The 144,179-nt window shown below is 40.9% G+C and overlaps 1 protein-coding gene, 1 non-coding gene and 1 pseudogene across 2 annotated transcripts; 2 read left to right on the top strand and 1 right to left on the bottom strand.

Moving 5' to 3' along the window:
- Positions 1–25,626: 25,626 nt before the first annotated feature.
- Positions 25,627–74,879, top strand: LOC138986473 (adhesion G-protein coupled receptor G4-like; annotated as a pseudogene).
- Positions 74,880–75,747: 868 nt separating this feature from the next.
- Positions 75,748–141,963, top strand: LOC102268855 (adhesion G-protein coupled receptor G4). The gene is given in 21 exon segments (XM_070366554.1): positions 75,748–75,774; positions 77,159–77,240; positions 79,336–79,468; positions 81,228–81,346; positions 92,468–92,570; positions 92,572–92,682; positions 95,203–95,365; positions 107,073–107,177; positions 107,179–107,208; positions 112,906–113,025; positions 114,498–114,543; positions 117,057–117,160; positions 120,242–120,363; positions 121,292–121,440; positions 121,443–121,557; positions 129,873–129,953; positions 133,291–133,571; positions 138,336–138,434; positions 139,329–139,401; positions 139,403–139,463; positions 141,817–141,963. Coding segments are annotated over 21 exon segments (2,271 nt in total).
- Positions 137,636–137,708, bottom strand: TRNAG-UCC (transfer RNA glycine (anticodon UCC)). The gene has a single exon. It is a non-coding gene; the product is annotated as a tRNA-Gly (tRNA).
- Positions 141,964–144,179: the final 2,216 nt, after the last annotated feature.

Below are 144,179 nucleotides of genomic sequence, written 5' to 3'. Positions count from 1 at the left end.
TCATCAAAAAAGAAAAGGCTTTAAAAAAAGAGGCCACACCTCTTGCCTGGTCTCCACAAAGCAAGTCTAGACTACCAGCGGAATTTTCAGCTGTTTCCTGAAATAAGCCCAAGCTGCCAGTAGACTGACCACAAGTTGCCTCCAGGGCTAAAGATTGTGTCTTTTATAATCAGTAAATTCCCCCAAATTGCCTAGGCCAGTTTTGGTGTGTTTTAGATACTCAGTAAATACTTAATGAGTCAAAATGGACTTTGTAATCAGATTACAGGCTTCAAGAATCAGGGTGCTTTTACTGGTGAAACAGCAAAAGAAATAAGAAACTACAGACTTCCTTTCAGAGTATGAAGGGGAGATTGTATGGTAGTAAATGCACTCATCTCGTTGTATATGAATGATAATTGTAAAAATGCAGCCAGCAGGGCATATGGAAAGTTTTTCAGGACTTGTCACAGCTGCCTTCAAATTTAGCTGTCTACTTTCACTGTACAATTCACTGAAATAATTATTTGATTAAAAAAAAACCCCATGGTGTGTGTGTTGTTTAATCCAAAGAAGCTAGTATTGAAAATAATTTTTAGGATTTGGCCAATTCTTACCACCAGAAGTCTGAGGTCACTTATATGGTGTGATGTGTGAGAAATTCTCAAAGACATCCGTTTCTCTTCCTAGGTCTCCCAAGCTTTTCTCCTCAAGCTTGTGACTGCTACCTAAAATCCTGAGCGGGGGAGGTAAAGTCTTTTCTCTGGATGACATCTGTTAAAATCATGTATTTGGGAAAAAGGGAGGAGAAACCATCTTGGAAGGGAGCAATTATTATGTGCCAGGCATAATGCTGGCAAATATGCACATGAAAAGGTGCTCAAGCCTCATTAGTCATTAGGGACATTCAGATTAAAGCCATAGTGAGATACTACTATGTACGGATCAGGATGGCTAAAACAAAAAGCAAAACTAAAAACTGATACACTCAGGGAATTCACTGGCAGTCCAGTGGTTAAGATTCCACATGCCACGTGGCCAAAAAAAAAGTCAGGATCCCTTGCCTTCTGTAACTATCCAAAAAGAAATAAATATTTAAAACTAAGCAAAACTGATACTATCAAATGCTGAGAGGGATTCAGAGTATCTGTACTGCTTGTATATTGCTGATGAGATGAGATATCTTTGAGGAAGCAGGATGAAAATGTGGAATAATTTGGTCTCTTGTCTAGAATGGAGGTTTTTGTGTTGTTGTTGGGGGCTACCATGAAGTATTGTTATAAGCAGAGGCAGCAGCTCTGAACAGCAGTGACCAAGTGTTATGTGGTGACAAAAATCATTCTTAAGGAAAATGAAGAACGCTAGAGAAAGACTAAGCTCATGATCTTAGCCTGAAGCCTGGTCCAAAGAGGGGGCATTTATTTGACTTTTTTTTTTCTATTAAAATTACATGGTCTCCAGAGGTTAGCCTAATTCAGTGCTCCCTCTAAGGAATGCATCACACTGCCTTTTAATCCTCAGGTTTATGTATGGATTTGCTGTGTCCTGAATTAGTCCCAGCACCCTAACTTCCCAGGACTGGTGAAGGTTGGAGAACATCTCTTGACAAGGGGATGCATGTGATCACAGGATTTACAGTACCTTTCACTATCAGGACTAATTACTTCCCCTCATTGATGGCTTTGGCTTTCATTTGAGCAAGAGTAGGGTACTTCCACGTCCAAGGTAAAAGAAACTCAAGTAAGACGGTAGGTGTTGCAAGAGGGCATCAGAGGGCAGACACACTGAAACCATAATCACAGAAAACTAGCCAATCTAATCACATGGACCACAGCCTTGTCTAACTCAATGAAACTAAGCCATGCCGTGTGGGGCCACCCAAGATGGGCGGGTCGTGCTGGAGAGGTCTGACAGAATGTGGTCCACTGAAGAAGGGCATGGCAAACCACTTCAGTATTCTTGCCTTGAGAACCCCATGAACAGTATGAAAAGGCAAAATGATAGGATACTGAAAGAGAAACTCCCCAGGTCAGTGGTGCCCAATATGCTACTGGAGATCAGTGGAGAAATAACTCCAGAAAGAATGAAGGGATGGAGCCAAAGCAAAAACAATACCCAGCTGTGGATGTGACTGGTGATAGAAGCAAAGTCCGATGCTGTAAAGAGCAATAGTGCATAGGAACCTGGAATGTCAGGTCCATGAATCAAGGCAAATTGGAAGTGGTCAAACAGGAGATGGCAAGAGTGAATGTCGACATTCTAGGAATCAGCGAACTTAAATGGACTGGAATGGGTGAATTTAACTCAGATGACCATTATATCTGCTACTGCAGGCAGGAATCCCTCAGAAGAAATGGAGTGGCCATCATGGTCAACAAAAGAGTCGGAAATGCAGTATTTGGATGCAATCTCAAAAACGACAGAATGATCTCTGTTCGTTTCCAAGGCAAACCATTCAATATCACAGTAATCCAAGTCTATGCCCCAACCAGCAACGCTGAAGAAGCTGAAGTTGAAAGGTTCTATGAAGACCTACAAGACCTTTTAGAACTAACACCCAAAAAAGATGTCCTTTTCATTATAGGGGACTGGAATGCAAAGGTAGGAAGTCAAGAAACACCTGGGGTAACAGGCAAATTTGGCCTTAGAATACGGAATGAAGCAGGGCAAAGACTAATAGAGTTTTGTGAAGAGAACGCACTGGTCATAGCAAACACCCTCTTCCAACAACACAGGAGAAGACTCTACACATGGACATCACCAGATGGTCAACACTGAAATCAGATTGATTATATTCTTTGCAGCCAAAGATGGAGAAGCTCTATACAGTCAGCAAAAACAAGACTAGGAGCTGACTGTGGCTCAGACCATGAACTCCTTATTGCAAATTCAGACTTAAATTGAAGAAAGTAGGGAAAACCACTAGACCATTCAGGTATGACCTAAATCAAATCCTTTATGATTATACAGTGGAAGTGAGAAATAGATTTAAGGGCCTAGATCTGATAGAGTACTGGATGAACTATGGACAGAGGTTCGTGACATTGTACAGGAGACAGGGATCAAGACCATCCCCATGGAAAAGAAATGCAAAAAAGCAAAATGGCTGTCTGAGGAGGCCTTACAAATAGCTGTGAAAAGAAGAGAAGTGAAAAGCAAAGGAGAAAAGGAAAGATATAAGCATCTGAATGCAGAGTTCCAAAGAATAGCAAGGAGAGATAATACAGCTTTCCTCAGCAATCAATGCAAAGAAATAGAGGAAAACAACAGATTGGGAAAGATTAGAGATCTCTTCAAGAAAATTAGAGATACCAAGGGAACATTTCATGCAAAGATGGGCTCGATAAAGGACAGAACTAGTATGGACCTAACAGAAGCAGAAGATATTAAGAAGAGGCGTCAAGAATACAGAGGAGAACTGTACAAAAAAGAGCTTCACGACCCAGATAATCATGATGGTGTGATGACTCACCTAGAGCTAGACATCTTGGAATGTGAAGTCAAGTGGGCCTTAGAAAGCATCACTACGAACAAAGCTAGTGGACGTGATGGAATTCCAGTTGAACTCTTTCAAATCCTGAAAGAGATTGCTATGAAAGTGCTGCACTCAGTATGCCAGCAAATTTGGAAAACTCTGCAGTGGCCACAGGCCTGGAAAAGATCAGTTTTCATTCCAATCCCAAAGAAAGGCAATACCAAAGAATGCTCAAACTACCACACAATTGTACTCATCTCACATGATAGTAAAGTAATGCTCAAAATTCTCCAAGCCAGGCTTCGGCAATACAGGAACCGTGAACTTCTAGATGTTCAAGCTGGTTTTAGAAAAGGCAGAGGAACCAGAGATCAAATTGCCAACATCCACTGGATCATGGAAAAAGCAAGAGAGTTCCAGAAAAACATCTATTTCTGCTTTATTGGCTATGCCAAAGCCTTTGACTATGTGGATCACAATAAACTGTGGAAAATTCTGAAAGAGATGGGAATACCAGACCACCTGACCTGCCTCTTTAGAAACCTGTATGCAGATCAGGAAGCAACCGTTAGAACTGAATATGGAACAACAGACTGGTTCCAAATAGGAAAAGAGTACGTCAAGGCTGTATATTGTCACCCTGCTTATTTAACTTATATGCAGAGTACATCATGAGAAACCCTGGGCTAGAAGAAGCACAAGCTGGAATCAAGATTGCCGGGAGAAATATCAATAACCTCAGATATGCAGACGACACCACCCTTATGGCAGAATGTGAAGAGGAACTAAAAAGCCTCTTGATGAGAGTTAAAGAGGAGAGTCAAAAAGTTGGCTTAAAGCTCAACATTCAGAAAACGAAGATCATGGCATCTGGTCCCATCACTTCATGGGAAATAGATGGGGAAACAGTGTCAGACTTTATTTTTGGGGGCGCCAAAATCACTGTAGATGGTGACTGCAGCCATGAAATTAAAAGACGCTTACTCCTTGGAAGCAAAGTTATGACCAACTTAGATAGCATGTTGAAAAGCAGAGACATTACTTTGCCAACAAAGGTCCGTCTAGTCAAGGATATGGTTTTTCCAGTGGTCATGTATGGATGTGAGAGTTGGACTGTTAAGAAAGCTGAGTGCTGAAGAATTGATGCTTTTGAACTGTGGTGTTGGAGAAGACTCTTGAGAGTCCCTTGGACTGCAAGGAGATCCAACCAGTCCGTTCTAAAGGAGATCGGTCCTGGGTGTCCTGGAATGATGCTAAAGCTGAAACTCCAGTACTTTGGCCACCTCGTGCGAGGAGTTGACTCATTGGAAAAGACCCTGATGCTGGGAGGGATTCGGGGCAGGAGGAGAAGGTGGGGGCAGGAGGAGAAGGGGACGACAGAGGATGAGATGGCTGGATGGCATCACCGACTCGATGGACATGAGTTTGGTTGAACTCCAGGAGTTGGTGATGGACAGGGAGGCCTGGTGTGCTGCAATTCATGGGGTCGCAAAGAGTCGGACACGACTGAGGGACTGAACTGAACTGAGGGTACTTCCCTGGTTCTGTAATTTCCTGACAACTAAGAAGGTTGTCAAGGTTACCCACTTATCTCCACCTGATTCAAATCACCCTCCTGGCCTGGGAGCTCTGGGTAGTTTACTAGACAGATGTTGTCACGGTTGCCTGACTACCTGCCAATATGGTGAAAGCAAGCAAATAAATATGCTCTCTGCCTTTTACCTCTGGAAGGAACCTGTCCGGAGGTAATTGAAGTAGAGAGCATCAAATAATCTCAATAAATACACATTGTGTTATACAGAGCAACTAAATCAAGCTGAAGAGTACTCTGAAGTGGAGTCTGTGTTATGACATGCCTGGATTGTTCATGTGGAGATCATTTCCTTGGAATGGAAAATGGCAGATGATTGTACAATCAATGGGATTGCCATCTGGTTGATTTTATTCCAGGTACTTTGGCTGAATACCATTGATCAGAAAACAATTCATCTGACTGTGGTCATTTCTAATTGTTCTGACAGAACTGAGGACTTTTTCAGCCATGGAAACAGACTTGTTTTTGTATGGTTTTGATATTTAGGAATTTGGAACCCCTTCCCTTTATAAAGTATTCAAAAGTTCCATCCTTTTTCTAAAAATAAAACATATATCTGCATAAAGGCTGAAAGTTTACCTATTTATACAACGAAATCAGTAAACACTCTGAAAATGATCTTCCTTTTCACCTCAAATTTTGTATCATCTTGTGAAGTGAAGTGAAAGTCACTCAGTTGTGTCCAACTCTTTGTGACCCCATGGACTATACAGTCCATGGAATTCTCTAGGCCAGAATACTGGAGTGGGTAGCCGTTCCCTTCTCCAGTGTATCTTCCCAACCCAGGGATTGAACCCAGGTCTCCAGCATTGCAGGTGGATTCTTTACCAGCTGAGCCACAAGGGTAATATTTTGGGAGTGACTTTAATATCTATATCCTGTCTCCATCTAGAACATTCTATAACTCACAGTATCTTATAGGGGCTTGTTCAAATGAGGGGCCCTGACATTTACTGGAAGCTTTATTAGCTTCTTCTAGCTTTATGGTAAAAATCACTCTACAGAGCACCTATCTTAGCCTCGAGTTATTAAATCATTAAGGTGTGAATTAGTATCTCTCTCTCCTAGTAGACTGAGTTCTGAGAGAACAGAGACTATGTCTAATTTTGCTGACCATCAAATCTTTAGTATTTAGTGTGGTGTCTGGAGTAGGAACAGGTTCTCACTAAATATCTGTTTGTCCAGCACAGTGCCTCATGGGACCTGAGGCAGGGCTGAATGAAACAGCAGAAAGAAGCCCTAGCCTTCTCAAACTTGCTGTAGGCAGAACGCCAACCCCCAAATAGCTGAGGTAATCAATGGGATCTGGGCAGATTTCTGAGTGGGGGAATGAGGAAGGAAGCAAGTCACATGCTTAGGTTGGACTAGACTGGCCTAGACTAGGAAGCCAGGGGTATTATGTGAGTGGGGCGGTACCTGTCACACACTAGTGCCTCCCTCTAAGCCTCATCAGGGATGAGCAGGAGGCTGTTCCTCACAGCAAATAAAAGGGAAAAGGCACAAGGACTCGGAAAGCAGTCAGAGAGCATCACTACAATGGCCTAAGTAATAGTCATAAGAACTGCCATTTACCAAGCTTCAGGCAAATGCTCAATATTTTCCCAGATAGTATCTCATGTCTTCCTCTAAGAGGGATCTCATCTACGTTTCATGCTGTGGAAACTAAGGCTCAAGTTGGTCTGGAATGCAGCAGCATTCCCAAGCAAGTCCAAGTCCCTCTATGCCTGGTCTTTCTGAGTTCAGAGCCAGAACTCTGTTTGAACCACTATTCACTGGAAGAAGAACCTAGAAACACATAGAGCCTCCCGTGAGTGAGGGTGAAAGTAGCTGCCAGAGTACACTTGGGTCAGCTGCTGGAGAACCAGACAGACAGGTTTCTTGCCATGTGGGAGCAGGGTTTGGTTTGAGTCGTAACTAGGGCTGGAAGCAGGGTGTTACTGGGGAAGGACTGCTGTTGCTAAGTCGCTTCAGTCGTGTCCGACTCTGTGCGACCCCATAGACGGCAACCCACCAGGCTCCCCTTGTCCCTGGGATTCTCCAGGCAAGGACACTGGAGTGGGTTGCCATTTCCTTCTCCAATGCATGAAAGTGGAAAGTGAAAGTGAAGTTGCTCAGTCGTGTCAGACTTTTTGCGACCCCATGGACTGTAGCCTACCAGGCTCCTCCACCCATGGGATTTTCCAGGCAAGAGTACTGGAGTGGGGTGCCATTGCCTTCTCCCAGGGAAGGACTAGGCCAAGACAATTAAAGGAAAATATCCAGAACCTAGGAGAGCTCCCGGTTTGCTTCTCAGTGGGGTAAAGCTGGACATGGCAGTGCTACTGGCTCTCTCATTGGCTCAAAGAGTTTCCCTAGGTCAAGCAATCTATTCAGTGTGGGAACTGGGTGGCCTGAGCTGCCACTGTGCGCAGCTCATAAGTGGGAGCTCTGTGTTAAGATGGGACATGAGCCCAACTTCTAAGTTGTAGCCCTCTGAACCCGGTCCTTGCCCTGAATTCTTGAGCAATGGAAACAGCAGTGACAGCTGTGGAAACAAGCAACCTTGCTCATCTTGGCATTGAGTTATAGAGTACATCATCATTACAGAGGGAATCAGTAACATCTGTCTTTCCTGGCCCTTATTTAACTTACTCTAGTTGTGAAACCTCTCCATGTTCCCACTCTCTAACTACTGTAAATGATGCAAAAGGGGAGCAAGAGACTGTAAGAGGGAAGGAGAATTAATTTACCACTGGGTGAAATGAAAATGTACTGAAGTGTAATGGAATTTCATTAACTTTGGAAACTATGATGAATGCTGTCCAAATAATTCTTACTAATGCATAATTCACAGCTGAAAATAGAGCCAAACTCTCCTAAAAAGCACATCCACTTATGCCCCCAAATTAATTTGGTGTGTTATTCAGAATGGTTGACAGGATAAAAGATCTACTATGAAATGTAATCATCTATTAAGATTGGGAATCTATGAACCTTTCTAGTTTAGGAGAAGATGGTAGCTGATAACAAGTGGCATCTTGAGAGGCAGACACCCACAGTCCTCATTCTCATAATTTGACTCTCCCCAAAGACATCATTTTAGACATAACGAGAGAGAAGATAGGATGAGCTTTGAGATCTCCATAGCAACCATGGCCCAATTCATATATATCCCCAAAGCAAATTAAAATCAATTTCAAAAGATTCAAATGGGGTCAGGAAAAGGCCTATACCTTTTCTGACTGGAAATGCTTTTACATTATATGTTTATAGAGTATATAAATTATATAGACCATATAGTATATGCATTTACATATAACTACACAGAAAGATTTAAAAATTCCTTTCCCATTTTATGTAATAGTATCTATCCTGTTCCATAAACTCTCAACTGACATTTATCTCTTAACATCTTAAGACATAATAATCCCTTCATTAAAACTCGCTTATGCTTTTCGTATACTCAGGAGAGTGGTAATGGGAGAGAGACCTTTTCACCTTTAGATCTAACACAAACCCCCACGTGGTTGGCAAAGAGTAACTCTTATTAAGTAGGAGGGCAGCTATTGGTCCAGCTCCCACCAATGGGAATACGTAGATTCAAAGGCCAGTTGACATCTGACAATGGAGGCATCATAGCTTCCCCCCCTCCTCTATGGGTCCCTTCAGCCAATTAGAGAGAACCTTGGTCAGACACGTGCATAGTAATGTCAGCAATGGCTTCTGGAACCCTCTGAACTCCTTTCCCAAGGTAGACTGCACTAGAGGTGGAGGTATAATGAAGGAGCACTACTTCCAAGATCATCTCTATTTGTCTTAAAGGCCAGATCTTATGATTTGGGCTGCTGGAGTGGTAAATAAGCACAGGGACTGCTGATACAGAGTATGTGACTAAGTAGGAGGCAGCTTTTGGGCCAGCTTCCACCAATGGGAGATCTTAGTTTGAGAGGTCAACAACGCTTCACATTGGAGGCTACATGGCTCCTCCCCCTCCCATAACTCCCTTCGACCACTCAGAGAGTACCCTAGACTTGACGTTTGGGGATAATTTCTCCCACCTCTCAACTCCTTCCCATAGGGCAGGGTGCAGAGTATGGAAGTGGAGATGTCATGAAGGTAGCACTATCTTCTAAGGCCAACCCTAGTTCTTCTCAAAGATCAGAAACTATGATCTGAAATTCTAGTAAGATGCCAGCACATGGCTGCTGATAAAAAGACTGTGAAGACAAGGAGGGTAGCCATTGGGCAAGCTTCCACCAATAGGAGACCTTAGTTTGAGAGGTCTTGGAAGATTGGCCTTGGAAGATGGTTGTCCCCCAAGACACACCCACTTTCATTCTCCAGACCTAGTGCTAGGAAAAGAACGTGAAAGGGTAGCAGAAAATATTCCTGATATCACTATTCACATGTGAACACAAGGTGCTCTCTGATTGGCTGAGGGCCTCAAGGGGTGTGGGGAGGAGCCTTGACACCTCCATTGTGAGGCATTGATGGCCTCTCAAACTAAGGTCTGTCAATGGTGGAAGCTGACCAATGGATGACTCTTACTTAATAGCAAACTCTGTATCAACAGCCAAGCTGCTCGATTTGATGGCAGCACCCCATGTGACAGGCTATTAGTAGAAATAGAGTTGGCCTTGGAAAGTAGTAGTCCACCTGGACACCCACTTTCATTCTCCAGACCTAACCCTAGGAAAAGGACTTGACAGGGTAGCAGAAGCCATCCTTGACATCACTATTCATATGTCAGCACAAGGTGCCCTCTGATTGGCTAAGGAACCCACAGAGAGGGAGGGAGGAGGAGGACAGAGGAGCCATGATGCTCCCATTGTGAGGCTTTAATTGTCTCACAAACCAAAATCTCCCATTAGTGGAAGCTGGCCAATGCCTATCTCCTACTTAATCACGTGTTCATATTAGAAATCAGTGTTCTTGCTTCCCACCTCGGTGCCCATACCACAGAAACTAGCTGTACCTAGAAGTTAGTACTCCCCCATAACACTTCCATCTTCACACAGTGCTCCCTACCCCAGGGGAAGGGAGCATTGTGTGAAGATGGAGGGTTGTATTAGTCATCCCTGACATCACTGTTCACGTGTCAGCAGAAGGTGCTCCCTGATTGACTAAAAGGCCCCATGTGGGGAAGACAAATCATACCTCCATTGTGTGGCATCATGGCTCCTCCCCGCTCCCTCTCCACTCCACCTCATCATGGGCCCCTCAGCCACTCAGACACATGAATAGATATGTCAGGGAATGTATCTCTTTTCTGAACAACCTCCCTTGGGGCACAAGTGCAAAAAGAAATTATTTACTAGGGGGTCTCTGAAATCTCTCATGGCCCCATTTTCTCACCCTCCATCCTTTCACATCCCCACCCATCCTCCCCACTGCTATTTTGTGATGTCACAGTCTCCGTAAGTTACAGTAACCAGGCAACCCTTGGTAAAGACAACTCTGCCCATTCCCATACCTAGGTGCACTCACATTGAGACACTACATTTACCTCATTATCCAATGTATTTTCTAAGGCCCATCTAAGTTTCCCCTACTTCAGAACCTTGAAAACTTTTGAGTGATGGAAAAGCAGGCATTCATTAAACTCTCTGTGTGATTTGTCGCTTGTTCTCCCTCTAGCCTCATCCATCTCCCAAGGCTCCTCCCCATCATCTTTGCTCTAGGTGCTTTACCCAGACCTAGTGTAGGTGTTAGAGCTCAACCTCGGCCTGAAATGGCTGTTAACTTCATCTCCACCCACACAAAGGTCACTTATCTTTCAAAGTCCAAGTCCATTATTTCCTTTGAAGCCTACTGCTGCTGCTGCTGCTGCTAAGTTGCTTCAGTCGTGTCCAACTCTGTGCGACCCCAAAGACGGCAGCCCACCAGGCTCCCCCGTCCCTGGGATTCTCCAGGCAAGAACACTGGAGTGGGTTGCCATTCCCTTCTCCAACACGTGAAAGTGAAGTCACTCAGTCGTGCCCGACTCTTAGCGACCCCATGGACTGCAGCCCACCAGGCTCCTCCGTCCATGGGCTTTTCCAGGCAAGAGTACTGGAGTGGTTTGCCATTGCCTTCTACTCTAGTTCAAATTCTGTCTTTGCTGCTGGTTTGAATTGAGACCCAGCAGCATAATTGCATCTTTACCTTGCTCCTGGTCTAGATTACCTGCTTTGTCCCTTTAGTCTTTTGTGCTCTATCTTACTCGATTTAAAATTTGTTTGGATGACTCTATTGAATGAATCTTTATAAGCTGTCTCCAACTCTTTTTGCAGCAAACAGAATAAATTAATAGTAAATAGAGTCTTGGAGAGTTTCACCTCGAAACCTTAGCTCTGCTGCTTCTTCCATGTACCCCATTCACTTTCTCTCCTACCTTGTTCTTTTTCAGGCAAGTCTGCTTCTGATGGGACTTGATAGATGTCAACTGCAACCCCAGGTGAGTGGATAGATGTTAGTGATTCTCTGGATGTGAGCCTAGCCACGAAGGTGGGCTTCTGATGTCTTCATCTAGGCCCTTCTCCAGAGTCTGAGCTCTCACAAGGAGTGACCCTGTATTTATACCCTGACCCTGCCCAGATTGATTGTGTGCTAATCAACTATTATGACCCGGCCTTAACTGTGATGTACGCAGACCAGGACCAGGTTATATGTGAATGTGTTTTAATGACTGAGTACTTTTCAAGGTAGAAGAAACATATTATTAGATAAGCACAAAGACTGATACAATAACTGTTAACCACAAAATGTTTTCGAGAATTCTATAGCTTCACAAGCCTAGAAGTAGGCTTGTTCATAAAGAGTGTGAACAGGTACTAGGATACTGCCTTAGCTTCTAGGCACTAATCAGAGCCCTGGGGCTTATTTCAGCCTTTGATTAGACTCCGGAGCCAAGACATATCCCACTTCCTTAAGAACTGGAACAGCAGTAGCAAAACATGTGAAAACCTTACTGAGTTTAGTTCTAAGTAAACTTTATGGTTCTCCATGCTGTAAAACCTCTTGTATTAAAAAAAATAGTGCTCACCATTTTTTAGCTTGTTACCTACTTCCTGTAAAGTGCTGTTGCTTTCCTCTTCAAATATCACTGTCCATTGCTGCAATGCTATAAGCCCAGCCTCTTTGCTTTGCTTAAAAAAAGAAACCCCATACCCTCTGTTGAAACAAAAAATCCAACAGCAAAAAAGTATCCATTGGGGCCCAGAGCAGGCTACCTCAAAATATGCTTTAATGACATATTAAATATTTTTAATAAAAGTTACTTAGACATGGTCAGTATAAGAGGGACACCCTGATGTCCTTTCTGTCTCCCCGAAAGAAGGAAATAAATCTCCTGTGAAAGGTACACATCTGCATCTGGAGGTAGGATGCTCTTAACACCAGAGGTGGGGAATTTAGGCTATCTATGGTTTGTATAAACAAACTTTGTAGCTTCTTTCATTGATTACCCCAAGCTTATACTCTGTTTAGATAAAGAGGTTTAACTGAGCACCCAAAATCTGTATTTCTTTGTCCTGTCAATTCCTTACAAATGTATTTCTTCTTTGTCTAAAAAGTATAAAAGCTGCCTGCTTTGGCTACTTCTTAGATCCTATTTCTATGACACTTTTGTACACACAAATTAAAATTTATTTCTTTTCCTCCTTTTAATCTGTCTTGTATCAATTTTATTATTAGTCCAGCCACAAGAATGTAAGATGGAGAGAGGGAGAAATTTCCCCCTCCCCAACACCATATACTGTAGAGAACTTCTAGAACCCTCTTTGAGTAATGTTAATATAATTGTTAATTGTTCATATATAAAAAGTAAAACAAAAGTTGACATACAGAATATACAATCACAGACTTATATTTACTTTTAGAATATAAACCTCTCATATAAATTAAATCTATTCAGGTAGCTTAATTGGTTGCCCTCACTTAGACTTACCAATTGACAAAGGATAAAAGAAAATATTTATATTGGTTGTAAGTATATGGCTTTAGGTTAATCTGACTTCAAAATGCTTTGAAACACAGAGGTTTTCTGACCTCAACAGAAACACTTGTAAAAATGGACAAATTAAAGAACTTTTAGATGCTATTAACTTAAAGAAATAGTTACAATAAAAGTGGAGCATCATTCAAAGTGCAAGGACCCAGCATCTCATGATAAAACCTTAGCTGATCATTTTCGCCACTAAATAAGCAGCTTTTACTAAGATAATTGCTCCTGTAATGACTCCGAAAGGAGAGGCCTTAATATTAATAAACTCCTCTAAGTTTGTTGTTTGCTGTTGTTTATTGTCAGATAGAAGCTTCTAATTTGGAAAAAAAATATATCTGGAAAAGTTTGAAGGCTCATTTCATAAAGACAATATTTGGTACTCTTGGTATGGCTAACCGGTTATGTCAAATTCTTTAAAATGGGTGTTAGCCAGAATTCTTCATGATATTAACCATAATAGCAGAGATAAATTTGCCATGATGTTATACTTAATATTGTTGGGTTGGGGTAATTTTAGAGGCATGTTCCCAAAACATGCTCTACCTTCTAACAACATAAACCTGGTTAAACTGTAAAGTTGGGTTGTGGACAGGAATAGAAGCTTGAAGGGCCATTTGAATACCTCCAAGTTAATTTCTACAAATATCTCCTCACGAGGCTATAAGTAGGCTTCCCAGGTGGCTCATTGGTAAAGAATCTGCCTGCAATGCGGAAGACACGGGAGACACAGGTTCGATCCCTGGGTTGGGAAGATCCCTTGGAGGAGGAAATGGCAACCCATTCTAGTAGTCTTGCCTGGGAAATCACATGGACAGAGGAGCCCGGTGGGGCTATAGTCCATGGGGTCACAAAAGAGTTTGACACAACTGAGTGACTAAACAACAGTAACAAGGCTGTGAGTATCTGGTTGTTGTTTATTTGCAGGGTGGTTAAAACGTTTTCTGGCAGAGGGTTACAGCCCTGGATTAGTTTGCTTGGGCTGCCATAATAAAGCACCACAGACTAGGTGGCGCCAACAACAGGAATTGACGGTCTCACAGTTCTGGAGGCTAGAAGTCCAAGATCAAGGTGTGGGCAGGGTTGGCTTCTTCTGGGACTGTGAGGCCTTTCTCCTTGGCTCGTGGATGGCTATCAATTTCCCTGTTTATGTGCCTGTTTCTGTGTCCAAATTTCTCTTTTTATAAGAATGCTAGTCATACCGGACTAGGGCTAACACTGATGACCTTTCAACTTAACTAACTACATCTGCAAAGATTCTACTTCCAAAAAATCACTTTCTGAAGTTCTGAGGGTTAGGACTTCAACATATGAATTTGGGTGGCACACAATTAAACATGCAGTAGGTTCTAACTGGGAAAAATAAAATCTTAATCTCATTTTTTTCCATTGTGAGGCATTCTAACTTATGCCTGTAAGTCATAGTGAAACTCATTTTACCAACGCCATTATTAAGAAGCTCAGTAAACTTTTCCTCTTTTACCCAGAAACTTCCATTGTCCTTATCAACCAGCATCCTCATAAAAAATAGAGAGAACTAATTAGTATAAACTAGTAATGCTGTCAGAAACCCTAAATCTTGTATGACCTAAAGTAGTGCCATTAACTTTAATGTCTGTAAGGTCAATTGCCTCTGGGACCTACAAACTAGCTTATGAATTACTGAAGGTTAATGAAATAATAAGCTCTACGTGTTTGGGAATCTCACCCTCAGCCTTCAATTCTACTCTGTTAATGCAAGGGATTCAGACAATACCTCTGGCTTTATCACCTATGTGTACAGTCACATTGCCAAAATATCTAACCTGAACAGCCTTGACGTGCTCTGGCAACCAGGAGATTCATCTTCTGGAAAAGATAGTGGAGAAAAACTGCTCCTGAGCCTCAAAAGAGAAGACCTTATCAGGTACTGTTAACACATGTCACAGCTGTATGGCTCCAATATATTGATCCTTGGGTTCATGGTTCTCAACTCAAAAGATACATGTGAGTTCATCCTGATTACAAGACATCCACTCTACTTGGAGACCTGAAACTTTGGATTCTTAGGAATCCTCCAAAGTCTGTTGACTTCAGAGGTAGACAGCTTCTATCCAAGATGACAGGACAAGTTTCTGACCTCTAAGGTGAACAGCATTTGCCCCAGATGACAGAACAAGATGAATTTTCTGATTCTTCTACCTTCTTTTCTACTCCTTTCCTCTTTCACTAAACCTCCCTATTATTCTACTTGATGCCTTTTAGAACACTAATGGGACATCCCTTATCTCCATCCCATGATTTTTGTCACCCTATGTCTCCTTCTATCACTTAAGAAAAAGCAAGACTTTCTTATGTGTTTTCCCTGTAACCAGTGCTCTGAATTTAACTGACTGCGGACTCTGTTACCCCCTACCTAACTCTGCTGGCAACAATTTAATAGCTATTCCTTGAAACACTTCAGGAGGTAGATTCCCTTTTACAAGTCCCTTCTGGTACCTGTTTTCCTCACAGCATTAACCTCAACCTTTAGTCTTACGAAAATTGGACCTTGATCTCACATCAACAAAATGTTTCTGCTGAAGTTGTTATAATCCTATCAGCAAGGCCTGGTCAATCAGGAGTAGATGCTAATATTGAGCATATTTTGATTGCAGTGGCCTGTTTGTTCTCTTCAACCTGCTTTGTGGGAAATATTTAACTCCACTAAAGAGATATGTCCACCTTGAGAGACACAAATTGGCTCACTTCTATTGTAGTAAGTGATAGTTGCAGTCCTAACATTGCATAATATAATCTGTGCTCCACTAGGGTACCACTTCTTATGTGGACGTCAGCCTTCTACCTTGAGAAGGATGCCCAGAAGCCTCGAAAGTGAGGCAAACGCAAGTCATTCAGGAGCACTTCCAAGAAGGAGAATTGATTTCCTTTCTACATCTGCACTATGAGCTGAAATTCCCATAATGAGGATAATTCAACTAGAATAGGAGTCTGAAATTTGTCTCTGCCACTAATGGAAGTTGTAAAAGGTATGCTTCTGCCCTGGAGGCTCAACAAACTCATCTAAACTTATTAGCCAGAGTTGTCCTGGGCAATCACATTGCCCTTGATTTCCTCTTAGCCAGCCAAGGGGAAGTTTGTGCTAGAGCAATGTTACTTGTTATACTTACGTAAGCACTACAGGGCAAGCAGAAGAGTTTGTGACTAGGCTAAAAGAAAAAGCCACCTGCTTATCTAAAACAAACCTGACTGAATTCTGAAACATGTTTTCATTATCTGGGTTTTATATTCTAGACTTCTGACTTCAAGACCTATTACTGGTCATTGATTCTGATGATTGCTTGTGTTACAGTTGGCTGATGCAAAATACCCAAAGTCCTTTTATATTGACTTCTTATTGTGCAGTCATTTTCATATCAGAGCATGCAGCAACTCACTCTGCAGAAAGCAGGAGAAAAATCCCAGTCCCAGTACAGACTGTGATTTCAAAACAACTTCCCAATCTGTAGCGGGGAAATCTGGCTACCCAAGAGTAATGACCAGCAGCCTGACTTCACCTGCCTTGGGCCAAAGGAGAAAGAAAAGAAGCAGTCCCTGACAACCAGGAAATTGTCTGATGCTCACATCTGAGCCTCGGTGTTGGTATAGGTTGGACTGGTACTCACAGCTAGACCATGGTCTTCTCCTGTGAGACATAATTTTACAGAACACCAGTGTCAGATAGGGCTTTCCAGGTGGCACGAGTAGTAAAGAACCCACCTGCCAATGCAGGAGATGTAAGAGACAAGGGTTCGATCCCTGGGTTGGGAAGATCCCCTGGAGGAGGGCATGGCAACCCACTCCAGTATTCTTGCCTGGAGAATCCCGTGGACAGAGAAGCCTGGCTGGCTACAGTCCATAGGGTCGCAGAGTCGGACATGACTGAAGTGACTTGGCATGCAGTGTCAGATAAGATTACTCCAAGACTACAGTCAAGTCAGACAAAACAAGGTCACTTCATAATTTTGTCTAAGCACAAACAAAAACAAGGTCACGGTGCAACCAACACACTGCCAAACATCACCTTCTCCTCGCTAATCTCAGTGACTGCTGGTTACCTACCAGTGCTAGCTTCAGCCTTCCCCAATTCTAACTTTAGCCTCACTCTAGTCAGATTTACTGGGATACCCAACGATACACTGGTTCCCGCTTTCTGACAGCACCTTATCTACAGCAAACCCTTTCTTTCATGATTTTATTTATTTTTGGCTGTGCTGGGTCTTCCGTGCTGAGCGGACTACTTTCTAGTTGTGTGCGGGGACTTCTCATTGCGGTGACTTCTATTGCAGAGCGTGGGCTCTACGGCGTGGGCTCAGTAGCTGTGGCGCACAGGCTTAGTTGCTCCACTGCCTGTGGGATCTTCCCAGATTAGGGATGGAACCCATTTTTCCTGCAGGGACAAGTGCATTCTTTACCACTGAGCCACCAGGGAAGCCTTCCTTGCTTTCTTAAACTCTCTCCAAATTACCCAACCAAAACCCAAACCCTGTAATTAGTCCTTTCTAACTCCCTCTGACTGAGACACCTTATGGTTCCTCATGGTGTGTATTCTCCTTCGTGGCAACAAGTAATAAAAGCTCAACTGTGACTGTGATCCTGGTGGCCTGTGGCTGGAGGGCATTGACATTAGAGCACTTTGATAGGGACCCAAGACCTGCTCATGAGACTCATCTCTAAGACCCTGAAGAAAGTATTTCAGAAAGCTAGATCTTTGCAGGAGGACTAACTTGAAGCATTTTACAGTTTTCCAGCTGGTTTAAAGGCTGTGATCTGACCTACTTGGATGACCGTAACTCATTGTCAGATAACAAGAGGAATAACGTTATTGCTGGGCTTCAATAAGATTTGGAGGGCACTAAGAGAAGGGCTTCCATCTGAAGGGACTTCCCTGGTGGTCCAGTGGTTAAGAATCCACCTGCCAATGCAGGGGACATGGGTTCGATCCCTGGTCCAGGAGGATTCCACATGCCACGGAGCAACTAAACCCATACCACAACTACTGAGCCTGAGTTCTAGAGCCTGGGAGCCACAACCACTGAAGCCTGGGAGCCTAGAGCCCATGCTCTGCAACAAGAGAAGCCACTGCCAGGAGAAGCCCGTGCAGCACGGTCAGAGCAGCCCCTGCTCACTGCAACCAGAGAAAGGCCTGTGCAGCGACAAAGACCCAGTACAGCCAAAAATAAGTAAAACAATACATTAATTAAAGAAAATGAAAACAGATGTGAACAGAGGGAATAAACAGGGAAAAACTCAACTGAATTATTTCTCCTAATTAGTCAATTACTTCCCTCTTCCCTGTGCCCCAGGCTCCTTTGAATTTTGGCCTACCCATCTTCCTAGGGTTGTCTGTGCAGGCCTGTGCTCTCCTGAAAGTCCTATTACCTCTGTTTAATCTCAAGGATTCCAGCCTTGGGGCTTCACTTGTACTATGGGGCCAGGGTCTAGTGAATCTGAGCTTCTGAAGGCCTCACACCCGAGGGCCAATCATTATAGTTGATAAATTGGGACAAAAGGAACCTGAAAAGGTGACTTTTCTCCCTTCCAGAGTCTAGAAATTTGACTGAAGGAAAGGCACTATCTCATGATGGCCTGAATGATCATTTGTACCTAGGATGGGATGCAAGTAGAGGGAATTGCTCAGGGAAGGCTACACACAGCAAAAAGATAGCTGTACTGGGGCTTCCCTGGTGGTCCAGTGGTTAAGAATCTGCCTGCCAATGCAGGGAACTTGGGTTTGATTCCCTGTCTGGGAAGATCCCATGTGCGTTGGAGAAAATAAGCCCCACAACTAGAGAGTAGCCCCCCACTCTCAGCAACTAGAGAAAAGTCCTCAGCAATCAAGACCCAGCGCGGCCAAAAATAAATATATGTATTTTTTAATTGGTGTGTTGAGTCTTGAAGGATGAGTGGGAAAATCGTTAGATAATTAAATGATAATGATATTATTTGTTGAAAAATTTTGGCAGAAGAGTCACATACTCAGACTGGCACTGCAGAGAAAGAAGTCTACTCTGTCAGCACCAATGCGTCTTCCTGCTTTCTCCCTCATCCCCTTAGAGTCAATTGTTAGCACTGCATGCTGAGTGATCCTTTTAAAACATGTCAAATCATGTTATTCTTCAACTCAAAAGTCTGTCATGACCCAGATCTTGGCTTCTAGACATTATTATCCATTAAATGGAACCAGGGGTCCTAAAAGAATGGCAGACTGTAAGTCTGAGGCAGGGGAAATACAAGATAAACCTGGAGTACCTTGTACAAGAAGGTAAGAAGTTCTCAGAGAATCACAGGCATGTGTTGGAACTCCTCTGGTGGTTCAGTGGCTAAGACTCCATGCTTCCAATGCAGGGGGCCCAGGTTCCGTATCTGGTCAGGGAACTAGATCCCACATGCCACAACTAAGACCCAGAATAGCCAAATAAATAAATATCAAAAAAAAGAATCACAGGGATGTGTCAAAAGGACACAGAGCCCAGCTTGAAAGAGTTCCTACTGGCAATTTGTTCCATTTAGGACTATGTGAACATCAAAATAATAACAGATTGTAAACCACTCAATAAAGTAAGAATCCATGAGTTCATACTGATAAAAATGAATGAATGAATATGGGAGAAGGGAAAGCTCTTCCTTTCTGTAGAAAACTTACTAATAAGTGAAGGACAAATGATGGAAATAGAAAACTGGCATTTGGCAAACATTAGGCAAAAATTAGCAATGACTGCTAAAACTATTGATTGAAGGTTTAAGGAGTGCTATACACTGAATGTTTGTGTCTCTAATTCATATGTTGAAGCCTAGTCTACAGTGTGATAGTACTAGGAGGTGAGGCTTTGGGAGGTGATTGGGTCAGGAGGATGGATTCCTAATGAATTGGTTTAGTGCCCTTTTAAGAGGCCCCAGAGAGCTCCCTAATTCCTTCTGCCTTGTGAGGACACGGCAAGAATACAGCTGTCTATGAACCTGGAGGTGGGCCATCACCAGACACCAGATCTTCTGGTGCCTTGATCTTGGACTTCCCAGTCTCCAGAACTGTGAGAAATAAAGGTCTCTTGTCTATTAGTCACCCAGTCTCTGGTAATTTTTTATAGCATCTTGAGTGAACTAAGACAATGAGGAATAGGATATTTACACAGACTAAGTATAAGGAGAAGTTATGACCAACCTAGACAGCATATTCAAAAGGAGAGACATTACTTTGCCAACAAAGGTCCATCTAGTCAAGGCTATGGTTTTTCCAGTGGTCATGTATGGATGTGAGAGTTGGACTGTGAAGAAGGCTGAGCACCGAAGAATTGATGCTTTTGAACTGTGGTGTTGGAGAAGACTCTTGAGAGTCCCTTGACCTGCAAGGAGATCCAACCAGTCCATTCTGAAGGAGATCAGCCCTGGGATTTCTTTGGAAGGAATGATGCTAAGGCTGAAACTCCAGTACTTTGGCCACCTCATGCGAAGAGTTGACTCATTAGAAAAGACTCTGATGCTGGGAGGGATTGGGGGCAGGAGGAGAAGAGGACGACAGAGGATGAGATGGCTGGATGGCATCACTGACTTGATGGACGTGAGTCTGAGTGAACTCTGGAAGTTGGTGATGGACAGGGAGGCCTGGCGTGATGCAATTCATGGGGTCACAAGGAGTCAGACACAAGTGAGCGACTGAACTGAACTGAACTGAACTGAAGTATTTTCTTACAGATCACTTACAAATTACAAATGGAATAACTTTAACATGGAGAAATCTGTCAGACATCATCTTAACCAAGTGATCACAGTTAACATCCTCAATAATGGGACAAAATAACATCATGTGTGTCCTGTGTGGTGCACTGAGAAGGACACATCACTTTTGTGCTATTCCTGCCAAAAATATATAACCTGAACTATGAGCAAAGATTATGCAAAACCAAACTGAGGGACATTCTGCACAATAGCTGCCTGTACACTTCAAAAATGTCAATGTGATTAAAGTCCAGTACAGGTTGAGGGAATATTTCCAGATTAAAGGATACTGAAAACTAATAACAGCTAAAAGCAATGTGTCATCCTAGACTGGACCCTGGATCAGAGGGCAAAACTTCAATAAAGGACATTAGTGAAACAGTTGGTTAAATATGAATATGAACTGTATGGGAGATAATAGTACATCAAGGTAAGTCTCCTAATTTCAATAAGTGTACTGTGGTTATGTAAGAACACTTTACCGCAAATAGCTAAGCTGGCCTTTTGTTAGAAATAGTATTACATGTTGTCGAGGGATGCCTACATATAAAGCAAAAGTAAGAAGGTACGCACAGAAACCACTACCAGCAGGGAGTTGGTGGGATGGTAGGTAGCGTTTGAGGTGTGTCTGTGTTAATCACTCAGTCATGTCTGACTCTTTGTGACGCCATGGACTGCCAGACTCCTCTGTCCATGGAATTCTCCAGGCAAGAATACTGGAGTGGGCTGCCATGCCCTTCTCCAGGGGATCCTCCTGCCCAGAGATTGAACCTGGGTCTCCTGCATTGCAGGCAGATTCTTTACCATTTGAGGTACCCGGGAAGACCCCAGTGTTTTTGGTAGCAATCAAATATAATCAAGATTGTCCTTGGAAATCCCTTAGGAAGTCACCCATTCAGATGGTTTTTCCTCCAGCATTGGGCCCTTCCACTGTTTCTGTGGTTCAGCCCTGAATTCAGTAGTGTGCTTGTGTTTGGGGGGCCATGTTGTATGGAAACCATCAGACTCCTAACTGGCCTGGTGGGATGCTCATTGCAGGAAAGGGAAGAGGGAATGATGACAGCCTGGACCTTCACCAGATTAAGAGTCTATTGTATTGTCCAAAACAGGGACAAAGTGTCACCAAGCTCAGCACTTTGTGTGGGAGGACACTTCAATCAGCAGAGCCATATGGCTCTCTAGACCTTCGAGTTTCCAGGAATGGATGGCTCATAACATCCTGTGATAGCTTTTTCTGGTGTTTATCAACCCCTATTGTCAATAATAACTTATTTATATTTAACTCATATCTCCCACTGCAGTTTCAATCCGTTTCCTATTACTATATAGATATGGAGAACATTCTCCTAATAACCTTCCTGAGAATGGAAGGTAGCCATGAAAGCTCTTCCTCCTCAGGTGGCATTTTTTTTCCTTGACCAAAAGGTTCCAACTTCTTTATTTTTTTTCCACATTTCATTTTCTAGTCAATTATTTCATTTGCGCTACAACCAAATAAACTAAGCCTCAGTGTTTTTCTTTGAAAAAGCAATACATGCAGATGATTAAAATCCTACGAGTACAAAAGGGGTGATTCTATACACCCCTTCTTCCCCCTTCCCCCATGGAAAACCTACAGATGATAGGTTGACTCAGCCTCTTTTTAGATGGTCTTTTCCCATTTACGGAGTGAGGTGGAAAGGAAAATGCACTGGTCTGGGAGTCAGGAGCCTCAGTTTTCATTCCTGCTCTGCCTCTCCTAAGCTCCATGACCTTAAGCAATTCATTCTACCCTGTGGACCTCAGGGTTCCGATCTTGGAAATGCAGAGGGTGGCAGGAATCATCTCTGGATGGTTGATGGGATTTAGTATTTCCATCATCCACAAAGGTCTTTACTGACACCTCCTGGGGCAAAAGCTACCTCCTCCATCTTGAGAATGACACCAACAAACAAGTTCTGGAAGTTTACTTCTTTTCAAGGCAATTTGAAGGCTGGATCTGCAGCGAGAGTAAACAGCTGGCTTCCCTTTACTGACAGTGTGAGATGTGAACAAGTTAATACTTCCTTGGCCTCTGCTTTCTGCTTCTAGTTCTGAACATCACTGCCCCTTCCTCCCCATTGTCTTAATAAAATGAAACGAGCTTAAGTGAACAAGTGTCTATTTAATAGATCCAGTTTACCAAAGCCATAATCAACTGGCAACTGAAGATAATCGTTACTGAAAACTGGGAAAGAGCCCTCAAATTAATGGGTTATTGCAGGTGTGTGTGATACACCTGAGAACTTTACTCCTGCTGATTTCCTGCTTGGGAGAGCAGCCCCATGACGTGCTATGAGCCACAAAAAGGGGATGTGCCCAATCAACAAGCCCCATAAAGCTAAGAGCAGAGAGGCTGATCTGATCCACAGAAGAAGGTGACTGAGGCATGGCCAGCAGATAATGAACCTCCTGCTTTGTTATTTTTATTTTTTGCTTGTCTCATTTCACATCAAATGTAGGGATTCAGAAACCAGATCTAGTCATTGGAAAAGCAAACTCATCTTCTGGACTCCACAGTGACACAGGGGTGGGAGGCTAAGGGAGTCTAGTCCTCAGGTAAGTGTCTTCCTTCCTTCTTTCTCTTTCACCTTCCTTTAAATTTCTTTAAACTACAAAAGTAACAGATATTCATCATAAAAACCAAATTGCATGTAATTGTATGAGACATAAAAGTCTTTCATTTCTACCCTCTCTTCTCTCTTGCCTTTTTCTTCCTTTCCTTCATTTTTTTTTAAATTATGAAAGTAATGCAGGATCACTGTAAAGTAAACAGTACAAAATGGTATGAGGCATACAGGAAACCCCTTTCATTCCCATTCTTCCTTCCTATCTCTGTTGTCCCCTTCCTTCCTGTTTCCCCTCCCTCCCTCTCTCCCTCCCTCCTTTTCTTTCTCCTTTCCTTCATGTTTCAAAATTATGTAGGTAATGTATGCTAGTTATGAAAGAATTAAGCAGTACAGAATTGTATGGTATACAGAGGAAAAATCCTCAGTCATCAGCCCCCCTCCTCCAACCCACCTTTCATGCCTAATAAACATAGAGACTTACCTTATTCCTTTTAATGACTGCATAGTATTCTGTAGTATGAATGTTCCAGCGTTTATTTATGGGGTGCGAGGTAAGTTTCTGAAATATACCTTGAAATTGTTATAAAAGTTAAGAGGAAATGCAAGGAAGGTATAAATTGGATTGTTTGCTGCTGAAAATTCCATTTTATAGATAGCAATCATATCCATTTCTATAGCACTTTATACTTTGAAAATTGCCTTTGAAATATCACCTCATTTGATCCTCTTTTGTAGCAGCTCTGGGAAATAGGCAGATTATTATCTCCATTTTTACAGATAAGGAAACTGAGGCCCAGGAAAATGAAGGAACGGCAATAAGCAATACAGTCTCAAAGCTAGTTACGGATTCTCAGTCAGATCCTCTTCCAGCACTGGAAATTTAACCTGCATTTCATCTCGCAAGTCATAAAAGATTTAGACAGCCCCTTACTTCTAAGCTTGTAGTTTAGAAAATCCATCCAAGTCATACAAATTTCCTTATTATTCTAATGAGAATAGCAGTAGCACACTTGGTAAATATGAAGAGCTTTATTAATGGCTGGTGCTCATAGCACGCCCAAGACTCATTTGGTTTCCTAATTGGCTTCTGTTACTTTAAATATAAAGTGAGTCAATTCACTCCAAACCCTGCTTAGAAGTGGAAAGAAATACAATATGTTGCCTTATTCTATAGAAAAAAATGTGAAAATCAGTGGTAAATCATTCAGAAGTGTATTTTGTTTAAAATCAGAAAATACCCACCCGTGCCTTACTGCCAAGCTTCTGTAATAGTTTCCATAGGATTTGTAGTTTTAATACCGCTTTTGGTTGGAACAAGGGGGACTTCCAGTATGTTTCCCAAATAAGCAGCTTTAGTTATGATTATTTAAGGAGAGAAGGTGGGTCAACATAAGAAAATAGTCAGGTTTCTCTAAACAGATGTGCTTTTAGAAATAGCAATGATTTGATGAGTTACTTTTGTCTATCAGATCTTGCATAATGCTTCCTCCAAAAAGTTTAGCATCATTAAAATGGCAAGTTGGGTTGAAGTTATGCGCATTAAGGTTGAATGCGCAAATGGAGGGTGGGGGTGGCTCAAGAGGGAGGGGATATATGTATACATATAGTTGATTCACTTTGTTATACAGCAGAAAATAACATTGTACAGCAACTATACTCCAATTAAAAAAAAAAAAAACAACAGTTTCTGCCATTTAAAGGGAAAAGGCTGAATACATCACCTTTTGTAATTATACATTTAATGACTGAGTTGCCCTCTGGGCTAACTGCCCCATGAAAGCAGGTATCTCTGTCTTGTCTTTCCAGCACTGTATTCCCAGTGTGTAAAACAGTATTTGACACATAGTAGGCACTCAATAAAATGTGTTAGCTGGATATGCAAATAAATCTGTCGATGAGGTGGCAGCCAAGCTGCATAACTCACAAGCATCTATATTGTGGCTGACTATGTCAGCTTTGGGTCTTCTCTAGTGGCTCAGTGGTAAAGAACTCCCTTGCCAATGCAGGAGACACAGGTTTGATTCCTGGGGCAGGATCCTTGAGAAGGAAATGGCTACCTACTCCAGTATTCTTGCCTAGGAAATCCCATAGACAGAGGAGCTTGGAGGGCTACAGTCCATGGGGTCACAAGAGTTAGACACGATTGAGCACTAAACAGCAACAATAAATGTTGGCTTTGAGCAACAGGAAAAGTCTTGTGTGGGATCCGAAGGACAAGTATAGTCACATGCACTTGGAAATCGTTTGTTCTGACTGAGCTCAGCTTATTTCTGGTTTTTCATTGCAGGTTTAAACAATGAAAGAACACATTATATATCAGAAGCTTTATGGAACCATTCTCATGTCGAGTTTTATCTTTCTCTCAGGTAAGAAAATGTATTCTTATTAACCCTTTTAATATCTCATGGACAGTAGGTTATAGAAATAAAGTATTTGAAAAATTGTTGGGTTGCCTCTTAATGGCTTCCTGTTAGTTCATATGGCTAGAGGACAAGTTGGAGCTTCAGCAAGTGAATCCACTCACTCAGGATTACCTGTGATAGATGGAGAACTGGCCTCAAGTAGACAATAGCTTGGACTACTGCTGTCTTTGACATTTCTTAATGAAACTCTGAAATGCCATTTGGGGGCCAATCAGCACTTAACTGAAGCTTTGGTTTTACTTTTAGACTGTTTTCTTTTATGCATAATGCTTTATTTAAAGCTCCCTGGAGCATTATGATATCATCTTCCTATCGCTATTATATACATATATAGCAACAATCGTAGAAAACACATGGGAAAGCTGAGGTGTGATGAAAGCTGGTCACTGATTCATGGTGAGGAACATGTATCTGATCTGGGAGGCCCAACCCTTGACTGGACTGTGATCAAAACAAAGACAGATTCTGTCTTTGTTTCTATTCTGCAGCAAATAGATGATTGAGAAAGTTGAACTGCAGTAGCTGGTAATTTGGAAACTTGAGAATGAGATCGTTTTGGAAGACTGCAATGTCATCCATGTTAAGTGAATTCAGTAAGATAACATTGCTCATTTAGCACATCAGTCTTTAGCTAAAAGGCCATACATGCCAATGAGTGACAATTCCTTGATGAAATATACTTCGGGTTTAATTGGAATGGCCCTCAGATTTGAGAGCTGATCTTCTGGAAAAATACCAAATCATCATCACCATCAGCAACAAACACTGACTGTGTGCAGGGCCTGATGGGAAATTCTGTTTCTTATAATGAAGCTTGAAATTGGATCTAGGGGTCACAGTGGCAACTCTGTCGCCTGGCCTTGACTACTTGCTAAGATGTTGACTTATCTTTTCCCAGTTTCCTCAAAGGCAGGATGTTTGTCCTGTTTCTTTATCCAAAGCATCCAACATAGGTCTTGACACACAGCTGAGGCAGTCAGTACATATTTGTTGATTTAATAAATTAATGCAGTTTGAAATTATAAAACTTTGAACACCTGTACAGTGGTGGTGTGTGTGTGACACAAACTCTAAGTGGATTTTGTGTGTGTGGTGGGTAAAGAGGGATCTGGGAATAGAGGGACCTAGAAGTCTTTAGTGAAGTCATGGAAGAAAAAGTTGAAGATTAAAATGCGTTTTGTGAGGAATGTCATTGATCAATAAAAATTACAATAGATGAATTGATTTTAAGCCTTAAAATTAATGAATCAAGACAATGTTTCTTTTAGGTTCAGTTCAGTTGCTCAGTCGTGTCTGACCCTTTGCACCCCATGAACCACAGCACGCTAGGCCTCCCTGTCCATCACCAACTCCCGGAGTCCACCCAAATCCATGTCCGTTGTGTCGGTGATGCCATCGAACCATCTCATCCTCTGTCGTCCCCTTCTCCTCCTGCCCTCAATCTTTCCCAGCATCAGGGTCTTTTCAAATGACTTAGCTCTCCGCACCAGGTGGCCAAAATATTGGAGTTTCAGCTTCAACATCAGTCCCTCCAATGAACACCCAGGACTAATCTCCTTTAGGATGGACTGCTTGGATCTCCTTGCAGTCCAAGGGACTCTCAAGAGTCTTCTCCAACACCACAGTTCAAAGCATCAATTCTTCTGCACATAGCTTTCTTTATAGTTCAACTCTCACATCCATACATGACTACTGAAAAAACCATAGCCTTGACTAGATGGACCTTTGTTGGCAAAGTAATGTCTCTGCTTTTGAATATGCTGTCTAGGTTGGTCATAACTTTCCTTCCAAGGAGCAAGCGTCTTTTAATTTCATGGCTGCAATCACCATCTGCAGTGATTTTGGAGCCCAAGAAAATAAAGTCTGCCACTGTTTCCCCATCTATTTGCCATGAGGTGATGGGACCGGATGCCATGATCTTAGTTTTCTGAATGTTGAGCTTTAAGCCAACTTTTTCACTCTCCTCTTCCACTTTCATCAAGAGGCTCTTTAGTTCCTCTTCACTTTCTGCCATAAGGGTGGTGTCATCTGCATATCTGAGGTGATTGATATTTCTCCCGGCAATCTTGATTCCAGCTTGTGCTTCTTCCAGCCCAGCGTTTCTCATGATGTACTCTGCATAGAAGTTAAATAAGCAGGGTGACAATATACAGCCTTGATGTACTCCTTTTCCTATTTGGAACCAGTCTGTTGTTCCATGTCCTGTTCTAACTGTTGCTTCCTGACCTGTATACAGGTTTCTCAAGAAGTAGATCAGGTGGTCTGGTATTCCCATCCTTTTCAGAATTTTCCACAGTTTATTGTGACCCACACAGTCAAAGGCTTTGGCATAGTCAATAAAGCAGAAATAGATGTTTTTCTGGAACTCTCTTGCTTTTTCAGTGATCCAGCGGATGTTGGCAATTCAATGTCTGGTTCCTCTGCCTTTTCTAAAACCAGCTTGAACACCTGGAAGTTCACAGTTCACGTATTGCTGAAGCCTGGCTTGGAGAATTTTGAGCGTTACTTTACTAGCGTGTGAGATGAGTGCAATTGTGCAGTAGTTTGAGCATTCTTTGTCATTACCTTTCTTTGGGATTAGAATGAAAACTGATCTTTTCCAGTCCTGTGGCCACTGCTGAGTTTTCCAACTTTGCTGGCATATTGAGTGCAACACTTTCACAGCATCATCTTTCAGGATTTGAAATAGCTCAACTGGAATTCCATCACTTCCACTAGCTTTGTTCGTAGTGATGCTTTCTAAGGCCCACCTGACTTAACATTCCAGCATGTCTGACTCTACACCTTAGTGATTATGTGGGTTGTGAAGATCTTTTTTGTATAGTTCTTCTGTGTATTCTTGCCACATCTTCTTAATATCTTCTGCTTCTGTTAGGTCCATACCATTTCTGTCCTTTATCGAGCCCATCTTTGCATGAAATGTTCCCTTGGTATCTCTAATTTTCTTGAAGAGATCTCTAGTCTTTCCCATCCTATGTTTTCCTCTATTTCTTTGTATTGATCACTGAGGAAGGCTTTCTAATCTCTCCTTGCTATTCTTTGGAACTCTGCATTCAGATGCTTATATCTTTCCTTTTCTCCTTTGCTTTTTGCTTCTCTTCTATTTGCAGCTATTTGTAAGGCCTCCTCAGACAGCTATTTTGCTGTTTTGCATTTCTTTTTCTTGGGGATGGTCTTGCTCCCTGTCTCCTGTACAATGTCACAAATGTCTGTCCATAGTTCATCAGGCACTCTGTGTATCAGGTCTAGTCCCTTAAATCTATTTCTCAATTCCACTGTATAGTCATAAGGGATTTGATTTAGGTCATACCTGAATGGTCTAGTGGTTTTCCCCACTTTCTTCAATTTCAGTCTGAATTTGGCAATAAGGAGTTCACGATCTGAGCCACAGTCAGCTCCCGGTCTTGTTTTTGCTGACTGTATAGAGCTTCTCCATCTTTGGCTGCAATGGATATAATCAATCTGATTTCGGTATTGACCATCTGGTGATGTCCATGTGTAGAGTCTTCTCCTGTGTTGTTGGAAGAGGGTGTTTGCTATGACCAGTGCAGTCTCTTGGCAAAAGTCTATTAGCTTTTGCCCTGCTTCATTCTGTACTCCAAGGCCAAATTTGCCTGTTACTCCAGGTGTTTCTTTTAGGTTATCCAACAATTAGTTTTCATTGTCCTTCAATTGGTGAGAAATTCATCATTTTTCCTGGAAAAAAAAATTGGTTCTTGAAACAGTCCCCATTGGACTTCAGATGAGTCTCCAGCTTCCCAACTATAAGGGTCTGCGTGGGAGACAGAGTGAGGTCAAGCCTAGATCGGGCAGAAGGTGATTCAGATGCCATCGTTGGATGAGGCCAGAGTACAGAGGAAAACCATGTCCATGGAAAGAATATCAAGGGTCAAGAAGAAGAAACCAAATCTGTCATAAGGCCTAAACGGTGAGAGCAGCACCAGCAAGGAGCCGGTGAAGACTGAGGTCAGGAACTGAATAGCTGCAGGATGGAGGGGAAGGGGAAAGAGAAGGGAAAGAATAAAGCATAAATAGCTGCTGGGCTCCCTGCTTTTTAAAAACAATTTTTTATTTTTTTAAAATTGGAGTATAATTGCTTTACAATGTTGTATTAGTTTGTGCTGTACAATGAAGTGAATCAGCCATAAGTATACATCTATCCCCTCCCTCCTGAACCTCCCTCCCACCATCCCCTATCCCACCCTTCTAGGTCAACACAGCTGAGCTCCCTGTGCTGTCCAGCTGTTTCCCAGTGGCTATCTATTTGCAGGGCAGGAATAGAGACGCAGACACAGGGAACGGACTCGTGGATCCCAGCTTTTACTTTTGCTCTTTGATAGCCTATTCTCAACAGAGCAATCAGAGACCTCCTTTAAGGTACTAAGTCAGTCGCTCTTTTACTCAAAATTTGTCAGTACATCTCCATCACAATTAGGATACTCTGTAATTAGCCCTAAAAAGCACTGCATGGTCTGGTTTCCCAGTGCCTCTTGGGCCTCATTTCCTACCACACTTCCTCTCTCTCACTCCAGACACACCTTCCTAGTCCTCGAGTGTGGCAGGCACAGTCCCATCTCAAGACCTTTGCACATACTATTACCCATGTCTGGGTCGCTCTTATTTCACATCTTTGTGACCCTAGCTCTTTTTTATCCCCTAGGACTAAAGTGACTCTTCTTCACAGAGGTTGTCCTTAACTATCTGATTGAATGTAGACATTCCTGACCCCCCCCCCCCATTTTCTAGCTCATCAGCCTTTTAATTTCCTTCAGAGCACAGTTCAGAGTTCGTAATTCTTCTCTTGTTGAGTGACTGCCTCTCTCTCTCTGGAATGTTAAGGCCAGGGACCTGGTGTGGACATGTGTTCACTCTATCACTGTATTCCAATACTGCCACACGATCAGGGCTCAATGACCATCATTGTTCAGTAAATGATGTTCCAGGATGCTTTTGGCTTTATGAATAAGAACATCTATTTTGTTGAGTGAGACATGGCCTTGGATGCAAGATTTGAAGGGACAATCTCATTACCTTTGTGAAGGTGATTCCTCTGCCTCCTATTCCAAGAACTCTTGGCAAGCCACATACATGATCTGGAGGAGAGGCCATGTTGGATAACTCTGTGACTGGACTGGTGAGAGAAATGAGGCTCAAAGTTGGGTGCTTCTATATACAGAAGATCTGTTTTTTTCATTTTTGTTTTTACATTTGTAGGGGGCAAATTTATTCATTGATGGTAGGAATTTTTTTTTTTATATGTAAAGTTCCAGGTTAGTATACCATCTGTTTTAATTAGTTAAAATTTATTGAAGTATAATTGATTTACAATATTATACTAGTTTCAGCTGTACAGCATAGTGACAATATTTTTACAGATTATAATCCACTCAAAGTTATTACAAGATAATGACTAGAATTGCCTGTGCTGTATAATATAACCTTGTAGCTTATTTTGTACATAATAACATGTAATTCTTAATCCCCTACTCCTATATTATCCCTTCCTCCACTTCTTATTTATTTCCTATATCTGTGAGTCTGTTTTGCATATACATTCATTTGTGTTACTTTTTAGAGTCCATGTATAAATGATATCATACTGTATCTCTCTCTGTCTGACTTATTTCACTAAACATAATATTCTCTAGGTCCATCTGAGTTGCTGCAAGTGGCTGAATTGCATTCTTTTTATGGATGCATAATATTCCATTGTGTGTATATGTGTGTGTATATATAAATCTTTTAAAAATGTTAATACTTATATAAAATATTATTGTCAATAATATAAAAATATTAGTAATACCAACATTGTCAGGATACCTTTGCCTTATTAAGCTGTATCAGTATTAAGGTTCAGTTTGGAAATAGTACAATAAGTAGCACATCTTCTTTATCTGTTCATCTGTCAGCGGACACTTCGGTTCCTTCCATATTTTGGCTTTGTGAATAGTGCTACTTTGATCACTGGTGCATGTATCTTTTCTAATCAGTGTTTTCATTTTTTCCAAATATATACTAGATGGTGGAATTGCTGGGTCATATGGTAACTCTATTTTTAGTTTTTTGAGGAGCTCCACACTGTTTTCCATAGTGACTGCAGCAATTTGCAATCTCACAAACAGTGTACAAGGGTTTATCTAAAGAATAGTTGGTTACTCACAAGACCAGAGAGAAGTATAGGCAGTGGATGGCAGTAGCCATCATCATGTGGATGGTTATCTATATGATGGCCACAGTGATGTGGGTAATGGAGCTCCCCAGTATAAAGCGTGTATCTACTATATCTACTTAGACAGCCAAGGCTGGTCTACTAAATTTTTCAACGCTCTTGGATATTCTTTTGCAAAGATTTGTGTACTAAGAGCCAGAAGAGCCCTTTTATGAGTAATGACTTTTCCTTCATTGAGGCAGGCATGGTATACACTTGGCAGAATGTTCACCTTCAGAATTGGCAGATTCTTTACAGGATTGGTACAGCCAATGACTCTAGGGAGCCCCTTCCCTCAAATCAGCTCTGATTTCTCTCCTTCCTTGGACAGGAGGTATTGCCAGGTGGTTAGCTGGGCTTTGAGCCTTATGCAGTATTATGAGTTGAACTCTATCCCTCCCACAATTCATATGTTGAAGTCTTAACCCTCAGCACCTGAGAATGTGACCATGTTTGGAAATAGGGTCATTACAAACGTAATTAGTACATTATTAAAAAGATGAAGTTACACTGTAGTAGTATGGACCCCTAATCCAATATGACTGGTGGTCCTTATACAAAGGGGACATTTGGACACAGATAGGCACACAAGAAGAAGGCCATGTGAGGATAAAGGCAGAAATTAGGGTGATGTAGCAGAAGCCACAGAACACCCCATATTGTCCATAAACCACCAGAAACTAGGAGGCCAGAAACAGATTTTTCCCTCAGGGGCCCCATAAGGAAACGACCCTGCCTACACTTTGACCTCAGACTTCTAGCCTCCGGAACTGTGAGACAATACATTTCTGTTGTTTGTGGTTCTTTGCTTACAGCTCCCTGGCAACTTATTCCACTCAGACACTCGGTCAGGGTCTCTGGATCAGAACTCTTGCATAAAGTAGAGGAAAGCAGGTTACTTTATAGGGGAGAAACAGAGACCAGGTCATGCCCACAGTGCCTGGCCAGGAAGGAACCCCATTTGTTCACTCCTCCTAAGATGGTGCAGAGCAGCGCTCCTGAAATCTCAGTCCCCTAACCTTTGAAACACTTTAACATTTCAAGGAGAATCTTTACCAAGAGATGACAGAAAAGCTAGTATAGAATATATCTGATGATTACTAATCCTGTCTTCAGGAAACAAAGGGATTTTGTTGAAAAAAAAAAAATCATTCTGATTATCTACCTCTTAGGGTTCTAATTTTTTGTGTGTGTGGCCACATGGCATGTAGGATCTTGCTCCCCAACCCAGGATCTAACCCGTGCCCCCTGCAGTGGAAGTGTGGATTCTCAGCCACTGGGCCACCAGGAAAGTCCCTAGAATTCTAAACTTTTTATTTACTGACTTTTACTTATTTTATTTTTTAAAATTTGTCTATCTATCTATCATCTATTTATTTTTGGCTGTGCTACTTGCAAGATCTTAATTCCTCGACCAGGGATTAAACCTGGGTCACACACAGCAGTGACAGGGCCAAGTCCTAACCACTGGTATGCCAAGGAATCCCCTCACTGACTTTTACAATGAATGTATTTGTTACTTTTGGGGTCTGATAGGGAGAGTGAACTCTCTCCTGATATTTTGCCAAAGATTTTCTAAAACAGAGGGCAGGGCGCACAAGTTCAGTTTGTAGTTCAGAATTTGTCATCCTATGCCAGATGCTTCACCCACATCGCTGATAACTTTTGCACAATGGACAGCCCTCCATCAACCCACTTGTTAGTCTCCAACTCAGTGGCCTAATACAGTGCACAACCATTATATATTCAGCATGTAGCAATAAAGGACCTACTATGTGCCAGCTGTTATGCTGGGCACTGGAAACTGGCAGTAGGGGCCAAGGCTCCAGTTATACTCCTGCCCTGAAAATCAGATAATAAAAAGCAGGAGGCTTCTGGGGCAAAGTGGCATTGTTTAATACTCAGTGAATTCAATTCTGCTTAAAAATTGCTTAAACTTGGCATCATCAGGCAAACGGCTTTGGAATTTAGCAAAAAACAAAATTACATACTGAGTAACAGACCTGGGGCATGAACTTGCTGTATCAATCTGCTAGAGTTTAAAAATGGTAGCTGATAGATAAAGACATCCTGAGAAAAGAAAAATACAAATCAATATCCCATATGAATTTTAATGCAAAAATTCTTTCTTTTAATTAATTAATTTATTTTAATTGGAGGCTAATTACTTTACAATATTGTAGTGGTTTTTGCCATACATTGACTTGAATCCGCCATGGGTGTACATGTGTTCCGTATCCTGAACCCTGCACCCACCTCCCTCCCCATCTCATCCCTCAGGGTCATCCCAGTGCTCCGGCCCTGAGCACCCTGTCTCAGATGCAAAAATTCTTAACAAAATACTAACAGACAAAATCCAGTAGCATATTAAGAGGATTATCTACCCTGACCAAGTAGAATTTATGTCAGGAATGCAAAGGTGGTTCAACATATAAAAATTAATGTGTCAATACAATACACTGCATGAATAGATTGAAGGGGAAAGACACATGATCATATTAATTGATGTAGAAAAAGTATTTGACAAAATCCAACACCTTTTCATGATAAAAGGATTCAACACACTAGAAATAGGACATAACTTCCTCAACTTGTAAAGGGTATCTATGAAAACCCCATAGTGAACATCATATTTAATGGTGAAAAACTGAAAGCTTTTCCTCTAGATGAGGAACAAGACTAGAATATCCATTTTCACCACTTCTATTCAATATTATACTGGAAGTTCTAGTCAAAGTAATTGGGCAAGAAAAAGAAATAAGACATCCAAACTGGAAAGAAAAAGTAAAACTATATTCACAGATAATAAAATCTTACATAAAGAACATCCTCAGGAATAAAAAAAAAAAAGGATATTTAAGTTAGCAAACAAATTCAGCAAAGTTGCAGGATACAATATCAACATATACAAATTAGCGGTATTTCTATGCACCAGCAATGAGCATCTGAAATGAAATTAGGAAAACAATTTTGTTTACAATACTATCTAAAAGAATAAAATGCCTAGGAATAAATGTAACCAAGTAGGTGAAAGATTTCTATACTTAAACCACAAACATTGCTAAAATAAAGAAGACCTAAATAAATGGAAAAGCTCCCATGTTTATAGATTTAATATTAAGATAGCAATATACCGCAAAGAGATCTCTAGATTCAATGCAAACCCTATCAAAATTCCAATGCCCTTTTTTACAAATATGGAATAACTGATCCCACAATTCATATGGAATTGCAAGGAACACTGAATAGGCAACAAACCCTTGAAAAAGAACAAAATTAGAAGACTCATACCTCCTGATTTAAAAACTTACTACAAAGCTACAATGATCAAAACAATACATTATTGGCATAAGGATAGACATGGATTAATGGAACAGAATTAGAGTCCAGAAAGAAACCCATATACGTCTGGTCAATTAATTACTTTTTCCTCATTGAATGGTCTCAAGGGTACCAAGACCATTCAATGAGGAAAAGTAATCTTCAACAAAAAGTGATGGGAAAACTGGATATATAAACATATATCCATTGTATACATAAAAATACATGTAAACACAGGTAAAAGAATGAAGTTCACACCATATAAAAAATTAACACAGATGAAAGAGCTAAATATAAGAACTACAACTATAAAATTTTTATTAGAAAGCATAGAGGTAAATCATCATGACCCTGAAGTAGATTTGACAGTAGATTTTTAGAAATGACGCCAAAAGAACAAGAACAAAAGAAAAATAGGTAAATTATACCTCATCAAAATTAAAATCTTTAGTGCATCAAAAGACATTAGCAAGAAAGTTAAAAGACAGCCTACAGAGACTTCCCTGGCAGTTCAGTGGTTGCTGTACTGGTTCAGTTGCCCAGTTGTGTTTGACTCTTGGCAATCCCATGGACTGTAGCCCTTCAGGCTCCTCTATCCATGGAATTCTCCAGGCAAGAATACTGGAGTGGGTTGCCATGTCCTCCTCCAGGGGATCTTCCTAACCCAGGAATCAAACCTGCATCTCTTGCATCTCCTGCATTGGCAGGCAGATTCTTTACCTCTAGCACCATCTGGGAAGCCCCTGGTAGTTCTGTGGTTAGGACTCTGCAATTTTGTTGCTGGGGACATGAGTTCTATCCCTGGTTGGGGAACTAAGATCCTGCATGCCACATGGCATGGCCAAAAAAGAAAAGAAAAAGAAAAAAACAGTCTACAGAAGGGGAAATATATGCAGGTCATATATTTCAACATATTTCATAAGGTCCTAGTACACAGAATACATTAAGAGTGCTTATAACTCAACAACAAAAAGACAATCCAGTTTAAAAAATGGGCAAAGGACTTCAATAGACTTTTCACCAAAGAAGATATGTAAATAGCCAACAAACACATGAAAAGATGGTCAATATCATTAGTTGTTCAGTTCAGTTCAGTCGCTCAGTTGTGTCCGACTCTTTGCGACCCCATGAATCGCAGCACGCCAAGCCTCCCTGTCCATCACCAACTCCTGGAGTTCACTCAGACTCACGTCCATCGAGTCGGTAATGCCATCCAGCCAACTCATCCTCTGTTGTCCCCTTCTCCTGCCCCAATCCCTCCCAGCATCAGAGTCTTTTCCATTGAGTCAACTCTTCGCATGAGGTGGCCAAAGTACTGGAGTTTCAGCTTTAGCATCATTCCTTTGAAAGAAATCCCAGGACTGATCTCCTTCAGAATGGACTGGTTGGATCTCCTTGCAGTCCAAGGGACTCTCAAGAGTCTTCTCCAACACCACAGTTCCAAAGCATCAATTCTTCGGTGCTCAGCTTTCTTCACAGTCCAACTCTCACATCCATACATGACCACTGGAAAAACCATAGCCTTGACTAGCCGGACCTTTGTTGGCAAAGTAATGTCTCTGCTTTTGAATATGCTATCTAGGTTGGACATAACTTTCCTTCCAAGGAGTAAGCATCTTTTAATTTCATGGCTGCAGTCACCATCTGCAGTGATTTTGGAGCCCAAAAAGATAAAGTCTGACACTGTTTCCACTGTTTCCCCATCTATTTCCCATGAAGTGATGGGACCAGATGCCATGATCTTAGTTTTCTGAATGTTGAGCTTTAAGCCAACTTTTTCACTCTCCACTTTCACTTTCATCAAGAGGCTTTTTAGTTCCTCTTCACTTTCTGCCATAAGGGTGGTGTCATCTGCATATCTGAGGTGATTGATATTTCTCCTGGTAATCTTGATTCCAGCTTGTGCTTCTTCCAGCCCAGCGTATCTCATGATGTACTCTGCATAGAAGTTAAATAAGCAGGGTGACAATATACAGCCTTGACGTACTCCTTTTCCTATTTGGAACCAGTCTGTTGTTCCACGTCCAGTTCTAACTGTTGCTTCCTGACCTGCATACAGATTTCTCAAGAGGCAGGTCAGGTGGTCTGGTATTCCCAATTCTTTAGGGAAATGCAAATCAAACTCACAATGAGATGCCACGGACACCCTGTAGGATGGCTATAATATTTCTTAAACCCCAGAAAACAATGGTCGGCAAGGAGGTAAAGAAGTTGGAACCCTCATAGATTGCTGCTGGAAAACAGTTTGGCTGTTACTCAGTAAGTTAAACATAAAATTACTCTATGACCCACTCCTAGGTATACCACAAAAGCAATGAAAACATGTTCAAGCACAACAAATAGCATGAATGTTCATAGCAGCACTATTCATAATAGCCAAAAGGTAGAAACAACCCAAATATCCATTAATGGATGAATGAATTTTTGAAATGTGGTATACCCATGCAATGGAATATTATTCAGCCATATAAAAGAATGAAGTACTGACACATGCTGTGACATGGATGAACCTTTAAGACGTTATGCTAAGTGAAATAAGCCAGACACAAAAAGGCACATTGTATGATTTCATTTGTATGAAATGTCGAGAATAAGCAAATCCACAGAGACAAAAGGCAGATTAGTGGTTGCCAGGGGCCAGGCTGAGGAGAGCGACTGCTTAATTGGTACAGGGTTTCCTTTGGGAGTGATGAAAATGTTCTGGAAATAGATAATGGAGATGTTTGTACACCATTGTGAATGTATTAAATGTCACTGAATTGTATACTTTGAGTAAAATGGTGAATTTTATGTTATATATGTTTTATCAATACAGATACAGTTACTCCTGGTGGCTGTAACTTTGTCATTGAAATAAGGTTTACGATAGGGTTTTCCTAACATGGAGAACACATATGTCATAATGTTAAGTGAGGAAAGCAGGGCACCACATTTTTCACACAATATGTTCTCAGTAACATAGACCATGTATGGAACAAAGCAAATATTGTAAAATGTTTACAATGGTTGTTTCTGGTGGTGGGACTCTGGCTGACTTTGTTATCTTTTTACTTTCTAATACTTTCCATTTTTTTCTTTTAAAAAACATGTACAGTATTACTTTTATAATGGGAAAAAAAAACACTTCTTTTTCTAAAATTGGAGAAACAATAAATGTAATTTAAAATAAAAGGAAACAGAGGGTAGAGGCAAAGAGACACAGAGGAGCCAAATCAAGAGAGAACACACTTCAGGGGAGCAATCATGCAATTTGAACTTGAAAATTGCCAGGGAACAGATGGCAGCATCCAAGCAGACATCTGCAGTGCATAGTTTAATCATATGCAAAAACACAAGTGGCTGTGAAGCAGGCCCTGGAGAGGCCCGGCAGAGAACGCTGGTTGGCTGGCCAAACAGAAGGACAAAGCCCCTGTCCCGCCTCATCACAGCCTGGCCTCCTTGGAGCCCTGCTTGGGGCCTGGAGGCTACAGAAAGGGCTCAGCGTGGATGCGCTTGCATGTGTGAGGGCGCGAAAGAGCTGGTGGGAGAAGAGACCTCTGATAATGATGATGGCAAACAGGGCAAACAGGGCTGACATTTATATGGGGCTTTACAGTTTACCAACTTTCTCACATATGTGACCGAAGCGTTAGTTATTGCCTAATTTGTTACTTATTGCATCTACTTTCATGACATCCCTGCAAGGTAGGTCAATATTCCTCCTGTTTTACCATGGAGGAACGAGGCATAGAGAAGTGATGTTAGTTTATTTAACATTCATATAGTGCTCACTATGTGCCAGATACTGTCTTAAAAGCTTTCACGTGGGAGAGGGATAAATTAGGAATTTAGGATTAACATGTACACACTACTATATACACACTATTATATACAGCATGCTGCTGCTGCTGCTAAGTCACTTCAGTCGTGTCCGACTCTGTGCGACCCCATAGACAGCAGCCCACCAGGCTCCCCCGTCCCTGGGATTCTCCAGGCAAGAACACTGGAGTGGGTTATATACAGCATAGATAACCATGTATCATAGGAAATTATATTTAATATCTTATAATAACCTATAATGGAAAAAAAATCTGGAAAAGAATGTGTGTGTGTATATATGGGCTTCCCTGGTAGCTCAGACAGTAAAGCATCTGCCTGCAATGTGGGAGACCTGGGTTTGATCCCTGGGTCGGGAAGACCCCCTGGAGAAAGACATGGCAACCCACTCCAGTATTCTTGCCTGGAAAATTCCATGGATGGAGGAGCCTGGTAGGCCACAGTCCATGGGATCACAAAGAGTTGGATACGACTGATCAACTTCACTGGTTCACTGGTATATATATATATATCTGAATCCCTTTGCTGAGCACCTGAGACTAAACAACCTTGTAAATCAACTATACTTTAATAGAAAATTTTAAAATATTTAAATGCTTTTACCTGCATTCATTTCCCATGTTCATGCAGCTAGGGAAGGGTTAAAACTGGGGCCTGAATCTGGCCTTTATGGATTTCACTACACCACACTTCTGCTCAAAGTAGCTCAGATGGTAAAGATTCTGCCTGCAATGCAGGAGACCCGGCTTCGATCCCTGGGTTGGCAAGATTCCCTAGAGAAGGGAATGGCAACCCACTCCAGTATTGTTGACGGGAGAATTCCATGGACAGAGGAGCCTGGCGGGCTACAGTCCATGGGGATGCAAACAGTTGGACATGACTGAGGGACTAACACACACACAAGCAGAAGTTACCGCTATCTGCAGGACCCCAAGTATGGCCACAAGTGGTTTCTATCTATCTATCATTTATCCATACATCCACCTTTTTTCTGATTAGAAATATAATGCCTTATTTATAAAGATTGTAAACATTACTGAAATAAATAACATAGAAAGTAAAAATCCCCCTAAACCCTCAAACCTAAAGATACTCAATTCTTACCTGTTTGGTATATATTCTTTCAGATTTTTTTCTAGTGTTTGCCAGCACACACATTTTTATCTTATTTTTGAAATAGGATCTGGCACATAGATAATACTTTCTGCCATTTATGTAACTCCTATTTCACATAATAGTAAACTTTGGAAATCTCTCCACGACTCTATACATCTACTTTGTTTTATGACTCCATTGTATACAGATAACAATTAACTAGTCACTTCTTGGAGAAGGCAATGGCACCCCACTCCAGTACTCTTGCCTGGAAAATCCCATGGATGGAGGAGCCTGGTAGGCTGCAGTCCATAGGGTCACGAAGAGTCGGACACGACTGAGCAACTTCACTTTCACTTTCATGCATTGGAGAAGGAAATGGCAACCCACTCCAGTGTTCTCGCCTGGAGAATCCCAGGGACGGGGGAGCCTGCTGGGCTGCCGTCTATGGGGTCGCACAAAGTTGAACACAACTGAAGCGACTTAGCAGCAGCAGTAGTTACTTCTTGATAGACATAGAGATTTTCCTATTTTTTTCTCAGTTACAAACAATGCTGCCATAAATATCCTTGTTCAGTTCAGTTCAGTCTCTCAGTCGTGTCCGACTCTTTGCGACCCCATGGACTTCAGCATGCCAGGTCTCCCTGTCCATCAACAACTCCCGGAGCTTACTCAAATTCATGTCCATTGACTCGGTGATCCATCCAACCATCTCATCCTCTGTCGTCCCCTTCTCCTCCTGCCTTCAATCTTTCCCAGCATCAGGGTCTTTTCAAATGAGTCAATTCTTCACATTAGGTGGCCAAAGCATTGGAGTTTCAGCTTTAGCATCAGTCTTTCCAATGAATATTCAGGACTGATTTCCTTTAGGATGGACTGGTTGGATCTCCTTACAGTCCAAGGGACTCTTAAGAGTCTTCTCCAACACCACAGTTCAAAAGCATCAATTCTTTGGCATTCAGCTTTCTTTATGGTCCAACTCTCACATCCATACATGACCACTGGAAAAACCATAGCTCTGACTAGACAGACCTTTGTTGGCAAAGTAATGTTTCTGCTTTTTAATATGCTGTCTAGACTGGTCATAGCTTTTCTTCCAAGGAGCAAGTGTCTTTTAATTTAATGGCTGCAGTAACCATGTGCAATGATTTTGGAGCCACCCAAAATAAAATCTGTCACTGTTTCCATTGTTTCCCCATCTCTTTGCCATGAAGTGATGGGACTGGATGCCATGATCTTAGTTTTCTCAGATCATGTTGAGTTTTAAACCAACTCTTTCACTCTCCTCTTTCACTTTCATCAAGAGGCTCTTTAGTTCTTCTTCACTTTCTGCCATAAGGGTGGTGTCATCTGCATATCTGAGGTTATTGATATTTCTCCCGGCAATCTTGATTCCAGCTTGTGCTTCATCTAGCCCAGCATTTCTCATGATGTACTCTGTATATAAGTTAAATAAGCAGGGTGACAATATACAGCCTTGACGTACTCCTTTTCCTATTTGGAACCAGTCTGTTGTTCCATGTCCAGTTCTAACGTTCCTTCTTGACCTGTATACAGATTTCTCAAGAGGCAGGTCAGGTGGTCTGATATTCCCATCTCTTGAAGAACTTTTCACAGTTTGTTGTGATCCACACAGTCAAAGGCTTTGGCATAGTCAATAAAGCAGAAGTTTTTCTGGAACTCTCTTGCTTTTTTGATGATCCAGAGGATGTTGGCAAGTTGATCTCTGGTTCCTGTGCGTTTTCTAAGTCCAGCTTGAACATCTGGAAGTTTACAGTTTATGTACTGTTGAAGCCTGGCTTCGAGTATTTTGAGCATTATTTTGCTAGCATGTGAGGTGAGTGCAATCAAGCGGTAGTTTGAGCATTCTTTGGCATTGCTTCTCTTTGGGATTGGAATGAAAACTGACCTTTTTCAGCCTTGTGGCCATTGCTGAGTTTTCCAGATTTGCTAGCATATTGAGTGCAGCACTTTCACAGCATCATCTTTTAGGATTTGAAATAGCTCAACTGGAATTCCATCACTTCCACTAGCTTTGTTCATAGTGATGCTTCTTAAGGCCCACTTGACTTCGCATTCCAGGATGTCTGGCTCTAGGTGAGTGATCACAACATCGTGATTATCTGGGTCATGAAGACCTTTTTTGTATAGTTCTGGATATTCTTGCCACTTTTTCTTAATAGCTTCTGCTTCTGTTAGGTCCATACCATTTCTGTCCTTTATTCTGTCCTTCATAGATTCTGCCAAATTGCCTGCCAAAAGACTGGACCAATGCACATGTCCTTCAGTAATGTTTGAGAACACACATCATCTCACTTAATCCTCAATCAATCTTGTAAGGCTGATAGGTAGGAGACTCATTTGGTGGTGACCTTGGGTTATGCATTCATGCAACTTTGTGCTCCTAAATTCTCATTTTACTGAAGCAAACATTGATGCATTGGGAGGTTAGGTTACTTGCTCAAAGTGACCTACCTTAAGAATGTCAGAGCTGGGATTCCAACCCAGGTCGTCTGATTCCAGAGTCAGTGGTAACCAGGTCCATGGCCATCTTGAGCCTCTTAAAGCTGCTGCAGCCCTCTTAGTGAGGAAATGGTAGGAGGGAATCAGGTTGCACTCCGGGCAGTGCCACTGCACCCCTCCTGAATGCAAACAGAAGCCTTGCAGCTCCAGTGTTGTCCATACTTCAGGCCCCTGTCAGTGCCTCAGTGAGAAGACATCTCCAGAGGCAGAATAAATCAGGTAATTTGGATCAGCAAAAGGCATTGGAGAAATAAATTGCTGTTGCAATGTGAATATAATAAGGCAGTTAGGTAGATGGAAATGGTTATCTTTTGATTGTATGAGTGAGTATTACGTGCAGCAAATTTTAAGTCCAAGCTGCCTTTTCTTGGCCTCTTCCCGCCACTAGCCACACACTTCTAACTGCCCCCTCCCCCAAATTGTTCAGTTGGTGTGTGCTGTGGCCTCTGGGAACACTAATCTAACTTTTCATACTATCCCAGGCTAAATATAATTAGGAAGAAGCTCTTCTGCCAAAATAAAGTCAATGTCAAATAGAGGTGATTTTTTTTTAATATCTACTCTTTTGGCTTATGCACACCAATATTGACTCATAATAGTCTTGTACAATCTGGATTTGACTCTATGGCTGCTGCTGCTGCTGCTAAGTCACTTCAGTCGTGTCCGACTCTGTGCAACCCCATAGACGGCAGCCCAGCAGGCTCCCCTGTCCCTGGGATTCTCCAGGCAAGAACACTGGAGTGGGTTGCCATTTCCTTCTCCAATGCATGAAAGTGAAAAGTGAAAGGGAAGTCGCTCAGTCGTGTCTGACTCTTCGCGACCCCATGGACTGCAGCCTACCAGGCTCCAACATCCATGGGATTTTCCAGGCAACAGTACTGGAGTGGGGTGCCATTGCCTTCTCTGGACTCTATGGCTAAGGAAGATGTTAAAATTGATTTTTTTTGTTACTGAAATTTCATTTGTTTTCTCTTTTCCCTTCCCCCAAATGTGGACAGATTCACTCTCACTGAAAGGAAAAAGGCTGGATTTTTATGGCAAAGCTGATACATATGGCAAAGCCTGACCAACAATATTCCTGGACTAAGTCAATTCACAGTAGGCCTTGACCTGCGATTTGTGAGTGTCAAATCAAGTGATTGGATGGCTTTCTCCTACATTACTAATAATACTTTCCTGGGCAGAGAAGACATAGAACTTGAACTCTCAGGAGATCATCAGCAGGTAATTGTGTACAACTTTGGCAAGACCTTTCACATTCGTTACCACCTGATTCCATTTCAGTGGCACACAGTATGGTTGGTATGGAATGGTGTAAAAGGCAGATTAGAGCTATTCCTGAATAAGAAAAGGATACTGGTAATTATGGATCAACCACAAAACTTAGCGCCTAATGGGACTCTGGTTCTAGGACATTTTCTCAAGAAAGGCAATGACCAGGTTCAAGGCCTGGTTCTTAGGTTCACCAGCAGCTTGTACTACTTTCAACTCTGGGACCACATCCTGGGAAATGAAGAGTTTATGAAGTGTCTGAGAAGAAATGTGTTTAATTGGGAAAAAGATGTTTGGCTCGTCAACAAGATCATTCCAACTGTTGATGTGAAACTGCGCTGCTGTGAGTAACTGATGAATGGTCTTTCTTAGCAAGGATACTGACGGTACAGAACTCTTCTGTTCGCTACTCTAAGCAACCCACTCCTCGGCTCAGGTTCTGTCTTCCTCAGAGGGGCCTAAGGTTGCCACGATTTTGTCATTTTTCTTTTAACTTAGAGCAAATATTATTTTCTGTCTTGTATTTTGATATGATTTCAAACTTACAGAAAAATCTCAAGAATAGGACAAAAAATTTCTATATATTCTCTACCCAGGTTCACTGACTGTTCCAATTTCCTCATATGTTTTATCTTTCTCCCTCTCACTCTCCTTATTTTCCCCCACTCCATACACACATTCTCTCTCACACCCACAACCACACCCACACCCACACACACACACACATACACACAAATTATTTCTTAATAATTTGAGATTAAGTTGCAGATATAAGACTTCATTTCAATCCCTTAATATCTCAGTGTGTAATTCCCTGAAAATAAGGAAATTCTCTTACAGAACCACAGTACAGTGGTCAAAATCAGGAAGTTTTACATTGATAAAATACTAATATCTAATTCATAGTTCATATTCAAATTTATCCAATTGTCCTAATAATTTCTTGTGTTTTACTTGGTCCAGGATCCAATTCAGATCATGCATTTGATTTAGTTATGAGTCTTTATAGATTCTATCTGAAACAGATCCTTTGTCTTTCCCTGCCTTTCATGATGCCAGTTGGTCTCATTACTGCTGATGGTAACTTTAATCAATTATTCTGATAATGACTGTTAGATTTCTCCACTGCAAAGTTACTATTTTTTTCCTTTGTAATTAAGTAATTTCCTGGGAGATATTTGGAAACTATGTCAATATCCTGTTCTTATTAAACTTTCACCCAGTAGTTTTATATCTATTGATGATTCATGCCTCAATCACTTATTATTATAATGACTACAAAATGATGATTTTTAGAACTCCATCATTTTCCCATATTTATTAGTTAATATTCTATTGTGAGGAAGAGTGTCTTCTTCTTCCACATTTACTTGTTTATTCTTCTGATTGTTTGTATGTTTATATCAGCATGAACTCATGGACTCTTAGTTTATTCAATGGGTTACAATCTGTTGCTATCATTTATTTTCATGCTCAGATTGGCCCAGATTTGGCCAGTGGGAGTCCTTCAGTCTGGCTCTTGTGTCCTTTTGACATATTCCCATTATTTTTTGAGTACTTCCTTAGCTTCTAGCACAATACTAGTGTTACAGGCTCATCTTGTACTTTTCCACTCAGCCCAAGACTCAGCCATTTTACCAAAGAATCCCAGTCCCTTTTAGTGGGAAACAGTATTGGTATACCAATTAATTTTTCTTTTGAAAGCAGTAATGATGTGGGAGAACCATCTAAAAGTAAACTCTTGTAAGAAAATTGGGTTTTTTGAATTACACATGTATTTCTTTCCATTTTTAAGGAGGAAATTTAAGATCGTTTTTCTCTGAATGTCCCCACTTCTCAAATCCAATCTTCTCCATCATTGTCAGCAGCAGCCAAAGCGTGGGTGAAGTCATTGATAACAGCATCCAGGTAGAATTTTTTCTCATTTCCTGAAATGTTTATTTGTTCTTAGAGGAATATTATTTATTGTTCTTATGGATTTGGGAGGGAGTAGAGAGGGATTCGGAGAAGGCGATGGCACCCCACTCCAGTACTCTTGCCTGGAAAACCCCATGGACGGAGGAGCCTGGTAGGCTGCAGTCCATGGGGTCGTGAAGAGTTGGACACGACTGAGCGACTTCCCTTTCGCTTTTCACTTTCATGCATTGGAGAAGGAAATGGCAACCCACTCCAGTGTTCTTGCCTGGAGAATCCCAGGGACGGGGGAGCCTGGTGGGCTGCCGTCTCTGGGGTCGCACAGAGTCGGACATGACTGAAGCGACTTAGCAGCAGCAGAGAGGGATTAGGGGCTATATCCATGCCTTATAGGGCTCTTACTGACTCTGGAGATAGATTCTCACCAGTGGTCTGAATGCTGTTTGAGATAATGGCAGCGGCACATTTCGGAAGCTTTCTGTATTTCTTTGAGCTCAGACTAATGCAAAGGAACAGGAGAGCTATTCCTTTGAGCTACTACCTGAAGGCATTTGGTTTTTCTCTGTTGTGAAGGCTAGAAAATGAAAGCGAAAAGTCCAGGCTGGCTCTGCTTACAAAAACTGAGCTAGGAACTAGTAGGTTAAGCCTGAACAGCTCACTCAAAGCAGTTTCAAGTAACTTTATCTTTGATGGAAGGAACCAGAAGTATGGCTCTATTAAATCCATATACTTCGTGGTGGTCTTTGAAAGCCTAATCTGGCCAGTGAATGGCAATGGTCTTTCCTACACTTTGCTGGTAAATGACTAAATCTAACTGAAGTGTTAAAGTGTTAGATGGCCCTTATTCATTTTGCTCTTTTGTACACTTTTTAATGTACAATCTATCCTCTTGTTCTCATTAAGTCCTGGTGGACATAATATACAAATAATCCAATACAATGAACAAGCAAAAGAAAACACAACCGAAAATAACAGTAAAAGGAGTAGGAAAAAAAAAGAAAATGTTATTTTTATTATTCTGGTGTCTTCAAATGTTCTTTTCAAACCTTAGACCAGGGGTTTCTAACCTGAGGTTCAGAACAGCTTTGACGGGTGAGCAAAACCCTTGAGATGGTATGCACCATGCTAAAAACGTAAGGTGAATTTTTTTCCCCCGAGGACAGTCTGTAGTTTTCATCATATTCTAAAATAGCATAATTGCTGCCTTTTACTGAGTCCTTGCTGTGTGCCAGGCACTTTATGTTTGAGGAAAGAGAGGCTCTGAGAGTTTAAATAAATTGCTGAAGGTCACCCATCAAATAAGTAGTGGAGCAGGGATTTGAACAAAGATCTGTACTGTTGCAAAGCCATTCTTTTCACCCTCCATGGCTTGCAGGACTACCTCAAAGGAGTCTGTGGCCCCCCAAAATGTTATGAGACACTGTCTTAGAAGCTTCCTTTGAAGTGAATTGCTGCTGCTGCTGCTAACCCACCTGGTTATCAGCTACGATCACTGCCTGCTCCCCACCGAAGGAACTATAACACCACAGAATTTCTTCTACCTCCATGCTGCCGTCTGACATCTGGGAAAAAGAGGGCAATTATCTGAATAAATAGGAGTGGTTACTACATGTCTAGCTTCAGCTTTTGCCTAATAAATTGTTATTTATGTTCCATAGAAATATTATGACCTTTCAAAAATAAATTATAATGAGCACATTACTAGGTTATAATTCTCAATAAATCTATTTACTCATAAATTATATATGTATATATTTATATATTCATGAGAACAAGGCTTTGGGGGAACGTTTGCTGAAAACCATGAACACTACCTGAGTTTAATAAACAAGTATTCATTGTAGTTGTGGATATCTCAGAAATAAACAAGGGGTTTATTTTAATAAAGGTGTTTATTATTTAATAAGAATCAAGGCAAAGGTGCTAATCATTAGTAATTCCATTTTAGAGTAGTTTTAAAGCATCTCTTTATTTAAAAATGTTATAAATGCAATCCATATTGTTGTGAATAAAATAAACTCAAATAATACAGAAGTACATAAAGTATATAGTAAAACCTACCCTGCATCCTCTCCACAGAGGTGTCATTTTTCTTTTAGAATTTTTTTCCTGTGGATTTATAATGTGTGTATGTTTGCACGGGTGTAATGTGTGTGTATAGTTTAAAAAACAAAAATAATATTCGCATATGTACACATAGTTTTACAATTAGATTTGTTTTAGCTTAATATGATGGACACATGTTTAGTAATATACCCACCTCATTCGTTTTGGGGTTTCATATTAATATATCCATTGTACTACAATTTATTTGACTAACTCACCATCAGTGGGAATTTAAATTGCTTCTAACTCTGCAGTTACAAATAACGCTACAATGAATTTTCTTGTACACACATCTTGGTATACATGGGCTTGTAATTTCATAGGACACATGATTAAAAGTACAATTTCAAGACAAAAGGATATAAGCTTTTATAGTTTAAATTGATTTACCATTTTTGCTAGTTATTTTATTAATTTAACTATTCATTAAAATTTATTCAGTTTTTAAATTAAAAGTAATGACATGCATGGCTAAAATTCAAACAATGCAGAAAGATATAAAGTGAAAGTCTCCTTCCACTTCAATCCCTTAGCCCAAGTGCTTCTCCCTAAAAGTAATGATTAATTTTTTTAAATATCCTTGCAGAAACAGTTTAAAACTGTGTTTCAGTGTAAATATTCTTCATTTTTCTCTTTCACATTTGAGATCATGACCATAAGCATAGTCCTCTGTATTTTTTTTTTTTTACATTTTATAGTATATTTTGGAGATATTTCAATATCAGAAAATATAGGGCTTTCTGATTATATAGAATAGAGCTATGGTATAATTTATTCAATGAGTTCCCTTTGAAGGACTTTTAAGTTGTTTCCAGGCTTTAGATATGACAAAAGTCTAATGTATTTTTAAAAGGAATGGATGGTGACCAAAATTTCTTGAAGTGACAATTAGGGACTGATCACAAACTAAAATTCTTCTCTAGGTATGTTGAGCATAATTGCCTAATCTCAGCTCAGACACGTGATCCAACAAAGATTTGTTGTGACTTGGGAATGTATGAAGGTGAGGAGTCTTCCTAAAGGTATGTAGATTAAATCACTCACTTAATGCATTTGAAAAATCCCTTCTTGGAAAAGAATAAAGTGACATGAACTGAGTCAGTTCTGCAAAATCTACCCTGTATCAAAGCATAAGGTCGTTGTGTGCATGAAGCTGTTGATTTGCTGAGATTTATGAAATTAATCCATGGAATTCTCCAGCAAGAATACTGGAGTGTGTAGCCATTTCCTTCTCCAGAGGATCTTCCCGACCTGGGGATCGAACCCAAATCTCCTGCATTGCAGGGAGATTCTTTACTGTTTGGGCCACCAGGGAAGCCCATTAATTAATCTAATGCTCCAGCTGTTTTGAATTACTTTATGAACTAACCATTCTTAAAATATGCACTGATTGATTTTATAGTTTACATACTATCTAAGACATTTGTCTGGCCCACTATTAAGCCTTCTGTCCAATTATCAGTTCTGATAGGATGCTCTGATGGGCTCTTCTAGCTAAAATGAGATTTGGTTTTGCCCCTGTACATCAATTCTCTGTGTGATACTCATTTTTCATCATGAATGATAAGCAAGGGCTGTTTGAAGTTCGTTCAAACCTCCTTATTTGTATTCTCCTGTACAGGGTGACATTCGTCTATGGATTCAGAGATGGAAACTTCTAGCCTCTCTCTCTCTCTATTGCAGGATTCATTTTTTGTGTCCTTGCCTGGAAACTGAATACAGACACCATTTTGAAAACAATTTTTTTCCCCTCATCATCTTAAAGATGCTCATTTTGTATTTTTTCTACCCCATAGGCAGATGTGTCTGTGACAGTTTCTGGTCACCATTATCTCTCACAAATCTAATAAACACACTCTGAATTATATTTCCAGAGGTCGTGATTGAAAGAAAAATCAGATGTGAAATGTGGTCTAGAAAAATGCAAAGATTTAATATGAGGTGATATACCCAAATCACAAGCAGATTTTGGTACCTTATCAAATGTTCTACTTAATATTCTGTTGGCAGGTACATCCGCAACAAAATGCCTCATGAATATTCAGCTACTCCATACCTCTGTCCTCTAGCTCCCAATGGTTACAATAATACAATTTGGTCCAAAGTGAAGGAGCAAATGGCAATTAAGTCCACAGGCCCCTATGAATTAGTATGGATTATCACCACTTTAAAATACACAGACAGCAAAACTCATGCAGGTCATTTGCACAAGTGATCTCTTGTTCACAAAAGGTGAATGAGATGAAACACGTTCGTAAGCCCTTCAAAGATGGAGGCCACTCTCCATGGCTTCTGTGGTCTCTCCAGTACAAACGGACATTCATTTACTGTTCAACTGCCTGCAGGGTGTGGACTTTTGGATTTGCTCCTTTTAATGACTTTTCACTGAGATAACTGTAGGTTCACGTGCAGCTGGAGATCCCTTGTACACTTTGCCCAGTTTCCCCCAATTGTAACGTTTTTGCAAAGCTATGACGTAACAACCGGAATATTGACCTAGACACAATCCACTGATGTTATTCAGATTTCTCTAGTTTTACCTGTACTCATTCGTGTGTGTGTGTGTGTGTGTGTGTGTGTGTGTATTAAGTTCTATACAGTTCTATCACCTGTGTTGGCTTGTGTGTCCATCAACAGTCAAGATACAGAATGGCTAATGGTTTCAACCTGCAATGATCCATCATGTTGCCCTTTTATAAACATGCCCACCTTCCTCCCTTTCCCCACATCTCTGCTTCTCGCATCCCTAACCTTTGACAACTACAAATAATCTGTCCTCTGTTTCTAAAATTTTGTCATTTCAAAAACATTAACAAATCGAATCATACAATATGTAACCTTTAAGGATTTGCTTTTTAAAAGTTTATCTATTTATTTATTTGTATTGTTGGCTGTACTGGGTCTTCATCGCTGTGCAGATTTTTCTTAGTTGTGGCAAGTGGGGGCTACTCTCTAGCCGCAGTGCCTGGGCTGCTCGTTGTGGTGGCTTCTCTTGTTGCAGAGCACGGGCTCTAGAGTGCGTGGGCTTCAGTAGTTGCAGTACACAGGCTCAGGAGTTGTGGTTTGTGGGCTTTAAAGAATAGGCTCAATAGTTGTGGGACATGGGCTTAATTGCTCCACGGCATGTTGGATCTTCCCGGATCAGGGATTGAACCTGCGTCTCCTGCACTGACAGGCAGATTCTTTGCCACTGAACCACCTGGGAAGCCCAGGATTGGCTTTTATTGACTTCGCATCATTCCCTGGAGAGTCATCCAGGTTGTTGTGTTTACCCATAGTTCATTTCTTTCCACTGCAAAGTGAGATTCCATGGTGTGGATATAGCACTGTTTAGCCATTCACCTGTTAAAAGGCATCTGGGATGATTCTAATTTTTTGCTATTACCAAAAAAAACCTCTGCTATGAGTATTTGTGTGCAGGTTTCTGCGTGAGAATAGGTTTTTGTTTCTCTGGGATGAATGCCCCAAAGTGTAATAGTTGAACATTTCATTTTATATAAAACTGTCAGATTGTTTGCCAAAGTGGTTGTACCATGTTCTATTCTGCCAGCAGTGTATGAGTGGTCCAGTTTCTCTGCATTCTTGTTAGCATCGAGTATTGTCACTGTTTTTCAATTTTAGCCATTCCGGTAATTGTGTAGTGATGTCATATTGTGGTTTTAATTTGCATTTCCCTGATGCCTAAGAATGTTGAACCTCTTTTACTGTGATTATTTGCTATCTATATAACCTCTTCAATGAACTATTCATGTCTTTTGCCTAATTTCTCTTTTTTTAAAAATTGAAGTATAGTTAATTTACAATGTTGTGTTACTTCTAAGTGTACAGCAAAATGATTCAGTTATACACATATATATTTTTCTACAGATTCTTTTCCATATAGGTTACTACAAGATATTGAGTATAGTTTCCTGTGCTATACAAGTCCTTATTGTTTAGCTATTTTATATGTAGTAAACCCCATGGATGGAGGAGCCTGGTGGGCTGCAGTCCATGGGGTCGCTAAGAGTCGGACATGACTGAGCGACTTCACTTTCACTTTTCACTTTCATACATTGGAGAAGGAAGTGGCAACCCACTCCAGTGTTCTTGCCTGGAGAATCCCAGGGATGGCGGGGCCTGGTGGGCTGCCGTCTATGGGGTCGCACAGAGTCGGACACGACTGAAGTGACTTAGCAGCAGCAGCAGCAGTGTATATATGTTAATCCCGGAGTACTAATTTATTTGCTGTTTTTAAATTGGATGTATTTACTGTTGAGTTTTGAGAATTCTTTATATATTTTAGTCCTTTGTTGGACATATGTTTGGCAAATCTTTTCTACTAATCTGTAGATTATTCTTTTATCCTTTTCACATGGGCTTCCACAGAGCAAAAGCTTTTAGTTTTGATGAGGTATAATTTATTATTATTCTTTTTGTGGATCATGCTTTTGGTGTCAAGTCTAAGAACGCTTTACTTTGTGTTAATTTTGTGTCCTCCAACCTTACTGAACTCACTTTTAAGTTTTAGGAGGGTTTTTTTTTTTTTTTTTTTTTTTTTAGCTTCCTTGTGATTTTCTGCATGGACAAGACAATCACTTAATCTGCAATGCCTACTATTTCTTTTCCTTTTTTACTGGAGTGCCTCTAACTTTCCATACTATTTATGTTGAATAAGAGTGGTGAGAGTTGACATCCTTGCCTATTTCGCAGTGTTAGTGGGAAGACATTCAGCCTTTCACCATTATGGTTGATGTTAGCTGTAGGTTTCTTGGTGATCTTTATCAAGTTAATAGAAACACCCTCCATTCCGAACTTGCCAAGATATTTTTTTTCATGAATGGATGTGGGATTTTGTCAAAAGATTTTTCTGCATCAATTGAACAGGTTTGCTAGCCCATTCTAATTAGTTGCTAGACTTAGGGTTTGAAAAGATCTTTAATTCCCATGAATCTTGGTTAAAAAGCTTCTGATGGGATTAGATCGACTCTGTTTGGGATATGAGTGATTATTCAAGAAATATTGTTTCAGTTCAGTTCCGTCACTCAGTTCTGTTTGACTCTTTGCGACCCCATGGACTGCAGCATGCCAGACTTCCTGTCCATCACCAACTCCCAGAGCCTACTCAGGTCCATCAAGTCGGTGATGCCATTCAACCATCTCATCCTCTGTTGTCCCCTTCTCCTCCTGCCTTCAGTCTTTTCCAGCATCAGGGTCTTTTCAGATAAGTCAGTTCTTCTCATCAGGTGGCCAAAGTATTGGAGTTTCAGGTTCAGCATCAGTCCTTCCAATGAACATTCAGGACTGATTTCCTTTAGGACAGATTGGTTGGATCTCTTTGCAGTAGGACTCTCAAGACTCTTCTCAAACACCACAATTTAAAAGCATCAATTCTTCAGCACTCAGCTTTCTTCATGGTCCAACTCTCACATCCATACATGACTACTGGAAAAACCATAGCTTTGACTACACGGACCTTTGTTGGCCAAGTAATGTCTCTGCTTTTTAATATGCTGTCTAGGTTGGTCATAGCTTTTCTTCCAAGGGGCAAGAGTCTTTTAATTTCATGGCTGAGGTCACCATCTGCAGTGATTTTGGAGCCCAAGAAAAGAAAGTCTGTCACTCCTTCCATTGTTTTCTCATCTATTTGCTATGAAGTGATAGGGCAAGAGGGCATTATCTTCATTTTCTGAACGTTAAGTTTTAAGCCAGCTTTTTCACTCTCTCTTTCACCTTCATCAAGAGGCTCTTTAGTTCCTCTTTGCTTTCTGCCATAAGGGTGGTGTCATCTGCATATCTGAGGTTATTGGTATTTCTCCCAGCAATCTTGATTCCAGCTTGTGTTTCATTCAGCCTGGCATTTCGCATGATGTACTCTGCATATAAGTTAAGCAAACAGGGTGACAGCACACAGCCTTGATGTACTCCTCTCCTAATTTGAAACCAGTCTGTTGTTCCATGTCCAGTTCTAACTGTTGCTTCTTGATCTGCATGCAGATTTCTCAGGAGACAGGTAAGATGGTCTGGTATTTCCACCTCTTTAAGAATGTTCCACACTTTGTTGTGATCCACACAGTCAGAGGCTTTGGCATAGTCAATAAAGCAGAAGTAGATGTTTTTCAAGATGTTTGTTTAAACTTAAACAACATTGTTTCAGAGCATGGCTATAATTTGGGATTCCCAATGGGTTTCAATGCCAAGGCTTGGAAGGTGTCTCCATGTTTTGGTTTAATACTGTGATGATCTCTTCTAAAGTTTGTATCTGACTGTTGTGGGTGATTGCTTTCTGTTGAGCAGTTCAGCATCTGCACAACCTGGCTTTTATTATTTAAGTTTTCCAATCCTTGATTCTTCTAGATAGAGTCCCTTCTTTCTCCAGGGTTTGTGGTTTTCTGTGTAAATTGAGGGCATGCACTTATGGGTACCAGATAACTGAAGCACCAGCGCACACAGTCTTATTTCTTCTCTACATATTTCACCTGTGAAAATCTCATCTTTTCAACACTGCACCTCTTTGGGCCTAATCTCTAAGTGAGGGGATTGAATACAATCTCCAAGGCAGTTCTAAAATTCTGTGCTTTAATTACAGAAGACTTGAGTCTTTATTAAAAACATTTCATCTGAAAGATTCAATGGGATTTGTTTGCTTAAATATACAAATCCAGGTTTTAAGTTAAAATGTGTGCATGTGTGTGTGCTCAGTTGCTCAGACTCTTTGCTAACCCACGGACTGCAGCCCACCAGGCTCCTCTGTCCATGGGATTTCCCAGGCAAGAATACTGGAGTGAATTGTCATTCCCTTCTCCAGAGGATCTTCCTGACCAAGGGACTGAACCCCTATCTCCTATGTCTCCGGCATTGGCAAGTGGATTCTTTACCACCGAGCCACCTGGGAAGCCCCTAAGTTAAAATGAAAGTTGCATTATTTCCTAAGCAGTATCTGGTACTTAAAATGCCACCTGCTTGGCAATTTTGTTCAGCTCATTTGTCTTTCTTTTTCTCAATCTTTTGCTTCTTTTTGAGATGCTTACAAGAAGTGTTAATAACAATTAACATCTATAGCTCAGCCCTCTCTAGATAAAATACCATGCCTAATTCCCGTCCTCTATGTTCTAAAAGAGTTTCCTGTTACTTGTTAAGGGTTTCTGTAACAGTGCTGTTTGAATGCTGCATCAAAGAACATAACTTAGGCTTTTGTGGTATTTAGTGTATTATTGTTTTCCTAAAAGTGAATGCAGCTCAATCATAAATCATTTGTTAAGGAATGGGAATTGTGAACCCTTCTCTCAATAATTAGTGCATTCATGGGGAGTGATTAAGGCCCTGGGATGCCACACTCCTCCAGTGTGATATAAGTGACATTTTAACAGGTTTGCTAAGCCAATTGGCTGTGATAAAGCCATCTGTAAAAATGGGAGCCAAGATCCTGACAATTCTTTTACTTGCAGTTATGGTCAAATCTGAAGGCAGAAAGCTTGAAATAAATATTGTGCTGTTATAGCTTGATAGGATGTGAATCTCTGATAATTGAAATAATGTTGTAAAATTAAGTTAAAAAGCACTTCTTATACCATTTTGTTTTCTTTTTATAAATGTGTTAACTTTTCAACTGATCTATACAGTTAGTTGCAGGTTTCTGATTGTCACTCATTCTATTTGCTGATGACCACAGAATCTCAAAGAACATCCCACACACATCTCAGAATTTCTGTACATGCAAATTAAAAGCAATTTTAATGCCTGAGACAGTGAAATAAGTTAGTAGATTGTCTACCACCATAGTTATTCCTATATCATAGATGTTGTGCTTCCCAGGTAGATTCAAAATAATAATTTCCCAATGGTAAATATGCATGATTTCATTTTGGGTGATTTGAACTGCAGAAAAATTATGACTCAGTCTTGAATTTTACTATGTACCGTTTTCACTTAGATTTTCCGCCATCGTTCCAAATTCCCCTTATCCAAGCCTGAAGTGGGTGTTTTCCTTCTGAATGAGGCTGCTCTCCCAATTTTCCTAGTTCTATGAATATCACCACTGTTCTCCAATTAGTTCAAAAGCAGAAGTCAAGTTCCCTGAGACTTCTCTATCTTCATTTCTTAAACCTCTTTGCTAACATATCCTGTCAATTCTTCCTTTCCAATAGCTGTAGGATTGGGATTTCCCACACTACTCTCATCTTATTCCAAACCTTCATCATTTCCACTTGTCCAGTTAGTTAGCAAATATATATTGGACATCTACCATGTGCTGGGCACTGTATTAGGCACTGAGGATGCAATGGTGAGTGAGCAAAGAAAGACGAGGTCCCTACCCATACAGTGTAGTGAGAAAGACATATATTAATAAGCACCCATGCGCACATGTAAAATTGCATCTGTGACAAGCACTATGAAGAAGAGGTATGAGGGATGTCATAAGAAGGTTGTCATAAGAGCCTAGAATAGATTGGTTTGACCCAGTCATGGAGGCAAAAGAAGGTAGGCTTCCTTGAAGAAGTGATGCATGAGCGAGATCTGGAGGATGAATAGATGTTAATCAGATGAAGAAGGGTGGGAAGATCATTCGAAGTAGAAGAAGCAGCATATGCAATGCTTTTGTGGTGGGAGAATAATGCCAAGTATTAGAGAATTAAAATGAGGCTGATGGGTTGAAGCCCAGAAAACAAGGGAGAAATTTAGTACAAACTGAGAATGAAGAGGTAGGTAGGTAGGGACCAAACCATGCATAGTTTATTTAAGCTCTGTTAAAATTAAAAAAAAATACTTTATTTATGTATTTATTCGGCTGCCTCAGGTTTTAGTTGCGGCACGTGGGATCTTCACTGCAGCGTCTGGGATCTTTCATTGTGGTGTGTGGACTCAGTTATTGCAGTTCACGGGCTTAGCTGCTTTGCCGCATGTGGGATTTTACTTCCCCGACCAGGGATCAAACCCCCATCCCCTGCATTGCAAGGCAGATTCTTAACCACTGGACCACCAGGGAAGTCCTGACAATTTTTCTCTTTTAATCCTATAAGTAACACAAGGCCACTAAAGGGAGCTAAGTATGTGAAGGTGTGTGTGTGTGTGTGATACATGATCAAATTGCATGTCAAAAAGATCATTCTGATCGTATTATGCAACAGATTGGAGGAGCACCAAGAATGAAGGCAGAATCTAGTTGGGAAGCTACTGTCATAGTCTAGGTGAGAGATTGATGGTGGCTTTGGCACAGTTGTAAGTGATAATGATGGAGAAAAAGATGGAATCTAGAGATGTTTAGCAGGTAAGATCCATAGGACAAGATTATGAATTGGCTATAGCAGATGAAAGAAAGCAAAGGAGACAGAGGGACAGAGTTTTGACTTGCACAGTGTAATGTATGATGATGTCATTCACTGAGGGAATACTAAAAGAGGACCCAGTTTGGAGAGACTTCAGATTGGGGCATATTGAGTTGAGGTGTTAATGAGATATATATGCAAGAGATGATGTCAAGTGAGCAATTGGTTATATAAGTGTGGAGTTTGGAATAGAGATCTAGTCTAGAAATATAACTTCAAGATTTATCTGTGTATTGGTGTAACTTCGAATCCAAGGGGTGAAGAAACCATAGAGTGAGAAGAAAAGAGGTGCTGGGACCGATCCTTGGGGAACCCTGATATTTAATGGCCAGGTAAAATAAAGTATGTCTGCAAAGGTGATAGCCAGAAGCAGTGGCCAGAGAAGTAGGAGAAAAACCAAGAGTGCATTATGTCTTGGAAGTCAATTAAAAGAGTATTTTAAGAGGGAGGGAGTGGTCAACATTATCAAAAGCTGTTGAAAGGTCAAGTAAGATGAGGACTGACAAAGTATTCATAGTATTTGTATTGTATTTGGATTCATAGTATTTGTCTACATGGAGGCCACTGGTGGCCTTAGTGAGGGCTGTTCAGTTGAATGATGATGGCAGAAGCCAGCTTACTGTGGGTGAAAGAATGGGTCAGGGGAACATGGATATAGCCAGTATCGATAAACTTTTTAAAGATTATTAGTTTTATTTTATTGGCTTATTATTAGTTTTATTTTATTTTATGGTTGCACTGCATGGATGCAGGATCTTAGTTCCTCAGTGCCAGTGAAATTGCTTAGTCATGTCCGACTCTTTGCGATCCCATGGACTGTAGCCTACCAGGCTCCTCCATCCATGGAATTTTCCAGGCAAGACTACTGGAGTGGGTTGCCATTTCTTTCTCCAGGGGATCTTCCCAACCTGGGGATCGAACCCAGGTCTCCCACATTGCAGGCAGATGCTTTACCATCTGAACTCAACCAAGGATCAAACTTGAGCCCTCTACAGTGAAAGCATAGAGTCTTTACCGTTGGACCGCCAGGGATGTCTGATAAACTTTTTAAAAAAAGTTTGGGTGTGACGGGGAGAAGAGTGAGAGGACAGTACCTGTAGAAGGATATAGGGGTTTTGTTTTCTTTGCAAGAGAGTGGAACGTGTTTAAAATCAGGAGGGGAAGTCAGCACAGCTAAGTTTCTGTCCGATGACTTCTATTGTTTTTTTTTATGAAGTAAGAGGCAAGGTTACTTGATAAACATGTGAGGGTAAAGTCTGAGAATGGGGAAGACTATCAATAGTTATTGCAGAGTAGGAGCATAAATTGACCAGAGAAATGTACTAGGCTGGATGCACGCGTGAAAGGCTTATTTGAGGTTGGTGATCATGAATTTATAGAAATATTAATTCACCCTCCTATATGGCTATGTCCAGCAGTGCTTGTCTGCTCAAGTGCATGTGGAGTGGATGGCTGGGTTGGTGGGAGTGAGGTGGAGAGGACGACTCTATCAGTGTTCTTAAAAGTCTCCTTGCCCTCAGTTTCTTCCCATTCCTATCCATCTTGTACACTGCCATCGAATCCATTTTCCTTAAAGACTAAGTCTAAGTGTTAGTCACTCAGGCGTGTCCAGCTCTTTGCGACCCCATGGACTGTAGCCCACCAGGATCCTCTGTCCATGGAATTCTCCAGGCAAGAATACTGGAGTGAGTTGCCATTCCCTTCTCCAGGGGATCTTCCCGACCCAGGGATTGAATCCAGGTCTCTTGCATTTCAGGCAGTTTCTTTACCATCTGAGTCACCTTTTAAAATTTACTTTTTATCAACTCAATCTCCTTGTTCAAGAATTTACATCTTTGCAAATGGTATAGTGATTAAGACTATGGATGATAAACCTCCAAGTGTGAATTTGAGCAAGTAATTCATGTGAAGATTCTGACACTCAGTTTCTTCAACTCTAAAATGTGGTTAATTGTGATATCTACCTTATAAGGTTGTTAGGTGCATTAAATGTGAGAGCAAGTAGCACAGTGCTTGGCTTGTAGTAAGTAAAGCCACTATCTTCTCTTCTCTTCTCTGTCTGCCCACCCATCCTAGTCTGACATTCTTCTGTACCCCTATCCAACATAACTCCCTTCCAGTTAGACTGGTCCTTTCAATGCCTCTGTATTCATTGCTGTGTGAGTTTGCTTTCACTATCCAAACCCTATCATTTCTCAAAAGGCCCACATGTTCTAAAAAAAAGCTTCCTCATTAGCTTGGAGCTAGTGCACTGATTGCCCCTTGTATTGGGTTGGCCAAAAAGTTCACCTAGGTTTTCCTGTAACATCTTATGGAAAAATCCAAACGAACTTTTTGGCCAACTCATTACTTTAGAGACGTGAAACCTGAGTATATTCCATTGCTCACTTTATCATCAACTGTATTATTTCATTGTGTTTTTACTGTTTTGTTTTTAAATTATTATGTTACATTTTGTCTAAAAATTTTTCAGTAATATAAGATTTTCCAATAAAAGTGTGAGCTCTCTGAGGGAAAAAAATCATGCCATAAACTCTATACATTTCTCACAGAATCTACAATAGTATTTACAATACTTGTTCAATTTAATTGACTTGAATTGAGACATAAGATAGGCTCCAGTGGTGTTCAAAGTGAGGTGCACAATTCTAGGGAGCATACAGATAATACATTAGAGTGCAGGAAGAAAATATTGGAAAGTTTCTATTTATTTTTATCATTCTTTTTGACATATTTTGACTATGTTTATAATATACATAGTATAAATTTATTATATATATACACACATTATTTGTAAATATATATACATAAATGGCATATGTTCAAGAAAATTTAAATCTTGGTGTCCCAGATCAAAACATTTTCAATCTACAGTTTTGAGACGAATATAAGCAGTTGACAAGTTAATCATTTTTGAGCACTTACTGTGCCCCAGGGGCTATGCTAAGAGTTTTTACATGCATTAACTCAATTCTCAAAACAATTAAAAAAAAATCTTTATTTATTTGGCTGTGTCGGGTCTTAGTTGTAGCATGCTCAGTCTTCGTTGCAGCATGTGGGATCTTGTTCCCTGACCAGGGATTGAACCCAGGCCCCCTGCATTGGGAGCTCTGAGTCTTATCCACTGGATCACCAGGAAAATCCCCTCAAAACAATTTTTTAAGGTCAGTGTTATTATCTCTTATTAGAAAGGAGGAAAGTGAAGCACAGAAAGGTAAACTAACTAGTCCAAGATTACATAATGAATAAATGAGGAAACCATGATTTAAAAATACATCTGTTTGAATCCAAAGCCAATCTTCTTTTTTGGAAGACTTAAAGACATAATCCAACTTCTGTAATAGATACAGGACTATTCAAAGTTATCTATTTCTTCTTAAGTGAGTTTTTATAACTTGTGTCTTTCAAGAGATTGATTCATTTCCAAAGGTAATCCTCTTAATCAGTGTGCTACCATGCATCCCTCTGTTAGGAATGCCTGTTTGTTTTTTTTTTTTTTTAATGAAGATATAATGGAATTGATGTCCTTTGACTTGTTACTTAACCAGGGCATTATGAGAACCATATATAGATTTTTGGAAAGTAGAAAATCATCTTAAGAAAAACCAGGTACATTTGACCCTTGAACAAGGGAAAGTGAGGAATGTCAACCCTCCAGAGCAGTGAAAATTCCATTACAACTTACAACTGGCCTTCTGTATCTGTTGTTTCTCTGTATCTGCTGTTCCACACCTGAGGATTCAACCAACCGTGGATTGTGAATTACTGTAGTTTATACCATTGGAAAAAAAATCCATGTGTAAGTGGACCCACACAGCTCAACCCCTGTTATTCAATGGTCAATTGTAACCACATGATTTGATTTATATCTGATACTTATTTCCTCTTAAGAATATGAAAAGCCATTATAGAGCTCTTCCTTAAAGAATCTTTTCTGACTTCTAAAGTTGAATCCAAACTAACATATGCTTTGTAACTTTTCAGTTCTTTCTGAAAATATAATAATTCAAGAAACAAGTTCCACTCTTTCACAACAAATAGACTTGACAATTCCATCCCAAGTTACTGGACTAAAACCACAAAAGACTGCATATTCTTCTACTGCTGCTGCTGCTGCTAAGTCGCTTCAGTTGTGTCCGACTCTGTGCGACCCCATAGACGGCAGTCCACCAGGCTCTCCCGTCCCTGGGATTCTCCAGGCAAGAACACTGGAGTGGGTTGCCATTTCCTTCTCCAATGCAGTGAAAAGTGAAAGTGAAGTCGCTCAGTCATGTCCGACTCTTGCGACCCAATGGACTGCAGCCTACCAGGCTCCTTCATCCATGGGATTTTCCAGGCAAGAGTACTGGAGTGGGGTGCCATTGCCTTCTCCGATATTCTTCTACAGTGGTGTCTAAAAGCATGCCTGTATTTGCAACTGATTATACAACTCGACCGTATTCCAATACAACATCTCCACCACTGAAAACAATGACTGCACCGATTTTTTTAAATAAAATTTAGCCATATATCAACATGAGTCCTACGCCAATTTTTTTAAAGACTTCCATAGCTGAAACAGCTACATTTGCAGCAGACCTTTTGTCTACGTCAGCAGCCATTGCTCTGTCTACCAAGAGTACCTTCGTAGGCCCTACTACCAATTCCATGAAAATAACTAAATCCCCGTCTTCAGAGAGCACAAGGACAACCAAAATGGCTGAATCCATTGCTACTGAGACTTCTCATTCAGCGGTAGCTACTAATTTCCTGTACACATCTAGATTTACCAACAATTCAATTGTATCCAAACCTTCAGTAACTGGATCTCAGTCGGCTGTTATGAGGACAGCATCTTTATTCTCACCGATTGAGTCAAAATTCATGTCTACAACATCTTGGCCCAAACACAAATCCCCAGGTATTGGGGCACTCCCTATTGCCACAGCTAGCCAGGAGTTTCCTGCATCTACAGCTGCTAGAAGTGTACGTCAGTCCACAGTGGATCCGACTTCAACTACAGCTACTCCCGTTGGGACTGCATCAACACTGCCACCTGAGTCTGTGCTTATCTCCACAGCTGTTTCAATGGATTCTGTATTTCCTAGAAATCAGACAGCCCAGGGACGGGGGAGCCTGGTGGGCTGCCGTATATGGGGTCACACAGAGGTGGACATGACTGAAGCGACTTAGCAGCAGCAGCAGATAGCATCCATATTGGCCACAACTGATATGGAAATACCATTTTCAGTTTATTCAACTAGGTCTATTGAGATGCTGCTGCTGCTGCTGCTAAGTCACGTCAGTCGTGTCCGACTCTGTGCGACTCCATAGACAGCAGCCCACCAGGTTCCCCCGTCCCTGGGATTCTCCAGGCAAGAACACTGGAGTGGGTTGCCATTTCCTTCTCCAATGCATGAAAGTAAAAAGTGAAAGCGAAGTCGCTCAGTCGTGTCCGACTCTTAGCAGCCCCATGGACTGCAGCCCACCAGGCTCCTCCATCCATGGGATTTCCCAGGCAAGAGTACTGGAGTGGGGTGCCATTGCCTTCTCCCTATTGAGATGACACCTGTGCTAAGAACAGCTGAAATAGAATCACCATCTACAAATTTCCAGGCTGACTCTTCACCCACAGTGGAAGACGCAATATCTACCTTCATACCAAAAGAGGCCTCTTCTATGGCACTTTCTTTCAGAACATCCTCTCCATTCACCAGAGCTCAGGGTGTACAGATCGTTAGTGATGTTGAGACAACACATACAGCCTTGACTCCTGGGAAAACACTTGCACCTACAGTGGCTGAAACTATATTTTCCTCCACAATCACTGGGCCAGTATATGCATAGAATATACCCACAGGTGGTGGAAACATGCTTCCTCTGATTTCCACTAGATCAGCTTCCACATCCAAGGAATCTGAGTCTGGTCCCACATCAACAAGTGATGAAGGTGTCCATCTATTCTTCACAAATGAGATCACTTGGACTTCCAGGCCAGATCAGACCTTGTTGACATCAGTGTTCCATGGGAGTACTTCTAATACAGAGCATTAATCCACAACTACTAATATTATCATCCAACCAGAAGCATCCAGAGTGCAAGGCCACCACTATCGCTAATACTACTACAGACAGATATATAACAGTTCTATCCAAATTGACATCTCCATGGCTCACTAACTTCTCCATGGTTTCTGGAGTCACATCTGTAACCAAACTGCCTGAGTCTAAATTTAGCACCTTACTACTAAAAACCACCCCTGCATTCACAGTACTTGGAAATGAACTTCTTTCAACACCAAGGGAGACAGTTGTTCTACTTGTAGATAGAATATCTACCCTCGCTGATGTGGAACCAATTTTTTCTACTGAGGAGAGTGCTTCTGAGAACACACAGAGACAAATGGTACAATTGCATTTGGAGAGACAACAGCCCCCCCCCCCTCCAGACTCTGCAATGATACAAAGATTCATTGCTACTGTGACAAGGAAAGAAACAACTTCCCATTATCTTGAGGGAAAATCGCCTCTAGCAGTGATGATCAAGGTTTCTCCATTTGCAACAATGCTGGAAGCAACAGATGAGTCTATTTCCCCCTTTCCTGATGCAGAGAAGCTGACTACCTGATTGGAAAATACAACAACTGCTGAGGTGAGAAAAAGTTGGTTTTCTACAAAATCAATGAAAACGACCCCTAAGAGTTCATACAACGAAACTACAGATATCTTTAATTCCACCCACATCTACATAGCACCTTGGACTTCAGAAACTCCACCTGAGGGGAATCCAGCTCCATCTCCCACTTCTGGGAGCACAAAGACTCCATCTACCTCAACCACAAGTAACACAGAGGAGGTCCATGTTTCAGAAATGTCTACTGGTCTTGGGAAAACAGCTCTCCCTTCACGGGCTCTGACAATTACCACACTTATATCTCCTGAAAAAGGGAGCATGAGTGCCCTCTCAGTATATACTCCCAGGACTGAGAAAAAGATAGTAAGCACCACCTCCGTGACTCACCCTTTCTCACACCGCCAGGACAGTTCCTTTGTAGATACCATAACTTCCGGGACAACCAGCATATCAAATCCTATAAACAATAAAACAACTTTTTTACACTTGCTTTCACCTAGGACTCAGCCTGAGGTGTCTTCAGTTGCCTCTCTCATTTCTGAAAGCACACAGACTTCCCCTGAGTCCCCATCTCCTTCCACAGCTCGACTATCTAGGGCCAATTTTATAGCTGTGTCTACTGACAGGATCACTACAGCCCTTTCTGCTTCAAATGTATCTATAGCACTTCTTGGGAAAACTTCTATGATAACGTCCATTCATATCCACTAGATGTCCTCACGGCCAGTTAGTGTCACTCCCTTCACCTCTAAAAGTGTTTTGGGCACTCCTACTATACTAATGACTGGATTTTCTAAAACAGACATTCAGATTGTTTGAAAAGTACCTCTGTAGCCACTTCTGGGCCGGGTCTGAGATGTCCTCAGTGTCAGTTAATGTCTGCTTTTCCACCTCCTACTGTTTCTTCTGATGCTTCCACAACAGGTGGATCATTCCATACTTCATTGTCTTCAGTTACCCCCAGGCCTTCTATGACCATGCAAACATTGTCATTAGATGTCACACCTTTGACATATGCTGGGTCTGCTTCAAAAAATGCAGTGGCTTCCATTGCTTTCACTACTTCAGAAATAACTAAAGTATCATCCAGCATCACACCTACATCCTTTTCCTCCCCAGCAGAGCCAACTTTTCCCTCTGGGAAAACCATTCCAACCACTATCATGGCTGGGACAGTGACTCCATTCATAGGCATCCCTGTCTCTCCTCTACTCAGTTCTAAGAACACAGAAGCTATTTCTTCCATTCCAAAGACCACATTTTCATCATTTCTATCAACAACCCAACAATCATCACAAGGATATCAGAGCACCACTCTGAGCATATTCCCTGGGATTACTAACAGCTCTCTTTCAACTGTAAGCAGTGGTAAAGCAACAGCTCTCATAAGTACTCATTCCAGAACTGGTGCCCCTGAAAGTGTGCTTTCATCTACTCTGGAAAATCTCCACACTTCCTTGAATATTCAAATTTCCCCATCTTTGACTGGCTTTAAGAGCACTCCTGGATCCACAAAAAGTGTAAAAATTACCATTTATCATTCTTCAAATACAGAAAAGAAGACTTCCTCATCAGAAAATACTTCAACAGCTGAACTGACAAAAGGTGCCATGTCTGTGAATACACCTGTTTCATACCCTCCCTGGATTCCATCCGGTACAACTTCACCCTCTTCGACATCAATTCTTTTTTCACCTCAAAGTACTGAAGCCAAGTTCTCTACTCCAAAGACTTCTCTTCCTCCTATGTCCCAAAGAGTTGAATTTCCAGTTCTACAAACAAAAACCACGTCTAGTAATGCCCAGTCTCTGCTTTTGACTTCCTGAAACACACCCACAGCTGAAGATTCTCAATTTTCAGCTTCTACCACTACTCATGTACCTACATCCCACAAGAAGCAAACAGAGAGTCCTTACGTTAGTCTAGAGTCTTTGTCAACATTCCCAGTCTTTCAGACTGGTCTTGTACCTGGAGATGTAATGGCAATGTCATCAATTTCCGCAACAGGAACTCTTCCTACCTTGAGGATGTCTGAGAGCCCCTTCATTATCAATATCTTCAAAATCTATACCTGTTACTTTGGCTGACATTAAGCACACATTTGAGAAGACAACTACATCTGTAACTCCTGGGACCACACTCCCATCAAATATTTCAGATGCCACTTCATAATCTATCATTTCAAAGGCTGCTGCTTCACCCATGTTGACTTGGATCTTAACTAGTCTTCCTTGAGGTTCAGCCCTGGCAACTAGATCCAATACTCTTCACATTATATCTTCCTCTCCAGAAGAGATATTCAGTTCACTTCAGTTCAGTTGCTCAGTCATGTCCGACTCTCTGCGACCCCATGAATAGCAGCACGCCAGGCCTCCCTGTCCATCACCAACTCCCAGAGATCACTCAAACTCACATCCATTGAGTTGGTGATGCCATCCAGCCATCTCATCCTCTGTCGTCCCCTTCTCCTCCTGCCCCCAATCCCTCCCAGCATCAGAGTCTTTTACACTGAATCAGCTCTTCGCATGAGGTGCCAAAGTACTGGAGTTTCAGCTTTAGCATCATTCCTTCCAAAGAACACCCAGGACTGATCTCCTTTAGAATGGACTGGTTGGATCTCCTTGCACTCCAAGGGACTCTCAAGAGTCTTCTCCAACACCACAGTTCAAAAGAATCAATTCTTCGGCGCTCAGCTTTCTTCACAGTCCAACTCTCACATCCATACATGACCACTGGAAAAACCATAGCCTTGACTAGACGGACCTTTGTTGGCAAAATAATGTCTCTGCTTTTCAATATGCTGTCTAGGTTGGTCATAATTTTTCTTCCAAGGAGTAAGCATCTTTTAATTTCATGGCTGCAGTCACCATCTGCAGTGATATTGGAGCCCCAAAAAATAAAGTCTGCCACTGTTTCCACTGTTTCCCCATCTATTCCCCATAAAGTGATGGGACCAGATGCCATGATCTTCCTTTTCTGAATGTTGAGCTTTAAGCCAGCTTTTTCACTCTCCTCTTTTAATTTCATCAAGAGGCTATTATTTCCTTTTCACTTTCTGCCATAAGGGTGGTATCATCTGCATATCTGAGTTTATTGATATTTCTCCTGGCAATCTTGATTCCAGCTTGTGCTTCTTCCAGCCCAGCATTTCTCAAGATGTACTCTGCATATAAGTTAAATAAGCAGGGTGACAATATACAGCCTTGATGTACTCTTTTTCCTATTTGGAACCAGTCTGTTGTTCCATGTCCAGTTCTAACTGTTGCTTCCTGACCTGCATATAGGTTTCTCAAGAGGTGGTCTGGTATTCCCATCTCTTGAAGAATTTTCCGCAGTTTGTTGTGATTCACACAGTCAAAGGCTTTGGCATAGTCAATAAAGCAGAAATAGATGTTTTGCTGGAACTCTCTTGCTTTTTCCATGATCCAGCAGATGTTGGCAATTTGATCGCTGGTTCCTCTGCCTTTTCTAAAACCAGCTTGAACATCAGGAAGTTCACGGTTCACGTATTGCTGAAGCCTGGCTTGGAGAATTTTGAGCATTACTTTACTAGCGTGTGAGATGAGTGCAATTGTGCAGTACTTTGAGCATTCTTTGGCATTATCTTTCTTTGGGATTGGAAAGAAAACTGACCTTTTCCAGTCCTGTGGCCACTGCTGAGTTCTCCAAAGTTGCTGGCATATTGAGTGCAGCACTTCCACAGCTTCATCTTTCAGGATTTGAAATAGTTCAACTGGAATTCCATCACCTCCACTAGCTTTGTTCGTAGTGATGCTTTCTACGGCCCACTTGACTTCACATTCCAGGCTGTCTGGCTCTAGGTGAGTGATCATACCATCGTGATTATCTTGGTCATGAAGATCTTTTTTGTACAGTTCTTCTGTGTATTCTCGCCACCTCTTCTTAATATCTTCTGCTTCTGTTAGGTCCATACCATTTCTATCCTTTATCGAGCCCATCTTTGCATGAAATGTTCCCTTGGTATCTCTACTTTTCTTGAAGAGATCTCTAATCTCTCCCATTCTGTTCTTTTCTTTGCCCTGATCACTGAGGAAGGCTTTCTTATCTCTCTTTGCTATTCTTTGGAACTCTGCATTCAGATGCTTATATTTTTCCTTTTCTGCTGTGCTTTTCGCTTCTCTTCTTTTCACAGCTATTTTGTAAGGCCTCCTCAGACAGCCATTTTGCTTTTTTGCATTTCTTTTCCATGGGGGTGGTCTTGATCCCTGTCTCCTGTACAATGTCACAAACCTCTGTCCATAGTTCATCAGGTACTCTATCAGATCTAGTCCCTTAAATCTATTTCTCACTTCCACTGTATAATCATAAGGGATTTGATTTAGGTCATACCTGAATGGTCTAGTGGTTTTCCCTACTTTCTTCAGTTTAAGTCTGAATTTGGCAATAAGGAGTTTATGATCTGAGCCACAGTCAGCTCCCAGTCTTGTTTTTTCTGACTGTATAGAGCTTCTCCATCTTTGGCTGCAAAGAATATAATCAATCTGATTTCGGTGTTGACCATCTGTTGATGTCCATGTGTAGAGTCTTCTCTTGTGTTGTTGGAAGAGGGTGTTTGCTATGACCAGTGTGTTCTCTTGGCAAAACTCTGTTAGCCTTTGCCCTGCTTCATTCCATATTCCAAGGCCAAATTAGCCTGTTACTCCAGGTGTTCCTTGACTTCCTACTTTTGCATTCCAGTCCCCTATAATGAAAAGGACATCTTTTTTGGGTGTTAGTTCTAAAAGGTCTTGTAGGTCTTCATAGAACCGTTCAACTTCAGCTTCTTCAGCATTGCTGGTTGGGACATAGACTTGGATTACTGTGATATTGAATGTTTGCCTTGGAAACGAACAGAGATCATTCTGTCATTTTTGAGATTGCATCCAAGTACTGCATTTCGGACTCTTTTGTTGACCATGATGGCTACTCCATGTCTTCTAAGGGATTCCTGCCTGCAGTAGTAGATATAATGGTCATCTGAGTTAAATTCACCCATTCCAGTCCATTTTAGTTCGCTGATTCCTAGAAGGTCGACGTTCACTCTTGCCATCTCCTGTTTGCCCACTTCCAATTTTCCTTGATTCATGGACCTAACATTCCAGGTTCCTATGCAATATTGCTCTTCATAGCATCGGACCTTGCTTCTATCACCAGTCACATCCACAGCTGGGTATTGTTTTTGCTTTGGCTCCATCCCTTCATTCTTTCTGGAGTTATTTCTCCACTGATCTCCAGTAGCATGTTGGGCACCTACTGACCTGGGGAGTTCCCCTTTCAGTATCCTATCATTTTGCCTTTTCATACTGTTCATGGGGTTCTCAAGGCAAGAATACTGAAGTGGTTTGCCGTGCCCTTCTCCAGTGGACCACATCTGTCAGGCCTCTCCACCATGACCTGCCCATCTTGGGTGGCCTCACAGTGCATGGCTTAGAAGAGATTTTAAAATCCTGACATTTCTGACTTCTGACATAACACCAACACACCCACACACTCACTTTACAATAGGATCTTTTGCTGGTGTAAGTGCTGTACTCGCTGAAACCACCACTACACCTACCATGGGCGGTATCACTACGGGCTTCCCAAGTCTTTTCCCTGTGTCTATAAAAATCACAGATGACAGTCCCTACATTTCCAAATCTTCTGAAGCATTTTCCAGAATCACTGTGACTGCCAACTCCAGGACTGTGCCTCAAGCTCCATCCTTTAGCAGAATGAGTAAATCACCTCCAGTTGACCATACCCCATCTGTTGGTGCCATGTTTCTACCTAGCCCTACAACAACATCTGCATGGAGCAGAATCCCAGCTGCATCAGCACCCGCTATGTTAGTTCTTCCTAAGCCCACACAGGATTCCCCTCTAAATATAGCTGCCACTACATCCGCTGCTACTGGAGCCCTATTTCCGCTCATCTCCACTGGAGTAACACATCCTTTTACAGCAAATGTGTCCTCATCACCTTCTTCCTATTTTGAGATAACCTGGCTGGACTCCACACTTTCCTTTTTATCTACCAAAACTTTGACTTCACCTATTGCCGTTAAGTCCATAGATACGTTCTGCAATGTATGTCGCATAATAGAATGTATGCACAATGGGATATGTGTTCTCAAAGAGAGCCAATTCTCTGAAGGCAGAAAGGGCAAAAGAAGGGTACAGGTGTTTCTTATCTCCTTCAGACAGTATCTACAGTGGGTACCTTATTCCAAACACAATTCTCTAGCCATCTTTCTTACCTTTCCTTTATTGACATATAATGCAAATGTATGACATTTTTAAGCCTCCTTTCCATCCATTTTGTTCCTAATGCTCTGACTCTGCCAGTGTGGACATGGGTCAGGAACCTTACCCCCTTCCCTATAAGAGGATTATATGGCCTTAGGTCCAACATGTTGACCACATACCAGAAAACACCAGAAGATACTCTAGCTTGCTCTTTTTGAATTCCGTTAATGCAGGTTTTAGTCTTCTCCAGTTCCCACCTCCAGCTGGCTTCTAATGCTTATCTGTGACCAGGGAGTATTTGGCTTCCAAATAATTCAAATATTGGATGTTCCTTCAATTTTTATATATAGATATAGACATATACATAGATATTTTTTTGGCCACACCAACGGCATACAGAATTTCCCCAACCAGGAATCAAACTCATGCCCCCTGTAATGGAAACGTGGAGCTTTAACCACTGGACCACCAGGGAAATCCATTTTCTCAACTTTAATATTCTAAAATAGAAAATTTTTTAAATTGAAATTTGATAGTACAGACAAGAGAAACAAGGGAATAAAGAGAAAAGCCTGAAGCATAAAGAAGGGCATAGGAAGAAATAAACATTTGCTCAGTACAAATGAACCTGTGAGATAATGTTCAGCTTGGCCACTAAAAGGACTAGAAATCTGTTGGCCAATGAAAACTAGGATTTGGGAGGAGTTGTAGAATATCTGTCAGTTGTGCAGAAATCAAGGAACAGCCCAAAAAATTAAAGCAAAATTGCCAGGGTACATCCTGGTTTGCTTTGGTTTATGGATCCAAAAGTACTGGTTCTTGACCTTGGAGTTAAATTAAGCAGAGTTTAAGAATGAGGTTTCATTGTTTGGTTTCTTTAAAGTGAAGAGCAGTTTTGACCAGACTTGCAGAAGTTAAATTTCTTGAACTAAAGGAATGAAATTGATCTCCTTATTTTTACAGTTTCCTTCTATAATATTGAAATGAGCCTCTCTGTCTTTGATGAAGAGCCAAGGATCCCTATTACCAGTGTTGGAAAAGAATTTGCAAAAAAATGGGTAAATAATCTATTGACTATTTATGCTACATCTAAAAAAAGTGAATAAATATATGTATATAAATATGTAACATCTTACAGAAAAACTTGAACTTTTTAGCCAACCCGATATATATAAAACTAGGCTTCACTTTTTTCTATGCATAATACGTTACAGCACATTGGTTTTGATTTTTCTTTTTGCTGCAAATTTATCCACTCTCTAAGCAACACCATGAAGATGTATGTGGTTTGTCTTTTATAGTGTCAATGCTGGAAAGCTTTTTATGAGGTGTTATTAATTGGTTTAGAACTGTCCATGTCTCTCCACTGATATGAATTCTGCACCTTTGCCATGTTTCCCTACTTGGGGAACCTAGGAGAGCTGTGATAACAGTGTATGCCATTGTACTTAAATATTTTTGTTTTCTGTACTTTCATTTCTTCTCTCTTTTACACAAGAAATGTTTTATTTATCCTTACATTTTTCTGATAATAAGCAGTAATACCTACTCTCTGTAAAAAATTCAGACATTAAAATCTGAAATCCAGAAAATAAATGTCCTCCCTAATATCACTTACTGTATTAACACCTCTTAACAGTTTGAAGCATTTTCTTTCAGATTTTTTCTATATATACTAACAGTGATTCATACATGTTCTTTTGCAAAAGTAGCTGGAATCATGCTAATTATGCTATTCTGCAACTTGCTTTCTTTTCACTTAACCATGTGTCTTTAGGCTCATTCATGCTAGTAAACATAGACCTACCGAAATGGCACCCCACTCCAGTACGCTTGCCTGGAACATCCCATGGACGGAGAAGCCTGATGGGCTGCAGTCCATGGGGTCGCTAAGAGTCGGACACGACTGAGTGACTTCACTTTCACTTTTCACTTTCATGCATTGGAGAAGGAAATGGCAACCCACTCCAGTGTTCTTGCCTGGAGAATCCCAGGGATGGCTGAGCCTGGCAGGCTGCCGTCTATGGGGTTGCACAGAGTTGGACACGACTGAAGCGACTTAGCAGCAGCAGCAGCAGCATACACTTTAAAACAATTTCCTTAGGAGGTTGCAATGTGGTAGCTTTAATCCAGGCATCCTTTGGAGGACATTTAGTTTGTTTCTATTTTTTTTCTCTATTTGGAAACAATGCTGACAGTAATGCTCTTGCAATAAATTTGAAGGGGGTGTACTTGAATATTTCTGTAGGATAAATTCCTAGAACTGGAATTGCTAGGTCAAAGGACATGAATATTTTACATTTTGATCACTATCATTAAGTGGCCTCCCAGATAAGTGGTACCAACTTGCACCCTCACCAACAGTAACTGATGATGTCTGTTTCCCCTCTCTCCCCATCAGCATTTATTTTCAAGTATATACAACATGATTATAAGTGCTTGAAAATGGGTTGGTGTATTCATCCACCAGGCCTGCTATAACAAAACATGATGTACTAGGTGGTTTAAATGACAGACTTTTTTTCTTTTTCTTTTTAATTGAGGTATAGTTGATTTATGATACTGTGCCAATTTCACACACACAGCAACATGATTAAATTATGTATATATTATTTTACAGATATTTATTTTCTTGCAGTTCTGGAGGTTGGAAGTCTAAGATCAAGGTGCTGGCAAGGTCGGTTTCTGGTGAGGCCTCTGTCCTTGGCTTCTCACTGTGTCCTCACACATGGCCTTTTGTGTGTGTGTACACAGAGAGATCTCTAGTGTTTCTTCCTCTTCTCAATAAGGACACTAGTCCTGTCAGATCAGGGCTCCACCCTATGACCTCATTTAGCCTTAAGTACCTTCTTAAAGGCTTCCCTGGTGGCTCAGATGGTAAAGAATCCACCTGCAATGTAGGAGACCCAGGTTCAATCCTTGGGTCCGGAAGATCCCCTGGAGAAGGGAATGGCAACCCACTCCAGTGTTGTTGCCTGGAGAATTCTATGGACAGAGGAACCTGGTGGGCTACAGTCCATGGGGTCACAAAGAGTCAGACATGACTGAACAACTAACACTCTGCACTTTCTCTACCTTCTCAAAGTTCTTATCTCCAAATACAGTTACATTTGTGGGTTAGAGCTTCAACACGAATCTTGCAGGGATGCAGTTCATCCCATACCAATAGGTAAAATGTAAATCAAAAAGCTGAGTGGAGCAGATGGAAATGTTAAACCAACTGAAATAATAAATGCAGCTTAACGATCACATCATCTCAGGTAACTTGGCTGGGTTAAGAAAGAGGAGCAGGAGTACTAAAACAAATGTTTTATCTTTTACAGTTGAATTCTATATTTCAAGACAGTGCATTTGTTCTTGCTAATCTGGCTGTTCAAATTAAAAGCAGGTATGTGAATGTCATCTGCTGTGGGTCTGTTCCTATCTGGAAGGTATATCCTTGGTTTTTGTTTGAGACTGCTGCATTTTGAGTTGCATCTTCCCTTCTGACTATAGATTCTCTTCAGATTGATAAAGAGGTTTGTATTGTTACTGTAAGGTATAAAGTCAATGAGAGAACAAAACAGAAAAAAGTAAATAGGGGAAGTAGTGGAATTGGACTCAGTTACCCCTAAAACCCCTCTTAGCTTTAAAATGCTATGCTTCTGTGACTTAGGGAAAAAAATCATGTCTTAAAGGGATGAAAGGTTAAGGATGGCCATTGTATGAGGATTGATAAGGCCTTTTATTTTTGGATAATGCACTTTCAAGAATTAGAAATTCTAAGGGCACTTGCAATGTTTCAAGTGAGGAATGCTAGCTAGTTCCAGAATTGCCTGGGGATTTGGAGAGGTGATTGCAGTGAAATTGGCAGGTGCTGAGTACTACCCGGAAGGCCGTAACAAAGTTAACTGGTCATCTGAGGAGGATTTTCTTTGCTCTTGTCCTGCACATATACTAGTCCTCTGTTAAAGGAAAATCCCAAAGAATCCCTTTGAAAACTAAGCATGGTTCTGGTACACCATGGTTAGCTGATTTTTTAAAAAACACTGAGTGTGACTGCCTGTCTTCCATACACTGGGATTTTTGTTTCTTTTGCGTGTTCAAACATAAATGGGTTCAAGAAAGCTCACAGAAAGTAATGGAAGTAAATCCATGATAGGTTATTAAAAGAAAATTGGAAATGTCTAAAGTATACACCATTCTTTCAAAGAACTATGTCTATGATTTTTCTTTATTACAGAGGTAATATGTGGTCAATGTAAAAACTTAGAGCTTTACAGAAATATATGACATGGACAGCAAAAATCTCCAGAAAGCTGCCTTTCCCCACCTACTTTAAGAACTCTGGTTAATGGCTTATTTTATATATTTACATATTTCTCTAGATTTGTTGTCATGAGTTTACTAAGAGAATGGGACCACATTCTGTTTTACAACTTTCTTTTCTTGCCTTAGAATATATCATGTATATCCTTTCCAGCTAATACTTACAGACGTAGCTCATTTGTTTTAATGACTGCATAGAATTCTTTTGTATGGATGTGCTGTGGTGTATTTATCCAATTGGACATTTGATTTTCTTCACCTTTGTATATATATTTTTTATACACCCCTGCTGATACTATTATGGAATAGATTCCTAGAAGTGGGATCGCTGAGTCAAAGGCTTACCACCATTTTGGTATGCAAATAATGACCCAGCTCTTTTTTTTTTTTTTTCAGGAGGGTTGAACAGGCATTTTAGACCCAGCTCTAATTTTAAAGTGTCTCCTTAAAGCCCTAGTATTATCTGAATTTCAAGCAGGGGGATTCTACCATTCTACCCACAGTTGTCTTTCTCCTGAACTTGTTCTCTCATGTATTTGGTACTGTGGTTTATTTTCCTATAATTTTCTGGCGATTTTGGTACAGAGACATTCCTGGGGAAGAACTAACCATGGACCAATTTGTAAGTATTTTTTCAAAACAAATCCACTTGTAACCCACCCTATACCTGATTATATATAGGTAAATAGCTCTTCCATTCAAGTGCATATTATCAGGCAAGGTTCAGCTGTAATAATTGAAGGGCAAATTACATTACTTTCTTTGGGATCTGCACAAGAATCCACTAAGAAAACCAATCTCTGCATTTCTGAACTGTCTATGTGGTAAGTTTTTGAGGCACATTTTGGGGTCTATGAGAGTATGGAATGATTTGAGGATTGCAAATGATAAATGAAAGTTCTTGGTTGTAGGCATCTGGCAAAGAAACCTGTTTTTTCCAAGAGTGACACAATTATTTGCAAAATGGGCGTTCACGTAATAAATCCACTCTTGTGTGGAATTCAAGTCAATGTGACAAAACTATCTCCCATTATTTGTTCCAGTGCCTTAAAGGTTTACAATGTTAGATTCTGAAAGAATTAGTATGCACCAAGGTTTTAAGTTATTTAAATCTGAGATAAATATTTTGACTACACAAAATATAGTCAAGCCTACAGTGCATTCCAAATTATCTGCCATCACTTAAAATGATGTAAATACCTGAGTCAGAATGTAAAAATCGAAAACAGTATACATAATGTGACATAACTAAAATTCCGGAGTGGGTGGGCGCGCCGGGACGAAGCATGGCGCCCCCGGGCAGCGCGGTCCCGGCGAGGCGGAAGCCTAGGCTGGAGGCGGGCCAAAATAAAATAAAATAAAATAAAATTCCTCTCAAATAATAGGTGTAAAAGCCTTTGGGTGGTAATGTGGCCCCCAGAGTCAGGCTGCCTGAGTTAGACTCCCTGCTTTTCCACTTCCTGATTATGAGAACTTGGGCAACTTAATTAAACTCCCTGTGCCTCAGTTTCCTCATCTGTAAAATGGAGATAATAATATGACCATTCCTCACCAGGATGTTGGAAAGAAGGAATGGAATAACCCACATAGAGTGCTTAGTACAGGACGTAGAGCATGAAATCCTGGTAGTGTTTTATTTGTCATCACCATGTTTCGATCCAGAGTCTGAAGGCTTTGATTCTGCTGCCAGTTCTGTGACCCGTCAGCTGTGGGATACTGGGCACATCATTTAATGTCTCTGAGACTAGAAAATGGGGTACACATCTGTGCATTATCCACCCTACAGTGTTGGTGTCAGGAATAATGCATTGATGTTTGGCAGGTGCTTTGTAGATGGCAATGGGTTACATAGATATAAAGTATAATTATGATTGTAGTTGTTAACAATAGGCCTGTAGTCGATTGTGACATTTGTTTAAAGTTTTCAGTGACTATGTACTTTTTTTTTTTTTTTTTTTTGCGTTATTTGAAACAGAGAAGGGCAAGGACTGGCTACAATTTCCCACGTACCATACAGGTAGGAGCTGAGTTTATTCAGAGCTGGTACATTTACTTTTAATTTTCTTTCCATTTAATTCTGTATGTGTAGCCTGTTGGTCAGAGCTGTCAGAGGGAGATCAAAGTACCTGCTGGTTATTTTGCAGATGCTGTAATTGGGCTCTTGCCTTCAAGAAATAAGTTGCTTTAGTTGGTCATGGCACAGCCTAGCAGCCTGCCTGCTGCCTCTTTGTAGTGAAGAGAAAATGGGGTCCAAAGTGGTCATAATTTGGGGATAGGGCAATATAGTGTTGTCATCAAAAAACTTCACGAAATACTGAGCAGGGAAATTGCAAAACAACCTGGAAAGCAGCCTCGGTCCTGTTCAGGCTCGTGGTCCAGGTCCTCCTGGAACGCTGGCTATTATTGTTGTTCTGCTTGATGCAATCCAAGAAGGACATATAGACCCAGAGGGGTGGGATGGGGGTGGGTGGGATGGGGGTGGGTGGGAGGGAGATTCAAGAGGGAAGGAGTGTATGTATACATAGAGCTGATTCACCTTGTTGTACAGCAGAAACTAACACAACATTATAAAGCAATTATACTCCAATAAAAAAAAGAAAGAAAGAAAAAAAAGGACATATAACTACAGAAGTTTCATGGGAAGGTCATTAAAATATTCAGGGTGTGAACGGTAGAGGGTCTGCTCTACTCTTGCAGAAAGAGGAGAGGTTTAAAAAGAAAAGTCCTCTTCAAACTGAGAAGATGAAAGCCGAGAAGAGACTGGCTACCAGTGGAACGGGTAGTATGAACAAGGACTTCCCTAAATACGGATCAGCGGTGGGGATGGGGCAGGCGTGGCTTCGATTGGACATAGAGAGAAATTCTGAGTAAACACAGGCACATCTGACTTTTAAGAGCTGATAGGAAATATAAGAGAGTATTCCTCCAAAAGATGGATCTGGAAATGGAGAAAAAGCAGAGGTAAACTTGTGAGTCTGAAATGTGCTTTGTAATGGAAGATAGAGTACTGAGAATGTCTGAGGACCTCGCTATAGAGCTTGAAGTTAAGAACAGCCCTGTTCTTTCACATCATATCTTTAATGTACAGAACATTCCAAAATAAGATATTAGGTCTTTGTGACCTTGGTTAAGGCTCAGTTTCTTCATCTGCAGAATGGGGGTAATAATAGCACTACCTCATAAGGTTCTTGTGATAACATGAATTAAAACATGCAGACAAGAGCTCTACAAATGTTGGCTACTATTATTATCATCATTATTATTTTATTATAGAAACAGGCCTTCTGCAGAGCACAGTTTTCTAGACTAATTGAGCATGTGCCTATTTGCCTTATTATTGAGGTAATGATGGATAAATTAGAGACCAGAAGAGTAAAAGGTTTTCTCTGAATGCTCCATCTTCTCTATTAATTATCACAAACCCCTAGAAATTGCATAGCTAGTCAATTTCAACATAATGCAAATGTTGCTGACTGTTCTTTTAAAAATGGGTTTTGAGTTGTTTGTTTTGGATATGAGAAAATTTATCAGATGACTTCAATGTGCTATACTCCATCATTTCTGAAGATTTCCACTTAATAGCTGTAAAATGCTTGATATTTATGGAGTACTAATTAAGTCATCTGCACAGAGTTTCAGCACCGCAGGCCAAGTTGCACTCTGTGGCCGTAACTGCAACATCTTTCTCTTTTGCTCTGCTTTTTAGCTGTCTTTGTCAGGGCATCATAAGGGCCACCTCTTTTTTAGCACCCACCAAATTGATTAGCAGGATCAAAAGTAAAATACATGGCAACTTCATGCATGGAAACTTCACACAAGATCAATTGATATTATCAGTAAAGTCTGGACATGCTCAGTGAGAAAACTAGGTAATTTGGGTGAGTGTTTTCATATGAATTAATTCCCTTTTTTAATAAAGTTCCAAATGCATGCATAGCAAGAAACCCTGCCTTCAGAGGGGGAGAGAAACTGTCTTTAAGTTCCTTTCCACATCCTTGGTATTCATTGTGCCCTGACAGCCTTTTTACCTGGAAGAGCTTGTAAAAAAAATCCAGAGTACCAGAGGATTTACCAGAGACCATCGACCTGCTCTGGATATTAGCAGCAGCCAGTTCATCAGTGGAGTGGGAGCACTTTTTCTCTTGCTTAAATACTTAGAGAAGGAGAGGAAGGTGTTTTATGTCCTTAGAGAGGAGACTGGGATGGCTGGGCAAGGCTTGCTGACCTGCTTCTCTGGCCACCCTGATTTCTGAAATCAAACAAACCAAGTGGGTGGTCAGTAAAAACTGGGACTTTCTAACAAAAACAGCTCAGGACACATCTCCCTTTATGTGACAACACTTGGCAGCAAAACTTTGCTTTTAACATCAATATCAGAACAGAGCATCCTGATCTATACTACTTATGATGAATACATTGAATTTATTAAAACCAAGTCCAGCCCAAAGTCCATTAAGAAAGAGAAGTCAGCCTTTAGTGTCTGGTCACTGCACCCCAAACTATTAACAACTGCACTCAAGAGGAAGGCAGTCGGCAGGTGGGGACTTTCGATTTTTACTCTACATCTCTTTGTGTGGCTTGACGTTTTTCATTGCGTATGTACCGTTTTAATGAAACCAAAGCAGAAAAACTGTCCTGTCAAGTGGTAGTTTTAAAGCAAAGGACCAAATGTGAGATCTGACTGGGAGCCTTATTTTTAAAAAAAGATTCAATTTAGTGTTATTTTCAACCTGCTTTAAATCGCCTGGTAGAAAAGTTTCCCCTTTTATTTGCTGATGTTTATGTGCAGGGTAATAATGATGGGTGGTAATGGATGTTCATGAAACTTTTAAGTGCCTTTTGCCCTTTCAAATGCGCATTCATTTTCTCTGTAGAGCCTAGAAAGTGCAAAGCCGAAGAAACAGCCTCTAAATACAAAGGGACATATAAGTGGCTCTTAACCAACCCTACTGAGACAGCCCAAACTAGATGCATAAAAAATGAAGGTGGAAGTGCTACTAGACTCTGGTATGCACCGGCTAAGTTCTAATTGCTAGTTGGGTACACAAAGATCTGCTTAATTGGGAGCGTGTTTCCAAGTCCTTTGAGCACACCTCCTCCTTCCCTCACTAGTGCCCATCTTCCTTTCTTTCACTTTTTTGGGTCTGCTTAAGCATACACATGCCACATAATAACAACTCAGAAAAAAATTTCAAGAAGACAGAAGAGAAAAAAAAAAAAAACCACCACCCATGATCCTACCACCTGAACACAGCTGCTTTTAGGTGGTCGTATTTTTTTTCCCACATAGCCTTTAATGCATTTTAAATTTTATGTATTGGTATTCACCCTTCTTATAGCAGTAATGTTATTTAACCTTTCACTCAGTGGTTTATCAAACATTTTCCATGCTTTACATTTATTGTCTTAATGACCTTTTCAAAAACCTGCCTCAAAAGCTACCTCATTGATGGCCCATAATAATTTACTAAATCACTCTACTATTCTTTACTTTAACATTTTCCTTTTTTCATCAGCCCCTCTTTTCTTGCTCTTTGCTACCGGTTTATGCCATTAACTTAAGTGTGCAGACGGGAGAGACAGCAGGTTTTGACAAAAATGTAAAACCTGTCTTTTGGAAGGTGACTGAGTCCTACCTCTTCTTCCCTATGCCTAGTCACTTAGTGAGTCATGCAGCTTTTATGGTCACAAACAGAGCTCACATCTGCCCTTTCCTTTCTGACCCCACTGCCACTCCCTGGGTGCCTACAATTAGAGCATTCTCCTGGCCTTCTAACTGCCCACTACCTCCCCACCCCCAGCTCTACTTCACACTGCTACCAGCATAATTTTCCTGAAGTATGGCTGCCAACATGCCGATTTCCCACTCCAGTTCTATATTGCTTTAAGGATTAAATGCAAAACCCTAAATAAAGCACTTAACACCCTCAGGCCCCTTCCTTCCCCCGCAGATGGACCGTTGCCCTTCTGGACTTGCATCTCTTTCTCTGCTTGTGCTATTTGCTCTCTTTGGTTGTGGGGAAGGGGCACTTTCTCCATCTCTGTTCTTTTAGTGCCCAGCTCAGCTCAAAAGTTACAAATAAGTTCTCCTTGCTTGGTGTTTCAATAGATTCAGTTTCATTTCTACAGTTTTTCCATTTCATATTTTGCCTAATAAATGTAGTTACATTTACAATCTCAAAGCACCAAGTTGCAAGCTCCTCAAGGAGCTGTCTTGTTTGTCTGTAGTACCTACTACCAGTCCTAGAACACAGAAGACTCCTGATAAATGGGTTAGCTGATTTGCAATGAACTGGCTTGAACTGGATCGGGCATAGTGGAGGGTGGATGATGCGGGCCAATGATCCACAGTGGGGGCTATACTGTCTTGAGTGATTGAATATGCTGAAATAAAGACCACAATTGTAACAGGAATTTTCTCTTAAAATGAGGGTAAGAGGCAAAAGTGAGGGTAGGAGTCACGTCCAGAGCGGCAAAAATCTCTGCCTTGACTCTTGGTCTAGTGGACGTTGCCCTGCCCCATTTGGGGCTCTCTTGCCTATGCTTCCTTTATGGGAACCCTAGATTCACTTGCTCCCCAAGAGCAAAGTTTTCTTCACTGTACAAACACTGGGTTCCTACCTTTGCCATCTCAGCTAGGAATCTGGCAGTAGGCTTAGGGGAGGCATGCCAAAGACGTACCAGTTCCTTCACCATTCGCTTTCAAACTATTTTGACCTCATCCTCCAACGATGAAGATTCTGTTCGTCTCTCCTCTCTTTTTCAGCTCAATCAGTATCGACACTGGCAAATCTCACTGGGAAAAACCAAAGTTTAAACAATGCAAATTGCTTCAAGCGCTTCCTAATAAGATTGTGGATCTTGCTAATATTACAATAAGTGATGGTAAGACTATTCTGCACACATTAGAGAAATAATGGATCCTCAGTTAGTTTGTCTACTTGACCTGAGGTCAGAGAGAATACAGGCAAACCTCCCATAGGAAAATCTACCTGACAACAATCCAATTTCAGAAATGAGGTAGTTATTGGTGGTGAAAGTGGGAGTGGAGCGTGAGAAGTCAGAACTGTCAGTGGTTTTTGTTTCATAATATTTTCTATTTTATGACGTTTGGTTAGTTATTATTTTTGTTTTATTTTAATTTTTAAGAGTTTTAGTAGATAATAGTTCATATAGTTCAATATTGAAAAAATTAAAAAGGATATGCTGTAAAACCTCTCCCTCCCACAGCTGACCCCAGCCACTTAGTTAGTATCCATGGAGATACCTATGCATCTATAAGGAAGTGTGCACGTGTCTGTATATTCTTCTTCCCTTTTTGAACACATAGTGGAAAGTGATATACATGCTGTTCTGTACCCTGCTTCTTTCTCTTAATATTATATTGCAGAAATTATCATATTAATGTATGAAGAGCTTCCTTATTTTTTTTCACTGCATTGTATTAACACAGATATGCCCCAATTGATTTCTTTAAACTGTTACCTATGGATGTCCATATGGATGGACATTTAACTTGATAATTACACCTTGTTTTCTAAAAAACTGCTGTAATGGATATTGTGCGCGTGTCATTTTGTGTAAGTATGGTATGCTCAAAGCATAAATTCCCAAAAGTAGAATTGCTGGGTCAATCATACCTTTTTTAAGATAAATTATTTTTATTTGCTATGCCAAAATTGTTTGAATTGATAACACTGTACTTTACATTAGCATTTCTTTTTTCTTGCTTGCTTTATTTCTTCTGGCATTTTTGAATACTGGAGTGGGTAGCCTGTCCCTTCTTCAGTGGATCTTCCTGACCCAGGGACTGAACTGGGGTCTCTTGCATTACAGGCGGATTCTTTACCAACTGAGCTATCAGGGAAGCTTTAAAATTGAAGTATAGTTAATTTGGGCTTACCTGGTGGCTCAGTGGTTAAGAAGCTGCCTGCTATGCAGGAGCTGTTGGAGACATGGCTTCAATCCCTGGGTTGGGAAGATCCCCTGTAGGAGGGCATGGCATTCCACTCCAGTATTCTTGCCTGGAGAATCCCATGGACAGAGGAGCCTGGCAGGCTGCAGTCCATGGGGTCACAGAGTCGGACATGTCTGAAGCAACTTCGCATCCATGCATGTACAGTTAATTTACAATGTGTTAGTTTCAAATGTACAGGAAAGTGATTCAGTTATATGTGTGCGTATATATAAATTTTCAGATTCTTTTCCATTGTATGTTATTACAAAATATTGAGTATAGTTCCTTGTGCTATACGGTGGGAACTTGTTGTTTATCTATTTTGTATATAGTAGTGTGTTAATCCCAAACTCCTAACTTATCCCTCCCTGCTTCCCCTTTGGTAACCATAAATTTGTTTTGTCTCTGAGTCTATTTCTGCTTTGTAAATAAGTTCATTTCTCTCGTATTTTAGATTCCACATATGAGTGATATCATATGATATTTGTCTGTGTCTGAACTGCTTAGCTTAGTATGATAACTTGTAGATCCACCCATGCTGCTGCTGATGGCATTATTTCGTTCTGTTTTATGGCTGAGTAATATCCCACATATATACACCACATCTTCTTTATCCATTCGTCTGTCAATGGATATTTACATTGCTTCCATGTATGGGTTATTGTAAATACTGCTATGAACATTGGGGTGCATGTATCTTTTCAAATCAATCGTACTTTTCATGATATCAAAATGCTCTCTGTAATAGTTGCACCAACTTATACTCCCACTTACAAGGTGTGAAAGTGCCTGTTTCTGAACATCTTCAAATCAACACAGCATGTTATCAGATTTTTGGATATTTGTGATTTGATAAGTTAATCTCAATGTAATTAAAATTTTATGGAGATATTGACATAAAATTCAGCCATGGAATGTGTACAGTTCAGTGCTTTTTAGTGTATTCACTAGATTGTGCAACCATCACCACTAATTCTAGAACATTCTAATCACTCCTAAATGAAACACCATACATGTTAGCAATCACTCTCCATTCCCTCTTTCCCCTAGCCCAATCTACTTTCTTTCTTCTTTTAATTTAATTTTATTGTTGTAAGAACACTTTACGTGAGACCTACTTTCCTGACAATTTTAAAATGTACAATGCATTACTATTGACGGCTGACACAATGTTTTATAGTATATATCTAGAACTTAGTCATCTTGCTTAACTGAATGTTCATGCCTGTTGATTAGTAACTACTCACTTCCCTCTTCTCTAAACCCTGGTAATCACCATTTTATTCTGTGCTTCTGTGAGTTTGACTATTTTAGATTCCACATATAAGTGAGATCATGCATACTGATCTTTTTGAGTCTTGCTTATTTCACTTAGCATTATACTCTTCTGTTTCATCCATGTTGCTGCAGATGACAGGATTTCCTTCAGCAATATGTGAACCGTGAACTTCCAGATGTTCAAGCTGGTTTTAGAAAAGGCAGAGGAACCAGAGATCAAATTGCCAACATCCGCTGAATCATGGAAAAAGCAAGAGAGTTCCAGAAAAACATTTATTTCTGCTTTACTGACTATGCCAAAGCCTTTGACTGTGTGGATCACGATAAACTGTGGAAAATTCTGAAAGAGATGGGAATACCAGACCACCTGATCTGCCTCTTGAGAAATCTGTATGCAGGTCAGGAAGCAACAGTTAGAACTGGACATGGTACAACAGACTGGTTCCAAATAGGAAAAGGAGTACGTCAAGGCTGTATATTGTCACCCTGCTTATTTAACTTATATGCAGAGTACATCCTGAGAAACACTGGGCTGGAGAAGCACAAGCTGGAATCAAGATTGCCGGGAGAAATATCAGTATCCTCAGATATGCAGATGACACCACCCTTATGGCAGAAAGTGAAGAGGAACTAAAAAGCCTCTTGATGAAAGTGAAAGAGGAGAGTGAAAAAGTTGGCTTAAAGCTCAACATTCAGAAAACTAAGATCATGGCATCTTCCCATCACTTCATGGGAAATAGATGGGGAAACAGTGGAAACAGTGTCAGACTTTATTTTTTTGGGCTCCAAAATCACTGCAGATGGTGATTGCAGCCATGAAATTAAAAGACACTTACTCCTTGGAAGGAAAGTTATGACCAACCTAGAAAGCATATTGGAAAGCAGAGACAGTACTTTGCCAACAAAGGTCCGTCTAGTCAAGGCTATGGTTTTTCCAGTGGTCATGTATGGATGTGAGAGTTGGACTGTGAAGAAAGCTGAGCGCCGAAGAATTGATGCTTTTGAACTATGGTGTTGGAGAAGACTCTTGAGAGTCCCTTGGACTGCAAGGAGATCCAACCAGTCCATTCTGAAGGAGATCAGCCCTGGGATTTCTTTGGAAGGAATGATGCTAAAGCTGAAACTCCAGTACTTTGGCCACCTCATGCGAAGAGTTGACTCATTGGAAAAGACTCTGATGCTGGGAGGGATTGGAGGCAAGAGGAGAAGGGGACGACAGAGGATGAGATGGCTGGATGGCATCACCGACTCGATGGACGTGAGTCTGAGTGAACTCCGGGAGTTGGTGATGGACAGGGAGGCCTGGCGTGCTGCGATTCATGGAGTTGCAAAGAGTAGGACAGAACTGAGTGACTGAACTGAGCTGGACTGAAGGCCGCATAACATTCCATTTAATATGTATGTATACATATATACATATAATAAAATTTTATTTATTCAGTTACCTCTCTACAGACTCCTAGGTTATTCTCATATATTTGTTATTATGAATAGTGCTGCACTGAACAAGGAAGTTCAGATATCTCTTTGAGATAATAATTTTATATCCTTTGGATATATACTCACAAGTGGTATTGCTGGATCATATTGTAGTTCTATGTCTAACTTTTTATTATTTTCCACAGTGGTGCAGCAGTTTGCATTTACCTAAACAGTGTATCAGTCAGTCAGTCAGTTCAGTCGCTCCATTGTGTCTGACTCTCTGCGACCCCATGAATTGCAGCACGCCAGGCTTCCCTGTCCATCACCATCTCCCGGAGTTCACTCAGACTCACGTCCATCGAGTCAGTGATGCCATCCAGCCATCTCATCCTCTGTTGTCCCCTTCTCCTCTTGCCTCCAATCCCTCCCAGCATCAGAGTCTTTTCCAATGAGTCAACTCTTCACATGAGGTGGCCAAAGTACTGGAGTTTCAGCTTTAGCATCATTCCTTCCAAAGAAATCCCAGGGCTGATCTCCTTCAGAATGGACTGGTTGGATCTCCTTGCAGTCCAAGGGACTCTCAAGAGTCTTCTCCAACACCATAGTTCAAAAGCATCAATTCTTCGGCGCTCAGCTTTCTTCACAGTCCAACTCTCACATCCATACATGACCACTGGAAAAACCATAGCCTTGACTAGACGGACCTTTGTTGGCAAAGTAATGTCTCTGCTTTTGAATATGCTATCTAGGTTGGTCATAACTTTTCTTCCCAGGAGTAAGCATCTTTTAATTTCATGGCTGCAGTCACCATCTGCAGTGATTTTGGAGCCCAAAAAAATAAAGTCTGACACTGTTTCCACTGTTTCCCCATCTATTTCCCATGAAGTGATGGGACCAGATGCCATGATCTTAGTTTTCTGAATGTTGAGCTTTAAGCCAACTTTGTAACACTCCTCTTTCACTTTCATCAAGAGGCTTTTTAGTTTCAAGAGGCTTTTTATAAGGGTGGTGTCATCTGCATATCTGAGGTTATTGGTATTTCTCCTGGCAATCTTGATTCCAGCTTGTCATTCCAGCCCAGCATTACAGTGTATAAGGGTCTGAGGTTATTGTTATCTATTTATTTCTAATAATTACCATCTCATTGTGGTTTTGATCTGCATTTCCAGTGATTGTGGGAAGGAGGCTTGCTTCCAGGTCATGAGGAAAACCAGGTCTGCCTACTTACCTCTGACTTTAGTGTGAAAAAGAGTTAGCTTCTCCAGTTAATCTACCCCTGGGATGGACACCAGAGTCTCCACACCCTGACCAACCACCTTTAGAGAAAATAAGTTTTCTGAAGAAAAGGTCTTAAATGTTAACAGGCTCTCCGGGCCAGAAGATGATGCAAATCACCAGAAGATGATGCAAATTTTTGCATATGATAAGTTTGCAGGAAGAAAGCCTGGTTTGCTGCAAGACTCTACCCTTCCCCATTATCCTCTATGCATAACTTAAGGTATAAAAACTACTTTGAAAAATAGTGAATTCCCTGGGGCCTTGTTCACCAAAATTGGCTTGGTCTCACCATGTCGTTTTTCTTGAGTGGGTGGAGTTACCTTCTGGCTGAATTTCTTTCTGTAGCCTTCTTTTCTCCACTGAATTTCACTGAGCTCATACTGTTTTGATTACCATTGTTTAGTCTTTTTTAATATTTTGTCATTTTTAATATAAATTTGCCAAGATATCAAGAAGTTTTAATGCCTTTGATCTACTTTCTCAAGGTCAGTTTGGCTGTTCAGATCTTTTTTGTGGTTCCATATTTGAATTTTGTATAATTGTTTAACATCACTGTATATTCTCTGTAAAAATATGCCATTGGTTATTCTATTCCATTGATTTATATGCCTGTCTTCATATGAACTTCATACTGTTTTGATTACTGTAGCTTTTTAATATATTTTTACATCAAGGAGTGCCTTTGATCTATCCTTTGATGCTTGCTGTTCAGATGAAGCCATGGAGATTGTTTACATTTTCCATTGAGACACTTTGGTGAAGTGACTGTGGCATCCTAGCTGAAGATGAATCTCTGTTTTTCTCACTAGAATTCTGTGGCCTACTAAGTTATCTCTGTTTCTCTGATTTCCCCACTAAGCTTCTGGCTGGCCTGCCTCTGTTGGTATCACAGCCAGTTGTTAACATCCTAGTTGATAGTTGATTGCTCTGTCATTTTTTACAAAACCCTAGGGTATAAATGGAGAAGGCAATGGCACCCCACTCCAGTACTCTTGCCTGGAAAATCCAATGGGTGGAGGAGCCTGGTAGGCTGCAGTCCACGGGGTCGACTTCACTTTCCCTTCTCACTTTCACGCATTGGAGAAGGAAATGGCAACCCACTCCAGTGTTCTTGCCTGGAGAATCCCAGGTAAGGGGGAGCCTGGTGGGCTGCCGACTATGGGATCGCACAGAGTCGGACACGACTGAAGCGACTTAGCAGGGTATAAATTGCTCCACAGTTTGATCCACTTAAAGTCTGTGCCCTTGTTAGGAGAAGAGTATTACCAATCTTTGAGGCTTTCTTCTATCCTCCTCTGGGCAAAATATCTGTCCTATGGGGCAAGAGCTTGGGGGTGGTGATGGTGGTGAATATGCCCTTCACCAGGTACTTCACTAGGGTCTTCCCTATGCAACAGGAGCTGTGTGTGCGAGCTTGGGCACAAGAGGGACTTATTGCTGACACTCAGCTGCTGCCACTGCCTAGTATGGATCTTCAACAGCTCAGAGTTGGAAAGGTGGGAACTGCACATGTTCACTTGCCATCAAATCCACTCAGAATAGTTCTTCCATCTCAGGGACCTGGGGGAGATGCTAAGTGCCACTCAGCTGCCTAGCCCAGTGGAACAATTCGTTCGCAAGGCAGATCTGTGGAGGATGGGTGCAGTTCCTAGCTCAGATGCCATGGCCTGCCACTGCACTTGACAAATTTCTGTAGATTTTCTTCAATAAATGCTTGTCAGTCTGCTGTAAGCTCTCCCATCAGTCTCCGGAGACTTTGAATGATTATCTTAGCTAACTTTGACCAGCATTAGAGATCTCTCTTGTTGAACGTTTCCCTAAGCCTCTCCTTACTACACTATCCTGAAAGTCCTGCCTCTGCTTTTCAGTGTTTTTTAAATTATGCATAAAGTTTTCCACACAGAGTTTTGGTTTATGCACATCCTGTCGAGCATTGCTCTACTGCATACAGTGGTTTCCTCCCATCATGAAGAGTTAGAAATTGAGATGTAGGCATTCCAGTACCCTGCAAAAGGGCCAGGGAAGAGCCCCGAGGCAGTGAACTTCTGAGTCTTTGTCTTTTTGCAGAAGATTTAAGTTTGAGATCCTTGCCAAGGAATACCTAGAGGAATTAGAAAAGCAAGCACATCTCTGATGGTTTCTGGATCTGAAATCATGAGTCCGGGCAAGAGAGAGTGTTGCAGCTTGAAGTGAGTGGGTGACAAGATAGAAAGTTCTGTGTTTCCTGCTGGCCTCTCTCCTTTTGAGTGACACATTTTTCTTAGACATGCTAATAGAATTTTCTCTGTGGAAGAAAAAGTTAACAAACAACCATAACAACAACAAAAGCATGGCGTTGGATTGAGATTTTTAGAAAATTAACTGTCAGAAGTCACTTTATTTAAAAAAATCTGCAGAGAAACAGAAGAGTGAGAGGGTGACTCTAATGTATATAACTGAAAAATAAACTATCAAATGTATTAGCTTTGGAGGAATCCTTCACCTTGTAAGGTAGAAGCTTAATGACAAATGAGTACACTTAAGGAAAGAAAAATGCATTCACGTTGAAACAATTTTTCTTTAGCTTTCAATCTTGCTGACAAGTGTGAGATATCTTGATTGGAGAAAACTCATAAGTTCCCCACTTAAATTCTCAATTCACAAAACTCCTTAATATCACAGGTAGAAAAGCCACCCTTATTTCAAAGTTCTGTAGGTTCGTCGTTGTGCTGAATTTTTGTTACCTCTAGGATGTTGAGGCTGCATCACTCTCTGAAGTTGGCTAGAACTTTTCACAAAACTGTCTCCTGTCTGTGTTCATTCCACCATCAGGGTAGAAGAGTATGTGATTGATAGAGAATTATTTAATTCTCAGAATGTCAGGGAGAAGGCCTGCAAAATACAGCTGCTCCAACCCCCAACACCATGGAGAAAAGGGACAAAGGCACAAATGCTGTAGTAGGAAATGATATTGAAGAACACTAGCTTTGGAATCAAACAGGCCTGGATTAAAATTTGGGTTAGGATCTCTGTGTCTTAATTTCTTAATCTATATAAAAGACATAATATTAGTACCCACCACATAGGTTTAAGGTGATGATAAGATGAAAAGAAATGAATGTATACGGCCCTGCTATGGTATCTTGTCTCCAAAGTAGCCACCATCGATTCATTCCCTCCTTGTCAACTGAGAGTAGAATCAGAGCTAGCTTGTGACTGCTTAATCCAATAGAATTGGGCAGTAGTGACTATTGCACCATTTATGGAACTAACTTTTAAGAAGACTGGAATTTTCTCCTTCCTTTCTATTGGTACGTTCTCATCCTCTTAGAACCCAGACTCCAAAGCCCAAACAGCAGTGTGCTGGAAAATGTTTAATGGCAAGCTCTATGGGGAAAAAGTAATAAATTTGTAGCATTTGCTGATTTCTTTGCTGTAATACTCCTCCCAAGGCTGAACACAAACTACAACATATAGCACTGAACATAAAGTTGGTAAGAGATGCATGAACACAGTAGATGTGAACAATCACAAGAGCATAGATTATTAAAATGCAGTAAAATAATTAGGAAGTAATGAGTTCTGATTATCACTATTATTTGTAATATGCTTTATTTAATTGGAAGTTTATGTAATTTAACTTTTAATAATGGCTCACAAAATTCCTGAAAATGTAACAGTTGGTTCTCAATAGTTGACACAAGCTGGCTCCAGTACACCATAAACCAGATCAGCGTACCACTGAGCCTAAGCCAGCGGGAGAGGTCATGTGTAGGGAAGAGCCTCAACTGACTCAAGAGGCAACAACCTCAACTGACCAGTCCATGGTAGCCTCAACTGCCAGGCATGTGAGGGAGCCATCTTAGACTTCCAGTCCAGTCTAACCTTCAGATGACTCCAGTCCCACCTGTCATCTGACTGCACCTACATGAGAGACTCCAAATGAGAAGTGCTCACCTGAGGTTTATCAACACAGAGAACAATGAGAGAGAACAATAAACTGTTGTCTTAAGTCATTAAGTTTTGGGGTTGTTTGTTCTGCAGCAGTAGATAACTAGAACACTGGCTTATAGAAGTTGCTCAATGAATAACCGATGTTACTGTTTTCATTATTGTAATTACTGGCAGATTAATTTTAACTACTTCAAGCAATGGAGGTTATTCTACAGCTAATAAAGGAGGATTCCTTTTATTGCTTTTGCTTGGGAACTTAGAATTTTTACACAATGCATGTAATTAGTTTTGAATTTTGCTTAAAAACCATACAACCCCCAGTGAAAAGTCTGTAGTTACTTTCTACAATATATAATAGTCTCCCATTGGCCTATTGTTTACTTTCATTTGGCCACAGCAGGGAGTGCATGAAGTGAAGTCCCATCACTGAAACGCAAAGAATAATGACCCAGGGAGGCAGCTCCCATTTACAGCAAAGCCTGGACAATTTAATAAGAGCAGTAGAAACATCTGTGACTGAGAATGCTCTATTTTTCTGCCATTGCTGGACGGATTGGGGTAATGGTTAAAGAGAGACAATTGAGAGGATCTCAGTTAAGATTATTTAATTTATGTTGATAAGAATAGACTAAAGAGAGAGACAGACAGACAGAGATTAAAGCAAGAAATGAGGAAAATGGGAGAAAGAAAAAAATGGCCTTTGTAAGCTATGTTGGGGATAAAGTTGTGGGGCACTTGGGGTAGGAGAGAGAGGTTTGGAGAGATGCTGCCAACTGTGGAGGATGCAAAGAGAGAGAGAAACAGTGAGAGAAAGAGTTGGTCATTTGAAATGTAACTTGGGTTAAGTGTGTTATGAATGTAATCTCTCTCTGGAATTTTTCCCAACAGACTGTATTTTTCTTTTTAAAAGAAATTTCTCAAAAATCATTTATTGTTGGCTTTCACATCATTTTTCAATTATTTTCCATTATATTTTGGTTACTGGATTTGAACGTGAGTGTTCTAAGCTGGGAGGGCACCACAAGGGAGCCCAGCTTCATCTCTCTCTCTCTCTCTTTAGTTGCTAAGTCGTGTCCGATTCTTGTGAGCCCATGGACTATAGCCTGTCAGGTTCCTCTGCCCATGGGATTCTCCAGACAAGAATACTGCTTCATATAGGTTATATCAAACTTAAGCCTAGTTTTGTATTTGTCTAATAAAGCTGTTTAACAGTGGGTGATGATCCCAACAAAAAACTACTTTTAAAAAGCACTTACGAGACATGAGGACTTTTGAACACTGACTGGATATTTGATAATATTGAGTATTATTATAAACTTTTAAAAGATATGATACTGGTATTGTGGTTCTGACAAAGTTTTTTATTTTATTATTTTTTATTTTTAATTGGAGGATAATTATAGTCCTTTGTTTTAGAGATGCATTCTGAAGTGTTCATGGATGAAATGATATGATGTCTGGGGGTTGCTTTAAAATAATCTGGGGTTGGGAGAAGGTAGGCGGAATTGTAGATAAAATAAGATTAGCTTTTCATTGACACTTGTTGAAGCTAGGTGATTCATGAGGTACACTGAGATTCATTATACTATTCTTTCTACTTTTGTGCATATTTTAAAATTTCCATAATAAAAAGTGAAGAAAAAAGTGGGTGAATTAATATCTATTGTGCTTACTCTCTAGAAAAACCTGAAGCGCTCTTTATTGTTATGTGGTCCATATTTGCTTTTGTTCTGCACGTTGCTGGTTCTTGACAGAACAACATAATCACCATCCTTGATTATGAAAGCATAGAGTGAGTATGATATTTGAGTACAGATGGGATCTACTTAACTCAATCCAATACTCAAAAGTCTTAACTTAATTAGAATCTAATTGCAAGATAATCTTTAGTGACAAGAAAGGTTTCCCTAGGGAAGTATTTAAAAAAGGATTTAGTGAATAAAAATTTGACTTATGTGCTACTTTCTGGGACTCCATCAATTGTAGAAATTGAAGTCCAGTGTTTCCTTCACAAATTTTGCTAACTTGGTATATGTTTCCATTTTACTGCCTTTACTTTTTAAATGGAAAGACACAGACCAGCATGGCCCAAAACTAGGTAATGCAGCAGCTTTTATATTTCACTTTTCTTTCCCCAGAAAATGTGAATGATGTTGCAGAACACATTTTAAATTTAATCAATGAATCCCCTCTTCTGGATGAAGAAGAAACAAAGATTATTGTTTCGAAAGTATCTGATATTTCAGTGTGATGAGATAAGTATGAACCTAACCCAGACTATATTACAAATAATCAGTGCTGCTTTGGGAAAGCAAAACCATTCAGCATCTGATCTGCATGGAGTAAGCAATGAGTAAATACTAGTACTTTGGTAAAATAAGTTATTTCAAAATATTTACAATATATACTGTTAATTCCTTTGCATACAGGCATTGCCAGTTCTAAAGGTCAGGTAGTTATGCGTTGACTGCTTTGTGAGCACAACATGCTGGGGGTCATCCTCTTGGAATCCCAATTGCGAAAGAATGCATTCAAATTCTAACTGAACCTTAATGACAGCAACTTTCCAAATAAATAGTTACCCCAAGTCAAACGTTCAATCTGCTTCCTGGTGTTCCCCCAATGTTCCCCATTTCTACATAATGCATCCACCCAAGGCTCAAGCAAAAAACTTGAGGACACTAATTACTTCCCTCTGTTGTGTCCCACTCTTTGTGACCCCATGGGCTACAGCACACCAGGCTTCCCTGTCCTGCACTATCTCCCAGAGTTTGCTCAAACTCACGTCCATTGAGTCAGTGACGCCATCCAACTATCTCATTCTCTGTCACCCCCTTCTCCTCCTGCCCTCAATCTTTCCCAGCATCAGGGTCTTTTCCAGTGAGTTGGCTGTTCATATCAGGTAGCCAAAGTATTGGAGCTTCAGCTTCAGCATCAGTCCTTCCAATGAATATTCAGGGTTGATTTCCTTTAGGATTGAATGGTTGGATCTCCTTGCTGAGGAAGGGACTCTAAAGAGAGTTCTCCAGCACCACAGATTGAAAGCATCAATTCTTCGGTGCTCAGCCTTCTTTATGGTTCAGCTCTCACATCCCAGGCTTCCCAGGTGCCACTAGTGGTAAAGAACCCACCTGCCAATGCAGGAGACATCAGAGACACGGGTTTGATCCCTAGGTTGGGAAGATCCCCTGGAGGAGCGCATGTCAACCCACCCCAGTATTCTTGCCTGGAGAATCCCCATGGACAGAGGAGCCTGGTGGGCTACAGTCCATAGGGTCACAAAGAGTGAGATATGACTGAAGCGACATAGCACCATCTCACATCCGTTCACAGTTACTGGAAAAACCATAGCTTTGACTATATGGACTTTTGTTGGCAAACTGATGTGTCTGCTTTTAATATGCTGTCAAGGTTTGTCATAGCTTTCCTTCCAAGGAGCAAGCATCTTTTAATTTCATGACTACAGTCACCATCTGCAGTGATTTTGGAGCCCAAAAAAATAAAGTCTGACACTGTTTCCCCATCTATTTCCCATAAAGTGATGGAACCAGATGCCATGATCTTCGTTTTCTGAATGTTGAGTTTTAAGCCAACTTTTTCACTCTCCTCTTTCACCTTCATCAAGAGGCTTTTTAGTTCTTCTTCACTTTCTGCCATAAGGGTGGTGTCATCTGTATATTTGAGGTTATTGATATTTCTCCCGGCAATCTTGATTCCAGCTTGCGTTTCATCCAGCCCGGCATTTCCAATGATGTATTCTGCATATAGGTAGATAAGCAGGCTAACAAAATACAGCCTTGACGTACTCCTTTCCCAATTTGAAACCAGTCCCTTGTTCCATGTCTGGTTCTAACTGTTGCTTCTTGACCCACATACAGGTTTTTCAGGAGGCAGGTAAGGTGGTCTGGTATTCCCATCTCTTTCAGAATTTTCCACAGTTTATTGTGATCCACACAGTCAAAGGCTTTAGCCTAGTCAATGAAGCAGAAGTAGATGTTTTTCTGGAATTCCCTTGCTTTTTCTAAGATCCAATGGATGTTGGCAATTTGATCTCTGGTTCCTCTGCCTTTACTAAATCCAGCTCGTAAATCTAAAAGTTCTTGGATTCTTGTACTGTTGAAGCCTAACCTGAAGGATTCTGAGCATTACCTTGCTAGCATGTGAAATGAGCACAATTGTGTGGTAGTTTGAATGTTCTTTGGCATTGCCCTTCTTTGAGATTGGAATGAAAGCTGAACTTATCCAGTCTTGTGGCCATTTCTGAGGTTTCCAAATTTGCTGGCATATTTTTCCTAGAAACCATCTACTTCTCTCCATTGCTACCAGTACTACTCTAGGCCTAGCTCCGTTTCTCTCAACTGATCTTCTACAATAACCTCTTAACTGATCTCCCAACCTTTGCTCTTGCCTCTCTGTGGTCTCTCTTCTACAGAATAATCTTTTATGCATATATCAGATCATGTTATTGTCTTGCTTTTAAAACCACTCAGTAGATTTCTGTTACATATAGACTAAAATCCAAATTTCTTGGCCTATGAGACCCTGCAGGATCTGGCTTTACATATATCAATTTCATCTAATCTTTAATACATTCTTTTGAGATGAGTGCTCATATTATTAACTTTGCAAGTGAGGAGACTGAAGGTTGATGAGGTCATTTGATTTTCCCACACAGTTAGAAATTAGAGCAACTAAGCTTTAAATTTCAGCTGCTCTGACTTCAAAGCCTATACTCTTATCTACTAATTTCTAAGCAATATAAAGATAGTGATTAAAACTCAAAGAAAATTTTATGTAGAGGAAATTTTGTAAGGAGGATGGGTTTTACATTCAAAAACTAGGAATACTCTTCTCTACCTGTCATTCCTTGCAGAATTCTGAGGATAATTGAACATGCTGGTCACAAGATGGAGTTTCCTGGGAGCGCAGCAAATCTGACGGTGGCCAGGCTGACTTTGGCTGTCCTATGGGTGGACCACACATTTGAAGGCATGGCCCTCAGCATTCGCTCCTATGAAGAAGGCATAGAGCCTGAGGTGAGTGGAGCTCAGGGTACTGAGAGCAAATCAGCCAAACACTGCTCCAAATCTTCATTCATCTACTCCTTGGAAGGAGATGGGGTACTTTTTTAACCTTCATGGAGCCTTATGAAAATACAAATATCCCAGGGAAGATTCACGTATAACCTTTAGTAGGCCAATAGCTTGGCTGGAACAGCGTTCATGAGGTATGCAATAATACCTCTTTCGGCCCTGTGATCCCAAATCATCTCAGATGTCAGTTTATCAATAAGTACCACTTATGGTGGCTCAGTGGATACAGAATCCGCCCTGCAATGGAGGAGACCTGGGATCAATCCCTGGATCCAGAAGATCCCCTGAAGAAGGAAATGGCAACCCACTCCAGTATTCTTGCCTGAGAAAGCCAGTAGACAGAGAAGCCTGGCAGATGTAGTCCATGGGGTCACAAAGAGTCGGACATGACTGAGCAACTAACACAAACCATTTATGGAGCACATACTATATGTTGGGCATTGTGCTACTATTTCATCTGCACACATAAGGAAACAGAGAAATTAAGTAATTTGCCCAAAGACACACAGCCTAATGGCTGAGCTAGAAGTCAAATTTATGTCTGGCTGGCTTTAAAGTCTGAACCCTTTTCTCTACTCCACACAACCTCATTTGTCCACCAACCCTGGCTCAGAAAAGTTCGGGAGAGCAGTCTTTTTAAATTTATAGTTTAAAAAATTATGAAGTTTGCATATGGGGAAAGCATAAATTTGAAGTATACTTTCTCTGATTTTCGACAAATGTGTGTATCTGTGTAACTCAAACCCCTGTCAAGATATAAAACACTGCTATCACTCCTGAAAGTCCTCCTGTGGCCATTCCCGTCAATCCCTGTGACTGCTACCTCTGTTGCCTATCACTGTTCTGATTTTTTTTTTTAACCATAGTTTTGCCTATTCTAGAACTTTCTATAAATGAATTATATGATATGTACTGTCTTGTATAAGTCTTCTTCTATGTACTACAGTAGGATTTTTTTGAGATTCATTCTTCTGTTTTTGTAGTTTATTCATTTTATTGCTGAGTAATATTCCATTGTATGGATATATCACAGATTGTTTGTATTGTTTCTAGTTTGGGGCTATTATGTTTAGTGCTGCATTGAAGATTTAGGTAAAAGTCCTTGTGTGGATATATATTTTCATTTATCTTGAGTAAGGAGATCGGTCCTGGGTGTTCATTGGAAGGACTGATGTTGAAGCTGAAACTCCAATACTTTGGCCACCTGATGCGAAGAGCTGACTCATTTGAAAAGACCCTGATGCTGGGAAAGATTGAAGGCGGGAGGAGAAGGGGACAACAGAGGATGAGATGGTTGGATGGCATCACCGACTCAATGGGCATGAGTTTGAGTAAACTCCGGAGTTGGTGATGGACAGGGAAGCCTCGCGTGCTGCAGTCCGGGGAGACACAAAGAGTCGGACACGACTGAGCGACTGAACTGAACTGAACTGAGTAAATACCTATGAATGGAATTGCTGGTTCATAAGTTATATGTTTAAATTTGTAAAAACCAACCATACTCCTTTTTAAAGTGGTTAAGGATATGGAGCAATTTTTCATTTTTGTATTGGCCTTTTCTATATCTTTGGTAAAATATCTATTAAAATTTTTGCCCATTTTTCAGTTGGATTGTTTGTCTTCTTCTTATTGAGTTGAAAGTTTTTTTTTTTTACAACTTCTGGATATGAGTCAGATACATGTTTTGAAAATATTTTCTCTGTGGTTTATCTATTAGATAAGTGGTGTCTTTTGATGAGCTTAAGTTGTAATTTTGGTGAGGTATAATTCATCAGTTTTTATTTTCTTTCATGAATAACAATATATAACTTGTTTAAGAAATCTTTGCCTATCAACAGATCATGACGATTCTCTTTCCTTTAAAAGATCTATGGTTTCAGTTTTTACATTTAGGATGATAGTCCTAATTAATTGAACTTAATTTTTGCATGGTATGAGGTGTGGTATGGTGTGTGGTTTGGAATTAATTTTGTTCCATTTAGAAATCTAGTTATTCCAGCATTATTTACTGAAGATTTTCCTTTCTCCATAGATTACTTTGGCACCTTTGACAAAATATCAAATACTCATGTACGTGTAGGTCTGTTTTTTTTAAAAAAATTCTTTTTTGACCCCACTGCGTGGCTTGTGGGATCTTAGTTCCCCAACATGGGTTCCTGGTAGTGAGAGCACAGAGTCCTAACCACTGGACTTCCATGGAATTCCTTGTGTAGGTCTATTTTTGAGCTTTCTGTTCAATTCTATTGATTTTTTGTAAAAGAAAAAAAAATATATATATATATATATGTATCACACTATCTTTATTTCTGTAGTCTTGAATCAGGTAGTGGAGTCCTTCAACTTTTTTTTTTTTTTTTTTTTTTTTCAAGATTGCTGTGGTTATTCCAGGCCTTTTGTATGCCCATGTGAATTTTCAAATGTGCTTGTCAATTTGTAGAAAAAAACCTTGCCAAGGTTATAATTGGGATTGCACAATTTTGGGAGAATTGATTTCTTAGTAATATTGGATTTTGTAATATTTATCCAGGAACATTTATTCAGGTCTATTTTAATTTCTCTCAGCAATGTTTTTTTTTTTCTTTTTTTAACTTAATTTTTTATTTTAATTGGAGGCTAACCACTTTACAATATTGTGGTGGTTTTGGCCATACATTGACATGAATCAGCCATGAGTGCTAAATGGAGAGGTATTGCCTGTCTTTTGTTAAATTCATCCTAAGTATTTTTTCTGGTACTGTTGCAAATGGAATTAAAAAATTTTTTATTGAAGTATAGTTGAATTCAGCTCATTTCATTCACTCAGTCGTGTCCAACTCTTTGTGACCCTATGAACCGCAGCACACCAGGCCTCCCTGTCCATCACCAACTCCTGGAGTTTACCCAAACTCATGTCCATTGAGTTGGTGATGCCATCCAACCATCTCATCCTTTGTCGTCCCCTTCTCCTCCTGCCTTCAATCTTTCCCAGCATTAGAGTCTTTTCAAATGAGTCAGCTCCTTGCATCAGGTGGCCAAAGTATTGGAGTTTCAGCTTCAACATCAGTCTTTGCAATGAACACTCAGGATTGATCCCTTTAGGATGGACTGGTTGGATCTCCTTGCAGTCCAAGTGACTCTCAAGAATCTTCTCCAACACCACAGTTCAAAAGCATCAATTCTTCGGCATTCAGCTTTCTTTATAGTCCAACTCTCACATCCAATTACAATGTGTTAATTACTACTATACAGCAAAACAATTCAGTTATATCTCTTTATATATATGTACATTATTTTTCATTTCTTTTCCATTATGGTTATCACAAGATTTTTAATGCAATTATCTGTGCTACACAGTAGGACCTTGTTGTTTATCCATTCTGTATATACCAATTTACATCAAATCAAACCCTCACCCAACCCCATCCCCCTTGACAACAACCAGTCTACTTTCTATGTCCATGATTCTTTGTTTGATAGATGGGTTCGTTTGTGTCATATTTTAGATTCCACATATAAGTGATATCATATGGTATTTGTCTTTCTTTTTCTGACTTAGTACAAGTGAAATTCAGAAAACGAAGTTCATGGCATCTGGTCCCATCACTTCATGGGAAATAGATGGGGAAACAGTGTCAGACTTTATTTTGGGGGGCTCCAAAATCACTGCAGATGGTGACTGCAGCCATGATATTAAAAGACGCTTACTCCTTGGAAGAAAAGTTATGACCAACCTAGATAGCATATTCAAAAGCAGAGACATTACTTTGCCAACAAAGGTCCGTCTAGTCAAGGATATGGTTTTTCCAGTGGTCATATATGGATGTGAGAGTTGGACTGTGAGGAAAGCTGAGCACCGAAGAATTGATGCTTTTGAACTGTGGTGTTGGAGAAGACTCTTGAGAGTCCCTTGGACTTCAAGGAGATCCAACCAGTCCATTCTGAAGGAGATCAGCCCTGGGATTTCTTTGAAAGGAATGATACTGAAGCTCAAACTCCAGTACTTTGGCTACCTCATGCGAAGAGTTGACTCATTGGAAAAAACTCTGACGCTGGGAGGGATTGGAGGCAAGAGGAGAAGGGGACGACAGAGGATGAGATGGCTGGATGGCATCACTGACTCAATGGATGTGAGTCTGAGTGAACTCCGGGATTGGTGATGGACAGGGAGGCCTGGCGTGCTGCGATTCATGGGGTCACAAAGAGTCAGACACAACTAAGTGACTGGACTGAACTGAACAAGTGAAATTATTTTTAAATTTCATTTAAAATTAAAATTTACAATTATCTGCTGCAAGTATTTAAAAATAAAATTGAAAAAAAAATAAAATTGATAAGCTATATCTATCACCAATCTCTCACTATCTATCCATCCATCTATCATATATATAAATTTTGTATCCTATAAACTTGCTAAACCCACTTATTAGCTGTAGTAGTTGTTTTAGAGATTATTTGAACCTTTCTATGTAATGCCATCTGAAAATAGTGACATTAGCCATGTTTCTCATTAATCTTTATTCCTTTTTTTCCTTCTTTTGGACTTATTTTGATATTAGTACTTGCAATAAAATGTTGACTAAGTGGTGAAAGTGAATGTCTTGTCTTGATATCAGGAGAAAAGTATTCACTATTTTACTATTGCTATGATATTAGCCATGTTTTTGTTTTGTTTTTTAGATACCCTTTATTTGATTAAGGAAGTTTTCTTCTGTTCCTAGTTTGCTGAAAATTTTTACTGTGAGTGGTTGTTGAATTTTGTTAAATGCTTTTTCTGTGTCTCTTGAAATCATCATTTGGCTTTTGTCCATTATCTAATATGGTAAATTACATTGATTTTAAGATGTTAAACCAATCTTTGCATTTTTGGAAGAAACCCTAGTGGTTATGATGTATTATCATTTTTATACAGTGGTATTTTCGACTTGATAATATTTTGTTAAGTATTTTAGCACTTATGTTCATGAAGGATGTAGGTTTGAAATTATTTATTTGTTTATGGCTGGACTGGGTCTTAGGGTCTACACCGACTTTTCTCCAGTTGCGGGCGCAGGCTTCTCATTGTGGTGGCTTCTCATTGCAGAGCACGGGCTCCGCAGCACAGGCTCAGTGTTGTGGCGCACAGGTTTAGTTGCTCCAAGGCATGTGCAATCTTCCCAGATCAGGGATCAAACCCACATCTTTTGCATTGGTAGGCAGATTCTTTATCACTGAGCCACTGGGGAAACTCCTGAAAGTTTTTTTCCCCCTAGTTTCTTTATTAGACTTTGGGTTGGTGTGTTGCCAACTTTATAAAACTCTTTCAGAAAGAGTTTGGATGACACTGGTGTTATTTCTTCATTAAATGCTTGATAGGGCTCACTAGGAAACTCTCTGGGTCTGAAATTTCTTTATGGGAAGTATTGTGATACCAAATCCAATTTGTTGAATGGATGTAGAGCCATTCTAATGTTCTGATTCATCTCATGTCTATTTTGGTTAGTTATATTTTTCTAAGAATTTATTTCAGTTAGTTTTTCAAGTTTATTGGCAGAAGTTGTGCATAACATTCCTATTATTTCTTAACATCTTTAACATTTATGAGTGGTCAACAAAACTTTTCTGTAGAAGGAAGATAGTAAATACTTTAGGATTTGTAAGCCATAAATGGTCTCCCTCTGCTGCACATTTTTTCTTTCCTTTGCTTGGTTCCTTTCTTCCCTTCTTCCTTCCTTCTTTCTTTTTCACACCGTTTAAAATATGAACTATAAAAGCCATATTTAGACCAAATAGGCCCTTGGTGCGATTGGCCCTGCTGACCAGTTTGTCAGTCTCTGATCTATAGTGATAATCTCTTTCATTTTTGATATTGATAATTTTCTTTTCTAGTTCTTTTTTTCTTGATCAGTATAACTAGGGATATTTTCAAGTTTGTTGATCCTTTCCAAGAACCAATTTTTGGCTTTGTTAATTTCTTGTGGTAAAGAATCTGCCTGCAATGCAGGAGCCACAGGAGATGCAAGTTTCATCCCTAGGTCGGGAAGATCCCCTGGAGGAGGGCAAGGCAACCCACTCCAGTATTCTCGCTTGGAAAATCCCATGGACAGAGGAGCCTGGTGGGTTGTAGTCCATGTGGTTGCAAAGAGTCAAACATAACCGAAGTGACTTCACTCGCTCTCGCTATCTTTATTAGTAATATTTCCTTCCTTGTATTTATTGTGGGTTTACCTTGTTCTTCCTTATTTAGCTTCTTAAGGTAGATCCATAGACCACTGACTTCAGACCTTTCTTCTTTTCTATTAATAATGTAGTCATAAAAAGCTATAAATATCTTTCTGTGTACTGCTTTTAAGTTGTAGTCTGCAATTTTTGATACATTGTATTTTCGTCATCAGCAGTTCAAAATATTTCCTACTTTCTTTTTTGATCCATGAATTATTCAGGAGTGTATTCTTTTGTTTATTTTTTAAAGATTTTTTGGATGTGGACCATTTTTTAAAAGCCTTCATTGAATTTGTTACAATATTGCTTCCGCTTTATGTTTTGGTTTTTTGGCCATGAGGTATGTGGGATCTTAGCTCCTCCACCAAGGATCAAACCTACACCCCCTGCATTGGAAGGCAAAGTCTTAACCACTAGACCACCAGGGAAGTCCCACGAGTGTATTCCTTAAGTCCCAAATATTTGGGATATATCTAAGATATATTACTGCTGTTGATTTCATGTTTATTTCATTTTGGTTACAGAATATATTCAGTATAACTTCAATCCATTTAAATTTATGGACATTTGATTTATATCCCAGTGTATGATCTATTTTGGTGTTTCATACACTTGAAAACCTTGGTACTTCGTGTGCACTTGAAAAAATGTGCATTCTACAGTTGTTGGATATGCTGTACTGTAAATATCAATTAGATCTCAAGGTGGTTGATAGTGTTCAGATCATTTACATCTTTACTGATTTTTTCTTAGTTGTTCGCTAGTTTAAAGGGGTGCTAAGATCTCTAACTTGGATTGTGAAATTGTGTATTTATCCCTTTAGTTGCATCAAATTTTACTTTGTTTATGAAGTGAATATACATTTATGTTGTCATGTCTTCCTGATTATACCTCTAATCCTAACCTGTTTATCATTATGAAATAGCTTTTCTTATTTCAAATAATACTTTGTCTTGTAATCTATTTAAGTGGTTTTAATATAGTCATTCTAGCTTTCTTATACTTACTGTATGTGTACATATATAATATATATTTTCAACCACTTACTTTGTATTTGTGCACTTATAGATAGCACACAGTTTGTGTTTCATTTTTTATCCATCTGAAAGTATCTGCCTTTTAATAGAGTGTGTACTTCTTTAACATTTAACATAATTTTTGATATGGTTGTATTTAGGACTACCATTTGATTTTATTTTCTATCTGTCCTTCTGGTTTTTGTTCCTTTTGATTTAATATTTTTTATAATTGAATTTTAATTTTTTCTGCCTCTTTAGTTATGTCTGTTTGCATTATTTTCTTAACGGTTGCTCTAGAGATTACAGTATACATCCTTATATTTTTTGCAGTCTACTTAGAGGTACTATTGTACCATTTCATGGAAAATGTAGAAACTTTAACCATACATGTCTATATATACCTTCTGTCTTTTTAAAAATGCTTTTAGGTTCATATGTTGTATTTTCATTTTTATTCAGTTCAAGAAATTTTCTCTCTCACTCTCTCTTTTTGTTTTTGTTTTTTTTCTTTTTGGCTGCATGGCATGCAGGCTCTTAGTTCCCTGACCAGGGATCAAACCTGCACCCTCTGCAGCAGACACACAGAGTTTTAACCACTGGACTGCCAAGGAAGTCCCTATACCCTCTGTCTTTTATGTTACAGTTGTCATATGTGTTACTAGTAACAAGATCAGAAACACCACTAGACAGTGTTATAATCATTGCTTTAAAGGGTCTTATGAAGTTGAGAGTAAATGTAGCCTTTTATGTTTGCAAGCTCAGTCACTTCAGTTGTGTCCGACTCTTTGTGACCCTATGGACTATAGCCCACCAGGCTCCTCTGTCCATGGGATTCTCCAGGCAAGAATACTGGAGTGGGTAGCCATTCCCTTCTCCTAGAGATCTTCCTGACTCAAGGATTGAACCTGCATTGCAGGCAGATTCTTTACTGTCTGAGTCACCAGGGAAAGTGTGAAAGTTTTAGTTGCTCAGTTGTGTCTGACTCTGTGACCCCACGGAACCACCAGTCTCCTCTGTTCACGGGATTCTGCAGGCAAGAATATTGGAGTGGGTTGCCATTCCCTTCTCCAGCAGATCTTCCTGACTCAGTGCTCGAACTCGGGTCTCCTGCACTGCAGGCAAACTCTTTATCATCTGAGTCACCAGGGAAGCCCTATGCTTATCGAGATGTTTATCATTTTCAATATTCTTCATTTCTTCCTGAAGGTCTGGTGACATTTCCCTTCAATCTGAAGAAATTCACTTAGCACTTCCTGTAGTACATGGTCTAATGATAATGAATTTTCCTGGCTCTCATTTATCTGAAAATGTTTTGGGTTTTTTGGCCTTTATTCTTGAAGGGTATTTTTGCTTACTATGGAATTCTGAATTGACAGCATTTTAGATGTTGTTCCATTCTATTCTGGCCTCTATGTTCTCTGATCAGAAATCAGTAATCATTTGAATTTTGTTTCTCTATTTGTGATGTGTAATATGTCATTTTTCTCTCTTTGCTTTCAATATTTTCTCTCTCTCTTTTTTTTTTTTTGCAGTTTGACTATTATGTGCCTAGGCATGTTTTTCTTTATATTTTTCCCATTTGAAGTTTGCTGAGTTTCTTGAATCTGTAAATTTATGTCTTTCACCAAATTTGGGGAGATTTCCTCCATTATTTTTCTAAATATTGGTTTTTCACCATTCTCTCTCTCCTCCCCTTTAGGGATTCTGATTTCATGGATGTAAGATTTTTTGATGCTGCCCCACAGGTCCCTGAGACTGTATTCATGTTTGTAATCATTTTACTATTTAGTCTTCTGATAGTATGAAGGCAATGGCATCCCACTCTAGTACTCTTGCCTGGAAAACCCCATGGACAGAGGAGCCTGGTGGGCTGCAGTCCATGGGGTCGCGAAGAGTCGGATGCGACTGAGCGACTTCACTTTCACTTTTCACTTTCATGCATTGGAGAAGGAAATGGCAACCCACTCCAGTGTTCTTGCCTGGAGAATCCCAGGGACGGGGGAGCCTGGTGGGCTGCCGTCTATGGGGTCGCACAGAGTCGGACACGACTGAAGCGACTTAGCAGCAGCAGCAGCAGTATAATTTCTATTTATTTCTCTTCAAGTTCACTGACTTCTGTCATCTTCATGTTACTACTGAGTCCACTGAGTGCAATTTTTAAAAATTTCAATATTGTATTTTTAGTTCTAAAATATCCATTTTGTTCTTTTTTGCTTCTGTTTCTCTGTTATTTACTCTTTTAGCATAATTGCAAAAATTATGTTTAAACACTTGAGCATAATTATACTAACTACTTTAAAATCTTTGTCTGCTAATTCTAACATCTGAGTAATTTCAAGATTGATTTCCATTGATTGTCTTTACTTGAAAATGGGTCATTTTCATTTTCTCTTAACATATAGGGTAACTTTGAATTATGTCCTGGCTTTTGTGAATGGTATATTTTGGAAACTCTGGATTTTTCTGTATTTCTCTGAAAAGTATTTGTTTTTGTTATACCAGACAATTAACATGGTTGGAGTCAAACTAGATTCCATCTCTTGGATGGCAGCTCAAATGTCGGTTAAACTCCTTTATCCTTAGTTGAAGTCTGTCCTATATGTATGTGGTTCCGAGGTCAGGCTCAGTTTACACTCAGAATTTTGGCTCCCCATCACTAGCTCTCTCCTTTCCAAGATCTCTTCTTGACCTCCCAAGGGGAGATGGCTGTAGTTACTTTGACCTTTGTTTTCTGGTTCTTCATGCCACAAAGACTGAAGGTTTTCTATCAGAATTTTGAGTGTCCTTCACAGTGTTTGTTTTAGGCTGCCATCTGGCTAACAGCTGTAAAAACAGCTAATTCATCTTGTGATGCCACTTTTTCCCAAGTGTCTACTCTTCTCCAGAACCTGCCTGGTTTTGTTCATTTTCCAGTGTCTTCAAGTCATTGTATTCTGTATAGTTGTTATATGTAGGAAGGCTGAGTCCATCTGGAGCTACTCAACCATACTGGAAGTAAATGTCTTCCCACTGCATTTTGTTTACATATAGGGTTTTCTATTAAAGACCCTGGTCAAGAAAAAAGCCAAGCAACCCCAATGAACTTCTTGGTACCAAAATCGCTCGCATGTTGAAGCTAAATCATCACCTCTTCATAGTACTTGATTGCTGTAGCAAAATTCATTTGTGCCAGGAGAAGAGCCATATGGCTTTTGGGCTCACAATTCATTTTCAGAAATATTACAAACTTTCATCTCCCCATGATATACCCAGCAAGATAATAGTTCCTTGAAAAGCAAAATGGATAATGGGGAAAATGTGGGTGCAGATTACATTTATGTTTGTTCAGCTACATCCCAGCTGTGTGACCCTAGACAAGTCACTTAACCTTTCTGAGCCTTCATTTCCTGATATAATACTACATATCTTTCAGAGTCAATAGAGGGGGTTCAATGACAGGATGCATGTAAGTGTCTCATATACCCTTGTTTTTCCTGGGAGAGCCCAGGTTTGCAACTGTGGTTCCAGTGTAATTATTGATAAAGCCCTCTTTCACTCTCAAAAATATACCTGTACTTAGCAAATACTATTACCAGGGGGCGCTAGTAATAAGGAACCTATCTGCCTATGCAGGAGACATAAGAGACCTGGGTTCAATCCCTGGGTTGGGAAGATCCCCTGGAGAAGGGAATGGCAACCCACTCCAGTCTTCTTGCCTGGAGAATCCCATGGAAAGAGGAGCCTAGCGGGCTATAGTCCTTGGGGTTGCAAAGAGTCAGACGATATGCTCGGACAAGTGACTTAATATACTCACACGCACCAATCAAATCAGCAAACTCTTCTAATAGTGAGCCTCTAATTCCTAAGGCCTAATGCCTCACTTCCCTGCCCCACTTTTTAAGAAAAGTGTTGCTCAATAAACTGTAAGACAATGCCTAATGTCACTGTGTTGGGGTTTTTTTTTTCTGTTTTTTTTTTTTCTTCCTCTCTCAGAACTGTATGGGAGAAGGTAGCCTGCTTTTGAAGACGGGCCTTTATTCCTGAGAATTATGGCAAATCACCTTATTTATCATCCCTCTTCCACCTCTACGAATACCCAGGTGGAAGCAGATCGAAGGGATAGAAATAAGGATAGGTCAAGAAAGGAAAAGTGGTGTGTATGCATGTGCGTGTTTGTGGGTCTGTGTTTCCCCCGGGTCACATCTTGGCCTGTAATCTGAGTGTGTGCATGTATTGAGTTGGCCAAAATGTTCATTCAGCCACAACAAAAGTTTTTCAATAACATTGTTCAAAAACCTTAAGGAGCTTTTTGGTCCACTCAATAAAAGATTTGCAGAGCTGGTGGAGCTAGTTCTTACCCTTCAGCCCTCTGTGTGATCCTCCAGGGCTAAGGCTGGGGTTGGGGCAGAAAGTGGGGAGGACTTCAAGCTGATGGATGATGACTCTGTTTTTTATTTCCTGTTTTTTCTTGACAGATTTCCCTAGACAAGGTCCCTCTGGGGAGAGTTTTGGCCTCCATATATTTACCTAAGTCACTGAGGGAGAGAATTCCTCTTAGCAGCTTACACACCATCTTGTTTAAATTTTTTTGGCCGAACTTCACTCTTTAAGGTAAGTTCTTGCCTCTGGTAACTGTCATGAACTGACATATGGTGACTCACTGTAATTATGAACTCTTGTTATTTTCATGATGTGCTGTTTATTCTCAAATATGCTCTCTGATTTATTCTGCAAATCTTCCAGCACAACCCCTGGCTCTCAGCATGAATCAACGTCTACTTTAATGATGTTCCTCAGTTTTTCATTTTCACAGCTTCTCAGCTTGGGAAGGGACCTTAAGGATTATCTGGTGACCAAACGGAGGCCTCAAGATGTTTCAAAACCAGAAAAGAACAGCGAGTTCTCCTGATGAAATGCCATTTCGGCTTATCTGTGCTCCCCTCCCATATCTCCCCTGTATCTTCAAAGCCAACATGCACATTTCTCAGGCCAATTTATTTGAAGCTGAGTGGTGTCCAGTAGGACACTTGCGTGCAGACATCATTGCTCTTCCCCACCGCCTCCACAGAACTTTCTCTAAGGGCTTCTGTCCTCACCTGTTATTAAACAGAGAGGAAGTAGGATGTGGTTAACAGCAGGGACCCTGGGGCCGGATGCAGAATTTAAAGCTGGCTGTGCCACTGTCCACCCACGTGAACTCGTGGGCAAATTCTTCAACGCCCAGTGCCTTTGTTTCTTCCTATGTAAACAGGAGGATAGTAGTACCTCACTGGGCTGTTGAAGGATTAAAGGACTTAATACATATAAAATGCTTAGAATAGTGCCTTGTACACATTAACACCATGTAAGTGTTTGCATTGATTTTACTATTTGATTATCTTGGGGCTCTGCCTAATGAAAAGCCCATTTCTTCAGCCTGCTCTGTCCCATCTAGCCGCTGGAAAGAGAGCAATCAGAGATGGCATGATGTTGCTGATGATCACTCTTAATTGTTAGTATTTATACTCCAAGACTCAAAGAGTGCTCTGATATGAACATTTGTATCCTCTCAAAATTCTTGTGTTGAAATCTTAACCCCCAAGGTGATGTATCACCCGGTGAGTCCTTTGGGTGGTGATTATGTCATGAGGATGGGGCCCTCATGAATGGGATTGGTGCTCTTATGGAAGAAGCCTCAGAGAGTTCTCTCACCCATTCCACCATGTGAGAATACAGCAAGAAGGTGTCAACCAGAAAGCAAGCCTTCACTAGAATCCAATCATGTAGGCACCTTGGTCTTGGACTTGCAGCCTCTAGAACTGTGAAAAATAAATTTCTGTTGTTTATAAGCCATGTAATCTGGACTTTGTTATAGGAGCCCTAATAGACTAAGACACAGAGGTTAAGTAATTTTGCCCAAAGTCACACAGCTAGGAAGTGGCATAGCTAGGAATCAAATCCAGGATATCTGACTCCAAAGTTCAAGTATTTATGAGGTTCATGCATTAGTGCCTGGGTGTGCATATTTTTAAAAAAGACTATCCAAACAAATGAATTTCTAATGGTTAAATTTCCACAGTTATTTGGAGGCGGTTGTATTGAGCCAGCTTAAACATACTGCATATCAGTTCATTATAACATTATCTCCAGCTATATCTCCAGGATGCTGTTCTCCTGGAATTCTGTAATTGCTCACCTCTATGTATAAATTCTATTTGTTCCTATGGGCTTAGCTCAAATTCTACCCAGGAAGTTTGCCTAAAGTTCATGAACCTCTGTTCTCTTCCTTACCCTGTGCTTGTATTCTTGTGTTACACTTCGGCCTAGTTTCTAGATTGGTATTCCCAAGGAGGTTGTGGCATGTGTCATGGCTCAGACGTGTTTTATTTTCATAGCACCTATCATAGGGCTAGGTACTCAACATGCTTTCACCAGCTATATATTTATTAGGCATTTTTAATGGAGAAAAATAGCTGGACCCAGGACAAGCCAGTTAATGAACAAATAATTATAATAAAAATTAAGAATGTGATTCATAGCACTCAGACCCTTTTGGCAAGCTTGTAATTTCTGTCACCTTAGATGCCATTATTTTGGTCTTAGCTTCTCTCTTTTCTTCAGAGAGGTGTGCTTGTTTTGTAAAATAAAAGATAAACCTGTTTAGCATAAATTTCACACCTAATAAGTCATTTTTATTCACTAACACCTTCTACTGAAAAAGATTAAAGATCTTTGCCAATATTAGCCTTCAGACGTCACAGTGGCAGATGAAGAAGGATTAGAAGTAACCTACCATCAATTTCAGAACCGGAAGGGTCCTTATAATTCATTGTGTCCCATCTCCTCATTTTACCAATGAGGATATTGAGACTCAGAGAGGAGAAGGGACCTGCTGGAGGTGACACAATGTATTCATTTATTCACCCAGTTATTTATTCAACTAGCAAATATTTATTAAATTCCTACTATGTGTATTGTGTGGTGCTGTATGGGGGAGGGTTCTCACATGCAAAGGGGTGACCTGAGGCTGGGACCTGAGCCACTCATTTTGGGGGAGTAAGCACATACAAGAAATGCCACAGTTTAACTACAAACCCTCCCCCGTCCAAGTTCCAAGTCTCACAGCTCTGCTTTCACACTATTTCTTCTAACATCTTTTGGTCAAAACCTTAACTGTCATTGCAACATATTACCTTAAGTAAAAGTGTTAGTCATTCAGTTGTGTCCAACTTTTTGAGACCCCATGGATTGTAGCCCACCAGTCTCCTCTGTCCATGGAATCCTCCAGGCAAGAATACTGGAGTGGGTTGCCATTTCCTTCTCCAGGGGATCTTCCCAGCCCAGGGATCACACCTGGGTCTCCCGCACTGCAGGCAGAATGTTTACTGTCTGAGCCACCAGGGAAGCCCCATATTGTTAATAAAACGCCACTCTTGGAAACATGTGTCTCCTCTTCCACCCTTCCACTAGCGGTGGCTCTTGTGGAGAGGGCCAGAGCCCAAGGCAAGTTCAATATGGCCTAGGGACTGCGGAAGCACAGAGCCCCAGCACCCCAGCTGCCTGGGAGCTCAGGAAAGGCCTCTGTAGGAGAGGTGTCAGCTGAGATGGAGGTCGAGTACCAGCTAGAAGATTTAAAAGGGTGAGGAGAAGGAGGAGGGCTGTTTCAGGCAGAGGAAACCGCTTCTGTAAAGCTTCAGAAGTGGAAATCGGTCCAACCAGAGCCTAGAACTAGAGGGCAGAAGAGTCAGCAAGGGTTTAGTTCCTTTCCCTGAATGGCTGCCACTTTGTAGGTCAAGGAAAGAAAGCCAGAAAGTAGGTTAATTCAGTCCCAAGTCACTATGCGTTTCCCCCTTTGGCCTTCTCACTACAGAAAACCACATCTCTTAGACTAAGTTGGGAGGGATGTTAGGTGTTTGGTCCACCTTCCTTCATGTTGCCAGTGTCCCAGAAAGGGGAAGGGACTTTCAAGAAACAAGAGGGCCTGGGCTAGGACTTTTTTTTTTTTTTTTTTGACCATCGGCCAGGACCCTTTCCTCTGGATCTTGCTGCAAACCCTCCTCTACATAAGAATTGCCCAGGGGGATTCCTCTGGGAGGGGAAGCACTGACCCACCAGGCTGGCTTTGGTTGAACAGAGCTGGTCACGAACAGAAAGTGAGTAGCTTCCTTAGGGAGCCCCAGGCTGTGTTCATAATTCCTCGTTTTTCAGTGGCTTAAGGGCTCAGAAATGATTTGTTGTTCAGTTTCTCAGTCGTGTCTGACTCTGCAATCCCATGGATTGCAGCACACCAAGCTTCCCTGTCCTTCACCATCCCCCGAAGCTTGCTCAAACTCATGTCCATTAAGTCAGTGATGCCATCCAACTATCTCATCCTCTGTCATCCCCTTCTCCTCCTGCCCTCAATCTTTCCTACGATCAGGGTCTTTTCTAATGAATCAGGTCTTCACATCAGGTGGCCAAAGTATTGGAGCTTCAGTTTCAGCATCAGTCCTTCAATGAATATTCAAGGTTGATTTCCTTTAGGATGGACTGGTTGGATCTCCTTGCAGTCCAAGGGACTCTTAAGAGTCTTCTCCAACACCACAGTTCAAAAGCATCAGTTCTTCAGTGTTCAGCCTTCTTTATGGTCCAACTCTCACATCCATACATGACTACAGGAAAAACCATAGCTTTGACTACATGGACCTTTATACACTGTTGAGGTTTGTCATGGCTTTTTCTTCCAAGGAGCAAGCGTCTTTCATTTCATGGCTGCAGTCACCATCTGCAGTGATTTTGGAAAATTTGAAGAAATTTGAGGGCTTGGCATCTTCTAAAAGTGGCCCAGCAGGTTCTTCATGAGACATCATCAGGGCACCCCACTTCTAGGTTTTCTTGATGAGTCCTCAGAGGCTCTGCTTCCTCTCTATCCTGTCCTGTACCCGCCTCACCTCTCATCTCTTCAGGTGAGCCCCAGAAGCAGCTCCTTCCCAGCTGCCTGGCCGCCTAGAACCTTGGCCTGTGGCACACGGGCCAAGGCCCATCTCAATGGCTCTGCATTAGCAAGCTCTGCATCTCACTGGCTGCATTTCCTTTAGACCAATGTTTATGACGCATCCCTGCTCTATCATTCACCAACTGTGTGACTTTGTCCAAGCTTTTGAGCCTTCCCAATCCCCAGTATACCTGAAAAATGCCTACATTGTTCCAGTGAGAACTGAAGACAATGCATGTGAAACACCCTTAACAAAGTAACTGGCTCACTGTAGGTACAAGATAAAACCCCTGTTGTGTGCTAGGCCATGCAGGGGACACCAGGACACACAGTGCCTATGTTTAAGAGGTCACGGTGTCCTGGGAGGACACTGTTCCAAGCTGGATGATAATCAACCAGCTTCCATTGCCAATGAGGATGCAACAGGAAGAGGTTGTAACTAACCCATGATGAGTTGATTTTCCTTATAAGGAGTTCAGTTCAGTTCAGTCGCTCAGTCATGTTCGACTCTTTGCGACCCCATGAATTGCAGCATGCCAGGCCTCCCTGTCCATCACCAATTCCCGGAGTTCATTCAAACTCATGTCCATCGAGTCGGTGATGCCATCCAGCCATCTTATCCTCTGTCGTCCCCTTCTCCTCCTGCCCTCAATCCCTCCCAGCATCAGAGTCTTTTCCGATGAGTCAACTCTTCACATGAGGTGGCCAAAGTATTGGAGTTTCAGCTTTAGCATCAGTCCTTCCAAAGAACACCCAGGACTGATCTCCTTTAGAATGCACTGGTTGGATCTCCTTGCAGTCCAAGGGACTCTCAAGAGTCTTCTCCAACACCACAGTTCAAAAGCACCAATGAGAGGCTCTCTCAAAGAAAGTAAGGATGGGTGAGGGTTAGAGTTGGGATAAACTGCGTCAGGTCAACCCACTCCAGTGTTCTTGCCTGGAGAATCCCAGGGACGGGGGAGCCTGGTGGGCTGCCATCTATGGGGTCACACAGAGTCAGACATGACTGAAGCGACTTAGCAGCAGCAGCAGCAGCAGCAGCAGCAGCGTCATGTCAGAGTCTGGAAGGCACTAGCAGGCAATAGCTGAACTTCGTTCCAGGTGCAAAACCAGTGCTTATAGGATAGATATTTGGGTATATGGCTGGAAATTGGTCCAGCTGTGTATAATTTAGACCTGATGTGAAGACAGGAGATGAACTAAATTATCTCTGAAATTCCCTCTTAGCTTGTGATTTTATTTTCCACATGTCTGTACCTAATGCATGCAGTACTTCAGAATTCTAGACTGATGATTAACATGCCAGAAATTAGAAAGGCAGGACCTGAACTCTTCCTTGTATGTTTCATCTGCAGACCAAAAACATCACAAAAGCATTAACCACATATGTCGTGAGTGCCAGCATTTCTGATATATCCATTCAAAACTTGGCAGACCCAGTGGTTATTACTCTGCAGCATGTTCAAAGAAACCGGGTAACATATCCATTTTCATCTCAAAATATAAGGCCTCAGAACCCCTCCCTGATTCTACTGTTAAAAATAATTGGCTACTTAACAGATGTGATTCCAAGATATAATGAAGATTGTTCCCTTCCAGGTAGCAGAGGTGTATTGTAATTGGGGACTTTAGAAATAACGCCTTAGTCCAAAGGGATAAGTAGCAGCAGGTTTCCAGTGCTGTGGCAGATTGGCAGGGGAGTGACTGGGGGCAAGTGGATCTTTTGGTTTTCCCATCACTCTAAATGATATTTAATTCCATTTATTTTTGAGAAAGTCAAACAAGTTAATTCAACATAGTGAAACATTTTTATCCTTTGAATTTCCATGAAGAGCATTAAAATATGTATTAATTATCACCAAAGAATTAAAACCATAGTCATATGGCATAACATAAGGTATATATTACTAAATGCTCAAATTTAGCCATGATATAAGAATGAACTACTACTCCGTTCTTTGATGTTAATCTATGTCCAGTGTGGAGTCTTAATAGCTTCCTTCATTGCCAATCTAAAAGACCATATGGTACAGCATATTTTTCACAGGTCTTAACTCTAGAAGGAAAAAAGGAAGAGTGGGAGAAGGAGTTCTTTTTAAAAGATACCAAATGAAATATATCTAACGGTTAAGATCTCTTAATTCTGGCTGGCGCCACAGCTCTCCAGGCATCCCCAGTAACCAATTTCTAATTGCCATCCAGCTCCTTGGAGATTGCAGGAGCTGGTGAGGCTTCAGGAATGCTCACTAGACCTGATGAGGAGGTGGATTAATCTTTTTTTTTATTTTTAAATTTATTTATTTTATTTTTGGCTCTGCTGGGTCTTTGTTGTGGTGTGGGCTTTTCTTTAGCTGTGGTGAGTGGGGGCCACTGTCTAGTCGGTGCTTGGGCTTCTCATTGCAGTGGCTTGGTTTTGGCTCTTGGACTCTAGAGCGTAGGCTCAGTAGTTGTGGCTCATTGGCTTAGTTGCTCCACTGCATGTGGAATCTTTCTGGATCAGGGATCAAACCCGTGTCACACTGGCAGGCATATTCTTTACCCCTGAGTCACCAAGGAAGCCTGAGGCATCTGAATATTGTATCCATAAGGCTTGATCTCAGCTATGAGCCCCAAATTCCAGAATTTCACAAGTAGCACCTACTGCACATCAGAGCCACTCCAATCCTTCTCCTGGGCCTTGTACCAGGAAGACTTGGCAAATTCTCCATTTACCGAAGATATTAAAGGATATATACCAGATCACTATGAAGCAGTAACATATTGTTTTGTTACTCACTTGTAAACCCCAAGATACTTGGAGTTTATTTTAAAACCAGCTTACAAATGGTGTGTGTGTGTGTGTCTACTCTTTAAGAAAACATCAAGAAGAAAAGACTTGTGTGTAGTTGTCATTATTTGGTGACAGTCGCAAGGAAAGCTATTTGCCTCTGATTTTTCTTTTTTCTAGAATTATGATCAAGTTCGCTGTGCCTTTTGGGACTTTGGGAATAACAGTAATTTTCATAGCAAGCTTTGGCTTTCACTCTCAATGAGACTTTGTCCCTGACCCTGTTGCTATTTGGGCGTTACGTGGGAGCAAGCTGTACTGAAGCCACTGTCTTAACAGACCCTACAGGGAACTCCAAATGACCAAGATATGAATATGCTTCATATCTAATTAGGGCATGGGGGTTTCATTTTTAAAACTTTCTTTTTGAAAAAAGACTTATTTGGGAGATTAGAAAGAAAGCACATAACTCAGCAAACTGGAAGAAAGAAAGTTAGAAGACAGCAGTACAGAGCAGCCTTGAGCTGTTTGAAGAAAGCTGAGGAGTGAAGATCTGGCTCTTTATCTGAGCTTTCCCATGAGATCTGCCAGGCCTACTGTCTCCTTTGTTTTCCCTCTTCTCTTCTATATTGACTGTGTGACCTTGAGTGGTCCGTTTACTCTCTAGGTGCTTCAGTCTTTTTATCTTTTCATGGAGGGGATAAGACATTCTGGTTGGTCTCTAAGGACCCTCCCTACTTGATTGAGTATGACTCTTTGGAGACCGTAAGAGAAGGAGTCATGGAAATAATGCCATTTGCAGGGACATAGATGGACTTAGAGAAGCTCTAAATGTGTGAAGTCAGACAGAGAAAGAAATATCACATGGTATCACTCATATGTGAAATCTAAAAAAAAAAGGCTATAAATGAACTTACCTACAAAACAGAAATAGAGTCCCAGATGTAGAAAACAAACTTATGGTTACCAGGGGGTAAGCTGGATACATTGGGAGTTTGGGATTGGCATATACACACTGCTGCTGCTGCTAAGTCGCTTCAGTCGTGTCCGACTCTGTGCGGCCCCATAGACGGCAGCCCACCAGGCTCCCCCGTCCCTGGGATTCTCCAGGCAAGAACACTGGAGTGGGTTGCCATTTCCTTCTCCAATGCAGGAAAGTGAAAAGTGAAAGTGAAGTCGCCCAGTCGTGTCTGACTCTTCGCGACCCCATGGACTGCAGCCCATCAGGCTCCTCCGTCCATGGGATTTTCCAGACAAGAGTACTGGAGTGGGGTGCCATCGCCTTCTCTGATATACACAGTACTATATATAAAATAGTTAACTAATAAGGACCTACTGTATAGCGCAGGGAATTCTACTCAATACTCTGTAATGGCCTATATGGGGAAAGAATCTAAAAAAGAGTGGATATGTGTATATGTATGTCTGATTCACTTTGCTGCACATCTGAAACTAACGGATTGTGAATCAACTATACTCTGATAAAAATTTTAAAAAAGAGAGAGAAGGGGTGATGGAAAGGGATTGCTGAATGGGTTCCTCTTAAGCTTGCCATTGCCATTGGAATCTGTAAGGATGTAGCCCAATCTCAGAAAATTCCTGCACAGAAGCAATTGCTCCTGGAATGCCAGGAGTGTCTCTGGGAGCAGTCCTTCCACCTGTAGAAACTCTGTCTGGGATGTTTCCTTTTTTAGTATCCTTGAAATTCTGGGGTGGGGGAAGATAATACTACTTTCTTACAACAGAGATATCACTGTCCTTTCCTGGTCCCCTTCAAGTCGTTCACGGTAAGATTTCTGTAAAATGATAAGCTTTGTCCCCCACAGCCTCAATAAGCTGATCTGTGTGTTCATTAATATCCATTAATGGGCTTGTTCCAGGTCATATTTTGCCCCCACCCCCTGTCCATGTATCTAGAACTTCTGGAATCTCTTAGTGTTATCCTGGATGGACAAATTTTAACCACACTTAGGAGAACCCCTCTGCTCTAGTACTACTCTAGAGGTTTAACTCTAAATGTCATCTAGTACCCAAGATCTACAAGTTCTCAAGGTATGTGGCTTAGTTCTAGAAGCCTGAGTGTGCTCAGGAGTGAGAAACTAGGCAGGTATCAAGCAGACCAGGGGCTTTAATTGGCCCTAAGGAGTTCCGAGTCTGGGTGAACTCCAGGAGTTGGTGATGGACAGGGAGGCCTGGCATGCTGTGATTCATGGGGTTGCAAAGAGTCGGACACGACTGAATGACTGATCTGAAGGAGTTCTAGACCATAATTTGACTTGAATGCAAAACACTTGAGACCATTTGAATTCTAGATTGAGCTGGTTGTTTCAAATGTTTATTCCAGTCCCATTGAGGAACCCCACGCGTCATCTGTATTCCATAGCTCAAGCACTTTAAAAAGTTCTAGATCTGTTTCCTCTTTGTGCTACTTAAAAAAAAAACAGTCCTTACTGTCACTCCAACATAGTGGCAGGACTGTTGTTCATCGTTAAAGTCTGTCCTAATCTGTAGAAGAACAGGAAAAGTGAGGACCAAAGAAGTTATGCCATTGATGAAGTCCTCCACAAGTCAGTTCTGCCTATTAGGATTAATTTAATTTCAGGCTCAATTATACTGCTATCCTGCTGTCTTAACAAACAATACTAATCATAGCACACGTTGGAAAGGTACATATAATGAAAAGTTAAACATTTCTGAGAAAAGAAAAATTGCTTTGAAATTCCCTTCTGTCACTTGCAGATAGGCAAGATGGATGGAACTCATCAGACTGTAACGTGAAGGAAACAAATGTAAGTTACACAAACTGTCAATGTGATCACCTTACCCATTTTGGAGTCTTAATGGTGAGTTGTCTCAGTGTGTGAAGTGTTAGTCGCTCAGTCATGTTGGATTCTTTGAAACCCTATGGACTGTAGCCCACCAAGCTCCTCTGTCCATGGAATTCTCCAGGCAACGATACCAGAGTGGGTAGCCATTCTCTTCTCCAGGGGATCTTCCCAAACCAGGGATCAAAGCCAGGTCTCCTGCATTGCAGGCAGATTCCTTACTGTCAGAGCCACCAGGGAAGCCTGGTTGCCTCTTAATCACTCTTTAATAGAGTTTTGACAACTTTTATTAGATTACAGACTAGGAATATATGTATGAATTAAGTTATGGAAAAGTGGCATGCAAGTGGAAGAAAGCCGCCCACCTTGTTCATTCAAAGTAGAGCAAGTTGAAATGAATGTTTATTTTTTTTCTTGTAAAATTAATGCCAATTTCTCAAAATTCAAACTTTACAGAAAAGGTCCCTATAACCCCCCTCCAAAGAAATCACATTAACACCTTTATATATGTTCTTTCAGATTCTTTTCCTATATACATATATTAATATATCTTTTGGTTTTTAAAAATGGGATCAAATTATACATACTGGTTTTACCACTTGCTTTTCACTTAACAATATATATTGGACACCTTTCAGGCAAATATATGTCTATCTACTTAAATTTTTAAAAAATATTTTTATGGTATTCCACTGTGTGAATTTAACACAGTGGAATTTAACCAATCTGCTACAGTAAGCATTTGAGTTGTTACTGTTTTTCTCCATTATGAATAATGCTATAGTACACATTTTTATTCATTAGATGACACCGCCCTTATGGCAGAAAGTGAAGAGGAACTAAAAAGCCTCTTGATGAAAGTGAAAGAGGAGAGTGAAAAAGTTGACTTAAAGCTCAACATTCAGAAAATTAAGATTATGGCACCTGGCCCCATCACTTCATGGGAAATAGATGGGGAAACAGTGGAAACAGTGTCAGACTTTATTTTTCTGGGCTCCAAAATCACTGCAGATGGCGATTGCAGCCATGAAATTAAAAGACGCTTATTCCTTGGAAGGAAAGTTATGACCAACCTAGCAAGCATATTCAAAAGCAGAGACATTACTTTGCCAATAAAGGTCCATCTAGTCAAGGCTATGGTTTTTCCAGTGGTCATGTGTGGATGTCTGAGTCGGACTGTGAAGAAAGCTGAGTGCTGAAGAATTGATGCTTTTGAACTGTGGTGTTGGAGAAGACTCTTGAGAGTCCCTTGGACTGCAAGGAGATCCAACCAGTCCATTCTAAAGGAGATCAGTCCTGGGAGTTCTTTGGAAGGACTGATGCTAAAGCTGAAACTCCAGTACTTTGGCCACCTCATGCGAAGAGTTGACTCATTGGAAAAGACTCTGATGCTGGGAGGCATTGGGGGCAGGAAGAGAAGGGGATGACAGAGGATGAGATGGTTGGATAGCATCACCGACTCGATGGACATGAGTTTGAATGAACTCCAGGAGTTGGTGATGGACAGGGAGGGCTGGCATGCTGCAATTCACGGGTCGCAAAGAGTCGGACATGACTGAGCAACTGAACTGATCTGAATACTGGTGTATTTCTATAGAATAAATTGATAGAAGTAGAATTGCTTCCAATTAGAATATTAAATTTTAATAGTTATTGCCAAATTGCAGTGTAAGAAAGAAATATTTATTTTTAATACTTGCGATAGTTAACCAAGCAAGAGTTTTCTGATCAACTTGCATATCCAGGCTTAGAGCCTTGGGAGTAATTGTTAATCCTTCTCTCCTTCATTTCCTTTGGTCTTCCCTAACATCAGGACTTGATGAGTTTTCCTTCAAAATGGCTCAAATGCATTTCCTTCTTCTTTACCCACCCTTGAATGCTTTCTTAGTTCTCCTAAGTTACTGTACTGTATATATTATATACTGGTATATGAATATGTTGTGTATGAGTTGTTTCTTCTACTAATGGTAAACTCCCTGAGGGCTAAGAGTCTGTTTTATAGTTTTCTTTTTCTTTCTTTCTTTTTTTTTTAACCATGTCTACTCAACAAATAAGAGGTAAACCCATTGACACTTATTGAACTGTAAGAATTTTGTTTACCCACCTGCAAATTGGTTAGAACATTACAGCATGAGTCAAAAGCCCATGGTTCACAATCTAGCTCTGTTACTAGCTGTCTATGTGATCTTGGTCAGGTTGTTTCACTTGTTTGGATCTTAAATTTGTCTTCTGGAATGTGAAAGATTGGAGTGGATGAGGATGTTTTAACCTTAGCGCTATTGCTATTTTGGGCCGTATATTTCTTTGTCGTGCGTGCTGTTTTGTGCATTCAAGGTTGTTTAGCAGCATTCCTGGTCTCTACCCACTAGATGCCAGTAGCACCTTCTTCAGGTGAGACAACCAAAAATGTCTCCGGACATTGCCACATGACCCAGGGGAGGGGTAAAACTGTGTCCAGTAGAGAACTACCAGAGTAGACCAGCATTTGTTAACCTTTTAGGAGTCACGAAGCTCCATTGCCATCTGATGGAAAGTATGGACCGTCTTCCCAGAATATATTCAAATAATTTGAATTTCAAATATATTCAAATATATTCAAGTAATTTGCACACCATTTCAAGTCTTTTATAGTTCTCAGGTTAAGAAATTACAGGTTTATGTGATCTCTAAGGTCCACTTTGTCTTTTAATTTTATGAAAATTATTGAAGGTCTAAGGGAAAGGAACATTTTTTTGATGTTCTGTGCAATGTTTTGGAACGCTCAGTTCAGATAATAATTCACAGTGTATCTCAAATTCACATCTATTAGTTTGGTTATATTTGAAGTGTGGAACATGTTAATGACAATAAAACCAAGGACTAAATGTTCTTCCAGTGCTGTTGATGGCTCTCCATGCCCCATGCACAGTAAGTTGCACTAGGCATAATCAATGAACAACATACAGTCTTACTGTATATCCATCTACATACTCTGGTTTTATAAGAGCTTTAACAGAGATGCTGTACATCCTGGGAAGCTACTGTTAGTGGGCACTGGAAACTTTTTACCATAAACTTGCCTAGCCAAATGTATAAAATACAACACATTGCATTCCCTAGGATTTATCCAGGTCTGCAGTGGATGCAGTGAATGAACAGATATTAGTGATTATAACGTACATCGGATGTGGAATCTCCTCCATTTTCCTGGGACCTGCAATAGTGACATACCTAGCTTTTCAGTAAGTTGGTAGAGTTTTACTCTAAGTTTAATTTGGTTTGATGGATGCTCTTGGCATTGTATCCTTGTTAATTTCATGTTAATGTAACAGAAATGTTCTTATTCATCACAATAGGCAGAGGTCACATCCTTTAGATTATGAAGTGGCCAGGTTAAAAAAAAATCAAGGCTCCTCTGAAAAAAAGATTGTAATTGAATTTTTTAAACAACAATAGGTTTGAGATAGGAAAAGATTTCTCCAACAGGGTACAAAAACACTAAGTAGTAAAGAAAAAGTTAATCAGTTGGACTCCATTAAAATTAAGAGCTTTTTTAAATCAAAAGATACCATGAAAATAGTGAAAATGCAAGCCACAGATTAAGAGAAGATATTCACTATATATATATCTGACAAAGGACTTATACGCAGAATATATTAAAAACTACAAAGCAAAAAGCAAAAGAAAGACAATACATTAAAAATAGGCAAAAGACTTGAAAATTCTTTTCAAGTGAAAATTGAAAATTCTTGAAAAATTTCATGAAGTCAAGTGTCTGGATTTTTGAAATACCCAAGTAACTATGTGAAATGGTTCCTATAGTCATCTTGCTACTTGGTCATGTGTAGATTTAGTCTTGAGTCAGTAGAAGGAGTGATGGTGGAATTGTAGTATACAAGGAAGTCTTTCCTTCCTTTTCTTCAAAGAAGGGGACTGCTTAGCTGAGAGAAGCTGTTATTATTTCTATTACTAAAGGTCACCTTATTTGGAATATTTTGATTCTACCTGGAAAGATGGTGGGGGACTCAAAAATTTAGTACATATAAGATAATATGAATAATTAAATTTTAATAGGCAGTTCTTTCATTCTTTTAATTATTATACATAGAAAGCATGGCCATGCTTGATCAAAAGCAGAGACCCTGCCTCACATTGCGCCTTTTCCTTTAGCAAACTTCTAAAAGATCATCCTTCTAAAATCCTGATCAACTTGTACACAGCATTACTGATGCTAAACCCGGTATTTCTAGTCAATTCCTGATCATCATCATTTCAGAAAGCGGGCCTTTGTATCACAGCTGCTGTGGCACTTCATTATTTCTGCTCGTGTCTTTGACTTGAATGGGCCTGGAGGCAGTCCACATGTATTTTGCTCTAGTCAAAGTCTTCAACATATACATTTCCAATTATATCCTTAAATTTTGTCTGGTTGGTTGGGGTAAGTATATCTGCCATTGTCCTTGATGTCTCTGTTTCAAGCCTATGTCTGTCTAATTCTATTATACAAGTATTAGGGACCAAACTTCTGCTATTATCATAAGTAAGGAATTAAGCATTGCCTCACTGGTTTGGGGGTGGGCATTTCTTTTTCTGTCTGTATTGCTCTGTAAATCAAGCTTTGGACCTCTATGGCGAGACACTGGTTCACATATATTTACTGAGCAGCTGCTGCTGTGCTGTGCTAAATGCTAGATCTATAGTAGTGAACCTGTCAGCTTTTATCCTTCTCTTTCTCAAGTTACAATCCCAACAAACACACATGGATACAATAGCCAACACTGAGCTGGTGTTCCATGTGCCCAACATGGTTCAAAGCATCTCATTTAATCTCAGCTTGAATCTTCAGGGCTTCCTTGGTGGCTCAGAGACAAAGAATCCACCTGCCAATGCAGGAGATGTGGGTTTGACCCCTGGTTGGGGAAGATCTCCTGGAGAAGGAAATGGTAACACTCTCCAGTATTCTTGCCTGGAAAATCCCATGGACAGTGGAGCATGGGGTTGCAAAGATTCAGACATGACTGAGCAACTAAACAACAGCAACAACCTTTAATCTTCACAATATCTCTATGGGAAAGGTTTCATCATTATTCCCACTTAACAGATGAGGATGCTGAGGCACAAAGAGATTATGTAATTTGCCAGAATTTGCACAGCTAGTAAGCGGCAGAACTGGGGTTTGAACCAGGGAGTCTATCTCCATAGTTTGGACGTTGACCTCTAGGATGTAGTCAGATTGTTAAAGGGCCAGGGAAAACACCTGAAAGACGTGAGAGGGTGCTGGTTCAGACATACTCCGTTTCACACCACGTCTTATAACTGTCACCATTCTGCCACCCTAGAGAAGCCAGGAAGGAACTTAGCGTGAATAGTTCTCATTGGTTGCTTTCCTGTAATTCTAACTGACATGAACAGCTCAGCTATTCCCCACCCCTTGCCTATTCAAACAAGACTTAGCATTTAGAAAATGTGTTGGATCCATAGGAGATGGAAAAAGGCAAAAGGGCAAAATGGCTAGTGCAAAAAGGCAAAACGACTGTCTGAGGAGGCCCACAAAGAGCTGAGAAAAGAAGAGAAGAGAAAGGCAAAAGAGAAAAGGCAAGATATACCCCTCTGAATGCAGAGTTCCAAAGAATAGCAAGGAGGGATAAGAAAGCCTTCCTAAGTGAACAATGCAAAGAAGTAGAGGAAAACAAGAGAATGAGGAAGACTACATCTCTCTTCAAGGAAATTAGAGATACCAAGGGTACATTTCATGCAAAGATGCACTCAGTACAGGACAGTAATGGTATGGACCTAACAGAAGCAGAAGATATTAAGAAGAGGTGGCAAGAACACACAGAAGAACTATACAGAAAAGATCTTAATGACTCAGATTACCACGATGGTGTGATCACTCACCTTGAGCCAGACAATCTGGAATGTAAAGTCAACTGGGCCTTAGGATGCATCACTACTAACAAAGCTAGTGGAGGTGATGGAATTCCAGTTGAGCTATTCCAAATCCTAAAAGATGATGCTGTGAAATATGCTGCACTCAATATGCCAGGAAATTTAGAAAACTCAATAGTGGCCACAGGACTGGAAAAGGTCAGTTTTCATTCCATTCCCAAAGAAAGGCAATGCCAAAGAATGCTCAAACTACCTCACAATTGTACTCATCTCACATGCTAGCAAAATAATGCTCAAAATTCTCCAAGCCAGGCTTCAACAATATGTGAACCAAGAACTTCCAGATGTTCAAGCTAGATTTAGAAAAGGCAGAGGAACCAGAGATCAAATTGCCAACATCTGTTGGATCATAGAAAAAGCAAGAGAATTCCAGAAATAACATCTACTCTGCTTTGTTGACTATGCCAAAGCCTTTGACTATGTGGATCACAACAAACTGTGGAAAAGTCTTCAAGAGATGGGAATATCGGACCACCTTACCCACTTCCTGAGAAATCTGTATACAGGTCAAGAAGCAACAGTTAGAACTGGACATGGAAAAACAGACTGGTTCCAAATCGGGAAAGGAGCACGTCAAGACTGTGTATTGTCACCCTGCTTATTTAACTTATATGCAGAGTACATCATGCAAAATGCTGGGCTGGGTGAACCACAAGTTGGAATCAAGACTGCCGGTGGAAATTATACTTCCTTAGAAATGCAGAGCTTATATTGGCATCCAGAGATCTATGGTGTTTTATTATCTTTTTCAAAAGTTTATTTATTTTTTAATTGAAGGATAATTGCTTTACAGATTAATATCTTTTACTTCAGTTCAGTTCAGTTCAGTCGCTCAGTCGTGTACAACTCTTTGTAATCCCATGAACCACAGCACGCCAGGCCTCCTTGTCCATCACCAACTCCCGGAATCCACCCAAACCCATGTCCACTGAGTTGGTGATGCCATCCAACCATCTCATCCTCTGTCATCCCCTTCTCCTCCTGCCCTCAATCTTTCCCAGTATCAGGGTCTTTTCAAATGACTTAGCTCTCCACACCAGGTGGCCAAAGTACTGGAGTTTCAGCTTCAACATCAGTCCTTCCAATGAACACCCAGGACTGATCTCCTTTAGGATGGACTGGTTGGATCTCCTTGCAGTCCAAGGGACTCTCAAGAGTCTTCTCCAACACCACAGTTCAAAAGCATCAATTCTTCAGCTCTCAGCTTTCCTTGTAGTCCAACTCAGACATCCATACATGACCACTGGAAAAACCATAGCCTTGACTAGCCGGACCTTTGTTGGCAAAGTAATGTCTCTGCTTTTCAATATGCTATCTAGGTTGGTCATAACTTTTCTTCCCAGGAGTAAGTGTCTTTTAATTTCATGGCTGCAATCACCATCTGCAGTGATTTTGGAGCCCAGAAAAATAAAATCAGCCACTGTTTCCACTGTTTCCCCATCTATTTGCCATGAGGTGATGGGATCAGATACCATGATCTTAGTTTTCTGAATGTTGAGCTTTAAGCCAACTTTTTTTTTTGGAGTTTATTTTATTATTTTTATTTTTTTAATATAAATTTATTTATTTTAATTGGAGGCTAATTACTTTACAATATTGTACTGGTTTTGCCATACATCAACATGAATCCACTGTAGGTATACACGTGTTCCCCATCCTGAACTCCCCTCTCTCCTCCCTCCCTGTACCATCCCTCTGGGTCATCCCAGTGCACCAGCCCCGCGCATCCAGTATCACTAAGCCAACTTTTTCACTCTCCTCTTTCGTTTTCATCAAGAGGCTCTTTACTTCTTCTTCACTTTCTGCCATAAGGGTGGTATCATCTGCATATCTGAGGTTATTGATATTTCTCCCAGCAATCTTGATTCCAGCCTGTGCTTCTTCCAGCCCAGCGTTTTTCATGATGTACTCTGCATATAAGTTAAATAAGCAGGGTGACAATATACAGCCTTGACGTATTCCTTTTCCTATTTGGAACCAGTCTGTTGTTCCATGTCCAGTTCTAACTGTTGCTTCCTGACCTGCATATAGGTTTCTCAAGAGGCAGGTCAAGTGGTCTGGTATTCCCATCTCTTTTAGAATTTTCCACAGTTTATTGCGATCCACACAAAGGCTTTGGCATAGTCAATAAAGCAGAAATAGATGTTTTTCTGGAATTCTCTTGCTCTTTCAGTGATCTAGAAGATGTTGGCAATTTGATCTCTGGTTCCTCTGCCTTTTCTAAAACCAGCTTGAACATCTGGAAGTTCACATTTCATGTATTGCTGAAGCCTGGCTTGAAGAATTTTAAGCATCACTTTACTAGTGTGTGAGATGAGTGCAATTGTGCAGTAGTTTGAGCATTCTTTGGCATTGCCTTTCTTTGGGATTGGAATGAAAACTGACCTTTTCCAGTCCTGTGGCCACTGCTGAGTTTTCCAAATTTGCTGGCATATTGAGTGCAGCACTTCCACAACATCATCTTTCAGGATTTGAAATAGCTCAACTGGAATTCCATCACCTCCACTAGCTTTGTTCGTAGTGATGCTTTTTAAGGCCCACTTGACTTCACATTCCAGGAAGTCTGGCTCTAGGTGAGTGATTACACCATCGTGATTATCTGGGTTGTGAAGATCTTTTTTGTACTAAGATTTTTGTAAAGAGACATAATTAGTTCCAAAGATACCAATTGTAGCATTGAATTGTTTAGTAAGTAGATTTAATACATTAGAGTTTTTCAACATTGTATTGGAAAAGGAGGAAAACACAGATGTATATATTTTAGTTTCTAGATTCTTTTTTCTACAAGAGAGAACTGTTTATTTTTGGTAACTCTTTCTTATGTATGTGAATTTCATAAATTTTTTTATTAATTCTAGTAGTTGATGGGAATATCTTAGATTACCTAGGCTTAAAATCATGTTAGTATAAAAATGTTGTCTAATAATTTTCTTTTCTTATTGCTCAAAACTACAATCTTAAATAATACTTTTGATGGTTATCACTATAAGCTTCCTGATATTAATTGAAGTGATTTTAAGTTTTGTTATTTAAAGTGATACTTTTTTTTATTACAGTAAATAATATTTGTCATATTATAATAAGGTTATTTTTGCTTATTTCTTTTTACAAAGTTTATGGGAGGACCGCATCTATTAACATGCTGCTGCTGCTGCTAAGTTGCTTCAGTCGTGCCCAACTCTGTGCGACCCCATAGACAGCAGCCCACCAGGCTCCCCTGTCCCTGGGAGTCTCCAGGCAAGAACACTGGAGTGGGTTGCCATTTCCTTCTCCAATGCGTGAAAGTGAAAAGTGAAAGTGAAGTCGCTCAGTCGTGTCTGACTCTTAGCGACCCCATGGATTGTAGCCTACCAGGCTCCTCCTTCCATGGGATTTTTCCAGGCGAGAGTACTGGAGTGGAGTGCCATTGCCTTCTCTGCTATTAACATGAATATTATTATTTTCCTGGGTGGTTAATTTTTTTAAACTTTTCCTCCTGTTTTATCTGTTCTGCTGGGAATTTATGAGGTTCTTTGCTTTTTTGGTAACATTTGGACTTCAGTAATTCGGCAAGAATATATCTAATGTTATGATTTTCTCATTTTTATCTTTTCATTGCTGATCACTTTAATCTAGAGACTCCATTCTTTTTCAGCAAGTGAGATTTTCTTTGTTTACTATTGCCTCTTATTTGCTTCCATAGATTTGCAAATTGTATGCTTCTATAGCAGAAGCATGACTGAATATAGTGGGATAGACTGTTTAAAAGCAGTACAATAAATAAACTACAGTGGCTTGATGATTTAAAAATAAAAGATTGCTGGGGAGAATAGCCACAACCTTAGATATGCAGATGACACCACCCTTATGGCAGAAAGCAAACAGGATTAAAGAACCTCTTGATGAAGATGAAAGAGGAGAGTGAAAAGCTGGCTTAAAACTCAACATTCAGAAAATTAAGATCATGGTATCTGATCCCATCACTTCATGACAAATAGATGGGGAAACAATGGAAACAGTGACAGACTTTATTTTCTTGTGCTCCAAAATCACTGCAGATGGTGACTGCAGCCAAAAAATTAAAAGTTGCTTGCTCCTTGGAAGAAAAGTTATGACCAACCTCATCAGCATATTGAAAAGCAGAGTCATTACTTTGCCGACAAAGGTCTGTAGAGTCAAAAGCAATGATTTTTCCAGTAGTCATGTATGGATGTGAGAGTTGGGTCATAAAGAAAGCTGAACACTGAAGAATTGATGCTTTTGAACTGTGGTGTTGGAGAAGACTCTTGAGAGTCCCATTGACTGCAAGATGATCCAACCAATCCATCCTAAAGGAATCAGTCCTGAATATTCATTGGAAGGACTGATGCTGAAGCTGAAACTCCAATACTTTGGCCACCTGATGTGAATAACTGACTCCTTGAAAAAGACCCTGATGCTGGGAAAGATTGAAGGCAGGAGGAGCAGGGGACGACAGAGGATGTGGTGGTTGAATGACATCACTGACTCAATGGACATGAGTTTGAGCACACTCTGGGAGATGGTGAAGGACAGGGAAGCCTGGCGTGCTGCAGTCCATGGGGTCGCAAAGAGTTGGACATGACTGAGCAGCAACAAAATAGGAGCTGTGTGTGAAGTGGGATGCATAGGATACCTGAAAAGATAGATTTTACCTTCTGCTGCCTTGTGAAGACAATAGCTTCCCAATTAGCTACTCATTTTTTTAGTGAGTTCATTAATGTAGTATGTGCTTTCTTTGGATACACAGTTAGTGCTATTACCCATGTTAATGTGGCGAATGGAGACAGGCTAGTTTTAAACAAAGCACAATCTAAAACATGGTTCTAGTATACATTGGAACCGTCAGATGTACAAAGACAAAAATAGTCAATACTCCCCTTTATGCCTGGCAACCCTCACCTCGAGTCAACTGAAAGACTGAAAACTGTCATGGAAGAGGTTTCATGAATAATCCAGAAGGTGGATAACACACATGTAGCTAAGTGTGCAGGGGCTGGAAATAGCACCCAATCCCTGAGCGTCACTCGTTCTCGGCTTCGTCTCCTGACCCTTCTTCCTTCGCCTGTTCCTTCCATGTTGGTATTCCCTAGGGCTGGCTTCCCATCTGTTTGATCTGCACATCCCACACACACTTGCTGGGATGAAGGGGAGACAGGCAAGGCTAAGGCTCGGTACTTTTATTGTGCAACTCTGTTCTGAGGGGGCGGGGTGCAAAGCCCCACACCGGGGGAGGTGATGAGAAACTGCATCATAACAGCCTTCCAGAGAGTGTGAGGTGGCAAGTAGCAGACGGCCTCAGAGTGCCTCCTCACAGGACTGCCTTGTCTTCTCGAATTCGTCTTGGGTCACATGGCATTCCACCAAAATTCAGATCAGCCATGGTTCAGGCCTTTGTCTGTTTGGCCTCTGGATCCCTGCAGTGTTGGCCAGGGAGTCTCAGAGCATTTAAATATTAGACAAATGCTGTCAACTGTAAGGAAAACAAATATTAGCCTCTGTTTATGTTTGAAGTTCTATCTTCCTAATGCGAAAGCAGCCTGTTTCAAAGGTTTTATTCCTTTATTTAAATCCCTGTCCAAGGCAGTAGATTTAGTTGTCCACATTTTTTAATAACCAGTGAAGTGAAGTGAAAGTCGCTCAGTCGTGTCCAACTCTTTGCGGCCTCATGGACTATGCAGTCCATGGAATTCTCCAGGCCAGAATACTGGAGTGGGTAGCCTTTTCCTTCTTCAGGGGATCTTCCCAACCCAGGGATCGAACCCGGGTCTCCCACATTACCAACTGGGCCCCAGGGGAAGCCCTATAATAACCAGTAGACACCTTTTTTTTTGGTCTCAATTAGCAAAGTATAATCACAGATTGGAGACTGCCCCACAAGTTTCTTCTTAAATGAAAGGCCTCCTTCCATCCCTCCCTTCAGGGTGGGATTTTTTTCAGGGTGATATTTTTTCCATTGACAGAACGCTGAGCCCTGTGCTAGGTGAGCCACAGACAGACCAGAAGGGACTGTCCTGTTCATCACAGGACAGTGATGGAAGTGGAGGATTTCTCAAGATGCTTGACACTCTGGGCTTTGAAACAGCTTTGGAAAGTAGCTTACAAGACCCCTAAAATGTGTGCCAGTATAATGCTCCTTCTTTAGGAGAAATACATTGTGAGAAAGAGAGAAATCATTTAAGTTTTGCAAATGTAAATGTAATTGGATTTTTTAAACCCCATGTCTATACTCACATCACGTTTGACCACTTTGACTGAACTGATTGCTTTATTATAGTCAGGCTAAATTGACTGGTTGTTAACTGGTCGATCTAGTCAAAATGTCAAACTAGTAACGAGTGTGCAAGCAGCTCCCCTGTCAGAAAAGCACTGAAGGCTGCAGCTGATTGCCTATGCCCTTCCTTCAAGGTGACCTAGACAAAAAGGGACCAGAACTAATGGGCAGTATTGTAAGGGAGACAAATTGGCAGCTGATCATCTGAGCAGAAATGCTTGATGTGAACTTGCATTCCCATGAACGAGACACTTTCACTGCCAAGTTGATTGTTGGCACTTGTGCTATTTTTAATAACCAGTGGGTGTTGTATTGGAGCCATTGGCATGCTGTTAAGCTTAGCAGATTGGAGAACTCCTAGAAATGTTTAACTTGGAAGAATTTACAAACATTTTGCAAACAATGGTATTTTGATGCCCGCACATCTGTGGCTCATTTAAACAGTGCCTTAGTGTACCAGCACTCACAATCATTGATCAGGAACTCTCCCTTGCTTCCTAATGGGATGCCTTTGGCTTGCTTCCCCACTCTGGGAATCCCAGCCATCATGGTGGCAATCATACTCAGTGTGAAAAAGGATCTGTATGGGACTCTGAGCTCAACAACTCCATTGTAAGTACCAGCATCTCTGCTTCTCCAATGGTGGTGGTCTCAACCATCAAGGTATGGTGAGATGTTCCTGGCCTGGGCCTTGGTCTTGAAACACTGGCTTCAGGGAGGAAATTAGCCTCAGCCTTTTTACTCTAACAAAGTAATGGGCGCACTGATATAATGGTTAGGTGTCTGAGGCATCTGGACTCCATACGACCTTGGTCAACTTACTTTACCTCTTCTTTGCATTTCCTCCTCTGGAAAATGGGCATAATAATGTTTATGCTCAGTGCTGGGTGCAGATTAAAATGATGCCATGTATATAAAGTGCTCAGCATGTGGCCTGTTCCATGGTAATATGCATCTGGCAGCGATTATTAATTAATTAGTTTATCTATTTAAAAAATTTTTTAGCTGGTAAAGAGCTCTCAAATTTATGAAATGGGAGTATGATAATGATTTAGATACAATTCAAGGAAACAGTAAAAGAAATCGACATAATAGACATCGGCAGCTGTCCTGATTAGAAAGCTCACAGAACTTAGAAGTTGGAGGAGCCACTATAAAGAAATACTGAAGTGGGTTGCAAACCTTTTCTGTATTTCAGCCACAAAGGTCTCCTAAAGAAGACTCCAGCACTTTCCTTTGTAAATTGGCTTGGCCTTATTGTCCTGTTGTTGTACTTTCTCTTTTCTATTTTTGATATAAAGCCCAGCTCTTTGGTTCTCTCACCCACAGGTACCAGAGAATAGCCATTCAAATCACTCCACCTTTCCAGAACCTTCTTTCACAGGGCTATAGATAGTTACCATGCAGTCCTTCAGGCTGTACAACCTCACTTTATACTTCGAATCGCTTTTTACTTATCCATTCTTCATTATCTTCACTCTCTTTATCGTAGCCTCTCAAGTTCTTTTTCACTATAGATTTCCTCTCCCGCTGGATTGCAATCAAATGCACGAGGTCTTGCCCCCCAGACCTCTCCGTCTTTCATATTGAGATGACAGTTTCCAGAGGGTCAATATTGTATTACCACTGCCAGCAGATGCCTCCTAATTATAATTCCTTGTTATCCTTTCTTTCTCTCTTCCCTTTCTTCTCATCTCCTCCATCCTCGCTCCTTGCTTGTTTTGTGACTTAAAGGGTCCCCGATGTTTAATGGTGATTCTTCTTCAAAGATCAAAAGCAAAAGCAAAAGCAAAACCAGAACAAAATCCACTCCACTCTCCCTGAAAAGAACCCTTTCATATGTGAATTGGTGAGGAAAAGGCAGAGTACTCTAAGAGCTTTTTAAAAAATAATTGTATTTTGAAGAAATAGTACATGCACAATGGTATAAAATTCAAATGTACAAAAGGGTAGAGGATGAAAAGTAAAGTCCACTCCCAAAGCCCAGCTCCCCAGTTTTCATCCCTCTATGCAACTCTTATTACCAACAATCAAATTTGTGTAGATATTCTCCTGCACACTTTGTCACCCAAATAGTAGATATACACTGCTTTGTACTTAACATGTCATGAAGATGATTCTCTATGCAAACATATAGTGCTACCTTTTTTAAAGAGTTTTCTATAGCCTTCCCTGGTGGCTCAGATGGTAAAGCGTCTGCCTACAATGTTGGAGACCTGGGTTCAATCCCTGGGTCAGGAAGATCTGGAGAAGGCAATGGCACCCCACTCCAGTACTCTTGCCTGGAAAATCCCATGAACAGAGAAACCTGGCAGGCTACAGTCCATGGGGTCGCAAAGAGTCGGACATGACTGACCACTTCACTTCACTTTACAGCCTTTTTTAAGGTTGAAGGTGATATTTGGGGAACCTTAAGTTCTGGGTTGTTTTTTTTTTTTTACCACAAGATTGAACATCTTTATTATTATAAGCTACAGACATTTTGCAATAAATGCCCAATTCATTGCACTTCAGATCGGCAAATAAGCACATACAGGAATGCAGTAACAATATTTATTAAATCTAAATCTATTTAAAAAATCTATTTTATCCAAGTCTAGTTGATTTATAGTGTTGTGTTAGTTTCTGGTATACAGAAAAGTGATTCAGTTACACATATATGTAACAGTTTGTATTTTGCTATTCCCAATCCATCCCTTTCCCATCCCCATCCCCATCGGCAACCACAAGCCTGGGGAACCCTAAGTATTAGATTCTACTGGGAGAGTTAAATGCATCCCTCACCCCGAATCCCATCCCACTCACACAAACACACAAAAGGCACTTGTATATGAAAGTATTCATACCAACATGAACAATATGCCCACAGGGGATTTTCCTGGTTCTGGAAAAGAAGTCTCAGCTAAGTTGACACACAGATATACTAGTAAAGCTTGTCTATGTTCAAAAATCAGAGATAATGTCTGTAGTAACTGGCATATTATGAGATGAAGTATCTGTTCATATAAATTACTACATATTTCTTCTTTAATAGAAACTGTAGAGCCATTAATCAATCCAGTGGCCAGAGTTGCCTTTTGAAGTTTAAACCTCTAGCTGTGGTGGGAGGTCAAAAATAAACATCATATTTGAAAGCAATACAGTTAGAGCTGTCCTGTTTTTGTTGCATTTTCATTACTTCTGATGAGCTCATTACTGTTTGATATAACATTCTGAAAAGCCAGTCATTACCTATGTCCTTTCACTGTGATATTTATCACACAAAGCAGAATCTATCCTGCAAATAAAAACTCAGGTGTAAGCCACATTGGGGGGAAAGATATAATTTCATTTTCTGCTGTTGAGGAAGAAAATAGCCTCCTAGGGAACTGGACTGAGAAGTTTCTGCATGCGTAAGGCAGAACTGTCTTCTAGGATTTCTAAATTGAGGCTGGGAAGAACGCTGGACTGAGGCTCAGGAGGTTGGAGTTCTGGTCTCAGCTCTACCCCCAGTGAGCATGAGTGAAGTCTGTCGGGTTGCTTTACACCCCAGGCCTAGGTGTTCTCACATGAAATGAAACTGACTCAGTGATCTTCAGAGTCTCATAAAAAAAATAGCAGTTTAAAAACAAACAGAGTCACAGATGTAGAAAACAAACTTATGGTTACCAGGAGGGAAAGAGGGGGAGGGATAAATTGTGTGTATTGACATATACACACTACTATGTATAAAATAAATAACTAATAAGAACCTACTGTAGAGCACAGGGGAACTCTACTCAATATGCTGTAATGGCCTATATGGGAAAAGAATCTAAAAAAGAGTGAATATACGTGTATATATACCTGATTCACTTGGATGTACAGCAGAAACTAATGCAACATTGAAAATCAACTGTACTCCAATAAAATAAGTAGGACTTTATGTTTCTCTACCTCACAATGGGCTTCTCTCCTTGGTCTCTTCCAGTTGTTGGATTAAAGATGATCCTATCTTCTCCATCTCAGTGGTGGCTTATTTTTACCTCATATTTCTCATGAATCTCTCTATGTTCTGCACTGTTCTTGCTCAACTGAACTCCATGAAATCCCAAAACCAAAAGACTTGACGGAAGGTGATTCTACAAGACCTCAAAGGCACAACAGGCCTGACCTTCTTACGTGGTCTCACCTGGGGGTTGGCCTTTTTTGCCTGGGGACCTGTGAGGACCCTTTTCTTATATCTTTTTGCCATTTTTAACACTTTGCAAGGTAACTGTTGTTTCTCTGTACCTTCTGTGGCTCAAGCTAGACCTCCATCAAAGCTCTTACTGCTTTAGAAAATCTTACCTGTAGCCTTCAGTATTTTTTCAAAGGAGGAAAAAATAATCCAAGAGGCCTCTGCTGTCAGTGACTGACAGGAAGCCATTAGAAACATTGGCTAGATGTTAGGGCTTCATTAAATGAGCCCACTCTCTCTTACTCAGGGATGTAGAGAGCAACCCAGATAGCTAACTCAGCTCCAGCTAGCTGGCCACGTCTTTGTGGAACACTGATTGGCAGCACTTCCTACAGTATTCATTGCATCGATAGATCATGCTCCTAAGTGTACACATTCAAATCCTGTTGAACATAGAAATTACTGGGCAGTGGAAACATTGAACTGTTGACCCTATAGACTCTGGCTGCATCAGATATCCTCATATTGTGGGAAGGAACCTGGTTAGGAAGTTCTAGAGCCATAGAGGATTGAAGGTGGAAAGCAAAGAGCAGTGGGTCCTGGCAAGAAGCCAAGGTTCTGATCTTGGTTTTACTACAAACCAATCTTGAAAAAGTTACCACAGCTGGTTGAATTAGCTGATCCTAAATTAATGACTTTATAGCCCTTCACTGTCTACTTTCTGGCAAAAGGAGCAAATGATTACTGAAGTTATTAAATGGAAGACCAAGGATGCCATGAAAAGTAAAAGCTAGGGCTCTGGTTTACATATCTCTGAGTAATTGCTGCTGTTTGTTTTAATCTGATGTTGCCTAGTTAAAATTTTTGGCAAGAAGAGGCATACAGAATAATCCTGGGTGTCTCAAACTCCACCCCACACCATTATCCTCAAGATTGGCTCAGTTCATTTGGGCTTCTGGGGCAGGCTGGGAATCGACCTGGGAAGTCCATTGAGTTAGGATCTCCTTTATTGCTCTTAGGGGCTTCCCTGGTGGCTCAGAGAGTAAAGCTTCTGCCAGCAATGTGGGAGACCCGGGTTCAATACCTGGGTCGGGAAGATCCCCTGGAGAAGGAAATGGCAATCCACTCCAGCACTCTTGCCTGGAAAATCCCATGGACAGAGGAGCCTGATAGGCTACAGTCCATGGGGTCTCAAAGAGTCGGACATGAGTGAGCAACTTCACTTTCACTTTATTGCTCTTAACCCTTTTATTAGAGTAAAGGGAGCTGGTGATCCCATAGGGTGCTCAGCAAGAAAGAGTATTATGGTCAAAGAACTTTGGGGAATGCAGAAAAGTACCTCCCTCACTCTTGAAATGGCACAATGTACCTTGGCATCTACAAGCTCTGAGAAATGCTGCTGGGGGAAAAATGTTAAAACTTTGTTTCAAATTTGGCGTTTTAAAAACCTCAGAATCCTTTATCATTGTGGTTGTTAACCCCTGAGGAAACTTGGGAAATGTGAATTGCTCTGCAGTTACTTCAGGCCAGTCATTTACAAGGTGCTGCAGGGGGTGGGGGAACAATTCAGAATAAGTCTGCAAGTCCTGTGGTTCAAGAAACAGTCTCATTTTAGAGCAATGAGGTGTATCAACTGAAACTTTTTGGCCCAGTGGTTAAGACTTCACCTTTAATGCAGGGTGTGCTACTTCCATCCTTGATCAAGGAGCTAAGATCCCACATACCTCATAGCCAAACTGAAGCAATGTTGAAGCAATACTGCAACAAATTCAATAAAGACTTTAAAAATGGTCTACATCAAAAAAATCTTTAAGAAAAAATAAAGAAACTTTCTGTTCCACTGGATTCCACCAACCAGCCAATTTAAAAAAAAAAAAAACAAAAAACTTTTACTTTCTGGCCACACCGAGTGGCATGCAGAATCTTAGTTATCTGACCAGGAATTGAACCCATGCACCCTGCATTGAAGTGTGGAGTCTTAACCACTGGACTCCCAGGGATGTCCCTTATATAGCCAATTCTGATTGGAATGTAAAGAGACACAAAGTGTGTTGTTTTTGTCCGCATGCCGTCTTTATTCCTTCTGGCAGTGGGGACAGAGATTTTAGAAGCACTGCACATCACTGTCACACGGCTTCCTTTGAGGCTGCCAGCACTTGGTCGTATCCCAGATCACTGATCGAGGCCCTGGCGATGGTTCTACATTTTACTTCCTGACTTTACCTGGCCTCCACTGAGATACCCCGGTCTCAGCAGCATGATGCTTTGAAAACGGAAGTGCCTTGCTCTAGACTGTGTACGGAGGTGGATTCAGAACCAAACGCCTGTGTGGATTTCTTCTTAAGCAGTTAACTCCAGGCTTCTCTCAGGCACACGAGCTCTGAGGAGAAACACACTCAACCTTATGGAAACAGGGATTAAAGCAAAAGCTGACGAAAGAATCAAAAGCAAAGAAGTTTAGAGCTACAAGCAGGGGAGGGGTGTTTGTAAAACAGCACATGCTCCATTCTCACGCTGGAAGGAGAGAGTCCTCTCTAAATGGGAAGCCTGGATGGGTAGATGCAGAATCCAATGAGATATCTCCTGAGGACGAAAACCAAAGCCCCACAGATCCAGCATGGACAGAGCCAGGCTGTCTCTGTCTGTCAGATAAGCTTTATGTCAATCACCAAGCCTTCCTAGTTCCTAGTCCCGCCTACAAGATAGAATGTGCCATCTTGCAGAGAGGGGGTTTTCGGATCTCGGAGTTTAAAACTCAAGTTCCATAGACATACACACACACGTACACGTCCCAAATATTCAAAACAAGAATGCAATGAAACAAATGAACAAATTAGCCATTTAAAAGACAGATGGCAAGTTTGCAAGTTTGGCTGAAGGGGGTTGCCCTGTGGTCAGGTGTGAAAAAAATGATGCTCTTGATGAGCTATTTCTGAAGGAGGGATGCACAAATAAAAATACAGGTGGCAAAAACCTGCCATCTTCCCTCATGGCTATGTGCTAGTGAGTAAGCAGATCAATCTGTTATTGGAAAGAAAAAGGGAGGCTGTCAGGCAGAGAGGGAGAGCTGGCACGCAGCTCATTGCAATTCACAGAATAACCTTTAAGTCTGAGAACTAGCTAAACTCCGTGCAGGAAATCAGAGCAGTAAGAGGGGCTGTTTGTCACTGTGGCCCCCTTATTCCTGCTGAAGTTGAAGGAGTTTTACCTGCTCTGAGACCGAGATTGGGGTGTGCTCTCATCAAGTTGCTGGACTACCTTCCAGGTGGTCACTGCTTAGCCAAAGAGTGAGTGCTGCTGGCTTCCTCACCACAGTGGTTCGGTTACAAATGGAGATAAACCCCTCAGGGGAGGTAGTGAGATTTGTCATTCTGTTTAGCCTCCAGATTGCTGCCTCCCACATGAAATCAGAGAGTCTCAGGGCTGGGGCTTGGGAAGCCACATCTTCCCATCAAGTAACAGTAAGCCTCCACCTGCAGCTTCCTAGAGACAGAAAGCCCCCCACTCCATGAAGCAGAGCATTTAATGTCCCTTTTTTCTTTCTTTCTTTTTTCTTTTTATTTATTTATGGCTGCACTGGGTCTTCATTGCTGTGCAAGTTTTCTGTAGTTGTGGTGAGCGGGAGCTACTCTCGTTAGTTGTGGTGTGCAGGCTTCTCACTGAGGTGACTTCTCTTGTTGCTTCCCTGGTGGCTCAGTGGTAAAGAATCTGCGTGCAATACAGGAGAACAGGGATTGATCAGGTTTGATCGCCGGGTCAGAAAGATGCCCTGGAGAAAAGAATGGCACCCCCCCTCCAGTACTCTTGCCTGGAGAATCCCATGGACAGAGGAGCCTGGCGGGATACAGTCCATGGGATCATGAATGAGTAGGACATGACTTAGCAACTAAACAACAACTCTTGTTGCAGAGCATGGGCTTTAGGTGCACGGGCTTCATTTAGCTGTGGCACATGACAAGCTTAGTTGCTCCTTGGCATGTGGAATGTTTCCAGATCAGGGGCTGAACCAGTGTCCCCAGCATTGCAATGTGGATTCTAAACCACTGGCCCACCAGGGAAGCCTTTATGGTTTTATTTTTATTTATTTAAAAAATTTTAAGTCGCATATATTTATTTATTTACTTAATTTTTGGCCATGTGGCATGTGGGGACTTAGTTCCCCAACCAGGGATTGAACCCAGGGCCCCTGCATTGGAAGCACAGAGTCTTAACCGCTGGACCACCAGGGAAGTCCCTTCTTTCTTTTTTAAAATTGAAGTAATGTTGCTGTACAGTATTATTTAAGTTATGGGTGTACAATATAGTGATTCACAAGTGTTTTAAAGCTTATACTCCATTTTACCCATTATATATTGTAATATGATTACCATTGTAGCTTCTAATCAGCTCTGAGGGTGGGGGCAGGGTGGGTAGGGAGAGAAAGACAAGGAGCCAGAGAGAGAGAGATTGTACAATGTCTTTTATAATCTAATCTTGCAAATGACGTGCCATCACTTCTGCCATATTTTATTCTGTTGGTACAATATGGGAGGAGACTACATAAGGATGTGAATGCCAAGGTCTGGGCTACATTGAAAGCCATCTCAGAGGCTGCTTCTCACTGCACATCTGACCTCTCAAGCTCTAGGACGGACAGTAGCCCAGGAGGAAAACTATGGTTGATGTGAAATCCTGATACACTTTCTTATTATCACTGCCGTTGGGAGGGAGCTAGAAAGGTGACCTCAGAAAACTAGTAATAGCCTTGGGTTTCCTTGGGAGGAGTATTGATGGTGACAAGAGTAGGCTTGAGTCTAGGCACTGGTGACTGTGAGTGAAAGAAGCTGAAAGAGACTGACCTTCTTCTCCTGACTTAGGGTTCCTCGTTTTTGTGTTCCACTGTGCAGTGAAGGAGCATGTGCGGCAGCAGTGGCTGCTTTTCTGTTATGGGTGGTTGCGACTGGATAACACTTCTGGTAAGATGCCGTTTGGGGTAGTTTTGACTTTTGCAGCTTTTCCAGACTGATGAGGTTAACTGGCCTCCTGACTTGAGTTCATACAGCGTTAGCATCCAACGGAGGCTGTTTCCTTGCCAGGAAAATGATTTGTACTTTTGTGTGGAGATGAATGAAGTCAGGTGAAGGATGTGATTTGGGCCATATTTTAACTTAGTAAGGCTTCACTTTGGGCCTAAATTCCTTGGACTGCTTGTCCTTGCTGTCACTTGAGTCTCAATCAATTAAAAGAACATTGATTGAGTGCCTACTGTGTTCCAGGCACTGGGTCCCAGGGGCTTTCTGGCCCACAGCCAGATGTGGGAAACAAGGAGTGATGGTAGAAGAGGAGAGAACTTGTCAGCCTCCCTCAGATGGCTGGTGGGCTGCCCAGATGCACCGAAGGTCCTTCCCGCACAGTGAGGGATGTAGTGGACTCTGGTGTTGCCACTGAAAAGAGCTCCAGTCCAGGCAAACCAGTTTTTTATACATCCAAAGGCTCTTCCATCCCATTTAGGTAGCTTCTCTCAGTCTCCATGCAAAGCTCAGTTTATTGCCTTTAGGGAAGGTGGAGCTTGAACTGAAAGATTCTATAAGCAGCACAGAGATCCTGTTCCTTTTTGCTGGGCATGTCAGTAACCTGCTGGTCCCTGTACTGGGCTCTAGGGGAAGGAGGCATGCTTGATAAGTGAATTGGCTCTGCCTGTACTGCACATTATGGTTCAGACTTACTTTTCACTCTTTGAGGTACCCAGAGTGAACAGTCTGTACGTTGAGCTTTATATTTTTAAGAGGATTCTTGAGGTATAATCTACCCATTTGAAGTCTACAATTTGATGAGTTTTCCATTTTTAACTGTTTGGGGTGCCGTTTCAGATGGCAGCACCTGGTGGGCTCAATGTCAGGAAAGACCGAGGAAAATCTTTGTGCACAACTTGTTGACATCATCTGTCAACTGCAGCTAGTTCCGTTTTGAAATCTTTAGGCTCTGCCCAAGGCACTCCTGAGAAACAAGCTCCCCAAATGGTGAGAGAAAAGGCTATGCTACCTACACTCATATTCCAGAGACACTGAGTTAGTATGAGGCCACAGATGCCATCTTGGGAAATGATTCTTCCTCAAGATGACATGCACAGGTCCATGTGTACACCCAGGCTCACTCTGGGCCGAGAAACTGTGCATAGATGCACATACTGAACTGAGTGTGTGCAATGCAGTGGGTGGTTAGGTTAACGGAGGAGAGAAAAGACTGGAGGTAAAAAAAATCATTCATGGGTAATTACAAATGATCATCACACATTGTTAAAATCCAAGGGTACCTTATATGCTGTTCAGGGCAAGCCCCTACTTTACAGATGAGGGACCTTAAGCAGGAAAAGGAGAATGCTTTATGGACAGCCACTCAGCCCACCAGCAGCAGAACTGGGGCCAGAACTCAGGTCTTCTGGCTTCCAGGCTAGTCGCTCATCGCACACCCTTGAGAATACAGGCTGCGCTGCACGTCACTCTTGGATGCTCACCTTCTTCCATAGGAAGCCAAGTTTCTAGGTACAGTGACTGATGTTGAGTTGCAGCTGGGTGTTAGGAGGGAAAGTGTAGTGAAAGGATTGGTCTGAAAGCCTAAGGTAAAGAGACAGGCAAACTAGAGCAAGAACTTAAGAACTTCGAGGTGGTGATGTAATGCCTTCGTGTTCTGTGCTTCCAGCTGTATCGTACTGCAGGTTGTTTTCCTTTCTTAAAGACCAAAGTAGAGTCCAGTCAACACACAGAATGCCTCTGGTGGCCTGGCTGTAGTCATTCTCCCACCATCTCAGTGCTGGTGGTGGAACATCCTCATCCATTGTAGTTTTAATTCTATTGGCTCCTTCAGCAGTTCTATTTCCAAGAGCTGCAGCCAATCTGGAAGCAGTATGATAGGTTAAAAAAAATAAAAGCACCAAATTTGGAGTCAGAAGGCTTTGGCTTAAGCCACTAACTCTGTGACCTTGGGCACATCACTTCCCTACTCAGAGTGACATTTCCTTACCTTCAACATGGTGGAGGGTGGAGTGGGGGCCAAGATGGACCATCTCCAAAGTGTCTATCAGCTTCAGGACCATGTGAAGCAACATCATTTTCCAGTTTAGGCTCATTGACTAGTGTTGGAGTCTCTGTCTCCATTTCTGCCTGGTGGTGCATATGAAGAAAATCTTTCCTTGGCCACAAGCATCCATCAAACTCTGGCCAGCTAACCTGAAGATATGTTGGTGCTCATGTGGAGGCACTGATGAAGCATGGCATAAGGGGGGCCAAATTGTGGGAGTTCCTTGGATAGCAATAGCTGTGACTGATTGGGGAATATTTTTCTAAGAAGGTGAGTTACTGCTGGCTCCCCTGCTGCCTCTGAGGGATATTGTTTCATTAGCAAATATACAACACAAATGGACATGTTTTTCTTTGAAAGAGCAGTAGTAAATACCACATCCTGGATTGTAATGTTGTTAGACCAAGCTATAGACCTGGAGAGCCCAGGTGCCTGCAGCCAGCACCGAGATGCTCGTTATTTGTGACAGTAACTCAGCCAATGGGGCAGGATGTCCAGCCTCTTGGGCCACAGGTTCTAAAACTGCAATCTGGATGCTGCCATCAGACGTATGGCGGCCAAAAACTTGGTTCCATTAGCACTGAGTGAAAACTTGCGCCGTCTGTACCACTGCTGCTGCTGCTGCTAAATCGCTTCAGTCGTGTCCGACTCTGTGCGGCCCCATAGACGGCAGCCCACCAGACTCCCTCGTCCCTGGGATTCTCCAGGCAAGAACACTGGAGTGGGTTGCCATTTCCTTCTCCAATGCATGAAAGTGAAAAGTGAAAGTGAAGTCGCTCAGTCGTGTCTGACTCTTAGCGACCCCATGGACTGCAGCCTACCAGGCTCCTCCGTCCATGGGATTTTCCAGGCAAGAGGACTGGAGTGGGGTGCCATTGCCTTCTCTGCTCTGTACCACTAGGCACTCTCAAACTTGAGAAACAGCTGAACATTCAGAGCAAGAATATCAATTTCATAGGAGATACAGATAGGTGTGCTATTATTTTGTGTTGTCTCTTCCTGAAGGCCTCCAGTCTTTGCCCATGACTAGCCTCCCCTTGGTTAAGGTTACTGTGAATAACACAGCTCGTAAGTCATAATGCAGGTTGAACGGATGCACTTGTAATTGCCTAACAATGCTGTTAGGATGAATTAATTCACCCCAGATTTAGATTAAACTATCTGAGGAAAGCACCACAACTTTTACTTCCTGTCTAATTCTTCTATTCATTCCTTCAATTGATAAACATATCTTTTGATGCTACTATGTGCAAAGCCTGTAATGCCACAGCTGAAAATGCTCTTTTTTTTCCCAATGCAGACTACTTTGATGAAGATCCCAACTGTTTCTCTTCCTTGAGTTGTGAAGCTGTGTCTAATAGTGTGAGAAGAATATTACCTGAGGAAATCAAAATGAATTCCATTCACAAACAAAGATTTCATAAATAAATCCCGGCAGAAATCCCACTTTCCCCCACCCCCAGATTGTGGAAAATGTTGAATTTGTAAAACCATCTGCTCCAACTTCATATTCTAAATATTATTTTGGAAGGGGCAGAATGAGATAGCATTTAGTGAATATTAAAGCTAGAATAATTCTCCTATTCATTGTAATAGTTGTTTCCTCTCTTTTGATAGAGAAGACATGAGCCTATATTAGGGGAGAACTGTCTACAGGGTTAGAGATTTTGTTTCAAAAACTCGTATGTCCACATCCTGAAAGGAAAAAAAGATCATGGTCAGAGTCCTCACTGCACTGAGAGTCAAGCAATTTTAGGTGGCCCAAGTTTCCAGGTACCCAGTTGGTCTGACATGCATGCAGGAAGGAGAGAAGAAAAGTCACAAGGTCATACCTTTTGAGGAAAAAAAAAATGCTATCCTGTTGGCTTGTCATGACAAAGCATCTGAAATCCCCATTATTCAAGTTACTCTTTTGATTGGAGCCCCTTGTTAAAATGTCAACATGTTTTGTGAAAATGGTGGCTCATCAATCCAGACACCCATCAGTTCCTTAGGGGGGATGAACTCAACCAAGACAGCTCCTGAGGCACAGCAGGCTGGGTTCTGAACAAGGGAACAGAACAGGAACTGTCTGAAGCCAGTTGTTCTCCCTTGGGAGGGAAGGATAGGTCAGGGTAAGCAGGACAGTAGGGGAATAGAGGCGAGAAGACTCACTGAAATGGAGTGACCCTGAGGATGAATTTTGCCTATCTTGCTCTCTGTGGCTAAGCACAATGGGTGGCCTTCTTGATCTCATCCCAAATGCTGTCACCAAGGCTTCCCAGCCAAGGCAGGTTGCTTACATTTGTCCTTAGGTATAAACAAGTAAAGAGATGAACATTCTGGAAGGATACACAAGCAACAAGTATGAGTGGTAGTCTTCAGGAAGGGGAACTGGGTATCTGGGAATCAAGGAGGAAGGGAGATTTTCTTTTCACCCTATACTTCTTTCTGTCTTTTGAATCTTGTGCTGAGAGAGTGTACTATTTCTTCAAGAAATAAATAAATGAAAATAAATAAAGGTAACTGGACTCTTCCAAGGAGGAACAAAGAGATAAATTCTTGGGTTTCAATGTCACAAACCGAGTTCCCTGTTACTCTCATGAATGTATATGGTGCAGTGGGCCATGGAGAGAACAGAGCTGAGTTCATATCGCAGCTCTTGGCAGAGATGTGACAGAGATTCCTAGATGTGAGGCTTGGGGTAGTAATATTACATTCGTCTTAGAGTTGAAGTGAGGCTTAAATGAGATGAGGGCTATACATTTTCTAGCACAGAGAAACATGATACAACTTAACCACTTTCTCTTCATATTGGTAACTCTTAGGGAAAACCACTAGACCACTCAGGTATGACCTAAATCAAATCCCTTATGATTGTACAGTGGAAGTAAGAAATAGATTTAAGGGACTAGATCTGATAGATAGAGTGCCTGATTAACTATGGACAGAGGTTCATGACATTGTACAGGAGACAGGGATCAAGACCATCCCCATGGAAAAGAAATGCAAAAAAGCAAAATGGCTGTCTGGAGAGGCCTTACAAATAGCTGTGAAAAGAAGAGAAGCAAAAAGCAAAGGAGAAAAGGAAAGATATAAGCATCTGAATGCAGAGTTCCAAAGAATAACAAGAAGAGATAAGAAAGCCTTCCTCAGCGATCAAGGCAAAGAAATAGAGGAAAACAACAGAATGGGAAAGATTAGAGATCTCTTCAAGAAAATGAGAGATACCAAGGGAACATTTCATGCAAAGATGGGCTCGATGAAGGACAGAAATGGTATGGACCTAACAGAAAGAAGCAGAAGATATTAAGAAGAGGTGGCCAGAATACACAGAAGAACTGTACAAAAAAGATCTTCACGACCCAGATAATCACGATGGTGTGATCACTCACCTAGAGCCAGACATCCTGGAATATGAAGTCAAGTGGACCTTAGGAAGCATCACTACGAACAAAGCTAGTGGAGGTGATGGAATTCCAGTTGAGCTATTTCAAATCCTGAAAGATGATGCTGTGAAAGTGCTGCACTCAATATGTCAACAAATTTGGAAAACTCAGCAGTGGCCACAGGACTGGAAGAGGTCAGTTTTCATTCCAATCCCAAAGAAAGGCAATGCCAAAGAATGCTCAAACTACCGCACAATTGCACTCATCTCACATGCT

The sequence above is a fragment of the Bos mutus genome, chromosome X, assembly GCF_027580195.1.
Source record: "Bos mutus isolate GX-2022 chromosome X, NWIPB_WYAK_1.1, whole genome shotgun sequence".
Taxonomy (NCBI): Eukaryota; Metazoa; Chordata; class Mammalia; order Artiodactyla; family Bovidae; genus Bos; species Bos mutus.
This window is presented reverse-complemented; position numbering and strand designations above follow the sequence as displayed.